At 31.6% G+C, this 144,179-nt stretch overlaps 9 protein-coding genes, 1 long non-coding RNA gene and 1 pseudogene across 17 annotated transcripts in view; 7 read left to right on the top strand and 4 right to left on the bottom strand.

Moving 5' to 3' along the window:
• LOC148614721 (uncharacterized) overlaps nt 1-4,998 on the top strand; it is a 20,565-nt gene extending 15,567 nt beyond the window's left edge. For both annotated transcript variants that reach the window (XM_088589018.1, XM_088589017.1), the window contains exon 11: nt 1-4,998. This exon is cut by the window's left edge and continues 1,441 nt beyond it. The gene's annotated coding sequence lies outside the window, so the exon portion shown is untranslated.
• A 2,446-nt stretch (nt 4,999-7,444) lies between these two features.
• Nucleotides 7,445-15,370, bottom strand: LOC148614720 (uncharacterized). The gene is made up of 3 exons (XR_015923765.1): nt 14,986-15,370; nt 14,497-14,619; nt 7,445-7,777 (listed from the first exon to the last, which is right to left on the bottom strand). It is a non-coding gene; the product is annotated as an uncharacterized LOC148614720 (long non-coding RNA).
• Nucleotides 9,976-34,843, top strand: LOC148614719 (uncharacterized). Of its 4 annotated transcripts, none has more exons than XM_088589013.1 (15): nt 9,977-10,605; nt 19,769-19,844; nt 20,111-20,171; nt 21,360-21,570; nt 23,351-23,506; nt 23,789-23,865; nt 24,114-24,197; nt 24,674-25,097; nt 26,053-26,138; nt 26,802-26,864; nt 27,733-27,768; nt 28,729-28,821; nt 29,231-29,530; nt 30,918-31,116; nt 33,354-34,843. In XM_088589013.1, exons 1-15 carry the CDS (start codon nt 10,088-10,090, stop codon nt 33,481-33,483), a joined length of 2,514 nt encoding a protein of 837 aa, XP_088445139.1. In that variant the 5' UTR covers nt 9,977-10,087; the 3' UTR covers nt 33,484-34,843. The 4 variants fall into 4 exon arrangements, with proteins under 4 accessions (XP_088445140.1, XP_088445139.1, XP_088445142.1 ...); XM_088589016.1 differs by having other exon boundaries at nt 9,980-12,394; XM_088589015.1 differs by lacking the exon at nt 9,977-10,605 and adding an exon at nt 18,302-18,483.
• A 5,792-nt stretch (nt 34,844-40,635) lies between these two features.
• Nucleotides 40,636-46,023, bottom strand: LOC148614718 (transcription cofactor vestigial-like protein 2). Its single transcript, XM_088589012.1, has 4 exons — nt 45,861-46,023; nt 45,380-45,665; nt 42,779-43,174; nt 40,636-40,980 (listed from the first exon to the last, which is right to left on the bottom strand). Exons 1-4 carry the CDS (start codon nt 45,924-45,926, stop codon nt 40,934-40,936), a joined length of 795 nt encoding a protein of 264 aa, XP_088445138.1. The 5' UTR covers nt 45,927-46,023; the 3' UTR covers nt 40,636-40,933.
• A 21,180-nt stretch (nt 46,024-67,203) lies between these two features.
• On the top strand, nt 67,204-70,441 carry LOC148614717 (uncharacterized). The gene is made up of 4 exons (XM_088586200.1): nt 67,204-67,387; nt 67,646-67,913; nt 69,566-69,967; nt 70,185-70,441. The coding sequence occupies exons 1-4, from the start codon at nt 67,331-67,333 to the stop codon at nt 70,229-70,231; spliced, it is 774 nt and encodes a 257-aa protein (XP_088442326.1). The 5' UTR covers nt 67,204-67,330; the 3' UTR covers nt 70,232-70,441.
• A 3,650-nt stretch (nt 70,442-74,091) lies between these two features.
• LOC148614716 (17S U2 SnRNP complex component HTATSF1-like) lies at nt 74,092-92,971 on the bottom strand. Of its 3 annotated transcripts, none has more exons than XM_088589010.1 (8): nt 92,950-92,971; nt 88,937-89,084; nt 87,722-88,190; nt 85,850-86,052; nt 85,008-85,177; nt 83,622-83,721; nt 75,144-75,233; nt 74,092-74,651 (listed from the first exon to the last, which is right to left on the bottom strand). In XM_088589010.1, the coding sequence occupies exons 2-8, from the start codon at nt 89,081-89,083 to the stop codon at nt 74,277-74,279; spliced, it is 1,554 nt and encodes a 517-aa protein (XP_088445136.1). In that variant the 5' UTR covers nt 89,084; nt 92,950-92,971; the 3' UTR covers nt 74,092-74,276. The 3 variants fall into 3 exon arrangements, with proteins under 3 accessions (XP_088445136.1, XP_088445135.1, XP_088445134.1); XM_088589009.1 differs by having other exon boundaries at nt 92,810-92,965; XM_088589008.1 differs by lacking the exon at nt 92,950-92,971 and adding an exon at nt 91,474-91,497.
• A 6,145-nt stretch (nt 92,972-99,116) lies between these two features.
• LOC148614715 (cystatin-B-like) lies at nt 99,117-105,629 on the top strand. Its single transcript, XM_088589007.1, has 3 exons — nt 99,117-99,276; nt 103,580-103,681; nt 105,375-105,629. The coding sequence occupies exons 1-3, from the start codon at nt 99,211-99,213 to the stop codon at nt 105,501-105,503; spliced, it is 297 nt and encodes a 98-aa protein (XP_088445133.1). The 5' UTR covers nt 99,117-99,210; the 3' UTR covers nt 105,504-105,629.
• A 2,417-nt stretch (nt 105,630-108,046) lies between these two features.
• Nucleotides 108,047-119,353, bottom strand: LOC148614712 (superoxide dismutase [Mn], mitochondrial-like). Its single transcript, XM_088589006.1, has 4 exons — nt 119,257-119,353; nt 113,874-114,079; nt 113,027-113,323; nt 108,047-108,434 (listed from the first exon to the last, which is right to left on the bottom strand). Exons 1-4 carry the CDS (start codon nt 119,286-119,288, stop codon nt 108,283-108,285), a joined length of 687 nt encoding a protein of 228 aa, XP_088445132.1. The 5' UTR covers nt 119,289-119,353; the 3' UTR covers nt 108,047-108,282.
• On the top strand, nt 109,117-110,180 carry LOC148614714 (uncharacterized). Its single transcript, XM_088586254.1, has one exon. It carries the CDS (start codon nt 109,119-109,121, stop codon nt 110,178-110,180), a length of 1,062 nt encoding a protein of 353 aa, XP_088442380.1. The 5' UTR covers nt 109,117-109,118.
• On the top strand, nt 110,858-112,045 carry LOC148614713 (uncharacterized; annotated as a pseudogene).
• Nucleotides 119,354-125,489: 6,136 nt separating the features above from the next.
• On the top strand, nt 125,490-141,904 carry LOC148614711 (pre-mRNA-splicing regulator WTAP-like). Of its 2 annotated transcripts, none has more exons than XM_088589005.1 (8): nt 125,490-125,645; nt 126,647-126,678; nt 126,893-126,948; nt 127,964-128,016; nt 128,571-128,695; nt 130,016-130,194; nt 139,399-139,553; nt 140,436-141,904. In XM_088589005.1, exons 2-8 carry the CDS (start codon nt 126,649-126,651, stop codon nt 141,026-141,028), a joined length of 1,191 nt encoding a protein of 396 aa, XP_088445131.1. In that variant the 5' UTR covers nt 125,490-125,645; nt 126,647-126,648; the 3' UTR covers nt 141,029-141,904. The 2 variants fall into 2 exon arrangements, with proteins under 2 accessions (XP_088445131.1, XP_088445130.1); XM_088589004.1 differs by lacking the exon at nt 125,490-125,645 and adding an exon at nt 125,910-126,124.
• Nucleotides 141,905-144,179: the final 2,275 nt, after the last annotated feature.

The following is a 144,179-nucleotide window of genomic DNA, read 5'->3' as shown; positions in this document are numbered from 1 at the left end:
TTCAGCATTTTCAAAACTGTAAGAGTTATAGCAAAAAAACTATGCTATTTTGATAGGAACGGTCAACTTTTTTCCATTTTTTTCAAATAAAAGTACGTACAAACCATATATATTCTTGATCAGGAGCATAAATGCTACCTAAAAATACCAAAGTCAAAGGTCAAAGATAAAAACAACAGTTCTTGCCGTAATTGATGCTTTTTTTATAAAATTAATCTAAAAAAAATGATATGGATAAAGATTTTTCTGAAGTAATCCAGTAATCATGATTTATGTAATGAAAATGTGATAATGGAGTGTGATTGCCACGTGCTCAAAGGTAATTTCTTAGCTGCTTTTAATCAGAAACCTTCACTACTTTTATTCAAAGCTTCACGTGAATCCATGAATGCATATTTAGTTGTGTGACAAATATTTATTTTGTTTGAAACAGTGAACGTATAGGCTAGAAACCACTATTTCCACTTCCCATAGGCTTCTATGCTAATTTCACAATATTCAATGGCTTCTCTGGACTTTACCTTAACTTTAACCTGCACAGGACTATATATCAGTACGATTCTACATATGTCAGCTCACAATCCTCAGAATGGCATGTGGGGTTAGCAGACCTGCAGTGCAGTACTGGTCACCGGAAGTGAAGGGTCTATAAATAGCATATGAAATCCCAGTGTTTTCACAAGATAGGGGTATATTTAGAAACCATTATGGAGATTAGGCTTCACATCACAAGAAGCAAAATGCACCTATAAAATGTACAGAAATGTTTTCCTTCAGAAACTATTTAAATTTTTTAAATAAGATGAGAACTTTTTTCAAAGCACTATGAAGAACAGGGGTAATTTCTGCGTAGGACTATTTTTGCGCACGTTCCAAATGCTCATTTGTTGAATTGGTGGTCTGTAACCTATATGCGGTCAAAGCGCCGTAACTCCAAATGTTAAGTGGAAAAATGAATCACGAAAATAAAGAATAATGAAGTTTAAATTTCCTTGTATGTTCTTACTTTTCAAACTACTCGCAAGCTTGTGCAATATAATATTCTGCTCCAGACGATATTCACCATTATTCATGCAAAAACCCTATATTATAAGACAATAAGTAAATAATGTTAATACATGGTTGAATGTTAGTTTCTGAAAACTGTCTTTATACTTCCAATACATTTTTTAAAAAGTGGCTTAGACCTATCCTGGACACCTAAATCGGGGATGTCCAGCTTTTTATCAGTAAAAACCACTATTTACGATCTTTAAATGCAAAACAACTCCATTTATGGCCTAACATTTAAACAACAGCATAGCGAGAATATCACCATAAATAAACATGTATTAATAATTTTCAATTGTCATTAAAGTAGGAAAATCAAAGTACTCATGTACTGAATCAATTTATATTAACTATTTTAGTTGCCTTAAAATAGCAAGAACAGAGACCGAATTCTTGGTTATCAAAATTTTTAAACAGTTACTGTAAAGTAATTTTGTAAAGTCACTTTGTTCCGACATTTTTGTTCCAACTTTTACAATGGAGGCACATTATTTACACTAATACACAATACTCATACTTTCGTAGAGACTTAAAAGTACCAATTTAGAGTCTACAATCAGAGTTTTATTTTCACCACATTTGTTCAATACACACTCAAATAATACCTTTACAATGCATAATTCTAGGTTAAGTGTGTTTTAGTACTTCATAGAGGGGTGGCCATTTGACCTGGAAGTGACAATTGAGACCTTTTGCTTTGCAATACTTTATAATTATCTCCCTTTGAATTTATCTCTTTTCATGAAAATCACAAGTTCATTTTATTCTCAACTGAGTGTATTGATGAAATTGACAGGAAAAAAATAGTTTATTACAACACAGTTACTACAGAATTCATCTTTCTTATAAGAATCAGAACTATTTTGCAAATTTAATAATTATCGAAAACCTCGCCTTTTAAAATATTTACAAGAAATAAATACTGTCGATCGAGCTGTCTCTACAGGCCAGAACACAATAAGCCATTATCCGTGAGGCAAAGGTCATTTCTCATAAACATGATAGTTGTCAGGAGAGAATTGGTGGAAAACCTTTCAATTGTTCTGGAACATTTGACCTTTTAATTTTATTTATTTGTTTTAATACAAATCAAATGTGTTTACCTGAAATTAAATGCAAAATAATTTGAGAAAAAAGGCAGTATACAACTGAAGCAGTGGTGTATTGTATTGGGCTTTCTTTATCTCAATAACTACGTGTATTACATGCGTACAATTTGCCAGCTGCAGACTGCCCTGTGTTGTGTTCATTGATGACCCAGCTGTATACGCGTTCTTTTTGTGGTTACTTGTTTTCCATTTATGGACTGATATGACCTTCATGTTGTTTTATTTGCCTTTTGTAAGTAGTTTCTGCATTCTTTGTATTTTGTAATTTGTTTCGTATTAATGGCAGACATAACAACGATGTTTTCAGATTGAATCGTTGTTGTGTTTTAATGCCGAGTACCTAAATCCGTAAGTTAGTATATATCTTCTCTAGTGTGTGTTCCTTGCGACAGATATAACAGGATTAAACTTACAAATATTTAATGCTTTCAAGCAGTTTTTTAACATATGAATTGTTTCTTGTTATTACCATTATGATGACACATTTGTAAAAAGGAACAATATTATTTTTGTATGATATGTCTTAAGACTAATAATCACAGCTAGTTGTTACCTTGTTTGCATTAATATGTTTATACCTTTTTGTATTATTTTATGTTTTGTTTTAATTTGTTATATCTGAATTGACTCAATATATTGAACAAAAACACATTTTCATCCGATTGAAATTGTAAAAAAATGAATTAGAATTCGTTTTATATACATTTGAATATATAGTATAATTAATTGGACACCTGAAAATTGTATTTATTTATTAATTTTTATTATTAATTTATTATTATTTTTTTATGGACTGTCTGTATCTGATATTATGTCCATGCTATATACCTGTTGGATATGTAAAACAAATGATGACGAAACCTCGGATGTATTTTGCAAAATTTAATGTCGCAATTTGTTATCGCAATATGTTTTTCAGTTTTGTTTCAGTCGTGAAGACTTCGAGAATGATGATTGCTCACTGTATTATAAAACAGCTGTTTTTTATAATTTTGTTTGTTTAGGACTTTGCCCATGTATTGTCTGTATCCGATGGTATTTCCATGCTATATAACCGTTCAATATGTTAAACAAATAGTGATAAACACGCTGATATAGTTTGTAAAGTTTCATAATTTAATTTGTTATTATTATGGATAGATATAAATGCTATGATTGTGTTTTTGGCACATTGGTAAAAGAAATATTTTATTTCAAACACCGATATAGGAAACCTTGGCTAAAAGTTTATATACAGCCTGTGTATGGGTTTCTCTATAACTTGTTTGATTTGTTACTGATTGATTTAGGGACATTTCATTTTCAGTTATTTTGTAACAGATATAACAAAGTATGAAAATCTAGACAGTCATGTAATAAATATTCGAACCAATTAAACCAAACCGGTATTACACTGATCCAATAGGTTTTTGGATCAATGTAATTTTTTTATTTGTTCTAATCTAACTTGTATTAGTTTCACAACTGAGCAATGTAGTGAATAACTTGTTGATGATCTCAGCCTGAAATCAAAGTTAGATGAGTTATTACTTTTGAAATTGTAGATAAACATTTGGGAAAGGGAATAGCTATAATTTGCTTTGCTATTATTTAACTGTTACTTCTTAATCTTGATTTTAGATTGAAGGTATCATTTATATTTTCACTACATATACATTTTATTTGATAATCACTTTGAATATTGAAGTTAACTGTTTTTGCTAGAAGATTCATGTGCAAGCAGTTTTATTTCCTCATTGTAAAGTACCATATTTGTTTTACTACAGAAAGTAAACAGACGTAACCGTTTCTATAAAATACCCATGAAAAGGATATGTACATGTGTACATATAACTTCGTGTTGTGTCGCTAACAAAGAGAATCGAAAGACATTTTAAAGTTTTGAAGTACTAGAAAGAATTTCTTTTATGAATAAATTGGAAAATGTTCTTATGACGTATGCATCTTGCAATAAAAAAGCCAGTGAAATCTAAAATATTCATTAAATAACCCTACATTGTTAAACATCAATGTCAACGATTTGTAAATACGAGAAGCGCACTTTCAACAATTATACTAAATACTTCGTGTTTTCTCGATTGCTATTTTGTTTGTTTGTTTGTTTGTTTGTTGTTTTAATAATCTTCCAGTGAAAATTTATTTATGCTTTCGCGTTTGGGTTTACCTTAACTGAAATGATTAAATGATTCATCTTATAGAGTAGACTTATGTAAGTTTTCGAGTTGATGGACGAGAAGTATTAATACCGAAAATTGACAAACAGGATTTGTTTATTACAATAAGTGGCTTATATATTTATTTTTTAATTTAAAAAAATGGTATCAGCTTATAAGGAAATAAAGTCATATTGAATGTATTATATTCGAAAATTACCTTTATAGTAAAATAGGAATTTAATTTCCGAAATGAATATGAAGTAGTATTCAGACTTCACTAGTTACATAATATATTCTCTATATATCTAGACTTTATATATGCTAAATTATGTTCATAAATATATTTACTTTACAAGTAGAAGACTAGTTAACTAAATAGATATATTTCTAATATAAAATGATAAGGGAGTTTTCTTTTGCTTTTGCATGTTTCCTGTAAAATAGTCTTATGATGTTGGTCTTATGTGTATTGTTTTTATTCATTTTATTCAATTTTTGTTTTGTTTTTTGTTTTATTATTATTATTATTATTTTGGTGTTTGATTGTTCAAAATGAAAATCACCCATTCAACCGGGAGTAATTGGTTAAATATTGGACAGTAATGGCGATGGGTGGTACAAATCAATATGATTGATTTTTTAATAGTATCATAAGTGAATCAATAAAAATATTTTAGACTCATTGTTATAATTTTGATTGATTTGATTTAGTTTAATTCAAACATATTTTATGATGATAAGAATACATATACAAACGAAAAAAAAACAAAAAACAAAAACAAAACAAAAACAAAAAAACACACACACACACACAAATTAAAATACAAAGGATTCGGAAACAAGCTTATGTTAGTGTATATTAATCCATTAATAATAATGTTTAAAGAATATTTCCCATAGAAACCTGACGTTATGGTTCAGGTCCAATAATGTAATATTTATACAGACATTTTGAACAGTATTCCATCTTAAACTTTAAAATGTTTCAAAATAAAATCGTTTATGGAACTTAGCATTTTAAAGTTTTAGTTAATTAAGTCAAAAATGGGAAACACATTAAAAGTTATTGAATCGGTTTAAACTCTCTCCGTAATTACTCCAAATTTTACCAATTTAAACCCTTAAACAACCTATTGGTTAAGTATATGTGTCACCTTTCACACAAAATATGGTAAGAAAATTCCTAATTCAAGGCATTTCAGGCATTTCACTAAAATTAATCATTTGAAACATATCATTTTACCAGAACGTTCATATTGTTTTTGCAAAAACAAATAATTGTAATTTCTTCAGGACTAATTAATTTTTTTCGAACTTAATGTTTATATTTTGGACTATTTTGAAGTCATTTTGTATTTTGTTCTTCTACGAATAAGTACAGTTGATTAATTAAAATGGACCAATACTTGTATGGTCCACCATAAAATATCACTAACTTATTTTTATTATATGTTCTTTGTTGAGTTTCTCTGTTTTCTATGTCTGGTTTTTGTCCCTTGATTACATTCTATTGATTTCCGGTAGAATGTTGATTCCCTGGATTAATCTTAAACTTAAATCTAGTTGATTTTGTTTTGACGCATGAAAAAATAAATAAATTAAACTGTAGAATGAATCATTTATAACTCTCTCTCTCTCTCTCTCTCTCTCTCTCTCTCTCTCTCTCTCTCTCTCTCTCTCTCTCAATTCTCAATTTCACAAATGTTCATAAAATATTATAATAGCTTGGATGCTTTCTATGCATACACCCTAATCTTTAAAAATTTTCCGAGTATTCAAAACACTTATAAATTTATGTGGATTTTAGAATGTAAGAATCTTCACATATTAATATCTGTTAATAACTGTCAACTCTATATTCCCTACGGAAGCGTATTAGGGCCATCTTTTTTTAATTTTTTTTTTCAAATTGTCGACTTTAATCTTGGAATTATCAACATAAACTTAGAATTATCAAGATTAAACTTGGAATTATCAACATTAAACTTGGAATTATCAACATTAATCTTGGAATTATGAATATTAATCTTGGAATTTCCAATGAGTTTCGGAGCAATGAGTGTCGGACCAATAAAAGTCGGACATTATCTCGGTTTCCAATACTTTATATTATACAAAGGTTTCCGTCAGAGAATAACTGAATATTATGACGATTCAACCATACCTTTGTATTCAGGGGAGAATAGTGGATTGTACGGGGAGGTACAATTGACCAAGGCAAGGGGGTTGTCCCTGACCTAAAAATAGGAAGAATAGGCAAAAAATAATAAATCGCCCGTAAAAATATTAATAACTTAAAACATACTAAAATCATGCCAATGGATACATCTGTTTTAAAAAGGAAATGAAGTATGATTGTCGGCAAAACTTTTTTCGCGCTGGTTTTGTCGTGAAGATATTGATGCCATATATAGTTTTATCATAACGGGTTTGAAATTTGTTCCGGTTTGATGATGTTAACATCGATAGTCCGACACTCATTGGTCCGACGCTCATTGATAATTCCGAGATTATTGTTGACAATTCCAAGATAAATGTTGATAATTCCAGAATTAGTGTTGATAATTCCAAGATTAAAGTTGGAAATTTCAAGATAAAATTGATAATTCAAAGATTAAAATTGATAATTCCAAAATATATTAATGATGGAAATTACAAGTTTATATTTCGAAATTCCAAGTTTAATGTTGGAAATTCCAAGATTAAAGTTAATAATTCCAAGATTAAAGTCGACAATTTGGAAGCAAAAAAAAACATGAAAAAGATGGCCATTAAACGCTTCCGTAATATTCAGATTGTTTCAACAGAAAAAAATAGAAAGAGAACCTTATTGAATCTAGCTGTATATACCAACATTAAAATATATTCAACAACATTTAATTTCTTCGAAAATAAATCGAACTGCATGAAACACGCAAATCTTCTTTGAACCACAACAAATGACAATTGTGAAAACATTCATACATAATGTTGGAATTAAAATAAAAATAGAGCAGGATAATCATTTGAAAAGGGTTATGTGTTCTAAGTTTCGCCCGCGAGTACATTTATATGAAAAACGAACGACTTTCACACATCCTACTTTAATAACATTACAAACATTAGCAAAACATATGTCACAGTGTCCAAAAGAATGAATTCTGTAAAATTGTTTTGAAAAATCTCCAAAAAAATTTTCAGTTTCAAAAATGTTGCATGATGGGACGCTCATGCTACAGATGGGTGTTAATTACAGGGCTCTCTTTTTCATCTCAGTTTATCAAGCTTTATACAAAAGTAAAAAGTATATGGTTATCGGAAAGATAAACAAACTGACACCCACCATTTATTGCATTTAGTCACTGCATGTATGATCTAACAATACTCCATTTTACTTACTTTGCTGATGACTTTTTTCAAAACTTTTCAGGTTTTCTTCATAAAATAATGCTGTCTAAATCAAGAAAGCTGAAACCTGGCTGGCTGAGCAAAAGCACAAAGTAGAAAAAGTGTTGTTAGGTGTCTTGTACAGTGAATAAATGGAATAATATAATAAAACAAATAATAAGCTCCAGGGAATGTACTAATATATAATTAAACGATCTTAATATTTAAATACAAAGAAGGAAGGCTTTTATACAGTCGGGAAATCTCATTTTTATATTCTAGACTTGTCCCTTGACGTACTTATGCATTACATTGATAAGATACATAATATTTACAGCTATTACTTAAGAAAGAAGGAAACACATTAAAGACGCTTTACCAAACTTCCATAAATGAGGACCAATTTCAATATGCAAAGGTTGGTATATGTTGTTTGTATAAAGTTCGAAACACCAGACTCTGTAAAAGCAGCCTCATATCTTGACCTACACTTAGAAATCGATGGTAAAGGAAACCTATTGACCAAACTTTACGACAAACGTGATGACTTTTCATTCAAAATTGTCAACTTTCATTCCATCTGTGGCAACATCCCTTCACCACCTGCGTATGGAGTGTTCATATCACAACTCATACGTTATGCCAGAGCTTGCCGAAACTACGCAGACTTTCTGTGTCGCACAAGAACTCTAACAAATAGGCTTCTGGAACAGGGTTATGTTGCTACAAGATTGAAGTCATCCCTACAGAAGTCTTATGGTCATCATGAACTCGTGGATCGTTATGGTGTATCCATCAGCACCATGAATATATGAACTAATTTATTCAACGGGTCACAGTTTTTCTTTCCTCGTTTGTCAACCCTGGGACTTGACTTTTTATGAGCAACTCGGCGGGTGTTTCTAGAAAAACAGAGGACGCTTACCCTACCGGTGCAACTGGTCCATGCTCCCAGGTTTTAGTGGAGTCTGAGTTGCTCATTTGCTTTTGTTACTTTGTATGTATGATTTTAGTTACTTTATGTTCTTTGTTGTGTATGTCTGTTTTCCATGTCTGGTCTTTGTCCCTGGATTACATTTTTTTGATTACCGCAATGACCTTGGTTCCCTTGATTACTCATTCATTACTATAATACAATATAAAACTATCAATCATTCATATTGGAAATTTCGATATGATGTACTCGTGTTTCAATGACTCACCTCTCACTAGCAGCACTAGAATCAAATATAAAGGAAGTCTAAATCCAAAATAATTGGTAAGACATTCTCAAACTGGCAATTTGGGATGAGAATTTTGGTTTTAGTGTTCAAAAATATCATCAATTTCAATTATATCTAGGACACTTCAAAATAACTTATTATTTCCCACAAATTATGACGATAAATATAATATATTATTGTGTATTTTATCATTTTGATTTTGAGTACTTCTTGTATATAATTGAGTTTTCGATTTATATCTTCCTACATATTTGATTCTAATGCTGCTCTGAGAGGTTACTCATTGAAACACAGGCGCAGCATATCAAAATTTGCAATTTATATGAATAGTATTTTTCGGATTTTATTACTATATAACAAACGTTACATTTCTAAAGTCTTGAGGTAAGAACTAAAAAAAGCTTTTTAACGAATTGTAATTTGTTTTGAACAAAGAACTAATAACAAGACCGTTCTTGTTTTTGTTTCATAATATCAGCAGGAGTTCACACAATCGTGTTTTATCATTTTTTTATCAGCCAGGTTTAAAGATAAATCAAAAGGAAAAATGCCATATTTGGTTAGGTTTCTTAATCGAAGAACACGTGCACAGGCCGTAATCGAGATTTTAAGTACCATGCTCTGTAAGAATCAGGCAGTGGGAAGCACATCGTTTTCCTCAATTTGGTCTTTTATGCCTCAAATACATGCAAAACATCTAGATAACAACCAAAAAGCAATTAAAATTTATACTGAAGCATCTATGCGACATATATATTTTTGACTGCTTATATTGGGAAAAAGTGCTGAAAATTTTTCTGTCATTTTACCATAGTGCATTTCAACCAGATTTGGCCTATCATTATCTTCAACTGAAATTTTACAAACACTTGGATGGTTAATTCTTGATGTTATCAGGTATAAATTCTTGATAAATGCAATAAAATCTCTGCGTTTTTCCCTTCATTTGCCACACCCTTCACATTTTGCCTGATTCTTAGACGGAGAAGTACTTAAACCTTAATATTGAACACTTATTTGAAACAACGTATGTCGCAACTCATATGCATTTAAATAACTAATAATTTTTTCATCAGGTATTACTTCATTTCATCATTATTAGATAGCAATTGATTTTATTGTGTAAAGGAGACATGTCATTTATTTCGTCTTTTCGTCATTATAGAGATAAATATCTGTGGACATGTTTACACAACGGCAAACTAGGATATTGGCCATTATTGCAATGTTAGTAACTATTGTGATTTATCAACATTTACTAGAGACAGACCGTCCTTTTTGTGAAGTACCCGACCTAAATTTAATGTACCAGATCCAAAACAACAAAAAAAGAACTGAAGAAATAGCATATGATAAGTACTTGGACGCAGAACCAGTTAATAATATATTCGATACATTTAATGTAACACGTAGTGTCATGTGTAACAACAAGGCAAAGATTATTATCATGGTCAAATCGTTCCCAGATAATATAAGACAGCGCATGGCTATCAGAAAAACATGGGGAAGCTGTAGAAAACAAGACGTGCAACTTATATATTTAATAGGAAGTGTTACCCATACAAGTGGTAATCTGATGGAGACAGAAATTCAGGAGTTCGGGGATATCTTACGAGGATCGTTTGAAGACAACTACTATAACAACATCTACAAAACAGTGATGGCATATGATTGGGTTTCGTCAAAGTGCAAGGGGGATAGGTATGTTTATTTCTCTGACGACGACTTTTTTATAAATATTCCTAAGTTAGTAGCATTTGCTGAAAATAATCTTGCCATAACGCATAGCATTATGATTGGATACAGACAGTGTAACCAATCACCATATCGGCAAAAACTGCTCAGTAAATATTATGTGACCTATGAAGAATTTCCATATTCAATATATCCGCCATTTTTAAGTGCGGGGGCTGTCCTGACAAATATAAACACTGTTAGAAAACTACGAAATACATTTCCGTTTGTACGTATTATACACTTAGATGACATTTACATTGCTGTTGTTGCCCATTTATTACGAATCAAATTGATACACGAAGAGAAGATAGTGATTCACAAACCGCGTCCATGGTCTTGGCATCTCCATATTCTCAACAATGTGATATCTTGGCACAACTTTGATGCTATACACCTTAATACAGCGTGGAGAATCTTTATCAGGAGTAACAAGTGTATCTAAGGAAAGTGCACGTGAATTCTGAGATTATCTAAAAAGTTTTTTTCTGTTCCCGTTGATACTGTGAATATATTTTCATGTCGTTTTGGAATTACTCGTTTTTACATATTGCATGTTAAATTCGTAATGTCAATATAGTCATTTCAGATATTTGAACTTAACTCTGAAATAATTTATTTTTTATATGTCTTTACCGATTGGTTAAATCTGCTGTGTCAATTAATCTTTACAGCTGCATAAATAAGATATTGACCGATATTTAGTAAAAACACAATTTGTGTCTGAGGAAAATTCTAGCAAAAAAAAAGAGAAGATTCTAAGATAGAACTGGAAGTAGTAAGAGTTCGGATAGCAAATAATGCTTTAACAGCTTGTATTCGTCTCTTATTCCTGATGTTGTGTTATTTATTTCAATTATTGCCGCACCTGAAATTCATGATTATTTAAGAGGCGTATGGAAGTTAGGTGTACAAATATACGAAATGTGATGAACAAAAGTGAGCAGTAACAACGTTTTCTTAAATTTATAACTGAAGAAAGAAGGTTATTTCCATCCCTTTTGCTAAAGTGATGATATCCTGATTTTTTCAGCAATTGCAGAGAGATTGATTATAATTTAAAACAGTTTATTCTTCTACAAAAGGACAAAAAAATGGTTATATGTTTTTTAAAGTTATAGATAAGTTATTGAAAACACAAAATACAATTTATATAACGGACCAATGCTGCTTATTTTGTCTGTTACCTTCAAAAGTTAATCAGAACTGGTTTTGCTTGTAAATATAATAAATCTTTTGGGTGATGTAGTAAATGTTACATATATATCACTAAAATATGTAAATGTTAGTAAGAACTTGTTGCAAAATTATTAAATGGAGTTTCGCTCAGAGCAAGTGAAATCAAGGGTAATATCGGTGTGGAGATGATGTCCTTAACTGGAACAACGAACATCGAGGAAAAACAACACGGAAAGAAATAGTACAATATTAAAATCAGCAATTGGTTAACAATATTAAAAATATGAGTTTGAGACGATAAAAATGGATGTCCATTGATATTTAATATCTCTCTGCTTGTCTAGAAACAAACATCAAGTTTATCGTGCAGAATCCGGTATAGATAATAAACAAATGAAATGTGAATGTTCATATCAGTCGATAAATTCATCAATTCGGTCTTAAAAGCCTTATTCAAACAAAAGTTAAACACCAACCAAATTCCAAACTTTTTTTTGGATTTGGGTGATTCATAAGGATGGTATCGAATTTTCCTAAAATGATGGTTTTATTGGTCCATCAAATTGTTTACAGAAAGGTAAGACGTTTCATTCTTATCATTCATAATATGGAGTTTAGAATTATTTTTCGGCAATTTTAAAAAGAATAATTAGATAAAACAAAGACACATTCATAAGTTAAAATGTCGAAATTTTTTTGAAAGAGACTAGTCTTCTGGTCTTTTGCGATGTTTAAGAAATGCAAACATTACTATTTCAGTTCTAAATTGATTGTTTTTGTCCTATAATTGATATTTCCAAATTTTGATAAATTTAGTTTTCATTTAACACAATTCGAATTTGTATTGTTTCAAACAATAACAATCACCCGATCAATTGTGACAAACCAGCAATGCCCCATTGCATAATGTTTTAGTAACCCTTAAAAATTGTTGTTCAAAATAAAACACAATTATAGATACATGAAATGTCATCTACATTAAAGCAAAGTCATAATGAGTTAATATTTCCCCCCCCCCCCATTTAAAAAAAAATCTTCTTTAGATATACGTGTATATTTATAACTCCTCTCCAGCTTTCAGTTCGTTAAACTCGTAAAGTTTACAACCATTGAAATAAAGTATGAAGAGTACAAGACATTTGGTTTGTACTTTGTTTCTTGTTAGCAGTTTGTTTTTACCAAATAATTGTTTTCTTACAACCACCATTCTAGTTCGAGTTAAAAGAAAATGCAATCGCTGAATTATCTCTCGCTTTTTTATTATTGCTTGTGCTGAAGAATTGCTGCAAAATGAATGAGTACACCAAATTTGTGTTAAAATATATATCCACTGTTACTTTAAAAATACTGCAATGTACATTATTAATACTATATTTCATATATATGCGACTACTTAAAACAAAGTTACATTTATTTGTTCATATACGTAAAGAAAAAGAACTTTGGACTTCAATATTAGTGATGAAGCGGGGTGATCGTAGATATAACACATTTTATATCAAAAACTTTCCATTATACAAGTTTCTGAATGTCGCAAAATTTGTAAAATACTGAATAATGACTGTCAAAAGTCAATTGATCTGATAGAAAATCTCCCCTTAATTTTGTTAATATACTATAAAAAAAAACCCTCGTTTATGTGTTATTTTTCAACAACTTGACATTCCAATTGGCACTAACTGTGCTCCTCTGCTAGCCGATTTGTTTTTGTATTCATACGAGACTGAATTTCTTCAGAATTTCGTACAGAATAAAATAAAACCGTCAATATAAATCCACCAGAGCTCGAGATAACTACAGAAACAGCCTGTTCTGCGTCGAATTTGGCAACAATGGTCATCTCAGCTCTACGATTGATACAAAAAATGTTCCTTACCTGTGCAGCAATAGTCCTTCATCTCCTGCATATGGTGTTTATATTTCACAATTGATTTGCTATGGCAGACCAAGTACTAACTACTATGATTTACTTAAACGCTATAAATATCTGTGTAACAGACTCCAGAATCAGGGGTATTGGGAAATGTGTCTTACAAGGTCTTTTACCAAATTGTATTTTAGATATCAATCCTCGGTTGAAAAATGCCCATTTTCAACTTAAACAATGAGTAATTATTGTTTCTTTTAAATTGTTTTTTTGTGCTGATGTGACTGCTGATTTACCGATTATAACAATAGCATGCAAATGCTTTTTAATCACTACTGGTATACTCATGTCTCATTGAAATACCTGTACCAAGTCAATAACACTGCGGTACAAGCTGCTCCGGTTTAGCCAGATGTATTGTGGATTAAATTTGATTTTGAATCGGATTAGTGTTCTGTGATTTTGTTGTTACCCTTATTTCAAAAATTGTATGAGGATAACATAAAAGCACAAAATCAAAAGAGATCTTCCTCTGTGTATTCTTTTATTATCTTATTTTTGCATGAAAAACACTAAAAAGCACTGTCATAATTTTGAGTGATTTTTAGGACTACATTTTGCAAGGTTAACACGACTGATATTCTGTGTCCATCTCAACATTGATAACACACGGTCAGCACCGTATTGTCTAAACGTAAGATGAAAAACGAGCATGGAGTACCAAAACATTTTTATACGGATTTTTCATAATCAGTTATATTCATTCAATCTAAATCAAGAAGTAGAAATGTTTCACTACAGCACATACATACCCTGCATTTGGATCATGTGTATAGCGGACACAAATTCAGCTCCATCGCAGTGTTTGCACGTGAAGATAGCATTCATTCTTGAGATGGCCCCTAGTGATAGCAATCAACCAAATTGGATAGGATCTGGTGGTCAGCAGGAACAGAGAAATTCCACAGAAAAAAGAAGAAAGTGAAAGTTTTCTGAATCAATAAACGAAAATAGAAAAGCGTTATATTATGTTTCGATTTTTGGTCCGTCAAAACAACATTGTCGCCGTTACTAAAAATAAAATAAATATTTGCATATATCTCCAAAACCACAGGTTTAAACCAATTCCAGATATTTTTTGTCAAATTTTCGTGAAAACATGATGACCGTAGTTCGAGCCCATTTTGGATGTTTTTGCCATTTTTGATTATATTACTTTCAAACATCTTCTCAAAAACTAATATACAAAATTCAACGAAAGTTGGAATGATTGTTCTTATGGGTACCCTACATATAATTACCTGTGAATTATCCGCTATCGATTACATTAAAAATCTTCTCAGAAACTACTAAACAGCATTCAGTGAAAGTTGATATGATTTTTCCTTGGAATATCTTGCAAAAAATTACTTCAGATTTTTATCCATGAAAAAAACAACTATGCATTTTTACACACAAAAAAACGAAATGAACGATTTATGCTATTTAGAGCCTTTTCTAAGAAGATAGGAAAGGCAATCACTTTTTAAATAAATGCAAAGTTGTCAGTTGTGTCAGTTTGACGTACATTTGTTTAAATCACAAATTATGTGTATAATATATCCGCCATCTGCGGAGAACTATTATTTTTTTTATATATTTTACGGAATATGTACTCATTATGAATCAGACGTGCTACAACTTTGAGGTAATAGCTGGAGCTGCCTGTAAGGTTGAGAATGAGAATTCAAGAACGTTGAATCTCGTTGTAATCGCTAAAATAGGCAATGCACATGCCTGCAACATATTAGGGGAAAAGGCTAATGTAACTCCGAAGGTAGTAGTATTCTAACCCACTTATTTAAGCATCTCACATCGATGACTCCTATGCGACTAAACATATGGCATATGAGAGGTAGAGTAATCTGTTACAATAACACAGATCTCGCTCGGCTTGTCGGATAAGAACACAGCAAGGCGTATTCAACTGGTCAATAATTCTCGTCTTGAAATATCTATCGTAGGACGTTCAAAGGAGGATCATTTGATGATGAGGAAGTGGTGGGGGAGCTTGGAATTTTTTTTATTTTAAATAAATATGTCCAACCTATTGACGAGAATTAAGATATTGATCTGCACGGTACAGAAAATAAAAAGTTAACTTTATAGCACACTGAAAATAAATAATAAAACTCCCTAAATGTCCGAAAATTCTATGAACACTATTTATTCTGCCTCGCTGCACTCGGCATATTTTCATAATATCTTAGTATTTTACTCCTCTTTATATATGTTAGAAAAAAGGATCTACATATCCAATACTGTAAATTTCGCTGGGGTAAAATGTAGTATGTGTTTGTATGCGGCTAAACTATTAGGCATCAATTCAGATTATTATGCCACATGCATCACTTACTTATGAAAGATGAAAATATTACCTGCTGTTTTTTCGCATTAAAGACAGTACTAGTATTGTACGATATGCCATTGCCCATGCAATTACTATTTAAGCCAACAATAAAACGTTTGGAAAACTTTCTTCAACAAGAGTGTTAAGGGATATTGGAAAGATTGGTTAATTCATTTATGTCAGACATACAACAAATGAGATATCGATAACAAGCTACTTCTCCGGAGAAGCCATCAACTGTTATCCATAAATCATCAAAACGACCCTGTAAAAGGGACAGCACAAAAGCCAATCACAGTAGTTACTGGTTCCTTTACTTTTGTCAGAAAGATCGTGCCAAATACAATAGTGAACACCTAACTTGTAAATTATATGATGCGGGCGAAAAGGACTTGTTCTACTTCCTGTTTGACTGTAATGTTCTAGAATCAATCAAAAATATATACATCCAACGTATTATATACTTTATTCATTTTTGCTGTTCTATAAATGGAAGAACCTCCTTTGAAAATTTATTACCGTTGGGAGTCTGATATTCCATGTCCTCCAAGCGGTGTTAGAAAATACTAACATCCAGTATTAGGTAGAGAATACGTTTATTTCATGAAAACTACACTGATTCTAACAAGACAACTCCAAGTCTGATATTATCAAAATAATGGAAACGTGTTTGCAATATTGATGTTGAATTTAGAGGACAGGTGTTCCAAATGATCATTGGAAAAGCCTGAACTAGATTATTTTTCAAATCTCTGCCGACATGAAAAGACGCAAATGTTTCTTGAATGCTCAGGAATATCGTTTCCTGTAAAGGTAGAGTCAAAAGCTTTGTTGGGCTTAGAAACACTTACTAGGAATCTATGTTTTGCTTTGCACACAAAGAAATAAAAATCCTTGGATATATCAAAGGATAATTTGTAGAATAAATTTTATGCCTAAGTTAGTATAAATATGAGTTACCGCGGATCATATTCAAAGTAAAGGTACATTGTATTTTATAATAAAAGTATATTTCTTTTATTTTTTACCAATATGCTCCTATGTATATATCAAGTCATTACAATCTGAATAATGATGAACAATATACTCAATGACAGACATAATAATTGTAAAATGAAATTGTAAAATATGTTACCTGCTCCAGTTAAACTAACGTGTAATTATTATGCTGGTATGCGTCGCCAAGTATATACGCAGCAGATACCACTCTTGGCAAAGGTGTCATCCAAGATAAAGCTTTTCTTGTTTTAGATTTTTTTCGGCGGGTGTTTCTAGAAAAGCAAAGCACGCTTACCCCACCGGTGCACCTGGTCCATGCTCACAGTTTTTAGTGGAGTCCGAGATGATAATTTGCTTTTGTTACTTTGTATGTGTAATTTTAGTTACTTTATGTTTAAGTTGTGTATCTCTGTTTTCCACGTCATTGTCTTTGTCCCTGGATAACATTCTTTTGATTACTACTAGAACCTTGGTTCCCTTGATTACTCTTTAATATATATAGTATATCTCTTGTTTTATTATCTTTTCTTAACTTCAGATACTTCTTAAGAAAACAATAATAAAAAATATAAAAATAGTTTAAGCTTCAGGAAATAGGAACTGAAATAAAAATAATTTGACTATGTCAATGAAAATAAAATTAATTAATATGTACAAATATTTCAATCCTTATAACCTTCCCAGCCCCCCCCCCCCCTCAATATCAAATGGGCGTCCCCTATGCCACCTTCAATCAATCAATGACAAGCACTTAATCAATTATAACCTTCCTTTTTGGGGATGACACACCTTGCTACAATTTTAAAGAGACTACAGTTATTGTATTATTTCTATACGGTTCGAGTAACAAAGTTCAAAATCAATTGAAACATCCAACTTTTACTCGAGTTATTCAATCCGTTTCTCAAAGGACACCGACGTCTACGACAACAGGATACCTTTATACGACAAACAAGAACAAATCTATCAATTAAATGCTGATAGTGTTGATTAAGGTGATTTCCACAAATGTGTTCTAAAAATATCTACTCTGAAATTTAAGATGATTACAAATAGATCCATGCAATTATATCTACTTTGTCAAAAATATGAAATTCGAAGGACACACTGAGTCGAATATTTGTTTCAAATAAAATAACAAAAAAAGTTTAAGAAAAACATATGGATGTTTTCACTTTCATTTTATGTCTAATTGTCATATTTATGAGAATAACTTCCGTGTTCATTGTGCCACGTAGACATATATATATCACGTGATAAAAATAATCACTGTATTTCATTCACTCATACATGACAGAAAGATGAAAGACTCTTTCTGCTCAATTGTTTTTTCTTCATGAAGTTCAAAACAAAAAATCGGATTTTTTTCTTGTAACAAAAAGTACGGGGAAACTAATTTTCTAACAAATATGTAAGTATTGTGTTGCCATAGTTTTATTGCAAGAATTCTAACAAACTATTTGATCTTCAATGTAAATTAATCTCTAAAATATCGGTGTTAACATTGCTAATTTTGTCTATGTTCGTCTTCGTTTGTTACTAAAAAAAATTTTGTAGAACCTACCTGTATTTATATTGAATAAAGTTTTCATGGGGCTATGATTTTTAAAAATAATCCGCATTGTCGGATCATTATTATCATTATTTATTCCTTTTAATGTATGTTTAAATAGTCCATTAAAATATCTTTGAACAATGAAACATATTTAAGTAGCAGTCTTTATAAAAATCAGACAAGATGTGATTAATGCATGTCAACAATCCACCGAATTCACTTTAATTTCTTATTCAGAATCAGTTACAGACCTCATAAACAGTCTTAGTGTTTCATTTGGGTGTTGCACTTTTGATATAAAATGAATATAGATTGTGCATGAAATTGGGACTTTGCGAGAGTTATCTTTCTTGATTTGGTTTCATTTGGTTGATTCTTTAGGGAGATCTGAAATGTATGATATCTCAAAAGTGCAGATCTGAATATGGAAAGGACAATTGTTCTGTAAAAATATAGCATGTGTTGATTGAAAAAGCATCATTTACTTGGTGGGTTTTTCTTCGCCATTAATCACTTTTATATTGGCACTGTCTGAATTGTATATGGACTGGTACTTGAAAGATGTTAGTTTGCGAACCATATAATATAACCCTACATCACAATGTAAATCATTTGAAATAACACTGCAGAAAGCTTAAAATGTATCACTTAGCATTATAATTGACTTGACGCACATATGTACGATAATTCATTCAGATTTGTTCTTCTATTAAAATTGGCATATGCTGTTGATTTTAATTCATTCTGTCTATTTAAGGGTAATTATTATACATTTCATTTTTCGATTAATCGATGTTTACTCATTGCTGATTCTTGTCCCTGTTTGTCGTTGTGACCACGGCAAGAGAGTATACTGATTATCACTAAATAATAAGTAAGAATTCGAGACCAATTAGGGATAATTGTATTTCATTGTATTTCAAGCATGAAGTGCCAAATTACCAAGGAAGGTTAAGATTGATTTTTTTTAACTCTGTAGTCATATCAAGCTGCGCTCTGCGTAGCATTATCCCATATTTTTGTATCTTATTTTATTCTGTGTTTTCTTCTAACCATTCTGCTGCTATTATCACGTCCACTCAATTTGAATATTTCATGTTTTGAATTATATTCAAATGTCATTTATTTCTTTTTTCCAAAGGTCTTCAGAAGAAATAGAACCGGCTATCAAAAGAATGTTTCATTTATTTACTGCTGTAATCATTTGTCTTTCAATTGTGAGTAAAGTTATATGAATAGAATTTTGGATGACAGATTCAAAAATAGTTATTTTGTTTTGAAGTAAATACGGATAAAAAAATAAATCAAGCCATGATTACTGGAGTTACTAAATGTTATGCACTTGTTATAATTTAACTCAATTTAATAAAATTATTATTTATCAACTGCAATATTTCTAAAAGATTCATGCATTAAAAATGACCAATATGCCCTTTTTCGTTTGCTGATGAATGAAAATATCAATGTAAATCAATTACTGTAGATGATGCCATCATATACTAGCCATACACTTGAAAGACGATTACCAGATGAATCACTGAAAGGTGAGTAATTAATTTGGTTTGACCATTTTGTATAATCTGCTAAAACACAGGTTCCTCTATATTGTTCTCTTTTCATTGAATACTATTTTTTTTTCTTATTAATACTTGTCTACTTTAAGGTTCTTTCAGAGTCTCGGACACACATAACCATATCAGTGTATTCATTATTTCAATACACATTAAAAGTTGGAACATTCTGAAAAGTTTCTATTTTCTGCAAACCTCATAAAGCATTTCATTATTTCTAAAAAAATGCGTGAAAATAGGAAAATGGGATTTTTATGCACTTACATCTAGTAATATTTGTGGACGGTTTGTCATCTTGTGGAAGTTCCAAAATCATGTTTTCGTGTTTATAGCTTTAGATATTTAAATTACCTGGTCATGAAGGTTTTCAAACACTAAGGAAAACAAAACAGATTAGTTATATATAAGGGTCTATGTTATCTTACCTGTGTCAATTATGATAGTGTAGAAGTGTAGCGAATACCGCCCGCACCCTAGACCACTTGGCAAGCTAGGCTATATAAAAAATATAGCTTACTCTGGCCGGATTATTCATCCTCGTCAAGTTTACTTTTTGTGCTTGTTTATTGAGATGAGATAAAATTCTGAGTTTCAAAAGTTTGTTAGTGCAATGAGAAAAAAGGAAAATTTAAATGATTTTGAAATACGAAATGACATTTTCAAATATGTTTTCGAAGTTATATGGAATAGACTATAAATTAAAGTATCAGCGTCATTAGTGTGTTGAATAACTTAGTTTTCCCTTCATTATAACATGAGAAATGGTTTAATACATCAAAATATCAAAAAATGTATTATCACAATTTCTGTTTTGTATAATGTATAGTTTAAAAATAACTTTCTTTTTAATGAAAGCTTTTCTCTGCAATAAATGATGGATATGGATTTTAATTATCCTGTCATCCAAATCTGAAGACTCAATGAATAAATATTGGTATTATTTAATTGAACTCTGTTTTCATATCAAGTTGCGCTCTGCATAGCATTATCCCATATTTTTGTATCTTATTTGATTCTTCTAACCATTCTGCTGCTATTATCATAATGACTCAATTTAGATATTTCATGTTTTAAATTAATATTAGTATTATAATAGTTTTGATTGAACAATAAATTCAAGTGAGAAAATACGTTTAAATGATCTTTATTTTTTTCTTCAAGGAGAATTGTCCCCATTATACCCACCATGGATGTCAACCAGCTCATCTCTTGGAGAAAGTCTTCCATCCTATGATATACCTTTGAATGATATTATTGACGTGTATGAAAGATCAAATAATAACACGTTGGTTACAGCTGATTTAAGTAAATTCTCATTGAAAAGAGAGAAAAACAAAATTCATTATAGGAAAAACAGAAGAAAAGTGTCTAGGTAAATGTAATTATAAACTATAAGAATATCAAATAAAGACCATTCCAAACAACATTTGGTAGAAAAATTTAATATCACCTTTACATATTTGGACGATATTTTGGCCCTAAACAACGACAAAATCAAAATTTATACTTAAGACATATATCCTGAAAAACTGTCTTTGAATAAAGCTAATATTGATAACAAAAAACTTCTGTTTCTTTATCTTAGTATTCATATCGAGAAAGGTAAACTTTATACTAAAATTTACGATAAAAAGGACGATTTTGCACTTCCTATTGTTAACTATCCGTTTTTAGATGGTGATGTGCCCTTACCACCATCATATGGTGTTTCATATTACAATTTTCTCGTATTTGTAAAAATGTTTCGGATTTCAAAAGAAAGGAATCTTTATATAACCGAGAATTTATTACATCAAGGTTTTCGATATCACAACCTTCACGAATTGTTTCAACCGATACAAGGAACTCATTCTCAAATATTGTTTTGCGCTTGTCACATATCAGGAATTTCTGGCCTTTATATGTCTTGTTTCGTTTTCACCTTTAGTTTATTTTTATGTTCCTTTAGTATTTAGGAGCAATTATTTCGCTGTACCTGATATAATGATTTTAGGGGCAGTTGCAGCCTGCCCTGTGGTGTTAGGGTTTCATCGTCGTTCATTGTAATCCAATGGGCAGCCTTGGCTGACATTTTTGTCCAGGTAGAGTTGTAGTCTCTTTGACATATTCACCATACCTTTTCTCGTTATATCTTGTTTAATACAATGTACTAGTTGTTCATCAAATTACCTCCATGCCATAATATACATATTGCAAATTCTATTTGTTAGGTACACGTATTCCACCAACAAAAAAGTAACATTTGCCAATATTAAATCTGAAATGAATTAAAGTTGGTAAGAAACATAAAACTGTTCCTACGACGATATATAACACTGGTGTATAGATTCGTGTGTAAATGTGAAGTAAAATTCGATCAGACATAATTGTCTGCTCAAAGTATTATTCTGATCACTGATCATGGTTTGAAAAATTAATATTATGATAGAAAAGGTTGTGGTTTATCTCTTTTTGAAAAACAAAACAAACAAAGAATAGTGTCCCTTAAGTTTTACTTGCGTGGCTTCTGTCCGAACGACGGTGACATGAAGCACTGCCTAAGAGTACATCATTATAAGAGTAAAATTGCATTTCAGAGAAAAAACCTATTTTCTTCAAAACAGAAATGTTATTAATATCAGTTCATTCCATAATCGTGTTGTGAAAAAAAAATACTCAAATGATGGGACTTGTCTCTTTATCAATTATTATAATGAATAATGATATTTCTAAGCTTGCATTAGATGGTTTCTGTACTGGACGCTTACTGTTAAAGGCTGGAAACACTAATTCCACTTCCCATTAGGCTTCTATCCTAATTTCACAATATTCAATGGCTTCTCTGGACTTTACCTTAACTTTAACCTGCAGAGGACTATATATCAGCATGATTCTACATATGTCACCTAACAATCCTCAGAATGGCATGAGGAGTTAGCAGACTAGCAGTGTAGCACTGGTCAACGGAAGTGAAGAGTCTATAAATAGCATGGGACATTTCCTTTCAGAAACTGTTTATTTTTTTAAATAAAATGAAAACTTTTTTCACAGTACTATGAAGAACAAGGGTAATTTCTGCGTAGGACTATTTTTGTGTACGTTCTAAATGCTCATTCGTTGAATTTGTGGTCTGTAACCTAAAGATTGTCTATGTCTAACACATTATATTTCAGAATACAGCCTGTGGTATCGAATCTAAGTTCTGCAATAACAAAGCTGTCGAATCCATTATTACATGCAATTTTAACTTCGAAACGAATCTTCTATTGGACAAAGATCTCTGGAGGCCAAAGAGTAGAATGTATACGCAAAGTACGGATTTATATTACGTAAGTAGTAAATTAAAACGGCATAGACGTGGTTAAAGATAAAAGAAACAAATGAATGACAAACAGAGGTTCTATTGTTATTCATAATTTCATTGAAAAAGGGGCGAAATAATCTTCGAATTAGGATGATGATATATAAAAAAAGAAAATTATGTATTGTTAGATGCGTCAAAATGTTTACACACATTAGAACTTCTTTTTTAAGATTTTATTTCTTTTTCTTAACAATTTTTATTTATTGATTCGACATTTGAAATTTCTATGTATGTTTTATATTTTAAGATCCATTACAGAAAAATTTATTTTGACAAACTTATGGTATGGAAATACTGGAATACTCATCACAGCAATCTTCTCATGTAAGGTTACATTAGTTAAGTAATTTTGAATAAACAAGTCTTTTGATTCGTTTATGAGAAACTTTACATTGTTATTTCACAAAATAGACTTTTAGAGTTGAGATTATTGCCATCGATTTTTATGTATTAAAATAAGGAAATGTCTGCCATAACTGCTAATGAATTTTTAAATAATTTTTTATTGATATACAAATTTATTTATTAAAAATATTCTCATATTATTTTTTTTTATTTTATTTTTTACATAGGGATTTTAGATCTAAAACCACACATGTTCATCATGATGACCTTACTTTGTTTTGGATATCTGACAACGTTTCATTATTTCAAAGGTACTTGTTCAAATAAAAATTGAAAATGATACTTAACAGTTGAGTGCTAAATTATTACTGAATATAAAGTAAATGGAGCGAGTGAATTATTCAGTGTTTGTGAGTGTAATCTAGTGTATTCGTGCAAAAGGACGATGGAATGACACCTGTCAAAACACTAACTAGTCATGAGACGACATTAACACTGCACATATGCAGTTTTCAGAAAAGAATCCAAATTTTATATAACAATCCAGTATATACATTTGTATATGAAAATGAAAAGCTCAAAGAGCACTAAGCCTTTAATTGCTCCAGTAGACTGGGCTAACGTGTTACGCTTGAATCATTAGTAAACTTACTTAGATAAATGTATATGCAATCATAGGTCCTTTTTTAATATATCATATGGCTCATATAACGTTTTATACTATTATATAGTTATGTATGTAGCATCAACTGGCTGTTTCAAATAAAAATATTAACCTTTATCACAGATCTTGTACAGTACACCTGTCGTCGAAAGCCTGACATTGAAAGTGAAGTCAATAATCCTAAACCCACTGCAACACAAGCGGACAGTGTAGATACTAAAACACGAAAAACTGACCCATTTGATAAATCGTCTAAACTTATCATAAATGAGGATAGAGATTTTAGTCAAGCTGATGTTAACCTGCCAAATGCTACTCTTAATTGTGCGGATTTTGCGGAAATTTTGCACTTCGAAATATTCAGATTCAGAACGTTCCAGCATTGTAGTACTCCACCAGCAAGTGCTGTAATATTAGCTAAGAACGGATTTTATTATACAATTTATACACTTCAAGGCGAAATTAAATGTTTCAGTTGTGAAGCAACATATATGAGTCACGCAGGTGCTGTTTGGGCTAACCATCGAAACATGTCACCAAATTGCAGGTGTGTTTCTAATAATATGTCACCTTTTAACTATTTATGTTCACATCCCATTAATTTTCAAACAATTTAGGCATATTACTAATAAATGCTTATTCTTTCTAAACCATTGAATATAATTTCATGAAAAATATCTAAAGGTTAAGAACATAAAGAGATGTGCATGAAACAAGATCTCTATTTAACAAGTGCTTGCTATAAAAAGCAGTTTGCCCCGTTTAACGGAAACATGTGTTAGCCAGTCAACTCTTCAAGTTAAAATCTTTCATGGATATAGCTGAAGGTAATGAAATGAAATATGCAGTTGAACTACAATAAAAATATTCAAAATTCGGGGACAAAAACTATACCAAGAAAACAAAAAAAATACAGAGTCAAAAAACAATCCGGTCTTAAGGTCTTAAGGTTAAAATGGAAGTAGGGACCAGTTGCATCAGCAGTGTAAGCCTCCATACTTTTTAGACTCACCCTCAGGATTGCTCATATAGTTTAAAGTCTGGCTTAAGAAAGAGGGAACTACGCCATTGTCAAATAATCTGTTTTTATAGTTAAGTTTCATACCTTAATGAACAACGAGGGCATTTTATTGATCATTAATCTTTAGAAGTGATGAATATAGTCTTGTGGCAATATAACCTTACTTTAAATAAAGACATGGAATCATATGCACATTTATTAAAAAACAAAACAGTTATTGCTTCATGATTTAAAAGGGAGATGTTTTACTTATTGTACAATTTTGTGAGCACATTCACAGCTCTAGTTACTTTTCCCCTCAAAGTAATTTCTCGATACGTTTATTATTACAAAAATATTTATCATCTTATACAAACTATTTTCCAAATCAACATGTCTTTAATTTGTTTATATAGTAAATGGCATAAACAATAAGTATAATTTATGTCACGAAGTGATCATATTAATTACCGTATGTAAAATATATGTATTTATCTTGCAGAATGGTTAGAGGTATTGAGACAAGAAACAAACCGTCAAGTAAAGATACATTCCACCTACTTTTTGAAAAAATGGACCGCATTGCTGGTACTTATCTTATAAAGTTCTAAAGAAGAACACTTCAATACAAAATATAGAAATATATCTCAAAAAAAGAATGATATGACAGTATATCTCAAAATAAAATAGGTAAATCCGTATCGTTGGATAAAATTTCTTTGAATTCTTCACTGGATATATAGTAAGTAGTCTGTTGAAATATTTTAAATGCAAAAAAAAATCTTCAACAAAACATCTAGAATTTCCACAATATAATTGTATGGTGCATGTGTATGCTATATACACAATGAATGGCGCATTGAGCTTCGGAAATGTTTTACTTAAAAATTGAAAGTTTCATTTTTGATATTTCGTCGCCGTGTATAAGCGTTTCATGTCCAAAATGTGCGACCAGTCAACGCTTTTACATGCTCAGGAAACATCGAAAATTGAACATTCAGTTCTTATAATTAAATTTCGTATCTTTCTTTTATTTTATTTCTTTTATATTTTAGATATATATAGAAATTAGACAATACAGAGTGAACTATAAAAGTAGTCAAGTTAATTGTGTGCGTGATGAATATAAATAACACGAAGATGTGTTTCATCGACTCATTGAACATTCTTTAAACATCATATATATAGCCAATTATCCAATGAGATTAGCGTAAATTCTATGCACAGTAAATGTTCTAATATTTTAAATAGGTAAATGCAACTCATTGAACGATTATCCAGTAGTACCGAGGAGACATTTCCACGAGAAACCAGGTAAAGTGTCATTTTAGTTTTTTACATGTGAATCAAATTTATACTATGTATTAGCACCTACGCTTTGACATGCTTTATTTCAACTGTTAAATATATCTTTGTCTCTGGATTACATTCTTTTGATTACCGCTATAACCTTGGTTCCCTTGATTACTCTATAAAACCAATGAGTTGGTTACTTAACCGTATAAAAATTGATATGATGAAAAACAACAAGAACACCAGCATATAACCTAATTACAAAGCAGCACCTATTTTCAAAGATCACTAAAAGGTCTTCAGCGAATATAAGACACGTTAAGTTAGCTCTAAATATGAAAGGCCCTGACAAAAACAGTAATAAAATACATGAAAAAAGAACGATTTCACTAAGAAGTAAAATAAAGATCCGAGGACACAGGCATCTACAATTGTTATCTTAATTGTTCTTAAACACATATGATTTGGTACCTGCTCATCGTGTTTTATAGTATCTAGAATGCAATCGTGATGGATGTAATTTTAAGTGACTTGAACAAAATCTGTATGCCATTAGAAGGGTTTGACCTACTTTAAGATATCCTAATATATTTACATGATATATACTTACTTTCACAGAAAGTAGAAGTCGAATAAAAGAAGGAACATTTTCACATTAAAGATATATAAAAAGTTTCAAAGTATTAATAACAAGCTTCAGAATATTTTTGGCGTCACCTTGTTTGTACATTATAAATGGCTTTATCAAAGTATCTTAAATCATATTTGAGTTGATGAATGATAAGAGGGGAAGGTAATCTCAACCCATGTACTTTAATCTAAAATGATACCTAGTAAAGTAGTCTAGTGGCTTCTTTGTAAATTTAACAGGGAATATCATCAATTGTAGAAATACCAGAGTATAAAATGAACAGCCAACCCCGAGGTAAAGTATATAACAAACACGTTACACTAAAAATTCAACTGGGGAGTAAATATAAACATCGCTTGATTTGACGAGGTGAAAACGGCCAACAACATCTTTTTCTTATATCCGAAGACTTATTTGAGTAAAATGTATGAATTTATTCATGACTGTGTTCCGAAAAGATCCATCGCATAAAGGAATGTTTGCTTTTAATTTTTGAAGTAACGACTCTTAATGGTTGTGGACAAGTGGTGAAAGAAGTCAAAATAAAACTTGTCCTATAAATTGGCTATTTTGTGTGTTCTTTGAGGTTTTTCATTTGAGCTAGATATGTATGCTGTGTCAAACACTTCACCACAGTTACATACATTTAGAGCTGTATCAAGCTGTATTTATACTTATTCCTAAAATTCAAGCTTACCATGTCTAAACTGTGGATTTAATTTCTAAACATGTTTCAACCACTGTGTTCTTCTACTGTCGTCTTAGAAACACGGCTGTTCTCCCATTTATATTTGTTGGGTAAAATATCTTTTAATTCTGGCACAAAGCACCTTACAGCCTTATTCCTGCTGAAAAAAAAGACCATTTTAAGTTTCCACGATGATTTTTAGAAAATGCAAAATGTCAAGTGTTGAAATTTCTCCATATATATAGTTTAGTCTTTAAATCCGAAAACGTCCTTTAAGACCCTCCTTCATTTTGGCAAAATTATTTTAGCACTATTGAAAATGATTACTCAAAAGGGAATTACTACAAAAAGAGTATTCTGACTACCTCACAATGAATTGAGATGATACAATTTTATAGTGCAAAGATGAATACATTGAGGAATATTTATTTTGATAAATACGAAAAATTACTTGAAAAATGTACCTTATATTGCGACCCCATTTATTTCAAACGCAAATCGATTGAAAGTAATTTGCAGACACTAGACAAGTACTCGAATAATTGTTGGTTTACCCGTATTTACAGGAATAGCTGTTATCATTAACAACGAACAATTTAGTTCAGAGCCGAAGAATGGTGTAAAACTTGAAGATAGAGTTGGATCTGGAAAAGATGCAGGTATACGGCTTGGAATGAAAATTTAAACTTTCAAATGTGAAACAAGATTTCTATTAAGAAATCATGATATTTAGGTAATCTAGTGTTGTAGATTAAATGCAGACCAAAAACTATACTATACTATATACTATGACTGAATTAAGTGTTATTTGCATGTCTCTTTCAAGCATTAATACAAGTCTATTGTAAAAAATCAGCTACCTCAGTGATGACACTCAATATTGTTTTATGTATTAAGCATAACAATAGGCTATTAGATATTTGCAATGTTTTTCATTTAAACACCGACTGCATTATGGGCTAAGTTTGATACGGTGTATCGCTTGCCACACACCTTACGTTCTGTACCTAGATGGTCACTTGATTAAGCGTACATATTCATCAGTTATAATAAAAATACAACTTTCAGATAGACTTGAGATGCTTTTCAAAGAAATGAAATTTGAGATTAAGATTTACAAAGACCAAACAGCGGAAGGGATTGTAAAGATAGCAATCGAGATATCCAGAACCAATCACAGGAAATATGATTGTCTTATATTTTGTATTCTGTCTCATGGAGGATACACGTATGTGTATGGAACACAAGGAAACATTTGTAGAATTAAAACAATAACGGAGTACTTCAATAGCACAAGATGCACATCACTTGCCGACAAGCCAAAACTTTTCTTCATTCAAGCTTGCCAAGGAATAACCACCCAATCAGGTAACTATTGATAACTTAAAAACCATCTAATTTTTTTTTTAAATCATATGTAAACAATAACTGCTTACATTTCAAATTCCATAAATTATCTGCTCAAGATTTTTCTATTATTCAGTCTAAGCTCCAAAGACAATATATTGTCTATACTGCGTGACGTTAAGATCTTATACAAATATTTGGGACTTCATCTATATTAAAGACCAGTGCAGGTCCGGGTGTCAAAAGAATAGGCCTGCAGCAGCGCTAAGCTTGTCGTAAAAGGCGACTAAATAGTGCTCAGAACCTTAGCCGGGGGTTAGGGCGCTCTGCCCACAGAGCAACTGGGTTGTGTGCCTCGAGGGGGATGTGGTACCCCTGGTGTGTTACATGCTGGGGTTGTCAGGCTATAAAACGGAAAACTTGACCACAATCTATAGTGGCGCACCGTGTTGAGAAAGATGCCACGTTCCTTGCAAGTTAAAAAATCCTACTGTGGTATTCTCCCGGAGTAGGAACCATAGGGCTCCGCCACAGGAAGCTAAATTGCCCGACCCTGCCCACCTCTCCCTATTTCCAGTGGCATTCAAATTTTTCAACCCCATTATCCTTGTGTCCCATCCTATTTTTTATTTCCTCATCATTTCATGTTCATTTTGTCATCCACTTCATGTTCATCGCCTGAATATAGCTGAAATATTGCTGCTCGGGTGTTAAACCCCAACAAACAAACAAATCTATATTAAATAATTAGAGTTTCCTCGTTTCATTCAGTGTTATGAAACAGGTATAAATATGATTCTTATACCTTTGACTGTCATAAAGTTAACCAATTGCGGAAAAGAACATTAAAACTCTTTCTATGACATTTAAGAGCTCGTTACATAGATGTCATAAGCCACAATAAACCCGTAATTCTTTAACCAACATAAGCACTTGGCCTTCATAGAAAAATGATATCTGCTACTGAAAATATTTCAGATTTAATATCGGTTTTTTAAAATGATTTGTCAAAATACCCATTTTGATACCACCAATACTCACGATTTCGTGGAACGTTGTTCCCCTAGCAAATCATTAGAACAGAGAAATAGAAATATATAGTTTCTTAAAAGACTTATTTGTAAATATGCTTGACATCCGTTTTAACCAACTATTAGCACTAACAAATGGATAAAGTGTGCAAAGCTACTTTACTTTTGCGAGGCTGACTTTTTGTGATTAAAAAACAATATACTCATCGGCGATATCGCATGTATTCACAAGAACTTCAAGTAAAAGAAACCATAACAGAAGACTTATGATCAAACTCTACTCGGGCATACGCCAGGATTTCTCATGTCTGTAAAACTTACTCAGATGACGCATACATCATAACATCATTATATTTTTTTCCAAATTTCATTACTAGGGAAACTTTTACAAACTGATTCATGTGATTACGATGGTTATATACCGGAAGATGATAAACTAGAACGGTCTATACCAAATGATGCAGATTTCCTTATGAGTTACGCCACTGTTCCAGGATACGTCTCCTATCGTTGTCCAGTTGAAGGCTCTTGGTTTATCAACAGTCTAGTAAAAAATCTCAGGAAATATCGAAATACGTAGGTCAATTAAATTAAGGTATCAGAAAGCAGTGCCTAGAAAGATTCACATTTGTTTGAAACATAATAAGGTGTGACCCCATTAATAAATACATATTTACTTTTATATGCATTATATATCTGTAAGTAACAGTCAAAAACAGTTAAAATACAGTACAGTTGAAGTGGTTTCATGGCCAATGTACTTTATGTTTTATTGTAAGTTATTATCTATACTGAAACAATACTTAATTCTCGCAGATCGGTGATGATTTCTACTTTTATTCTAATTTCTTTTAACATTTTCTTAAAAGCAGTAGATTTTATACACATTATTCATAAAAAAATGGAAAATGAATTATTCAAAATAACGCAAATAAAATGAACACATATATTGACGCATTTATATCTTAAAGTTATCTATATATTGGCATGAATTGATATAATCAACAGTTATGAAATTTCTATTTTCCTTTAACGTCAGAAACTAATTGATTTGTTGCGAAATCGATATGAAACTAATTGATATGAAGTCAGCCTCATATCTTGACCTACAATTAGAAATCGATGAAAAAGGAAAACTGTTGACCAAACTTTACGACTAACCTGATGACTTTTCATTCAAAATTGTCAACTTTCCTTTCATCTGTGGCAACATCCCTTCAGCAACTGCGTATGGAGTGTTCATATCACAGCTCATACGTTATGCCAGAGCTTGCCGAAACTACGCAGACTTTTTGTATCGCACTAGAATTCTAACAAATAGGCTTCTGGAGCAGGGTTATGTTGCTACAAGATTAAAAGCATAACTACAGACGTTTTATGGCCGTCATCATGAACTCATGGATCGATACGATGTATCCATCTACGCCATGTAAACTGATTTGTTCAACGTGTCATAGTTTTCCTTTCCTCTTTCGTCTACTCCGGACTTGACTTTTATGAGCAACTCGGCTGGTGTTTCTAGAAAAGCAGAGGACGCTTACCCTACCGGTGCACCTGGTCCATGCTCCCAGATTTTAGTGGAGTCGGTGTTGCTCGTTTACTTTTGTTACTTTGTATGTATTATTTTAGTTATTTTCCGTTCTTTGTTGTGTTTTCCATGTCTGGCTTACATTCTTATGATTTCCGCTAGCATTTTAGTTCCCTTGATTTCTTTTTCAAATCATTTGCCCATTGAAAAAAGTACTTTATTATTTGGCAAGTTGACAGGAAAGAAGGCTCCTTGTAATATGTTTGATCTACTTTGATAAGGAGCTGTGTATTTCCCCACTTTAAGGAAATTTACAATTTAAAGCGTAGCCACTGCGCAAAAGTATTATTATAAACTTTGATATTACTTTTAGATTTAAAAATTCATTTTTTCTGGAAAAAAAATTGTTTTAATAATGTATGTGCGTATCATACTTTTTGAAAAAGAAGTTTTAACAGATAGTTCAATTATATGATTGAATTCAAAGTAGGCTTTTGTTAACCCACTAGGAATATTTAAAATTGATATACAATGTTATACAAGCAGAAACAAGTAAATCGTTTGAATGTGGAGAACCCTTTTTTTTTCAAACGCACTGGTGGATGGTAATTTGAAAGTTAAGGTCATCGTTACAGGCGTGATTAGTGAAATATAGTTAGACAATAGTTCCCTAGGTAGAAGCCCAACATTATAGCAATACATCCTACTTAATTACCATTTAAAACCTGTGTGATCTTTTTGGACCTGTCTTTAAATTTTTAATAGATGTCAACTATTAAAGCTGGTGTAATCACAATCGAAGCTCAGATCTATATTAAGCTTGAATATTGTGTCCGATATTGCCAAAACTCTTCAGGGTTCGTCTTATGCTGTCGTATCAAGCTGTGCCTTGTGAATTGATAATTATTTTCACTGCATACTGTATTTTATGAACAAAAGACTACCTTAATTATTTATATTGCACAAAATTTGTCATATTCGTTAAAACTTAATATGCAAGAGAGACGGCTACATAGCAACATATTTTATCGGAACAAGGATTCAGTTGACAGATAACAACAAAATGCCGACCTTTTTTAAAGAATTATGTGTGCATTACTTATCGATATACTGGTAAAGAAAATCTGTTACATAGTGTTATGCTTGTAACCGAGACTCGTTATTTCTTATATTATCCCTTTTAAACATTTTTACCCATTATTACTCCTGATAAAATAAATTCAGAAAACAAAACATATCCCAATTCAATGTACTCCAGCTGATACTTATTTTTCTTTTATTTCAGTGATTTAGTGACAATCTTAACTATAGTGAATAATGAAGTCTCGAAGAAGACAGTCAAGGAAGGAGGCAATATATGTAAACAGATTCCGACCTCACAATCGTCATTACGTAAATTAGTCTTCTTTAGATAATAAACCCTGAAATCTAGGTTCTTTTCATTTGTAATTATTTATTTCAATCTGGCAAATTATTTATTGATGATGTACATTATGTATCATTATTATATTGCAACAGGGTTTTATTGTACTGTTTAAAATAGCATTGGTATAAACTGAAACAAATAGTAAACGAGGATTACCAAAATTATGTCTCCGTAAAAGGATGATAATATTTATTACAGTCATCGTAGCTGCATCAAGTACTGAGAATTTTTTTTATAAAGGGTAGTTAATTCGTTCGGTTGAATAATGGTATAAATTTTAAAGCTTTTTAGCATTTTATTTTGCATTTAAGACATACTAAAACTACATGAACATGTCAGTATATTGGCATTTGGTAGAAAGAATTAGGTGACGCGTTTAAAAGAACCCCACATTTCTTGGATGTCACAATATTGATATCATTGTTTACCAGGGTACATAATAAAACAAGGTCATTATAACCTGTATTTTATTTTAATCTCTTCTACTTTATTTGATTTTTTCGAAACCTGTTTGTCTCTTCCTATCTTTATAAATCAGGAGTGATGTTCTCAAAAGTATTCCAAGATTCGTGCCAATACACATACAAAGGTAAATTTTAAGACAGATTTCGGCTTGTCTTAGAACAATCTTAGAGTTGTATCTCGAAGTAATCTAAGACGCAGAATGTCCTAAATATATTCTTAGTACATGCAAAATGTAATTTTTTTATATTAATGTTTTGAAGAAACCAAATTTTAATATGATGTCCGAATTTTATCAACTTGTTAATGATCAAACGCATGATTAAAATGTAATAGTAAAGAAATATCGAACAAGTATTGTTATCTAAAATTGATAACAGTTGATTTGAAATGAAAATTAAATTTGAAGTGTCATCTTAACGTTTAAAGTCATGCACAGTTTCTTTCTTTATTTAGGAGTTAACCGATGAATGCGGGGTTTTTTTATGTTCTCTTTGAAGTGAAGTAATGAGCAAAATTGCGAAATCAAAATTTTACGAAATTACAAGGGCATTTCATTTAGCAACACAGCACTGTAGCCACAAACGACGCTAAAGAGTAAAGATGAAAATGTGATCATCTTAGTACACTTAATTATATGTGCCTTAAAAGTAGGATGAAAATGCGAAGCATCCTAAATTAAGAGAATTTTGAAAACGCGACATGGGACATAATCCTGTCATACATAAATAAGTCGTAAGACACGCCCAAATCGTTAATAAGCTTAGAAAACATCAGCCCAGATTTTTACTTTGGTGACATTGTTATTTTGTTCTAAAATTGTTTTTATGTTTGTTTTTGTTGTTTATTTGTTTTTTTCTTTGTTTAATAAAAATATTTTTTCCTGATTGATTGTTTTCCTTTATGCCAAAAGAAAATACATCACAAGGACGCTTACCCTACCGGTGCACCTGGTCCATGCTCCCAGTTTTTAGTGGAGTCCAAGTTGCTCACTTTTGCTTACTTTTGTTACTTTGTATGTATGATTTTAGTTACTTTGTGTTCTTTGTTGTGTGTGTCTGTTTTCCGTGTCTGGTCTTTGTCCCTGGATTACATTCTTTTGATTACCGCTATAACCTTGGTTCCCTTGATTACTCTTACATGTTACTCTCTCAGTATGGCATTTAAAACCAATTTGTTTACAACGCTTTTTAAAATAAAACACCAGTAATCAATTGAATTTGAGTAAATGAAAAAGTTTTTTACTAGAAAATTAAATGTTCTTCCGTTTTACAAAACATTTATGGTTAAGTGATCAATAAGCACCTAATCATACCATAAAGTAAGAACGACGTGTATGATTCGTGATTCTAAATAAATTATTATTTAGATTGCAAAAATAATTCAGCAAAAGTTAAATACCAATAATCTATAGATACAAACGAATTTGAAATTTAGAGCTGTATAAATTTATTGTTGGGTCCACATTGGTCACAGCTGTCCAAAGTTCAACCCCTGTTAACAAAATAAGCTGCGTCTTGTTTTTTGTTTGCCTTTTTTTTTGTTTTATCTTTGGGATATGTTATTTCAAAATTCTTGCGAACTGTTCTATTTGACCCTATTGTTATTTAACATTTTTCATTTTAACTTGATTGATTCACTTAACACGTGCAAGGAAGCAAATATAGGTACCAGTATCGTATTGCATATCCCCAAAACATGGATGCTATAAAAATATAGTGCATTTTCTTTTTGCCTCTCTACAAACTAATGTTTCGTCAAAAGATATGAGTAATGACTTATAAAATAGAGCAAACATCACACTGCACGATGAAGAACTTTTTGAAAAGAAAATCTAACATAATAACATAAAAACGTTCCACTGAAAAGGTTGGTTTGATGAGTGCAACATGAAAGTGAAAGTAGAGAAAATGACTATCTATAATTCAAGACTACTTTTCTGTCCGATTTTCGTGGCCTCACCCTATTTTCTTTGCGGGAAATTATTTTTTCACATGTCGTTAGAAATACTACATAAGTAAAAGTTTTATTGAATCAATTTACATATTTTTTTTAAAAAATGCTAAAAATATGCACTTCACTATAGAAGTCTATGGGAAAATTAATACGATACTGAGGCCTATAATATCGAATAAACAAAACAGGAGTTATTCCTCTTTGGTAATGAGGTATAGGACAACTGCGAAAATTGTACAACGATTAAAGAGAAATAAATTACACAGAAAGCTTTGCAATTCATAAAAAAGGGAAGGTAACTCTTTCATTTTGTGCAGAATTTGGTTGATTTTTTAAGGAACTTCAAAATCATTTTCTGAGCCATCTATTGTCGTATTAAAAAAGAATTTTGTACTTTGTATTGGAACAAAAAATTCTGTTGGATAAAATTAACCATTAAAATTAACTTATATCATAGGATATGCCTGGATTCTAAATGTACAATCTCTTAATTGATCACTGTTTTAATTATTCACAAGATATCGAAATTTGTAATATATATAATTGGTATTTTTGTATCAAATAATGCACTGAGTCAATGCCTCCGCTGGTGGGTCTAAGGTTTCCGAGGGTATTCACCAACCAAGTAACCAGACTTGTCTGACCCCGAATTATATCAGTATATATTTACCATATTGACCAAGATTTGCATTATTATAACTTTAAAAATAGCATTAACACTTTGTCTTCATTCCAGCTATCACAGATGGTAGAACCTCTTATTGATTGATTTGGCATCTTATTTCGATAATTTTTGTTTTGAGTACTTTTTGTATACATTTGTTTTGGAGGGTGAGTAGCTGAGATCTACTTATATATTTGATTCTAATGCTGCTACTGCGTGGTTACTCCTTGAAACACATGTACAGCATATCGATATTTTTTTAATATATGATTTGTAATTTCTGTATTCATTTTTTATTTTTATTACTTAATATATCTATGTAAGTTAGACGATTTTTAATTGTGAAAAATGTTTCTTATCTATCATGTTTTCGTTTTATTATAAGGTAACTTCTCATTAAACAGTAAATTGTTAATTGAAACAACTATGAGTATGTATTTTATTCATGTTAACCTGCTATTATACCCTCTCGTTCATAAACTGTATGATTGAGGTATGAAGTTCGAACACAATAATTCGGTATTTTAATTAACAGTATCCTGTTTCTGCACTTATTACAAAATCACATCACTAAATAATACCGGTAAAATTAAGAGATAATCCATAAATTGTGGATTCTTTTTGGCATACATTGACTCTATTTAGTGATTGATTCTCTTTCAATTAATATTTTCCTATATCAGATTTGTATGTGCTATTTTTCAGAATACATTTTGTTTATTATTTTTCATGGACCATATTGATGTCAATGTTGGATAGCAAATTCGCAAAGCATTGGTAGTTTAAATACGTAGAAACAGTGGGATCATAAATGAAAGTAAGGCAACAATATAATGTTTTTATTTAGAATTCGCATGAGTTTCAGGTTGAGGAGGAAAATATTTTGGACATTTTTGAAGGTTTTTTTAAATCGTCAGTTTGACAACATAACTCCTGCGATAGATTGTTCGTTGGACAACCTTTAACATCTTTATTTGCATTTATACAAAGCATATTTTTATATCAATAATTCCATTTGATTTATAACAAATTTTCTGATTAATTGGTTAGTTTTCTTTTTGCAAACAAAGTTGTTTTGTATAACTTGTTTTGGTATTGTGACGTCTTCACATCGATCGGTCAGTATTCCTTAACTGAAGCAATCCAAACCAAAATAACGCTTAGATAACAAACTAATTCATATTTTGATTTAAATTCATAAGAATGTATATTGTAATTGTTGTTTCTTATTTTCGAACAGGTTATACGAAATACCCTGCTTTGGTCAAGTTTACTCTTTTTAAAACGACTGAATAAGAGTAAATATTGCGGAAAAGCCATTAATTAGACTAAGAAAAAGCACACGGCTGTACAAAAGGTGGAAATTAAGCAAAACATATTAAAAGTTGAATCTGTCTAAATAGAACTCCTAATTAACCAATAATCTGTTGAAACCAGATATTTACTGGGGAACTTTCAATTCAGTTACAAGGCATTTTAACCTGTAAACTGTATGTTGCTTTTGACCAGATTCAATGTATAAAACAACTTTCCAATTTTAACATTATGTATATATTGTCGTTTCCTTTACCCCTTATTATTCTCTTATTCACTGACACTAAGATCATTAATTGTACTTATCAAACATGACATTTACCACGCGCTTGATCATTTAGAACAGGTATTTATGTGCGTATGAAAAAAAAACACAAATAAGGATACGTGAAGCAGTAAAGGTGTTCCATATCTTTGCGTATATGAATCTTCATAATATATATTCTTCTACCATATAAATTGTTATCAGTTTTACAACCACTGATAAATGAAAAAGTCTCTCTAAAAAATGTGTTTATGCCTACTCTATTCGTCTTTTGAAATAGTTAATACAAGTTATCATACATTTTTGAGTTGTATTTTGTTTTTATTTTGCCTGGTAATATGGCGTTACATTTTAAAAAAATATATATAAGTAACGTTTTGTCTTGAGACAACTGTTAGATACTTATCTATCAAAAGTTAATAAACCAAACGTCTGAGTGATGATATTACGAGTTAGCTGCAATAGGGATTTATTAAAGTTGTGATGCTTTGTTGTTTTCATATTAAAAAATGAAATAATATACAACAGAAACCATTGTTCAGAGAACTAGGCAATCATGGTACTAATGCAGTTACAATATAAAGGGTATTTAAGACTATCATTGTGCCCATAAACAGTCTTGGCGATTTAGATATTGTTAGAAAAATAAATAAAAGTAAATGAAGACTTCAAGGAGTCATCGCGGCGTGGCGGCAGAAAATTCTTCTCACCAGCCAGAACCGATTCGCTATTTAGACAAACGTTTTCTCCTGTTTTCTCAATTAAATCCCGTATTTTGAGCGCAGTAATTACAAAACGAGATTTTTTGTCGAAAACATAGCTTATGATATGGTTGGTGTCATTTTTGATAGATTGTACTGTGAAACATTAGTACAATATTCATATACATTTGCAACAAGGCGTAACATGGAACATATATATGTCAAATACTACGCCAGAAAGACAACTTTCAGGGCATTTTTTAAATGTTTTTGCGTTCCTTGAATAAATACATAACAGCAAGAAAACCGATACCTTACCGCACTTTGATTACCTATCCAATTCACATAAAATAATGTTAATCAATCACCTGATATTGTTGTTGCGTTTAAATAATTAGAGTTTATCCATTGTTCCAATGGATAGGATGTTTTGAAATCAATTATTAATTGATCACTTATATACTTAATTAGTTTTTCTAATATTGTAAATATTTAATTCTGATCAAATTCCTCAACACTCAGCTTACATATTTGCTAGGAGATTTCATTTTGTTCATCTATGATAACCGGGTATGTGTTGCTTGCAGTTTGATGTAATATGGGTTGTTTCTGTTTCTTTCCTTTGCTTATTCTTTGTCTTTGTCTTTGAAAATTGTATTTAAACTTGAATAACGTAGCTGTCACAAGAGGATTTCTGATGAAATAGGGTTACGTGCATACTACATGAACAAATTGCACTGGTTTGTTTAATACATAATTCTTTTTGGTTTGATTTATTTCTTTTAAGCATTAATTGTTCATAAATTACATTTGCTGGTGCATGTGCCATAAAGTATCGATGAAGTTTTAATTGTGAGTTTTGTCATCATTCATTCCTCTTTTTACTTATCAGAGAACAAATCGTGTTTCGTTTCAACAGCGTCAACACTCGTGCTGCATATTTATGACTTCACATATGTTTTCACACATTTCTAATTACTTAGAGGTTTTCAAATTAGCTGTCACTGCTTTTGGCAGATTAACGGATTACAGTGGACTAGCCGTCTATGCCAGTTGTCAGGAACAGCCCAAGCAAATTCTACTTTCTGTTTTGACACCCAAAACGTAAGAGAATATTAACTTTCGTGGTGATTAATGGCCCAGCAGAAATGAGTTGGCATATTCCTCCTAAGAATTTTGTTTTTGAAAATTACGAGAATATATTAAATGAAATGATGGTTGAAGGATGAGTCTAGAATGCAATTACTGATAGTCAAATTGGTCGTTCGTAAATCATTTACTCGAACCAATAGTTAATTACTCATTTTCAATTAAGGAAATTCGATCCTGGAACTGTTACTGAAGTTAAAATATGGTCTTCGAAAGATAACGAATAGACATTTAGAATACAATATAATAACAACTGTAACATATATTGAAACGATATAAATAAACAAATGTTTAAAACAACAGGAAAAATGAAAACTAAAGCAATTATCGAATTAAACAGGTAGTAAAGAAAGTAATAAAAGATTCAGAGATGGAGCATCCTCTTCCATTTATATGATAAAAAAAAATATTTAAGAATATGTAACGTCTATGATTATTTTCGGTATAAACATTTGTATCGAGTAAAATGGGATATGGACGATCTTTCAAAATTTAAACTTCTTTATTTTTAAGTATACATCAAACATAATCTAATTTTTCAGATATTTTATAATATTATTTGTCATTTGAATTCCTTAGTTAATGTCGATACAGTCATTGCTAAATAACCACAAAGTATCAACAAATTCATCATGTAAACTCTACGTTTATTAGGAGTTGCTTCATTATACAATGTCATTTAAAGTTCCTTTACTATTCCAAATAAACCAGTAGTAACGAGTAGTAGCAGATTTAAAATCCAATTACCGATAGTGTTGATATAATTTAAGGTGGCAAAACAATTACTCTTTCTTGTTATTTATTGAAACAAAGTATGCTTATATTTTTACAATATCTACTCTTAAGACATAACACACTCTCTCTCTCTCTCTCTCTCTCTCTCTCTCTCTCTCTCTCTCCTTTTAAAGTCCTTTTTTTTTGTAAAGTTTCACCAGCAAAGTTCCTTCCGCATCGTCTGTAGGGAGTAATCTAATCCTACAACAAAGTGACAATAAAGTTAAACATCATTATATCATAGTGGTATCGTTCACTTGTATTGTGAAATATTTAATAATGTCTTCCACCATGTAAATTTAAAAATGAAAACACACTTGACTACTACGCTCGAAGTAGTATCTGCTTCTGAAATGGTGATCTAAGTTGCAATTTTTTGATTATGTAAGAATCATTTCTTGTTTCCTCTTTCAAACGAACGGTCATGTGTACTTTTATATTTCATTTAGTTTGTTAAATACACATAAGAAAACACTTCAACACAACAAATACAAGAGTATCTGAACTTAAAAACATTTAACCTTTGACAATTTTGGAAAAGAAATTTAGTCCAAGTAACTCGGCATATAACTGTCTTAAAAGATACTTAGTATAATGGATATGGTGAATATGTCAAAGAGACAAAAACCCTATCGCGATGACAAATGTCAGCTCAAAGCCGCCAATAGATTTTCTATGTACTAGTTCGGCCAGTTTATTAAAAAAATCATTTTTACGTTCGTTTTATGTCATGTTTCTACAGTAAACTCATCTTAATAAACGGTGTAGAAAAAATTAAAACGACTAATTAACGTACACATTTACATTGAGTGAATTGCCTACTTCTAAAAAGTCTAAAGCCAAATCAAACACAACACAAGGAGTTCTCTTAAACCATTGTGTACTTAATCAGGTTCTGTTTTCCTCTATATTTCTAGTTAGTGACATATTACTAAGCTACGTGCTCTTATCACACTTCACATTTGTTATTAAAAATGTATTTGTTTGGTTATAGCATTTCCTTTTATATTGCGTATATTCTATGTCTGGTCTTTGTCTTTGATTACATTATTTTGCTAGAATCTTGCTTCCCTTAATTACTCTTTCAAAACTTAACATTTCAAAGTGAAATCGAGAATAATTGCTGTAATTATATGAAGAAATAAATCTAAGGAAATTTTGAGTAAACGAGTAACACAGACTTAATCAAATGTATCTATGCTTTACTTGTTGCCATGTATTTGTTTAAAATATGAAATGATAGATTTTATATGTAATCGAATTAGCACTATATTTCATGAAATTGGTAGAGATTATCGAGTCATGTGAAAATGACATGCGAGTTATGTTCCTGCCATACGGGCATTGGTTCGAATGCATATGGTTTGGATCATATTGTCGACGGTCAACGAGCTTGACTTTCCGAAGAAAAACAGTATATATGCGTGAATTATTGACAAAATTCGAATTACATCTACGTTCATTCGGTAGATTTTTCTTGAAATAATGACAGATGATAAAAAGTTGTTCGACATCAAATATTAATACTTTTTTTCATAGTTTAATAACAGAACACTTATATTTTCAGCACATTGATTCCAAAAACAAAATTAAAACATGCTTAAAATATTTTATCCTGTTTATTATATTAGTATTATTAATCTTTTTTTTATCTTTTTTTAATCATTACAACAATTTATGGTAAAATAAGGACTATTTTGTGAAATTCGAGATTAATGATAACTCGACAATGAATTCAACCCTAACCATATTCGTACGATCTAAACATACGTATTTAAACCTACGTCATTGTATTGTCCGGATTGTACATGCACGGTCCAAATACCCGCATAATCTGAAACTTAATGATTGAAAACGTTTTCATTATGATTTGTTGTGAAAGTAATTCATATTCGTACACTATTCAAAGTTACTTTAGGGTATTAAATGATCTTATAATTACACCTAGATTAAAGAGTAATCAAGGGAACCAAGGTTAAAATTAGAAATCAACAGTTACCTGGCGTCGTAGGTTCAAAGTTCATACTGTTTTGAAGATCTGCACCGAGTCTTGAAAGTCCATAGTAGCTACTTCCGGAAAGAGGATCGGGAATTTTTGCTCGGTCGAATTTAGAATTTCGTGCTTCTAATCCACTTCTTAACATTAACGACTGATACGATGGACTAAGTTTTCCCATTGGGTCAAATGATGAATATGGAAATGACCTTGACAATTCTGAACTGTTTGGATAGGAGGAGGAGGGGAAATGATATGGCCAGTTATACCAGGATGATGCTGAGTACAAGTCTCTTGAAAAGTCTTGATTTGTGTGAGTTCCGAAAGATGGTCTTGGTGGCTGGTAGTCACTGATCCAAAATGATGGTGGCAATTTTCTGTTACACATTAAATTTGAATCTAAATGAAAACAAATGAAAAGAAAGTGAGGTCAATATAATTCTTCCGTGAAGTATTTAGTTTTTTTTTCCATTTATCGATTGTTAGAAAAAGAATTGTCTACAATTGATATCGATTTAAGTATCAGCCTTAGTAAGAATCATGCAAAGTCTGTAATATATGATACACCACTAAAAACGCTTCACATTTTTATTTTTGCTTTAAGTTGTTTTATATGTCTATATAATGAAATGTATAATCATTCATTCCAATATGTCTGCCCTTAGGAGATAATTAACGTTAAATATCTAATGGTTTGTACTGTATTTCAGTGTCATTTACAGAGTTATCTTCCTTAATATTGAATTATACAATACAATTAATTAAATTTATATCTCTTGTGAACAAGAATTCTATGAAAATCTACATGTTATTTTTTTGTTTACATAAGTATTTAAAACAAAATAATATGTAGGCTTCCCGAATATATATAACATTGTGCATGATTCTTAGCTACTTAACATGTGTACTCAAAATAAATCAGAGGTGTATAATTTTATTTCTGAGAATTATTTTAATTCTATTTAAAATGCATAGTTGTATATAATCCGTATTATTAAACAAATTTTTTCTATACAAATTAAGGTTGCTGTTTTGTGTGCTTTTGGTGCCGATACTAGTAACATAGATTTAATTTTAGATATGTAATTTGACAAATTCAAGCCAGCTTTAAATTCTTTTAAAGAATAAAAAGCTTTTTTTTAATAAAAAAAAACAGTTTAAATGGGCATGTTTTGGACTTGATGTCTTATAAATGTACAAGTAGATGAAATGCAGTCCTATTTGCGTAACAAATATTAAATGTTTCTTGACAGACACTTAAGAAAATGTAATACTTTAAAACTTGATTACATTCAGTTTAATTTATTATTAGAATCAAAATAGCTAGAAGTAAGCATGACCATATATGTATGTAGTTGAGACGCGCGTGAGTTTTGATTATGCGTTTCCCTCGGTATTACTACATTTGTTTACATTTTAACTTAAATTTTACATAATTTTAAACTCAAAATAGCATATCTACATTTAGATTAGATGCAAAATCAATGAATAAAGGTCACAAGAATAATCAGCGAAGCTAATAGGCTATCTTTTTAATCAGCTTCAGATCCGACGCTTTGACAAATAGGCTACCAACTGCTTATCTACAAATGAGACCGATTAATCGCCTCCTTCACAAATTTATACAAATTTTTCATCAAGATAAATGGAAATAAATCATATTATATGAACTCAATATATCATTGGGTGGCAAAAAGTGTCAGAATATTTCAAGAGATACAATATTACAATAAAGATGCTTCTTGTTTTTTTCACCGAAAAAAGTCTATGCTAGATTTTATTTTCTAATGTAAGACTGCTTTAATGTCTCTTATGCTAATGATATATTTAACTTTAATGTCTCTTATTGCTAATGATATATTTATACAAAGGTATTTGATTTTGTTTGATTGATGTTTGCTCATGATTTTTCTTCTGTATTACAAACTATTATTTGAATATTCAAACCAAGATATTTTTCTTGAAAACATATTGTTGGTTTTAATGCTGTACACTAAGTGAATGATTTTCAAAAATCATATTTACAATACATTACTTTTGCCTCACAAATTGTATAAACATGAACTTATTAACTTACTCATTGTTTTGATTATAAATATGAAAAAAGCATTTCACTTAGAATTATCCCCCCTCATCAAATTAATATTTTTTTCTGTCAATGGACGTTAAATTCATTATTAAGTGTATGTTTTTTAAACCTCAGAAATGGACCGTCATAATATGTATTGTACAACTGTAAGGCTAATGTGCTCCTACAATTGTAATAGTTCATGGACATGCAAAGATGTTTGTGTGTGGGATTGCTGTAGTTTTATTTGCTAATGAAGACTTTCCTGAGGATACTTGCCATGCAAACAGTAGTTTGATAGAACATTCCTTTATTGTCTGATTAAAAATTAAACTTTTTCATGTCTTACAGTGCTTTTAAAGCCCTAAAAACCGAAATTGTGTGCCAGCAAAAATATGTATATAAGAGACTTTAAAAGTGATAAAAACTCATTTTTTTCTTTTCAGAATGCAATATTTAATCTTAATATCATATGTGTGGTGTGTTTCCAATGTTATCTTCATTCAGTACCAAATCGTCTTTCAATAAAACCTTACCTGGCCTTTTTGTATTTAATGACTGGTTTCCATTCCGATCACTTGAAAAACTACTCGGTTGGCTCAGTGCCCGAGAAAAATGTTCGTCAACAACAGTAGAAATATCCCCATTGAAATAAGTCAACAACAAACAATTATGATTTAGATATTGTGATCCTTTGGGTTCTGAATCTGGATCATAAGTCGCAGTTTCCTGTATCTCCCGTTTGGCTATAGACCGTGAATCTCCAAGGTATGAATAACTTCCGGTTGGATGTCCGAAGTCAAGCGCTTGTGACCCATACCTCTGTAATGAAAAAGTTATTTTTTTAAGTTAAGAAAATATTTACTACGATTTCTTGTTGAACTAGTGTTTGATACAGCACTTCTTTACTAAAGACTTTACAAATAAACTACTGTAATCAGATGTGAAATCTACTGCAAACAACTTGAGAAATATGACCAACATGGTCACTTTATCTGATAAATGAATCTTGCTTACCGATGTGTCTGGTCTGTGTTGAAGAGACGTTGGGTAAAATTGGTACATCAATTCAGAACAACTCATACTATCAAGCGTGAAATATTCTCGGATTTAGGACTATTCTAGACAACTATGTACAAGAATGCATCGTATTCTTTGTGGTATTGCGAACAATTTCTCGTAATGCGATACAAAAGCACATTTCATTCCCAGCACGTGTTTAACCAATCGTACATTAGAATGACAGTCAATACTACCAATTACATCTAGTCTTTTGACTCTTGCTCCTCCTATTGTGTTTTATTGTTTTAACAGATGTAATGCATTTTCTACCATTCAATAATGAAAAAGTTGATTTTTAATTACCAATGTTTTATACTTTAAATTTGCATAAGAGATAAGAATTTGAAGCGATTATTTTTGTATATGATGATATGTCCCAACTTGTTTTTGATCTGATTCAACGGAATATGTTATCGTGCGATCTATCTCGTCCCCTTGTTACGAGAGTATATATTAAAACTACTTTTCTTTTAGAAATAAATGGTGTTGGAGGATATTTCCACCAGAAAACAACAGATGCTCCAAATTATGTATTGTAAGGATTTAAATAATTGTACATAAAATCATATTTCGTAAGATTTTATCAAAGCTTATCACACTATGATATTTTATCAAAGCTTATCACACTATGATATTCGATTCAGTTGATATATGTTTTGCTCACCACATCGATACTTATTTTTATGCAGTATTACTAAATTCAAAAGTTCTAAAGAGACTACGTCATCACTCATTGCACTTGGAAGAAGTACTATGTGCTGTATTTGGCTTCCAATATCGATATATTTTTGGATTGGACTCTTTCTTGTATACAATTTATTTTGGGATTTAGATCTTCTTATGTATTTGGTTTTAGTGCTGTTGATGGTTGATCCTTGAGACAGGATACCATAATTTGCAATACTAAAATGAATGGTTATTTCGTATGCAATATTACAGGAAAACGGTGGAGCATCCTTTAGCAAACAAAAAATTGGCTATGTTGTAGAAATGACCTTTGAAAGGTCCACATTTTTTTGGCAAAACAACCTTCGTACAAAACATGTTTTTACGTTCTACATTCATTTCAAACATATTAGTTTTGATACCATTTATCCAATACATGGAGACAATTACATCTAAGAAAATTAATTTACAGATTCTATGAATATGGATGGAATTTTTAACTATTATGTCATTATTTGATCGTACTTAGAAACAGACATTGGAATTTTACTTACAAAATTTGTACAGAAGTTTTTCTTTGACTTATTACATTCTAAAGAACATTATTTGTTAAGTTGAAAGTATTTCAATAGTATCGTTTTAGAAACTAATCGTTATGAAGCATGCCGTCTGCATTTAATGCAATGTATTTTTCGAGTAAATTTCTATAATAAGTTATGCTTTTTTCTCGAATTCCAACAGTTTCCCCTTTATATTTTACACTTTTCCAAATATTGTTTTTATTTATAATTCATCATTTTTATTAAACACTGGTGCCCGATTCTGTACATGGCGACAATGGTATGGCAACCGCTCATGCTTTCCTTTGAACCCTTCGGGATTAAAATTGAATTTTTGTAATATTTTAATTATGACGCAATCAATGTTTTACTTTTTGACAGTTTGTTCATGTAAAATGCTGTGTCTTGTAATTAATCTCGCACTCGAAATGATGTCAGCAATTAGTTTTTCATTTTCATCTTCTTAAAAAAGTTTATAGAAATTATTCTGCTTAATTTAAATGTTTAAAGACATTTTTTGATGCAAATAAAAAATTAGTAAATTATGATTTTTCACGCTGCTATTATGCACCAACGATGAGACGTCTCTTGGTGGTGGGCTTAAAAGTCTTTAGTAGAACTACTTAACTTAATTGACAGAAATATTCTTTTATGAAAATAATACCTTAGATAAAACGAAGCACCGTGCAGCGAGAAACCTCTTTTATTGAGTCACGATGCGCAGTAATTCACATTGCTTGTTTGTTTGAGAGCAGTGTCATAAATAGCATAGTTTTGATTATGATATTCAGTTCATATTATATGGTTCACTTTATGTATTTGCTCTCAAATACTACTTACATTCTATTACTTCTACTTGAACGTAGTTGAAATATAAATTGCAAGGTTATTTAAATTAAACAGACCGTTTTAAAATCAACTGTATATTCGTTATATAAAAATACATGCTTTTTAGAGGAGGCTTACCCTACCGGTGCACCTGGTCCATGCTACCAGTTTTTAATGGAGTCCGAGTTGCTCATTTACTTTTGTTACTTTGTATGTATGATTTTAGTTACTTTATGGTCTTTGTTGTGTATGTCTGTTTTCCATGTCTGGTCTTTGTCCCTGGATTACATTCTTTTGATTACCGCTATAACCTTGGTTCCCTCGGTTACTCTTTTAAATCTAATTTAAAGTGTAAATCATCCAAATCACTTATTGAATTACAAACCCATATAAAAGGTATTTAACTTCCTTCCATGGTCATTGATGAATTGAGAGGTGCCACATTTATTACTACTGATAATTTAATCTTACGTAAAAGAAATATAATTGAAACTGTCTGAAACCGCTCAAAAATTTAAACAAGGCATCCAAAAACAACATCAAGGAAAAGCAAATACTATATTAACAACCCGTAGCAAAATAAACATAGATATAAATGATCAGAAAAATTGAAATTGAAATACGAACCAGTTTGACTATGTTGCATGTTTCAATGTATTTTTGATGTAATTTCTGTTTCCGGGAACAGTCATGTCAATAAAAACAAATGTGTCCGCACAATGAAAACGGACACATCATAGCAACTAATCAGTTTTTACTCAAAATATAATTTAGAAATATAGCCACCCTGTTGTCCAGTTAAAATGCTTTGGTAAATCAAAGTAAGATGAAAACTTAACCAAAAATTAATCTTAAGTCATATGAATCAACAAAAGTACAGTAATCATTTCATAACAAATCTGGAATTAATTTCAGTAAGTGCTCCCAATAAAATAGTTAAGTGGACCAGGCCCATTTAATTAAATCGGAAAACATATACTGTGTACCAGATCTACAGTGACTATGGCGAGAAAGTTTTTAATCACCAAACTCCACAGGAGGGAATCAATGTCATGACTTACACAACATGGGTTCATTAAATGTTTCTCCGCACAATTTTACTATTTTACCAATAAAAAGGCATCATCTGGCTAATTGAGTATCTACATCTTAAGATTTGTTAATCACCGCCTACCTGAGATGTGCTGAGAATTAGAATAAAAATTGCGTGAAAACCAATAATTCTAAAGAAAACCAGAAACAAAGGTTTAAGCTTTAATGCAAAACAAAAGTCGAAGAAGTTTCAAACAGATTTTGACAAGCTGTACAAACAACTTGTGGCTAACCGACAGTATGCGGAATTATCATCATTATAATTAGTTATGATGGCCAAAATATAATAGAAAAACATTTTAAATCATATTTATTATTAGTAAATGACATACCTCAGTTCTGTTTATTGTCAAGTTATACAAGTTTGCCGTTAATTTCTTGTCTCATGCTGTTAGTAGAACTTTAACATCTACGAAATGACTTTCGAAGAAATACGGGAAACAAATTACACAATTACAACCTCGATAGGCTGTTTCATCGTACCTGATTTTAAAATCTACCTGTAAAACACTACTTACTTTCCATTTCGGAAGCCTCATAAACGGTCTAAAGTACAAAAGAAATATTGCTTTTTTTTTTTTTTTTTTTTTTTTTTTTTTTCACAAACAATATCTTGTCATATTACATTAGATCAATATTAATTCTTCCACGAAAAAAAAACACAGGATTTTTTTAACTGCGTCAGTTACAGAGAAATAATTAACCATCATGAAAAATATTGTGCAACCTCCTCCTGTAGAATTGATTGATTATAATGCAAATTTACACAAAATGAGTATATGATTCATTAAAGGGTAAACAAGGAAACCAAGACCGGACATGGAAAACAGACACAAACAACAAAGAACATAAAATAAACCCCAAAATAATACATGCAAAGTAACAAAAGTAAATGAGCAACTAGGACTAGCAACTGGAAGCATGGACCAGGTGCACCGGTAGGGTAAGAATGCTGGATTAATTTTTCTACCATTCTTTGTAACTTGGAACTGGAACTGGAGATTGTCCTTTGATTACATTGATTTCACTTTTGTCTTGTTATGAAATGTCTTCTGTCAAATCATAAGATATCTTTACAAAAAGATAGACGGAACACGTATCCAAGCTGCTATAATGATGAAAATATTAATCATTTTCAAATTGTTTTACTCCTAATCCCTACGTTGCACTGAAACAGCACAAAGTATTTAATGATTAACTTTGTGCTTGAACAGAGTAAAGAGAAATTCGCGAATAAACAATCATACCTTCTATAGGTTTATACATGCACGAGCCTAAAACTACAACTTGTTTTACTATGTACTACTCATATAAAAATTGTACATAATAATTAGTGCAACAAATTGTGTCTTCCAAAACACACGTATTAAGAAGATTAGGTCCATATCTTACTTAACAACACTATATATCTTCCCATGCATTGTGTTTATTCATTGTTTAGAATATTCTCTACTCTGTTTCTCTATCGAATCTGTTGACAGAAAAACCGACTTAAGAACATTAAAACCAATCATATGTTTATACTGTTAAATGTTAAAAGAGAGAACGAAATCCCGACCCTTTTTGCTCATTTGCCTTTGTTATGTATATTATGTATGATTTTAATTACTTTATGTTTTTTGTTTTGTATGTCTGTTTTCCATGTCTGGTCTTTGTCCCTAGATTGCATTCTTTTGATTACCGCTATAACCTTGGTTCCCTTGATTGCTCTTTTAACCCCCGTTGACGAGCATGGATTCATGGATTAGCAGTTTCTATTATCATGAATTTCTGATTTAATAAAATATATGAATAAATGATTATTTTATTTTTATATAATGGAGTTTTTTTCATTGAAAGGCTCCAATATGTGGATGTCACTAACAAAAGTGTACCGCCGGTCAGCTAGCACTAGACGTGTGAATTACTTCAAAGCAATCAGAATGAATTACAAGATGCGAACCTGCCAGGATTAGTTGCAAAATTGCTTATGACAACTGACCACAGTAATCCATCATATCACGCATAAAAATATTTTTAAGTAATTACTAGGCATGGTATTACCGATATGTAAAGCACATGTAGATAAACATCGGCAGTACCAATAGTTTTACCATCATCAATATCGCGTGCCATGCGGTAAATTGACCACGAAATGAGTTCTCGTGAAATCTCGGACCCTATCACAATATTCATCCAACAGTCACATGTTCAAATGTCAAAATATTTATACTTGTTGTTCAACTATGCTTTTCCTGAGAAGTTAATAGTCAAATAATGAGCCGAAAACATTAATCGAAATTGTGCAAACATAATAACAGAATTATCTTAACTTTAAACAAACATCAGTTTAATAGCTATGTTTGTATCATATTTTTTTTATTTCCTTCTTTCGATGCATCATACTTAGAAAAAATGACGTTGATTTCAAGTGTATGAAGACGATCAGTTCCTTCAGTGTGGTATGCTGTATTAATTCAACATGCAAAGCACATTGCAAGTCTAACATAATATCAATGGACCAATTATTTACAGTCAATATTTCATTTCGAGAGAATAAAGCAACAACACCACACGTAACTAGGTAAAAAAAGTTCGGACCGTACTTGTTTTTGGTAAAAAAAAAAAGACGATCAATATATCATTAACATCATTAAAAAATAAAATAAATCAAGAAATACCATCGTTTTTTTAATATCTACTTATTATATTCAAGCTGAAACCCTTTACACACAACAATGATTTTATGATGAGATTTAATTCATTAATTTAGTGGAAAGCTGATCATATTTAATTGTTGTACCTACTTATTTGTAATGTCCAGGTACGTAACTAACAAAGATATAGTTAAAAGGTTTTATATCATATATTTAGATAAAAATATACTTTTTTGTATATGCATTATTAATGTTTGTTTAAACCATATATCGTCTCCCCTATATCACACCACTAGACCTATATCGTATACCCAATATCACACCACTAGACTTACATCGCATACCATATATCACACCCCTAGACCTATATTGCATACCCTATATTCCACCCCATAGACCTATACTGCATAACTTATACACAACCCTTCACAGACCATACTTGACGTATGGTTAATATATATGATATAATGAACATGTTCTGTTAAAATCTGTTTTATATGCTTGGGTGTATGTACACTACTTTATAAAGATATTTATTTAATCTGATATACAAAAGTGATTATTAAAGTTATTCATGTTTTTGTTAATATCCATGCTGAAAAAAAACATTATGTTTCATGTTTGTACAAAATGCAAATCGACTATGATATTTAAAATATGAAATGGCTTAAATGTATAAATGGATGATACCATTGAATAAAATGTGTGTACAACAAAAACGACCAAAAAAAGAAATTATCCAGAAAAATATCAAAACAAATTGATATACATTATACATTCATAGAAACAAGATCTTTATAGCACACTCGTAAAAAGAAATATAACACTGTATATAGTTTTCCGATTTTTGAAAGATCCCATAAAATACATGTTCTATATGGTTTTCTTAAATTGCAAATACTACTTACATTCTATTACTCCTACTTGAACGTAGTTGAAATAGAAATTGCAAGATTATTTAAATTAAACAGACCGTTTTGCAATCAACTGTATATTTTTTTTAAGAGTCATGAAAACCTTTTTATTGTTAAATGCTATGCAATCGAATAAATGTCTTATCATCTATAAACGTTTAATGCCGCAGATCAATACAAGACGACCCTCGTTTTCTTGTAGATGACTATGATTTTTTCGGTAGTGATTACTTTAATCATGTAGCAATATAACTATGTTCAAGACTCGAGGTTCCTGAAGCCTAATTGTAAGGTTCTAGTGTTAAGTGAATCGAAAAATGTGGAGGAGTGCATTGCATTTAACAACTTCCATCTCTTTCTATCTTGAGAATGTGCAATAGGTGATTGATACAACGTTCCAATTAAATTGCCCTCATTTCTTTCAAAGCGATCGTTTCACTAGTATAAGGTTCAGCAAAAGTTTTTTAATTGTTTTTAAAGATCAAACTTTTATTAACGTGATTTCTGTAAAAACCAATCGAACATCATTTAAGTTGAATTACTGGTGTCCAATTTATAAACAGTGTTGATGTTTTTAATTAAAGCTCCTTTTCTCGTAATAGCTAGGTTTACTCAAAGTGACATATATCTCTTTTGATCATAAGGGATTTCTCAGAATCGCACAATTGGATATGGTATTCAATTCTCAGATAAATGAGCAACAACTGGACACTCGTCACGCTTGTCAATTTTTATTCGAAATTGATGTCATTAAAACTAATTAGAGATGATAACAATGAAACGGTATTAACATCATGTTTATTACTACTGAATGAGTTCTTAGTAACACTTTGACCTGAATTATTTTCATGTTGATATATTGTTTAACTTACATTATTTTTATTTCATGTTTCTGTATGTTTTTGTGTATTTTATCTAATTCTTCATTTCCAGCATTTATGTCATGGAAAACTTTTTTGTCATTGTCAAATTTCATCATTTATATCTATTTTACATCATTTGTAAACTATAAAAAAAGACTCAAAGACTCTAGTTACTTTGTTATCCATTTTTCATTTCAAACTTTAACATATTCAGTCCATATTCGATTGCAGAAATATAGCGAAATTCAAATTTTTGGTGTTGTAACGATAACGGGAAAGTTAAATCATGTTATGGTAAATAAAAATGACGGTATCAGTTTTAATCAATGACGAAAATTGTTTTAAGTTATTGTTTCCGTAAGAAAAAAGATAACTTTTGCATCTTATTGCGGATAGTCTTTTCTTTATCTAATGATATTTCCTTTCGTGTGTGTGTGTGTGTGGTATTTAAACTTATAAATATTAAGTTTAATCATACTTATGATAAACGATGCATCTGAAATTTTCCTAAATAGACCTTTGATCCCGATCTTTAAGCGTAATTTCGTTCGTTTTTTTTTTCAGTTTTTCATCACTATTTGTGACCCGGTATTAAACAGCGAACATTCTTGTCATTAGTAATTTTACTCTGTATACCACTACAAAATTCATAACCTTGCTTAATTTCTACATTTCTTATCCGGACTTTTTTCTAAGATTAATTCAGATATAAAATCATTGATAATTTTATTACAATGGCTTTTGATTGTGGTTTATTTGGGAATTCGTAGTTTTAAAATTCTCACAGGCATCTTTACGCACAATTAGCAAAACATTATATAACAGTCTACAGGTCGTTGATTTTACATATATGAAAAACATTTACAAAAACAAGATTTTTTTCAGTAAAAATAATCATCTATAATTTGTTAAACGGTGGGTGGAAAAATTAAGAAATTAACAAACATTTGTTTCTAGTAAAACACATATATTTAATGATGTGAAATAACTTGACATCTAATTAAGATTTAAAAAAAGATACAGTTTCTCAACATGTATTTCAATTAAACCACCAGGAGACCATTATGTCTCCTACGTTCTCACGTTAGTGTGGGCAACCATCAACAGATCATACATAAAAACATACATTTACTTTGTTTTCCAATATTAGATTTTCAAATTAAGAAATGATCAAATTAAAACACAAAAAAAACAAAAAGGTATGGTATAAAATGTGTAACCCGTGCCCCTGCCCCTACCAAATTTTCTCCGTATCCAAAATAAAATTTTATCAAATTATTGCGAAATGTTAAGTTCTGAAAATGTCATAAGATATCTATAGGTCCGTTTCAATTCATTCCTAGTCATGCAAATGGTATGTTTTCTAATATTTATTATCTGAGCCTTTTTCCATTTTCGAACTCAATATGTGAAAGCCAAACTAACAGTTGACTATTTCTTACTTTCCTGCCCGAATTTTACGTTTTTCTGAAAACATTCAGAGGTTAAAACGTCTCATAGAGACTTTTGGTCATGTTTTGAAATATTTGACATTGTTTCAAAAAAAGAAGTGTCGGAGTTTGAAATCCGTACCGTATCTAGTGTAAATCCCCGAACCAGCAAAGAATCTTACCTAGACTGAAAAATAAATTAACACAATCTTGTGTAATTCTAATTTATCGTACTGGAATATTTTGATGATATTATGGTGTTTTTTTATTGTTTTGTTTTGTTTTGTTTTGGTTTTTTTTTTTTATTATTTTGTTTAATCATTTATTCTACCCTAGCCATCAACTTTCAGTTGGAAATATCTCGTAGGATGTATTTACCCCAGTAATTAGTCTTTTTAGGTAAATCTATGTATGCAATATAAACCAGCATTATGCTATTATTACTATAAAAAGATAAATACATGCATAGTAATACATGTAATAAGAATAATAAAAAGACTTTCTTTTTTTTATTTGTTTTTTTTTTGGTTTTTTTTTTTTTGTTTGTTTGTTTTGTTTTGTTTTGTTTTGTTTTTTTGTTTGTTTTTTTTTAACAGTTAAAACTGCAAAAAAATCTTATAGAATACAAGTACACTGCAATTGTTTTTACTTCGTCTTATTACTAAATTAAACTGTAGAACGCCACCTTTCCCATAAAAATGGAAAGTGTATCATATACCAAAAGATCTCTTTGAAGAAAATGTGATACTGCATAGCAACAAAAACTTACAACCGTCTCTCTCGTTAGAAAAACCATATCAATATCGCCATTGTTAATGGTCAAAATAAAAGCTAATTTTCTGTATCACAGAAATAAATCATGGTTCAAGTCTTCCGAAAGAATAATTTTCGTTTTTAACGAGATGGCAATTCCGTAGTAACGAAAATATTCACAAACAATTGGTTGAAGCTATGCATTTAATTAATGGTACTTGAAATTCCGTAGATGGTCCCTTGAAAATGGACAGATAACAGAAATAGAATGACTTGTTGTAAAATTGCGCTGATTGTGATGATGAACTTTATGTGAATACCGAAACATTCCATCCCGACAGTGTAATTTTGGCTGCGTCTTAATTAGTACTTGTGAATGATAAGAATAGATAGATACACTGTACTAGGTTTTTCAGATGTTAATGAAATAGACAACAAACTAAATGGCAAATCGATCTTGTGACTGTAATATGTAGTGTAGCATATCTTATTTTCGAATAAAAGAAAAAACAATTAAAAAAATAAAAAAGAACATAGCTATAGGGCTTGTATGGGAGTTAGGTACCTATTCTCGTAAAATCACAGGGTCACGAGACGAGACTTTCAGGCCCTATGCTGAATGATAGAAATTTCTGTTGTAGACAATATCTACGTAAGAGCAAACACGCAATAACAAAAAAACATACCAGTAAACAGACAAATTTCTAATGCAACCTAATAGTTCAGTTATGAAACCATATATTCCGAGCGGTTTTATGGCATAAAACAATGAAGTCGACAATAGTTGACACATACAATACACGATATGTTAAATACTTTAATCAAGGACACCCTCATAAAGGTTTCCTTTTTCTCAAAACGCGCATTTTGAAACAATGCGAAAAAAAAAAACATCATTTAGAAAAAAAATCGAAACAATATTTCATTATGGTCAATAGTAAACATACGTAATAGTATTTTCTTCATTGAATTAGGTTAAGAATTAACATCTACTTAAATTTAAAATTGATAACTTTTAATTTCTGAGTTACTTATAGTGTTGTTAAGATTATACATGTTAAAAGATGTATATGACTATGATGACTAAGAGTTTCATGTTGTCATTTATAATTTCTACGGTAAAAAATGTCCTAAAATATTTTGTGTACTTGTACCTACACCCCCTCGACAGTTGACAATGATTCATGGAATATTAGGTGGGTTCTAAACAAACACAGCGATAACATCGAGGCTTATTAATCATATCTGAGAGAGTATAAAGAAGAGGGTAGTTAATTAGCTGTCGAGTTCCTACCATGGTTTACTATTACATATGTTTATTGTTCCAGTATACCACAATATAGTGTCACAATGGCTCTTATTTATATCCTTGTTATATACATTCCAGTTTGATAGAATAGAATTCCGAGTAGATACTATTGCAAATTTGATGTCGAGACAAATGCAAGTTGATATCTGAGTTGTAAAGTTTGTTGTTTATAAATTGAAAAAAAAATGAAAATTTTAGAAATAAGTAGGACCTCTGAATTATGTTTTTTATCTACTGCAAAAGTTTATCAAACTGAGGAAACATTGTTTGGAAATAAATTAGTTCTGTGAAAATTGCGAAAAAAAACTTTTCTCATCATTAAAACGTTATAAAGTTCGTAAATAAATGCGAATGCCATTGAAATATTCTCTTGAATATCAGAAATACCTTTTCGGTGTAGTTTGGTTTTTTATAATGACAAAAGTCACAAAAATATAGATAAAATAGCTCCACCTCGTTTTTATATATTAACATGTATTTTTTTTAAACTTCATACAATGATTTCGGTGCAAGATTTATATGTAGCTATCAAATGGAATGGACAGGACATCTGTAATAAATTCATATGTAACTTGATTTGAACTAAATATGCGAAACATTTGCAAGAATGTCTGCAACAGAAATAAGCCGGCATACCATATAGAATGTTAGATTACGTCATAATAACGTAATGTCTGAACTAATCAGCTCTGTTAGCGTTTTTCGTTTTACCCACCTAACTTTTCATTCAATGTCATTGTCAAAAACGTCCAAACGCCAAGAATAAATGAAGTCCGCCATAATCGGCATTATCTCATGAAAAGTTACATCATGATTATATCAGAAGAATATTTGGCGAGGATACGTCAAACAGAATAAACTTTTGTGAACTTTATGGACTTAATTACCGGGAACATACAAAACGAATCTTTCTTGCATAGAAAACGTATTAGATGAATATTTTGGATGCTACTGTCAAAGATAACGCGAAAGTGAAAAAAAAAGATAATTCTGTTTACTTTTGATCTCCGCCATTAAACATCATGATCAGAGTGCTATTAATTGGCTGGAGACTCTGGTTTATTTTCTCTATCGTGTAAAATTTATTTCCTCTTACTTATGTTGGCACTAGGTGTTAAAACAGTACTTTTGTATGTGTATTCGTGTATTTATTATCATTACAACAATAATACTTATTATTAATATCATTATAATTATTATCATCATTACAAGTGTGGACACCGACTGGTATGGCCAAGTATGGACGCAGACTTGGATTGCCCGAAGAGCAAATTTGATTGAACATACGTACGTTTTGTCTTGAATGTGTTTGCATTGTCTAGAAAACTCCTCCATTTATTGATATCAATAACTGAAGTATGCGTGTATTGATAAATATCTATTAACATATGTTACTAAACATCTAAATGGGGAACAAATTCCACAATGGCTTGCCATAACCATAATTCAAGTCATATACATGTAACGATGCTTCTTTCTTGAAGGTGTACTTGCATGGACATCTTGATATGTCATGTTAAGGATTGGCCATTTCACTTTATGTACGTTAGCTTGGTAAAATTCTGGACTCTCAGTTTTTTTTTTTAGATTAACAGAAACCAACTGCGTGGTATCTGTCAGTTACATGGATGGTCCTAATTTGAAAACGGAAAGGGTCATAAACTCAAAATTAAATAGAAGCATTCCTTTAGTAGTTAATAAAATCAGATCAAAATTGCATAACACTTGATCAACCATAACTAAAGTCATCGTACAAAAGCCAATTGAATATGGACGACGACGACACGGATGCCGCCGACGATGACGCCACTGTCAGCACCATACCAATATACGACCGGAATTATTTTACATATATAAAGTCATTGTTTTTACATTTATCCTAGTTAAACAATTCTCTATCAAAAGAAAATAAAATTGCAAAACACTAAAGTTTTCCCACTAACAGTCATGTACTCAACAGATAACATTCAAAAGTTTTATGAATTAAAATTACAATACCGGTATATGAAAGACTTTAAGGTTAAATCCATCGATAATGGCTCACAGTTAACACTTCGAAATCAATATTTTAACTAAATCTTGTATCAAACAATTTTTATCAAATTCTAAATAACCTGAAAAATGTTTCCTATAGTACTTGTTTCAGAACCAACATAAAGTGTTTGTACATTCAGCACTTCACAACACTATCATTAACTTTAGAATCACTATTTTATTTATTCCTGTAAACCTGCTTCACAATTTAACAAAACTTACTTATTTAGAACTGCTGGAGTAATACATACATAGACCAACCCATTAAGCCTAAAAATATGTTATGTTTCTGGTCACCGAAAAGTTTTTATTTATTTAAAAAAAAAACGCTGATTGTCTTTCAGAAGAAAAAAATGTAAAAAATAAAGCCATAGATGTTTTTTTTTCTATCCTAGATGGAAAAACAAAGAGAAATAGTGTTTGTTTATAATTAGATTCGATTGTAAACACACATGCCGTGAGTGTGCTCTTGGTCGTGGATAATACCTTTTGGGATTCGGCACTTGAATTAAATATTTGTTGTTTTGACCACCACCATCAAAACGAAAAACATCTCAAGCGCCGAATCCCAAAAGGTATTAGGCTGTGGACTTAGTCTAATATTAGTTTTTGCATATTTGGTTCATTGTATTCAAAGTTTGGTGTCCCTATGACTTATTCCATTTTAAAAAAATTAAATAAAAATAAATCCCTACCTGACAAAATTTTACAACGTTGATCGGAAACAAAACATTATTTTTTCGGCCTTGGAGATTTCACATCAATTGATTGGCGTGCACCATTAAGTTGACCTACCTTTCTGTCTTACATGCACTTGGAATTGTTGCATGATTTTATCCCAAAAAGTATTTTGCCGGGTCAAAGATTCAGCCAATACTGTAAGATTTACATTATATAGTGTACAGATTACAAATTGGATCACTAGGTCACGGATCGACATAAATCACGTAATAATGCATTTAATGAATGAATGTGGTTACATGACAACTAATTCCCCCGAATACACCATGACCCACATTCACGGGTATGACTATGCCCGGGGACTGTGTAGACGCTTCAGTGCTTTACACCGCGTGTGAGAGACCCCAAATGTCAGTCAAGGGGGTTAAGAAACCCCTCTGCCCTATGTATTACAAATACCACGTGAGTGCAAACCGGGTCTAACAGTATTGAGTATGTATGTTAGCACGAAAACAAAAATTAAACCAAGTATAAGAACAATCTGCTGATGGTCGACGTCACTAATATCGTGCAAATGATTGGCTAACACTGTGTTACGAAAGATTTTGGAAGATTTTAGTGGTTTATTTCCACAAAGACAGTCGAATTATCTTCCTAAGCAACAGTGTCTTAGCTTTATAATGCACGAAAGGAAGGGGTAACGGATATGCGGAAGTGCTATCATTTTCAACTTTATTGTTATAGTGTTATTTAATTATTCCATTTTTTAAACTTAGTGCACTTTCAAGGCTTCGTTTTCTTTATTTCATTGATTTAAAAAAAAAAAGAACTTCATTACTAACTGGTTCATTTGATTACATTGGTACCTATTTACAGACTATAGCAAAAGCGATCTTCATTAGATTAATTCTAATCATATTCTCACTTTATTCGGAAGTATAGCGTATAAAAGGTTAGAAAAATATTAAATTTATTCTAATCATATTTTCACTTCATTCGGAAGAATCGCGTATAAAAGGTTAGAAAAATATTAAATTTATTCTAATCATATTTTCACTTTACTCGGACGAATCGCGTATGTAAAATACTATGCACATAAAAATTGTATGGTGTGCTTAAAATTTTAAAATGAAGCTGTTTTCTAAATCATTATGCTTAAATTAATCAAAGGAACCAATATTCGAGCAGAAAATTAAAATGATATACATGTATTAATAGGAAAATAGACACACACTACAAAAGAACCTGAAATAACCAAATGAAACGTAAAAAGACACAAAATTTAATGAGAAACCTGGGGTGGGTTTCCCGAAGCAATCTTAGGGATAAGACGTGTCTTAAGACTATCTTAGGATTCGTCTCTGTCCTAAGTCGTGTTCTCAAAACCATCATAAGTTATAACGAGTCGCAATTTTCATCCTAACATTAGGACGACTAAATAGGTGTCTTAGGATCATATTATCGAAAAAAATTACCACGGAATAACCGGAACTCGTCGGTTCAAACATATTTTTAAGGAATGTACATGATTTAAAACTTTGACCTGAATGTTTCACGATTCATTGACACTTTATTAAAAAAATCTATTTCCAATACATACCAGTGACAATCGAAAATCAATAACTTCATTCGGTTTTTAAATTCACTCACATTCATATAATTAGGGAGCAATCATTTGAATTTTTTTTTTTGTTCACCAAAAATGTGAAACATAACTTTTTGGAAAAAAATCAATACTCCCCCCCCCACCCCCGATAATAAAATGGTTTTTGCCTTATCATATATGCATTTTTTGATTATTTGATATAACAATATCAACCATTTACCTGTATTTAATATTTTTATAATAAAACATGATATAAATAATAATTTAAACATTTGACAGAATATACTTAGGATGTCTTTATGACATCTTAACTTGAGACATGTCTGAGATGGCTTCGCGACACAACCTAACATTGTCATAAGACGAATCCTAACTCAATCCTTAAGTTGGACTTAAGACGTTACTTAGGGCATATCTTAGGATAGCTTTGAGAACCCCACCCCTTGACTCATTAGAGTAATGAAATAATGATTCCATTAATAATGTGTTAAAACAGAGACATGACAAACTTCATAGTGTTGTGTGAACAGGAAGAATACATGATAAAGGAATCGTCGTGGACCAAGACCAATCGGATATCCTCAGACTTTCTCATTACCCAAAAAAACCTCAGATGCATTAGGCGGAAGAATCTGTCCGAAATTTGACCGATCCGAATCTAATATTATAGTTAAATTGGTTGAATATTTTACCTTTACTTTTTTCTCAGCTCCTGGCTTCGCGTCAATTTTCTAGAAAGAATTGTTCTTTATTTCAAGTGATACCTTACTAAATTTGTTTGCGCTACCTGAAAGACAGAACTACTTTGATTTGCGTATGCCTACAATTCCGGCATTTTTTTTCAAATTTCTGCACCGAGGTTATTTTTAGTGTAGCGGAAATGGCCGAGTAGTTCCGATTGGGACCGAGACCAGGTACTCCGATTGGGTAAAAATATTCTCTGCTTTCTACATGAAATATACATTAACAACGATATATAAGATATAAGTCTTGATTTTAGAATCATAAGCCCTTGATTATTCACATTTATTGCAATGCTTAAAAAACATGTCAAAGTTGATTATATTCCGTCAAAACGATGCACATGTGCGAATTTTCTTTTCTAAAATTTGAGACTTGAGTCATTCACCACAAACCAAAACCATAGTGACTAAATGAACAAAAATGTCATGAAATAACCTAAAATATACATAGCAGGCAAATATCCTCAGTAGATCCAAGGACTTTTTTCGAATTTACTATATGTATCACTCCGCTAGCTCATTTAGGATGTGAAAATTGTCACCAGGTATATTCGTTTTAAACTTGCGAATGGTTTACTAATTCACAGTGAGAGGAAGAATTTACTACTAAGTGTAAAAGAGGCATTAAAGCTTTGAAATAGCGAATGTACCTATGAGCGGAAAACTGATAGGTGGACACACTGTTTGCCAATTAGAAGACACCCATTATATATAATTCAAACTTTTCACAGTGTTTCTATACTTATCGAAAATGTGAAACTCCTTTTATGGATGAATTTGACTTTATGTTAATCGTCGAGGGTACCTACTTTGCATTTTTTTGCATAATCTGTAACTCAAAAAGTTAAATTCAAATTCTGCACAATGTTAATGTACAAATTGAAGATGAGCATCTCTAATTTAAGAAATATGTAATAAGTTTTTTATCCAATTAAACGTACACATTTTAACAGCAGTAAATGCAATTATAAAAAAAAAACTTGTAACCCACAACTTGCATAGTGTTATACCTGTCTTCCCTAGTTTGAAAAACATTTAGATCAATAGTGGGAGGTACAAAACTTGTCAATAGCTGGAAGATATTCATGTCCTGACAAATATATGAGGGTGACATTGGTCCAGACATATTATCAGCCTTGTTAGAAAAACAGCTACATCAAATTGGCGGGCATCGTCCTTTTGCGTCAATAAATTAAAAAAATGTAGTTTAATTGCGCCAAAATTATTTTTTCTCCGTAGTTGAATTGCGCCATAAAAGAATACCAATTGCGCCAGGTAGTGATATCAAATATTTCACAAAAAATATGAAAATAAAATATAGGTTAAGAATACATCTCAGAATGACTAAGAGATGTAGTTCATGATCTAGATCGACCCAGTAAGGATAACTATGGCGAAGATATACTTGAAGCTCAAAAGAACCAGTTCACCAGCTGTTTGTTCAAGTAAAGAAGTTGAAAAAGAAGCATTTCTTACTGAGAAATACAATCAGCTGATGTGTGGTGAAAATAGAAAGACGGCAATTTGTATACTTCCTGAGCTACAAAAATCAACCATTAGTGAATTTTTTTTATGTGTAATGTTTTAGACAAGAAAGGCGGTGCTTTAACATTGTATACAGTTTTCCTTTTCGGATAACTTTTAAATGACCGTTCACCTGGTTAGCCAAGCCAAGATAAAAGGAGGGGTCCATGTTCTTATGTTTTAACGTATTCATGTTTCAAGGTAAATTATATAAAATAATTTCGATATTGATAATATATATATCATAATTATAATTATATTAAAATAATTGCAAATTTACTTTTTTGCGCAATTCAGACACACACGAAATTTGAAAAGGATTATGGCCCAAATGAGTTATTGTTCAAACTACCTCAACCAAACTACGGAATAAAGTGTTTAGTACATAAAAAATCCCCAAATTTATTAAGTGTATGAATACTTCGATATTTTGTTTATCATTTTAGAATGACTTTATCTTTTACCACAAAGTCACTAATGGTGTTACCTTAAATTTTAGTTATAGTAGAATACTTCGTACATAAATCAGAAAACCACACGAATCCGGTACACTACACGATTTTTCTGTACGGCCACCGTGATATCCCCACGGGGGCAAAGATAACATAACAAAGGCATACAGAGAAGACTCGTAAAACTGATCAAAATTTCATTGTCTTTGCACTCATACAAATATAAAACCATATGATTTCAATACAACGTATGTTTGTCTCCCCCAACATATGTTAATATCAAGGCTGATAAAATCAGAATTTACATTCTAGCGCTTTAGTATCATTTGTGTCGCTTATAATAGTGGTTATCACGGTGATGAGAACTTCTTTTACGCGCATTCTTTCCGATTAATGGCGCAATGCCTTTAACTGAACACGTGTGGGACTTTCTGGTATGTTTTAAATGTCCAATCTTGTCTTGTCTACTTGTGGTTTGAGAACAACAATCAAAAACACACAAGAAAGTATTCCAATTTAGCGCTTTAAAAGTAAAGTGCGACAATATGTTTATTTATACATTCGTTGGTTTTTACTTCAGTGTCCATTGTTGTTGTAATTATCATCATTGTCTTTTTTTTTCTTTTTTTTTCGATTTGTTTTGTTTTATTTCGTTTTGTTTGTTTGTTTTCATTCCTTTTTATTGTATAACCATTTTTTGCATTTGATTTTCTTTTACAAACTTTTGTAAACTAGAAAATTTTCGGAGAATAAAAACACCTAATAACCAAAAAATCAGCGAAGAAATAGACAACTATACTATGAGAAATTGAAATTTTCGATACGCTTATTTGACAATTTATGTACCTTGAACAGGCACCGTAGCGTTACGTACATTCTGTTGTCCTTGGTGCGAATTCCATTTTAGTTACCTCCAGCAGCTCTTGTCAAAATAAATCGTACGGGTGTGGCACTAACATATATATTGGTTTACCCAAATGTCTAATTTAATTACATTATTTTATTTTAAGATCGCCATAGCTTATTTCTAGAAAAAAATAATGCTTTTTCTAAGAAAAGATGAAGAGAAATTACAGCTTTTTGAAAGAAAGTTGAAAATTCAAATTCAATATTTTATTAGAATTCTTGCATTTCATTTTTAAAAAATTACATTATTACGTGCAAACATTATAATTCTTTAGATTGAAACGTAGAATTCATGTATACACTTAAAAGATTCCATTCCAAAATAATTAAAAGCAGAAACATTCCATATCAAAATAATTAAATGCATAAAAAGTATTTTTTTTCTGATTTTAGAAGCAGTTTTAAACAACTTCTAAGATATCTTATTATTGGACATAGGGGATGTAAGGTTTGCAAAACAGCAAATTATATAGGAAGAGGTCAAAGTCCCCAGATTACACTACGGCTAGATTAGCCGTTGTAATCTTTTAAACAAGATATATGTACATGTACAGAATTGGAAAACATATTTTGGTAATAAACAAGTTTTCTTTCGCACACAACAATAGAACAATCTCTGATGTTTCTCATGGGTTCCTTGCTGTCACTTAGGATGTATTATTATTATGACATGGATGGATTTCTTAACGTGGAAATTTCTTCTTCTCCAGCTGCGTTCAATTATCACCCTCTCGTTTATCAAGAATTGTTAATTTCATTGTTAGTCTGCATTTCTACATGTAAGACCACCATAATTAAATTACAACATACATGCAAAAAAACGCAGATCAAATCTATGGATATACATTTGATATTTGGCATGTAGACGTTTGGTTTTCAGAAATACTTTCAACCATAACATTATAATGTTATTATACTTTCTATGGGAATTTAAGTATCGCAGCTTAAAATCGATCTTTTCCGCAAGTGACAAAACAATACTTTTTTTCTATTTGGCGAAGATAAATTTATTTCAGTCGTGGGTAGCAGGGTAGATGAATTTTTTTAACATTTAATGGCATGAGTTCTCTTCATATATAAAATATAAAAGGTTATGCCAAGCTTTTATCATAAATTTTTGAAAAATTGCAAGAAGTTCTATCTGCATGTACAATTGTTCCATTAATACATCTTTCTTTGTCTTGTATTGTCGGCACCGTGAAATTTTGACACGAAATAAGTCAAAATAAACACAGCATTTTGACATCTCTGTACATAGTTGGAATATATCTGTTATAACGGTGCCGAGACGTGATTTGGCAGGGCTGAAAAACACCCCATCTGGGAATATTATCGCCCAGTTAATTATCAGTCTAATCGGAATTATCACCTTACCGGTAATCAGTTTAATCAGGCAGTGATAATTGATTAGTTCGATTAAACTTTTCCCGAAGTAGAAACTTTACTCTTTATTTTTTTTTAACAAGCCAGAGAATAGGATGCACCTCTAGTCAAATGCATATTCACTTTCTAATGCACTACCAAAAAACAGTCATGTTAAATGCTTATATTTATTCATGATATAAGCTACATGTATAACTGTACACGAATTAAGTACAAAGAAAAAATATCACTTAAAATACAATTAATTCTTGAGTCTATCAGTTTTATCTCCATAAATTAAAAATTAAAAAAAACCAGCAAACCTATTAAGCAAATAAGCAAGCAAAAACTAAGATAAAAAATACAAATAAAAAAAAACAAGTCAATTTTTCTGAGTACGTTTGACAACTTTAATGTAAATAAAGCAAATTCATCCTTAAGCCCCGAAAATCTGTGAAATATGGAAATAATCGAACGAAAGACAATTTTATTATTTAGATTCATTCAGAAAACACAAGAAAAATATCGTTATCAAATCTTCATATCCGACAAAATTAGATAAGAAAGTATGCTAAGAATAGAGGGAGAATGCTTACAATCAAATCATTTTTTTTCTTTTTCATTCTTTTTCTCGGTCTAGAAAATGTGTCGTTCCTACTCTATGGAAATTGCATATAGAACAAAATGGGAAGTATTTTAACATTAGGTTTTTTGTTTATTTATCTGTTCTCATAACTACCTAAAATTCATTCCTTGCTCGCGGGATTGCAAATTAAAAAAATACATTGAGATGTTAGATACATACACCTAATTGTTTCAACAGGAGGAGCGCTGTCAGACTAGCGTATCTGATTGGTGGATGGAATGTCAACTTTGCAGACGATCTTCATTCGCGAGGAGAGCGCGTGCTTCTGAAATTGATACCATGACGACAAATAATTGTGATAGGCCAACGATTCTAACACCGCCGACAACTTGAGAAAACATCCAGAAATGTCAAAATGATGGCAAAACTCTCGCCGGGAATGTAACTTTGACATCAGTACCTCAAACTATTGTTTCAAAAATGTATCAATTCTACCCACCTTACTTTTCACACAAGTCATCGTCAAACGAATTTTCTGTAAGTAATTCAATTACACGTCGATTCGTTTACTACTTCATTACTTTAACTTTTGAAATTGTATATGGTAGAGTACATAACTTAGAAATTCTTTCGGACATAACTGCAACGCTACAAATACATACCGCGGACACTTCGCGTTTTCGATTGAATCACAGAATTAGCGGAAGTATTCGCGCGTAAATACCAACAATCGAATCGTGAACATTGTCGACATTGATACAGAAATTGTATTAATTTTTGTTTGTTCCTTTGTAGAAACTTGGAACTTCAGGAATTTACGACTACCATTTTTCTGGCGATTATCTCAGTCATTCATCCGGTGAACTTGATAGAGACATTCACTCAGGGATAGAGGCAGAGGTGGAGAGGCCCAAGTCCTCTCAATATATTACTCCAAATTGTGTTCTGTTAAGTTATTTTAACGGGGACATTTCTACAGTTGTTGATGACCATTTCAGTCGAGCATTAAGTCAGCCAAGTAGTTTCACACTGGACAAAGGAACCAACTCGGACAGAAAACCTGGTAAGATGTATTTTATGTTTTTGTCGTTACTTTTTTTACTTCCTTTATTTGTTTTTGTTTAATTGTTTCTTTTTTAATCTGTACTGTTTCTTTTTCGTTTTGTCTTCATTTGATGTGTCTTTGGTTTTCTTTGTTAGAAAATTTATTGTTTTAGTTTGTTTGTTGTTGTTTTGTTGTTGTAAATGGTTTTTTTTTTTTATTTTTGCTTGTTTGGGTTTTTGTTTTTTTTGTAGTTGGTTGTTTACTTTGCTTTTATTTTTTTTTCATTGTGAAATACCTATTTATTTATTTATTTATTTATTTATTATTGTATTTTAAAGCTGCTTACTTTTAAATGCTTTAATGCTTTTTTTAGTAATTGTCTCATTTTTTATCTTTACTTAGTATTTGGCTGTTCTAAAATTTCACTTAAGAAGATAATTTTTGAATTCTTAGTTTTTCCCCAATACAAGAAATATCCCACAAAAAAATGGAATAGTGACACGTATACGATATGCATTAACAAAAGTGTTGTGAAATAGTTTGATTTGGTTTTAATCCTTCAGATAAGTTCCCATACCAAGCATACGATGTAATCTCTTCGCCATAGTGTTTATTTTGTGAAGACTTTATTTTCCTTCATCCGATGAAATGAAATTTATCAGCTGTTAGCCATCGCAGACAAATTAATGAAGTCCTAATAATTAACCCATGATGAGAAATTTATTAACACGTATTTGAAATCTGACATTTTTATTTTCTCTTGCATCAATTTTTAATTGGGCCTCGTTTAGCGGTACTTAAATATAATTGGCTGTATCGAAAGCGATCATGGTTCCTGCTAAAATAATATCAATTTAAGATTTAAGATAATGTGCGTGTCACCACTGTTTATTCTTACTGGAAGTGATTACCTGGTTATGAAATAATAAATTTTCTGCTGATCATGCAACTCATTTGTTCAGGAATTCAAGACGATATTTTTTTATGTTTTAATGCAAATTATGTATTCCCCTTGCTCAATAGATTTCAGTTTTCGAACGGTTCCTAATCTTTGGACAGTAATTAGAACTGAGGATGCGAAATTCCTGTATTCATTCGATTGTGTGTAATGCTGTTGCAAGACATTCATTATTTATTAAAACTAACCTTATCTTTGTTTATATATGTTTGTTATATAATAAATATCTGGATTATTTTGAAGAAGTATTGTATGTATGTATCAGACCCAATTTGTTTCATTATAGTGTCAAATAATACAGTAAAACATATCAGTGTGAAATAACTATACTATAAAACATATCCGCATAAAAGCAATAGTTAGATGCGCAGACCCGAATTTGTATTGATATGATGAGTCAAACGGCTTCCTAAAGGCATTCTACACCACAAAACCTTCTGGTTTTTTATTTCATTTTCAGCGTAAACTTTAGGCACGGCATGCTGTACCTGTAAAAACCATGGGTGCAGCGGTTTTGCCCCTTGTAGTTTAACCCACTGTGACCATTTCGTTGACTAATATCTTAAATGGAATAAAATCAACAGTAAACTGCTTAGTTAAAGCTACTATTTATATCTAAGGGCACAATTTTCACCTTATTTATTTAGAATTTAATACGCACACAATAAAAAATATATACGCTGTATTAATGAGTATGTTTCTTCTTTGACAGATAAACCATTAATGTGTCATCGGAAGCTACCACCATCTTTCTGGAACAGCAACTACAAACGTAGTAGCTCATATAGTTCATCTTGTGGACTGGAATCGTACAGAGACCCATATTTTCCACCATCATGGTATACCTTACAGAACAATCATTGGCCATATAGACTTCCTAGTCATACTCATTCAGAGTTAGGACAGAACTTTGCATATCCGTCTCTCGAAACGGCGGGGAAGTTGGGACCGTCGTATCAGTCACTTATGTTTCCTTCGAGCTACGAATCAAGACAAAATAAATATGACTTTGCCAAAAGTATGGACTCTTTATCAAATCCTGGTAGTTACTATGGACTCTCCAGACTGGGAATGGACCTAGCTACAAAAAGCAATATTGACTCAACTGTACCTGGTAGGTTTCCGTATTATCTACTCAATAAAAATGATGTGGTAATATTGCTATAACATATTATACAAGTTTAAAAAGTTTATTTGGAATAAAAAAAATCATCCAAAGCATGATAACATAATATTGAAATCTTAATTGTTTATTGACCATTTTCTTCTCTGTAATCTGAGTTATATTAGATTTATGGAAAGTTTTTATACTTCCTTTGTCTAAATTTCAGGTATTGAATACCAGCTCCAAAGTGCCCGAAGAGAAATGTGTTGGTAAACGAATTCTTTTTAAAATGTTATAGGAATTCACATTCGGATTGCTGCTTAGAAAAATGAAAAACTGTGAGTTTAGCATCATTCTAAACATGTGTATTAACAGTAAATACAAGAAATCAGACATGAAAAACAATATCATTGATTCATTATTATATTCGAGTTTTTTTATTATAATTATGTTATTTATTTTCTTAATAAAAATGTAATACTTTTTTATGGTGGCTTTTTTTAAAAGAAGATATACGACAGTAAGGACACTAGTAATTCTAACAACTACACGTAGTGGGAACAAGTTATATGTTCTAAGCGGTCTTCGTGTAATTAAGAAGTATAATATTTCCCATGGGAAACATTTAATTTGGCGCGTTACTAAACACTATGATAACCAGGAAAAACAACTTCTGACTGACACTGACCTTTGGGAATAGCACGATTCCGAATGTATTAAGATACTTGATATATCAGGTAACGACCAAAGCCATTGTTGGTGTAACATACATTGCTAAATCACGAAATTATTTTCTATTTGTGTGTGTCGACTTATTATATTTTTACACTTTTTCAATATTGTCCACTTCATACGAGATATAATAGCAAACCATACAGTTTATGTAGTGTATGACAAAAATAATACTTCTATATCAGTTTACCTTCAGTACATAGTGGTTTTAACTATTTCTTCCAAAATGCACGCGACTTAAACAACCTATTAAATTTCTGCGAGAGTTTTTCCGCCATTTTACATTTCCGTGCTTTCTACAGAGAGAAACAGATTAGCCTCCAATGCTCCCGGGGTTTACAAGATTTCTCCAGTATCGATAGTTAAATTTAAGATTAAACACACTCGCTGAAGCTCGTGAGTTGAATTTAAAATTGGAAAAATATTGTAATCAATTTAAGACTGAAGCAGAATCTATATTTCTCCACTTGAGATAGTTATTTTAGATTTTCATTACGCGATCTTTATCGAACATGTTAATATCGATTTTTTTTCCATAGAGGGTGGATTAATAATTCAAACCCAAGGTGTTTCTCTCTAACTAATCTGTAGACTACTCGGAAAATGTAACATACTCAAAAACTTCTCACAGAAATTTAATTACCAGTCGGTGAATAAAAAGTCCCGAGCATTTTAATCACTTGCTTATATTATAAACACCCGGTGTTTAGAACACCTTTACAATGTACTGATACCGCAGTGGCGGATTCCAAGAATAGTGGTTCTGGGGGTTTTGGTCCCCTCATTTCGTAATTTCGTACAACATTTGGGGGATGACAACCCCCTTCCAGTTGTATAATGCTTGACCGAGCATTAAATTAGAAACAATAATTGAACCGGTTAGTAACTCAGAGACGTCTGTAATTAATCGAAATTCAAATCAATATTTAAAAAGTCTTAGTCAATGCATGGTTGTTGTAACCACGTCCTTTTAAAATCATTGGGATAATTAGCCGTCGTTCGCGAACATTTTTCCACAAAATGATACTATTTTTAAGATCTAGCTGTGTTCACTAGAGAATTTCTTGTTCAAAATGCACTTTTTAACTCTTCTTGAAAGTCGCTCTACAACGTCGCTCTCAAAAAGGTGTCTTTAATTGTTCTTAAGCAAACACAGATGTAAAAGCGATAGAAGCACCTAGTAGATTGGCTTTTGACTACGAAATACATCGGCTGGGGATCAAAGTTTATCAGAATTGATTATCTTCAAACATATTACATACAACATTACATGACAGAATAATAGAAACAATTGCTACAGCTCTTCAAGCATATTGGCAGAGTCAACAAGCAAAGTATTAAATAACATAGTTTTGTTTTCTTTGAGAATTATACTCGTATTTTTCAATATTTACACGTGAAGTCATAACAATGTCGTACGTGCAATGTTTTCTACATTCACTGTTATTATTTCAGAATTGTGTTAGGAAACAATTATTGGAAACAAATGACAAAATCAGACCTTAATTTCGTTTTTTATGTGTGCGATATGTTCTTCGTGAAACTCGGCAACTCACGCAAAAAGCTACAAGGACCATGATATGTTGTCCATAGAGTAAGGTCATCAATATAAATAAAACGTCATCATGTCCAGATTGAAATATAACAAACGACCATCATCTGTAATAGATACTGTAAACGCATTAATTTTCGAGGTGTAAAAAGTTTTGATATTTTGACGGTGGACAGAAAACCGAAAAAGTACCCGCGATATTGCTGTTTGACACAACACAATGCTTATTGTTTTTTAAACTGCTAAAATTGAGACTCGCGAATATATTCACTTAACAGAATCCGCAAAAATTAATACGTTTACAGCAAGGTAGTTGGGGATCTTGCAAGAAGCGGGAACTGCTTGGTCTTTCTGGAGCACTCGAGTTAACCCACGGTTTTAGTGGGGTTCATGCTGTTCGTGTGTCTGTACTTTTAGTTCCTGTACAACTATTTCCACGTCTATTTAGGGTTACCGGCATTGTTTTGTTCAAGGATTGCCCCCATTTGTACCCTTGATAGTGTTAGTAAAAAGAGACAATTTTAACGACAGTATCTATCCATTAAAGTCTCTTTTCGTAAATTTCTTTAACATATACATCCTAAGAAGTAGCATTTATGTCTTATACCACATACCTGTATTCAATAACAGCCCTATGTTTATACACCCACCATAGGTCTCATAACTTTTCAAAAATCTAAACTAACACCATTTAGCTTATAAAGCACTTCAAGAATAAGAAAAAAATAGTAGTACTTAAAAAGAAATGAATGATAGAAAAGGTTAAATGCCTAGCCCCGTGGTCCAACTCTTTTTTTAGTCTTGGTTGGGTTTAAAATTAAACAACTAGGTAAGACAAACAAAGACCGATCAATTCTATCATATGTACAGTTAACAGGCTGTCTACGGTGTCACAACACCCTTGTAAGCAGTCTAAAATCAACATACTTAAATACATTGTGTTCATACACTACTCATAGCAACCTTTGGCTTAGATTAATTATTGATTTCAGAGTCATTTTTTGTGAGGTTTCATGAAATTGCCCTTGTATAGTTTATACACTGTATTATGCAAGAAAGGAAGACTTTTTCAGATAAATACAAAAATACCAATCATATATATACATGTATTGCAAGTTTCGATATGCTGTACACGTGTTTCAAGGAGTAACCCCTCATCAGCAGCATTAGAATCAAGTATAAAAGAAGATCTTAATCAAAAAAAAAATTTATACAAGAAGTTCTCAAAACCAAAACTATTGAAATAGGAAGCCAAATCAATAACCAAAAGATTCTACCAAGGAAAGAAGCCTCAGTGTTAAAGGTAATTTGAAATTTGTAAAACTGTAAGTTACATTCACATCCAATTTTAGCAGCCTACCTTTCAAAACTTTAATAATATGCTTCATTTCTAAAACCTGTATGAGAAGGGAAAGATAAGCCTAATAGTTATGGTTTACAAGTTTTGATTCTGTCATAGTCATGTTGATATTGAACTACTGTGAAAGTACTATTGTTCATGTGGTACCAATTTTTGTGGTTTCATGGGTGAATCAGACCACAAAAATTTGGTTCCAATCGAAAAGCAGATTCTTATTGATGTGTATACTGAAAACCTCAAAACCACGAATTCAAAAATCCACAAACTTATGTATTTTCCCTAATCCACAAAAGTTTGTATCCATGAATTAAAGTACTTTCACGGTATATCATAAAACTAACATCTTTTGTTAAAATAAAATGTATCTTTAAACCTGCATGGTAAAAATATATATGTAGTTGGGTACATGATTTCACAAAAAAAGAACATGTAATGACATTCATAGGCCTTGGTCTCCATTATATCAAAGCAAGATAATTAAATCACAAAACCTTTTCAACTTCATTTTATTTGATACAAAACTATCATATCTAGTATACCTGAACTATAGATATAACAAGTTTTTGCATTGCATGGTATATAAGTGAAAAACTTGGTTTGATTCACTGCTATAGTTTTAAAGCCACCATGCATTGCACAATCAATAAAAATATTCAGACTTTTCTGAATGTGTATCAGCCATTTTGAACATCCTCAGAAACAGTACTTGAGGAACTTTCTGTCTTTTTGCTATGTAACCCAGCACTTTTTATAGATTCATTTGTACTATCTGAATTTACATTCTTTACATTAGCTTCACCAGCAGTACTTTCAGCACTTTGGTTTCCTGAGATATTATTTTTTTCATCAGTTTCTAAGAAATTATTCCATTTTTGGAGTCTTTTCTGTCTTTCTGCCTCTGATTCTTCTATTTCAAACTTAGTTTTTCCATCCCAAGTTTCAGCTGTAATTTTCTTCTTAGCAAACCATCGTCCATTCAGCATCTTGATGGCCTCATCAGCTTCACATGGTGTTTTCATTGTGACAGTAATAACTCCTTCAGGATGGTTCTAAGGATGAAAATAAACTTTGGTCAGTATAGTAATGACTGTGAAGCTAATTAAAATTAAGTAGCAGACAATTTAAGCATGCCTCTCAGATTTCAATGTTAACTTGATTCCAGGCTATCACTTGAGGGTTAAAGGGTGATTCAATGAAATAAAAAAAAAATGATGTGTTACACTAAATTTTCCTACAGTAAAAAAACTGTGAAATAAGAAGCTTTCAAGTGTGAAGCTGGATATGACTGCAGAACAACCCTGAATAATGGGGCAAGTATGGCCATGTTATCCAACCCTGATACAGCTCTGAATTTTGATTGACATTGGATAAGAATATGACCAGAATCAAAGTGGTCCCATTTCTGTTCCCTTATTCTTCAATAAATGCAATTCTCCACAACATCATGATATATCATCAAACAACATTTTTTGTGGTAGTATAAAAAAAATCAATTCCATGTAAAACATATTGAATTAGACTAGCTGATTCATTCTGCTTACATCATAGAGCCTGACAAATTTAACTTCTCCAGCCTTGGCACACTCATTTCTAGCATCATCTCTTAGGTCATTGATTAACATTGGATCATCCTGAAAAAATATAATAAATAATGTACATCATAAAGTTCTGTCTGTCATATTGACATATTTGTTTTTTTGAAGAATCAGAGTTGGCCCATTATTTCCATGCTTCCATTGTACATTTATTGATTAATTGTTTCAAAGTAAATTAGTCTATATGATCCTAATGCCCTCTGTGCACCTTCTATTCAGAAGTATAATTCTAAATTTTTTTTCATAAGAATATACATATATTCAAGATGGGCATGTGTACCAAGTCTCTTGTTGGTGTGACCTCCATCCTTAATAAGACAAGGCTTTTCAAACCTTCACCTGAATTATGAGAACAGATGGATAGACACAAATTGATACTGGCCCTGAACTTATGTTATAAAAATGATTACAGAAATAATATTAAAGACAGCATAAAGCTTCATATACAAATTCATATTGTGAAAACAGACAAGATTCAAATGGTTCAACACCATACTATGCATGTATTCTAAAATCGGTTTTCATTTTTTTCATTTTTAATCCTCAGTAACCATTGCTTATTGCTGGTAGAAAAAGGTAGAATGATAAATGTCTGTTGATCTTTTTAGTTCACATTTGATTTTGATACCCATCATAAAAGCAAATACAAGTATAATGCCTATCAATGCTAAAATGTATGACATACGATAACTATTTACTAATTCCAATAAATTTCTGCTTATACCAAGCTGAACACAAGCCAGATTATATTTTTTTTTATCTATTTTCTGTCCCATCAGTAAAACTACATGTAACTTATAAAAATGTTTTCCACTTCATTATCTAGGTACTAATGATGCTAGCTGGATTTATTAAAACTACTTCACTGCAAATTATGCTTATTTGTATATTGCATAAGTTTATCTTTGTACTTTAATAAAGCTATAATTCTCCACGGAAAATGTGTATTCCCTACTGCTCATACATTAAGATCAAGAAAGATATGAATTCTCCATAAATTCAAAATATATATGTATCCATTTATTAATTAGTCCTAAGAATGTCAATTTGCCCCGAAGAATGGGACTCAGCACTATGCACCGTTTAAATGCAATTTGTATAGAGGGTGCAGATTATAAAAACTATGCGTGAATGTGTGCATTTATTACAGATCAAAAGATACTCTGCTGGGCCAACAGCGTAAAATTCCAGTACAATTTTCTTAGGTAAAATGTTCTTTCTCAAAAAGGGCTGAATTTTTTTAAATAGTAGAAGTAAATTCAACAGCATATGATAAAGATTTGTCGAAGTACATTTATAATCAAATATACATTTGTAATGACTTCTTTGTAGCAGTACTATGTAAAGTTTCAACAATTTCTCATCAAAAACTCAGACGCCCATTTTGACCTTCCGCTCAATCATTATAATTTGATTTACATCAACTAAGAGCTACAAAAAAAACAAAATCATAAAAAGTGTATGAAAGACTGGGAAATCTTGGTTTTCAAATAAAATTGGGTCAAATTTCAATATCAACAATAATTGGAATAAGAATTATTACAGCATTTAGCTTTAGATGTTATTAAAAAAACTGGTAATATTGCTCACTTCTAGATTTTATCAGTTTAATTCATAAAATATTACTTATTAAAACTAACCAACACGTTTTTAATGCCCACAAATGTTGTGACTTTCTATGTTCAAACCTCTCAATAAATCTTAAAAACTCATTAACAATCATTAGGTTTCAAATAAAATGAAAATTCTTTTAAAAAGTTAATATTAAAAGGAGTAAATGCTTTTGAGCATATGTATGTATCCTCTAAAGATGTAAGAATAAATCAAATATAAAAAAAATCTGTGTATGATAAGTTAAATACATAATTATCGTCAATAAGTGTCATTTTCCCCAAGATATATTTTTCTTTAATTCAATGAACCAACCAAATACTCAAAATACCCACCAATAAAGAGTAGAAATGACCTTGTACAGTTTAGCTCTGTTAAAGAACATTTAGTGAGATGCTTTGTTATTTTTTTCAATCAGACTGAATATCATGATTACAACTAATTTTAAATCTTTCATTTATGTTTAAGTATAGTGGAATTTTCCAGTTGATAGTTTATGTAAAATAAAAATATAAATGCCAACATCCTGTATTCCTTCCTAATCCTATTACATGTATATACATGTTGGTTATAATACAGAAAGTCTAACAATTTCGTAGTAAACATTTCTAAGAAAAATTCTAAAAATATCAATTTCAGCAGAGTTAACAAAGACAAAATAAAATAATAAATTCATGTACATGATTCAACAAATATTTTTTTCAGCTTCTTAATGACAAAAAGAGGACTGACTTATGGACAGACAGACAGACAGACAGACAGACAGACAGATGGACACATCAAAAACATCATACTCTACAACCTCATTGCATGGTGTACATAAAAAGCATAACAGAAGAAATACCTTTGGTTGCCACTGGTATTTTAATCAGCTCCAAGGACAAGGAAGTAAATTATAACTTTATAGTAGCTAATTACTGTATATTAAGTTGTTGTGGATAAAATTTGTTGTGAATGTAAAATTTAACTAAGTATTTATTTATTTTTTTGCTATGGAATAGGGAGAGATGGGGTACTCGAACAATAGCAAAAGACAATGTTTTCTAAAGGTGTGATCTTTAAGTTCGTATTTTACTGTTACACTTGAGACTATTATTCTATATCAACAAAATAGCATGACAAAAAGTGGCTAAGTTCAAAATGCTAAAATATAGGAGCAGACTGGTTAAATTATTCATTTACAAAATACTGTACAAAGTTTAAATAACATTGGTTTTGTAATTTGAGAATTAGAGAAGTAGTATACCCTATGCATAACATACAGATAGACGTAGGTGGCAACGGCAGTTATAAACATCCTATTGCAGAGCCATAAAAATTTAATTTGTAAACAAATAAAGCCAGTAAGGTCCTGAAAGACTTAGTTAACCCAAAAAGGGCCTCCAAGAATGTATGAATTTAATAATACATTGGCCCTGTGCAACATGCACTGAACATAACTTTCAGCAGCATACTAATTTACATAAATTATATTTATGATAAGATGCACTAAAAACACTGTCTGATCATTTACCAGTAAATAAAAGCAATTTTAATTTTAATGACATTGCTGTGACATTGATTAGATAGAAACTATGGTGATATCTGTCAAAACTGAACCCTGAATAAACTGGTAACCTCTCTAAACCAAACCCTGAATAAACTGGAAACATGTCTAAGTTGAACCATGAATAAACTGGAAACCTGTCTAAGCTGAACCCTGAACAAACTGGAAACTTGTCTAAACTGAACCCTGAATAAACTGGAAACCTGTCTAAACTGAAACCAGAATAAACTGGCAACCTGTCTAAACTGAACCCTGAACAAACTGGAAACTTGTCTAAACTGAACCCAGAATAAACTGGAAACCTATCTAAAGTAGATTTCTTCAGAAGTCCCTTCCAGTCAATTTCTATACATTTTGAACCCATATAAATTTAACAACCTTTTATACTGAACAAATTCTACAGTCTAAAAAACGTTTGGTTTACATAGTTTCACGGTCAATTGATTAAAAGTATGAAAGAATGCAAATTTTTACTGTGACAATTTAGTAGTCATTAACAGAAAAATAACAACATTATAAACAACAATGCCTACATGATTGTGATATTGGTAAAGATTTTAGGGAAGAACAATGCTGTGTATTTTGGGGTTAATATGTTCGCATATAAAATACAATTGGCATACAATATCTCAACTTACAGGTTACATTCATGGTAGCTGCCTGTGTGCACTAGTGGAGAAATAAGTCAACTCAAAAACATTGTGAAATATCTACAAAAATCCTAATTAGTGAGCTTATTTATTTGTACCAGGAAAAATGATTTACACAATAAATCCCCAACATAAAACAAGTGACACAAGCAAAATTAGTTCTACATCTTAATAAATACATGAATCAGAGACTTAAACCCATATTTATTACATAAATTATGTAATTATAGCATCAGAGGAAAAAAATATGTAAAAACATATCATAATTTGTTGTACAAAGTTAATTACATAAACAGACACAAGGGACAATGTTGGCCACGTGGAACCATGAAGAACAGGTATAAAATATGTCGCTGATGGCATACCATACATTACTTACACAAACAAACTCCAGTAAGTAGAAATTCCTCATCGTAGTAACTTTATTATCTAAAGATTTTCTTACTGCTACAGAGTCATTACTTTGGTGAATAAAAAATGGAATAGGGAATATTTCTGGATGGTTCTGATTTAACTGAACTTAGTTTATTTCCTATATCTTTTTTTGCTGTGAACACTCATGTTATCAATTAGTATTTTGTTGACATTAGCATTCTATGTTTGTAACATGATGCTTTCAATTAAAGCTCATTAAAAATGTCAAGGCCCAACTTCACACTAAATAAAACTTAAAATTAACTGGACGAAGGGACTGGCCTCACTTGACTCTAGGTGTAGCAATGTCCATAGCAGGGATGTGGTCTCCCACATATATGGTTAGTACCAGTTCAAATGTTACATTAAGTACTTGTCAATCTTAATAAAAAGTATTTTTATGCCAAATTTAAAATTAAGTTGTTTCCCCTAACCCTACCTACCCACAAATAGGTCCTAACCAAATAATCTCTGACAAGATTTTTTTTTAATAAAATTTTCAAAGCAACATTTTTCACTTCTTTAAACATGGTTTTTACAGAATTATAAAAACATATTTTCCCTACCTATCTACCAAATGCCAGGAGCTAGGGTCAGGTACTGGGATACAAACATTATTTTAAGTGTGGCCTTATATGGAATGTGGTGATTCATACAATATCTAAAGTATAACAAATTTGATAGGTATACAAAGTAAACATGAATAAATACTGAAGATAGTGTTTCAGCAAGAGTGGACATCCTACCACAGTATGATGCAGTGTAAGGAAGATTGATTTCTGATCGCACAAACTCTTGTTGAAACAATAAATTTCTTCAAAACAACTTTGTTTTCTAGTGTAATCTGGTTTAAAATGGTTACAATATATCGGGTAATTACATGAAAGATACTTCACTGGAAAAGTTATGAAAACACATTTGTCACTTATTCATTATTATACTTCATCTATTGGAACTAAGGAGCCTCTTCATCTCAAGTACTGAATCTTACAATCTCTTGAGGTACTTTGACAAAGAAATATGATACACTTGTCTAATTATGCTTGCAGAAGTTTTCTGTGCAAGAAATTCCATGAAGAAATACCAATAATTAATTCATTCAAAGAAGTATTTCAGTGGTACATACCACCCAATGATGCTTGATTATTTTTGGTCATACTGTTTAATGTGGTTTGTCATAGTGTCTGGCCATCTGTTGGTTTCAGTTCAACAGATTTTGCAAATTTCATGAAGAACAATTGCAGATAGACTCTTTTCAGATTTAATGATTAGGAGTTACTCCCCTTGATGAAGGCAGTTCAGCAAAAAAATTAAGTTAGAAAACTTTAAATTTAAAGGTGACCTTAAATCATGTCTGTTGTGAAAAAAAAATATCTACTTGCAGAGCTGTGAATTATGATAAATTATCAATATCTCCTTTTTTATCTCCTTTTAGCATATCAATCTCAGAATAATGTGAATATGATAAGAAAAAGCCTTTTTTTTCAATGTCCCTTCAAGCATGGTCCATGAAATAAGCAAATGAGTGCAATATTCATGATGATCTCATGTACCTAAATGGCTTTAAATTATCCACTTTTTATCATTTTGGTTCTCCACAACACCTATTACCTCTCATTATCCATATAATTGCATTGTCAAGTTCTCTCCCTTAAGACTTCCAGTAAATGGATGTTTTATCACTCAAAGATACAGGTGACAATCTTAATCTCATCTTTCAGGAAGAGCTTGAGATTAAGGACCCTGAAGAGACTATCTCAAAATAGAGGAAGTCTTTTAACTCGACTCTATGATAAACATGATGATTTTGATTTCCTCATCATCAACTATCCTGTATCCATCCTCTTTCACCATATCTTGACCTTCAATATGCAGTATGGCAGGTGTTTAGCAAGCAATACTGCTCATCCTCTCCTAAGCACCTGAGTTTTCCCCAGTTTTTAGTAGTGTTCATGCTTTTTTCCTATGTGTACTTAAAATGGTTTTTGACTTTGTCTATCAGGAACGGAGCTACTTGTAATCAAATAAAATTCTACTTTGTTGATAATGCACAGCTATGTTGTTATGTCGCTGATTTCTCAACCAACAGGAATATAAGAGACTTCCTAAAACACACGCTTTGCATCTGCATTTAAAGCTAAAAGATTCACTTCCTACCTGCATACGTCATTTCCGAAATATGTTACTTCCAACAGAATGATTTTGAGCCATTCATGTGTCTATATTCATGGAGGTAACTGACACTCAGCCCCTACTAGTACCTTAGTGTTATAGAAGTGTTATAGAAGTGTTATAGAAGGTAACTGACACTCAGCCCCTACTTAGTACCTTAGTGTTATAGGAGGTAACTGACACTCAGCCCCTACTAGTACCTTAGTGTTATAGAAGGTAACTGACACTCAGTCCCTACTTAGTACCTTAGTGTTATAGGAGGTAACTGACACTCAGCCCCTACTTAGTACCTTAGTGTTATAGGAGGTAACTGACACTCAGCCCCTACTTAGTACCTTAGTGTTATAGGAAGTAACTGACACTCAGACCCTACTAGTACCTTAGTGTTATAGGAAGTAACTGACACTCAGCCCCTACTTAGTACCTTAGTGTTATAGGAGGTAACTGGCACTCAGCCCCTACTTAGTACCTTAGTGTTATAGGAGGTAACTGGCACTCAGCCCCTACTTAGTACCTTAGTGTTATAGGAGGTAACTGACACTCAGCCCCTACTTAGTACCTTAGTGTTATAGGAGGTAACTGACACTCAGCCCCTACTTAGTACCTTAGTGTTATAGGAGGTAACTGACACTCAGCCCTTACTAGTACCTTAGTGTTGTGTGACTTGTTCTTTGGTTGTTGTACTTTTCACGTTTGCCAATGCTTACCCATACAAAGATTTTTTCCTGGTTTGAACATTTGTTATTACAAGTACAATGATGATACTTGTGATCAAATGTATGTGTAAGGTAAATATAACAAGAAATGTCAAAAAGACGGCTACCCCACTGAGATGAAAAATTTCAGCTCACAGCCATCAATGAGTCATCAACGAGTGACCTGGAAAACCTTACACAATGTATGTTTAAAAAGCATGATTAACAATTCATTGAATTTATTTTTAAACCACAAAAAACTTTAGTTTAATGTTCATGCCATCAAATTTAAACGAAGTTTCCATAAATATAATAAAACTACATTAAGAAATTGCAAAAATGTGACCTATTGAAAGTGGCTGAAGAAAATGACCCAAAGGGAAAAATCTACAAAATAACTGACAACCTTGGTTAAAGTTCTATAACTCTTGCTGCTTACATGTGATATCTTATGACAAAGAAATATGGTACCTATCCCTGAAAGGGTGTAAGGAAAAACATGGAGGGTATAAAGATATAGTGTGCTTTCTTTTTGTCTCTTAACAAACTAATGCTTTGTCAAAAGATATGAACAATGACTTATAAAATAGAACAAACATAACACTATAAGATGACAAACTTTTTGATAAGAAAATTTAACATTATAACATAAAATATTCTTCTGAAAAGGTTGGTTTGATGAGAGCAATATGAAAGTGAAAGGAACGAAAATGGATATTTATAGTTCAAGACTACTTTTTCATGGATTCACCCTACTTTTTTGCGGTAAATTAATTTTTCAAATGTTCTTAGAAATGCTACATTAGTGAAAGTCTTACTGAATCAATTTCCATATTTTTTTTTAAATCCTAAAAATATGCACTTTACAAGACAGAGACCATATCCAACAAGAAACATCATTATACAAGACGGAGACCATACCCAACAAGAAACATCAGTCAAAGTCCAACAACTCTAGTACAAAAAATGCCATTCTCTCTGCCACTGTCATTTGACTGTTTGGTTTTCTAATTATGCTTATACTCCCACCAGCAGGAGGTAATAGTATATAGTGATTAGGGATTGGTGTCCATACAAAAGTCCATTTGTCTGTTCATCCATTCACATTAATTTTTTTTTTTATTATTATTTTAGCTTTCTATAATATTCTCAATCTTTTTTTCAGCTTAAATACATGTACCTTCCAATAACTGTTTGATTCTTTCAGGTCAGAAAGTTCAATATAATGTAAAAATTATCTTTAAAAATTACTCCATCTTAAAAACTGTACTAATGAAATTTTTATGAACATTTTTTTTTGGCTTTTTGCATTGTAATTATGTCTACCAGTACTTACATCAAAGTCGTTGGGACTAAACATATTCTTCAACACAACCACCCTCTCAGTTTTAGGTCTGGTGAACTCCTGCTTTTTATCAGGTCTCCAATCAAACAACCTGTTCAATTAATTAGTCTTTCATTAATATAGGAAAAATATCAGTGATTAAGGTCACTGAGCCCAAACTGGTCTAACCGACACAAAAAAAAACCAGAAATTTTAACAAAAGATTACAGCAGAAATGAACTGTTCTCCTTTATATCGGACTGTTTGTATAGAACTATCGCACTGTCTGTATAGAACTATCGCACTGTCGGACTGTTTGTATAGAACTATCGCACTGTTTGTATAGAACTATCGGACTGTTTATATGGAATTATTGGACTGTTTAATGTGCTTTATTCAAGCACTTGGGTGTTTTTTTGTAAATTAGATTTTTTTTCCTTTTTACTAGTATTTTTTTCAAAAGAAATTCCAACATCCAAGTTCCTGCAATGCAATAAATTTAGACCTAAATGAAAAATCAATTTTAACCTTCAGCTTCTATTTACATGTTTATATTTAGACTAATCTGTTATGATATCACTTTTCATTTAAATCTATTACTCAGGAAATGGAAGGTTAACATATTACCTAGGATTTCTACTCACAAATAGGTGTTAACATATTAATCAAGTTCCTATTCTAGTAAACGGTGTTAGGTTCCTACTCTATAAATGGGGGTAGCCATATTACATAGGATTTCTTTTCTATAAATGGGGGTAGCCATATTACATAGGATTTCTTTTCTATAAATGGGGGTAGCCATATTACATAGGATTTCTTTTCTATAAATGGGGGTAGCCATATTACATAGGATTTCTTTCTATAAATGGGGGTAGCCATATTACATAGGATTTCTTTCTATAAATGGGAATAGCCATATTACATAAGATTTATTTTCTACAAATGGGGGTAGCCATATTACATAGGATTTATTTTCTATAAATGGGGGTAGCCATATTACATAGGATTTCTTTTCTATAAATGGGGGTAGCCATATTACATAGGATTTCTTTTCTATAAATGGGGGTAGCCATATTACATAGGATTTCTTTCTATAAATGGGAGTAGCCATATTACATAGGATTTATTTTCTACAAATGGGGTTGACATATTACATAGGATTCTATTCTAAAATGGGCATTCATGTATTACCCAGGAACCCTATTTTACAAATAATGACTACTATATTACATCAAATTGGATTTATTTCATGCATACCAACAGTCTGATTCCAAAGCTTATAAAAAATATTTAAGAATATGTCTACCCCTTCCATGTTTACTTTATCAAGTAATTGACCCCATCTTCATTCTGGACAGAGTATTTATAAATCAAATTTTCATTTTCAAAAAATCCTACTTTTCTTGTTTCTCCTTGAACTTCCTCTTTTCTTTATTACTGAGCTTTTTCTTCTTTTTAGAAGGATCATACTGTCCCTTCAACATAAACTGTGCCTTCTCTACATGGATGGTGCTATCTCTTACATCACTGCCATCCAGGAACTTCAAAGCAAGGTCAACTGATTCTGGCTGTTAGTAGAAATGGTAAAAAAAAATACATTTCTGTTTAAGGTTACATTGGATAAAAAATAGGGTAGGCTGGTAGGTACAATAATTTTTTTTCTTAAAATTATCTTATATAGAAAGGGGAGGATTTCTTGACTTAAAAACTAAAAATTGCTAGTGTAGCCACATTTCAGAAAAAAAAAACAATAAAATGTGCCAGGGTAGGACAGGTACAGTAAACTTAAACAAGTATTTTTTTTCTCCGGCCTAAACAGTATCAATAAGGCTTCATATTTTACTGCATCAACTTCATAAGTAGAAAAGTTTTAAAGTAAAATACTGGATTTAAATGAATATTTTGGGCCATACAGTTGATATTTTTAAACTTGAAGAACTACTAAAGAAAGAGACGGGCACGTTTTTAATACTTTATCATGAAGGTAATGTCATGGAGACTATAAAAATTGGGCCACCCATTTTTTGTCAATAGTTCATGGTACATTAAATAACATTCAGATTCCTTGATTTTATTATATCAGTTTTTATGTATGACCACAATTCTACACTACAGATTATGAGAATTCACAGATAGAAATTCAGAGAAATTCTTACATAAAGTACGACTGATAAAATGAAATACCAATTATTTTTTTCATTTTCTGTTTCTTAGTACTGGTATAAATATATTATCCTAACCTTGATATAACAGCATCTTCCATCACCTTTAGGATTTCCATGCTCATCTCGATACAATTTGAGTTTAGGTTTTCTTGTAATTGGGTCAAACATAATAAGACCACATTTATTCATAATAGTTTTAAACTCCTCATCGGTAACATCTGCTGGCAAGCCACTCACATAGACATTAGTGTTTTTTTCCTCCTCTACATTAAACCAACCTTAATTTCAAAATAAAAATGAATAAACATGTATAAAGATGACATCATTGAAAGCTAAAAAGATGCATTTCCAACTTTTAAGTATCAAAATTTATCATTGTCTGTGTTGACAATAGATATCAGTAAGTCCAAATAATGTGAACATGTTGAGAGACTGTCCATGTAGAAACTAGACAGATCTTATGAAATAGGTGGCACTGAGTAAATTCTATGCCTCCAATTTGTTTTTGTTCTGTTGTGATCTTAACCTCATTATAATTTTGGAGAAAATAAGAGAAAAATCAAAAGTAGATGACTCAGAATGACTAACATACCTCCCAATTTTTGAAAATCCCCATGGTTTTTTTTTTTTTTTTTTTTTTGGTAGAACAACGAGTAAACGGACATTTTCAGGACATATTTTGCTAACTCCGTGGGTTTCACTGCAGTAATGTATGAATGAGACAATCACTATAGTATTAAAGATTAAAGGGCCTTTTAAGTTGAACAACATGTACATGCGCAGAAAAAGATTGAAGTTTGTCAGCCCATTTTTTCGTGGTGGATTCCTCCAAACCTAATTGAAGTTTTAATTTTAAAAAAATAAATGAGAAAACTTATTTACATTCAAATGTATTTCTACCATTTTAAACTACATTAAGCACTTCTAATGATCTTTCCATATATGTCTATTGAAAGGAAGTCCATATTCGTTTTTGAACTTCATGGGTTTCATTCCAAACTAAATCTCTATCCAAATCATCCTAATCTTGGCCGATAGGATAGAATAATCTATCATTTGGTATTTGAGCAACTCCTTCTTTTCATTAAATGAATACCATGATGTTCAGTATATGACGAAATGTAACAAATATTCAAGAATGTTGCTACCTAATTTCCAAAATTATCACTATTTAAAAGGAAAAATATTTCTTTTAACTATTGCAAACTAAACTTTTGGGAAATATACTGTACTGTTGAAATTACAGGAAAATTGTAAAAAAGAATTGAAGAATACAGGGGAGGTAACTCATTTTGTATAAACAATGGTAATTTTAGAATTTGTTCTACATATTTTTGACCCTGTTAAATTGACAATATTTGTCAAATTAATTGTGGAGTTGAAATTAATCTTTAAAAAATTGTTGATCCAATCAGGATTCATTTTCTAATTGTCAATCATCATTGATAACCCTGATCAGCTGTTTGCCAATCAGAGATTATTTACCGGTCATAAAACCTACCCTTACCTGTTTAGACAGCAATTAATACCTTTTGTCAGGTTAATGACCCTTCTAATCAAATAAATGAGATTGGTACACAAATTTAGGGGGTTTGAATTTGGAGGTTTATAGGTTTTTTTTTGACAAATTCGGGTTCTGGGACAGATTTAACCTGAAAAATCATGTTGGCAGGACAAATGCTCAAAATTGTGAAAACACAATTAAATTATGTAAGTTGGCAGGTATGAACTAATATTCTCCGAATCAAGTGCTTTTTAAAGTCTTATGGTGTCCAAGCTAAGAATTTTCTTTCTTTTTGAGACCCCAAAGCATTCTCATCAAATGATAAGCTTTTTTCAAAACTAATTTTCAGTTTGTTATATAATATAAATAATGAAACTCAGGAGATAAGATGAAAACATTCTAAGAAAGAGAACTTAATAATAAGATTCACAAAATGTCAATGCCTTCATCCCGTTTAGGTTGTGGTTTATCTCCTTTCTTCTTTCTTTTCTTTCCTTTTTGATCACCTTGACCTTCAACTTTGTCATCATCTTGACCTTTTGATTGACCTTCATCTTGAACTTTTTCTTGGTCATAGTAATTATAGTAATCTGCATAGTTCTCCCCATAATAATAAGACATATACTTATGATAACGTTTAGCATATTCTTCACTGTTAACATCAAGACCTTCAAGGCTAGGAGCACCCTCTTCGTCTTTATTGCCCAGTTTACTTTCACTTTCACCTTCTTTCTTACTTTCACTTTCTGAGTTATTTGTTTTACCATGACCTGAATAATAGTTTTGATAATACTCATAACATTGAGAATAATCTTGGTTCTGATCTGTATTGCCCTGCTGGTCACCATTCTGTGAGTCTGTACTTTGAGTTCCATAACTCATCTGGTACTGTGCAATAAAATCCTCTGTGATCTAAAATACAATAAAATTTTTATAAAGATCACAGTTATAACTTCTATATGCATTAAACTATTAAAAGTAAACCAAAAAATATAAAAAAAATAACCTTACACAGTGAAAGTGAAAAAAGGATGATCATTTTCAAAGACTTAGAAAAGTCAACATTATAAGCTTCCTTGCCTGAAACTGACAATATAATGTTAGCATAAATGGTATTTTAGAAGGGAGACTTTTGTATAGAACATAGAATAATGAAGAAGATAAGTTTAGTAAAAAATTGTGATAATGAGCATTTTAAGCAATTCATTCACTTTCTAATGCAGGGATATAAAGTAACAAATTTATATGGAAAAAATGCCTTTACTTTTGATAGTGTCTTCATATTATTCAACATTGCCTTATTTTAGAGAAATCATGGTTATGATAACTTCAATTGGAGTTTTATGGAAATAAAAGCAATATTTCTCAAGACAAAGTATGGTTTTTTTTGGGTGCATAACTTGTAAATCATTTTCATATTGTCCATTAGACAACTATATTTGTAAGTGTAAAGATACAAGTCAGATACTAAGTAATAAAAGAACGACTTTCTAGGATTACCTTAAAACATACAAAATACATTTTTTTCACCTCAGATAAAAATGTACCTTCCGTAAGTGTGGTCAAATCATTGCTTATCTTTCTTTCAACATATCAAAACTAACACACCATTAGACTACACAGAAGAAGCATATGATTTATACACATGTACCACATACTTTTGGGAACCAAGCCTTTTTGTCTTCATCCCACTCATATTCAGTTCCATCTTCATCTTTATATGTCTTCGTATCACCTTCCTCTTCTTTTATCTTCTGAAGTTTTTCTTGCTTCAATTGTTCTTCAAAATCATCCTCTTCTTCCATACTAAAAGGGAAGAAAATAATAATTCATAAAATATACTTTTAAAATACTTTAAAAAAAAGTAAGCATTCTTGTAAACAATGATTAAATAAGTTGCATACACACTATTAAATGGCCTGGGCATGGTTTCACATAGCACTCCTTATTTACACATAAATCCTTAACCTTACATGCACATCAGTTTTATGTAAGCTTTGCTAATACTTAAGATATTTTTCACAAAGACAGCAGTAAAGAACAATGAGAAAATCCATAGGGATGTTTACATTTAAGCATGTAGTAAATTAAATGGGTTACAGTACATAAGTCTGTGGTACAATGTATATCAGAACGTTATTTGCTACCATTTTAATCTTTTTATATGAACATTGAAAACATGAAAATTACATTACAATGTGAAAAGCCACAAGCAAGCAAAGCTAGCTCTTAACTGTACAGAATTTTGTCTATAATTTATCTTATTGACCACGAGAGAAACTTTCAACAAAGTAAAAGGCTACATCACTATCTATTGAAGCTTTGAAATTTTGTCAAAAACATTGCATAGACAAAACGTTTTAAAGATGTACATGTTATTAGATTGCAGCTACTCAGACATTTTCAAAAATGCTACTGGTAGTTGAATAGATTATGATAAAACCCTGCATTCAATGCCATACCAGAACTGTTTGATATTTAGAATATCCTCTCACTGATGAAAATATTCAAAATCATAGTCACCAAAGGTCTTTAAAAGACATGAAGTCTACTTTAATTAAAAGAAAAGCTTTATGCTTCATTCATACTTATTTGCCTTCCATTTAGACTCAAGCACTGTTAGAGTATAGAATGTTTCACCATTAACACATTGACAATTTAAAATGTTTTTGAAAAATAAAATATCCTTGCCTATAGTACATACCCTACTTTTTTTATGCTGGTAGCAAGAAACAACTCTTTTTTTTACCTTGTCTGCTTGGTAATAGCTTCTTCACCTCACTTATATTGTATGAATGTAAGGTAAACAAAATCTAAAAATGGGGGAAATGTATTCTATGTGGACTGAACTACTATGGAAGAGTAATCAAGGGAACCAAGGTTATAGCGGTAATCAAAAGAATGCAATCCAGAGACATAGACCAGACATGGAAAACAGACATACACAACAAAGAACATAAGGTAACTAAAATCATACATACAAAGTAACAAAAGCAAATGAGTAATTCAAACTGCACTAAAAACTGGGAGCTTGGACCAGGTGCATCGGTAGGGTAAGCAACAGTTTATAAATGCCCTTTAGTATGAATTTCCTCTCAACCTGAAATTTTCCTCTATGGGGGCAAGAAGGATGTAGGTTATCATGTAAATATGATCCAAACTTCATTAAATTGGAAACTTTGAAAATATATGGTATCAGCATAACAGAAAAAATAGCTGGGAATCAAATTGAGTAAGTGCTATGTATGGTTTCTACCCACAAATCAAAAGAAGCATTTACAAATGTAAGTGTGGTAGTCCATGGTTCTGTAAAAAATACAACATTTAGTATGCTTCAAAGGTTAGCCTAAAGAAAGAGAAGTCTCAAACAGGTAAAATGAAAATTAAGAAATTACTGATATACATTGAAAAGGGGTTTCTGGTCTGCAAATTTTCTGCAACTCCATCACAATGGAGCATAATATGTAAAAAAGGTCTGATCTCTGAGACTGGTGTTGGGAATTGATATTTCTCATATGTAAGAAATGCTTCAGGTTTCATCTGTCTCACACAGTTAGTTTTTACCCTTTACTGACATAACAACATCCAATTAAAAAAGGGGGGAAGGGATGTCAAAGGAAAATAGGGACTAGTACCCTTTTGCCTTTTTTTTTTGCTATTCATTGACAATCACTACATGTACAATGTACATGGCTCCCAAATTAATGGTTGTACCCGGTATTATAAACTGGGTCCACTTTACCAATGGCCAGAAAAATTATCAACTTTCGGTTTGCATGTACATTTTAAATATCAGGAGCTAAAAATTATAGCAGCTACATTTTTGAATACTTGTAAATGTGAATAAGAAGCACATCAGTCTTTGGAAAATATTTAGTAACTTCTATGATTAAGTATAAATCCAATCATAGCTTTTTCCAAAATATGGATGCTCAGAACATGGTGCCCGAATGTTTACGAAAATAATGTAATCTGCTTATAAATGCCGAACAATTCTGACCATGACAACCACTAATTCCATACGATTGCTGGTAATTTTTTAAAAACCAGTTTGAGTGGGTGGGATCTTGATAAAACACTGCGTTCTATGCCTAACCCACAGCTGTTTGACCTTGAATTTTACAAATATTTGGAATGTCCTATGCCGGCTCAATTTGATAAAAATAACCTAATTAAACCTAAAAAAATAACCAACCCCTTTCTTCTTTTTTTAAAGCATGTAAGCGAACATACAGGTATTTTTTTTCTTCGCCCTAGGTTTTCACATGCCAGCATAACTGTACTAGTTCTGGAAAACTCCATAATTTTGTAAACGTCATTGTATTTGATAACTTATTGTCTAAGAATTTGGTAACCTTGAGTTATTTCAATTCTTGGTATTTTTTAATGCCGCTAAAATCTTGGTTCTCTTGATTAATCTTTTATAAAATTTGGCATTCTCTCACAACTTTCAATGGTTGAAGCATGGGATTTTCTTAAATTCTACCTGTGGAAACTAACACCTTTTGATGGAATAAAAGATGACAAGGAAAATCCTACAAAATCAATACTGATTTATCTCAAAGTTAACTTACTTGGTGAGTCACCAATGGTGACAGTATATTTACAATATGTAACCCTCCATCCACATACATTTCCCTGCAGTATATGGATGGAGTGTAGCATTATTTCAACTAGTAACTGTAATTTAACTTGTTTGTTCAGCTTTTGAAATATTTCAAAGAATTGATGTCTGCACTCAACTTTTTGGAAAAATAAAAAAAAGGAAATGAAAATATAGGATGTATAATTTTTTGGTTAGTTACTTGTGTTTTTTTAAGTGGGTTATGTTTGTTGGTACACCCCGAAATGTGTAGCCCATACCTGTATCCATACCTAATTCCCCGTACCCAAATCACTATATTGCTGATTTTTGTCTTTTATTATTAGAAATTTTATACTGTAACTTGGTCCTTAAGTTCTGAATGATGTTTTAAATCAATTTGAAGTTAAAACAAGTTGAAAACATTTATAACATTTTTAAACTCAGTCGATTTTATGTTCTCAAAATCATTCAGAGGTTAAAACTTTACTTGAAGACTTTGGATAATGTTTTAAAAGATTCGATATTGTTTTAAAAAAGAAATGTCGGAGTTTGAATTCCATACCGTACAGTAGCATTAAAACCAGCAAAGAATGGATACGATCCTATCAAGAATAAAAAAAAAACTCAAAAATACAGAATAAATAGAATCTGATGCAATTTTAATTTAACGCACGTGAATATTTTACTAATAACCGAGCAAAGCTTGCTCATAAATGTACATGTCATGTAAATAAAAATCGAATAAAAATCACTCTTTCGAACAATATATTAAATATCATTGTTTCTACCCTAGCCAACATATTATTTTATAAAAGTGTAGAAATTATCAGCTGGAAATATCACGTAATAATAAAGAAATCGGCAAATGAGTATTTGGGTAGGGGAAAAGTTGGTATGGGTACGGATTACACATTTCGGTGTGTACCATAATTGTTCAAGAGGTTACCTGAATATCAAAATTTCAAGTCAATTTATGTCTGGGTGTCCCTTTTTTTTAAAATAACGATAGTATGTCTTCAACCTATCGCTTAGACATTAATAAAGTATAAATACAAGTTTTCGATTCGAAACATTCTGTGGAGTTACCTCCCTTTGAATTGTCGTAAACCATTCTGATTAAAAGACTAAAACCAAAAAACTTCTATAAAAGTAAATCGTCAATACGGACTTAATATAGTTCAATCTGACGTATACATAAATGTGTTTTTGTTTTAAATATAACTATCTTGTCAGTGAATAGAGTTTTCAAATTTTCACCTGGAATAACGAATTGATAAGCGGTTTCTAAATAAGAATTTGATATAGACAATAAATTGAGGAGCAAATACAGCACACACTCAGTAGTAATTGAAGACATACATTCAGTAAAATGGCCACTAAATTACAACAATCCATCAATATAAATGCTTAAGGATAATAAAGATATGATTTAAATGGTATTTCTACGTATTTCACTAGACTCCAGGGGGAACATACACAGGTGATTAAGTTACGAATTTTTCAGCTTTTTTATTGTATACTTTTATATTGTACTGAAGTTAATCCCGTGCCAAATATGATAGACTATGCCAGTAGATATATATTTTTGTTCTCTGTAATGTTTAATTTGTAACTGTCTGATCTTTGTATGCAAGTTTCATATATGCTCGGTAAAGAGACGATAACCCAATCGTGATGACAAAAGTCAGCTCAAGGTACCAGTATCGCATTGCATATCCTGGATGCTATAAAAATATAGTGCATTTTCTTTTTGCCTCTCTACAAACTAATGTTTGGTCAAAAAATATGAACAATGACTGATAAAATAGAGCAAACATCACACTGTAAGATAAAAAAACATTTTAAAAAGAAAATCTAACATAATAATATAAAAATGTTCCACTGAAAAAGTTGGTTTGATGAGTGCAAAACGAAAGTGAAAGTAGAGAAAATGGCTATTTATAGTTCAAGACTAATTTTCTGTCCGATCTTCGTGAACTCACCTTATTTTCTATGCGGGGAATTATTTTTTCACATGTCCTTAGAAATGCTATATAAGTAAAAGTTTTATTGAATCAATTTACGTATTTTTTTATCATAAAAATCTGCACTTCACTATAGAAGTCTATGGGAAAAATTAATACGATACTGAGACATCGAGTTCACCCTTGGGTCTCCATTGAATGGCGAGTAAATTCTCACACCACTGGGTAGGCTGCAGCCGGCCCCAAAACAACTTTATATACAGGTACAGCGAAATACTACAGGTACTATTTATATATATTTATCTCCTTGGTTACAGCAATATAAAAGTAAACTGGGTGTGAAAAAGAAACAATACATACAGAGACCAGAAATTCCTGACTTGGGACAGGCGTAAAAATGCGGCGGGGTTAAAGTACTTTTAACATATATTTAATAGTTAGTAATTTATAAGTAGACCTGTAATTATAGGTCTCTGATCTCGCCAACCACTTCCAACGTTTCCATTATGTTAAAAGCATGAATTTCAAAATGTCACTGTGAATTCCCATGACATATGATATCTTAAAGTTGTATACCAGTGCTATTCTTAAAAAAATTGCGTTCGTAAAAAAATTTCACAAATTGGCTTGAATAATTGATACTGAAAATCCACATTTTTACCTTTTCTGTTAACCGACAGTATGAAGGGAAAATACTCACACGTGTAACACTTATCAAACTCTTTTGTAGTAAATTAATACAAATATGCTTTTTTTAAAGTTCACATTTTAGCTTTTTGAATACGTTTGATCAACATTCACACAGACTATGCATCCACAATGAACAGATATGTTTTAGGGGGTTGTCATTTGAACCGGAGTTGACAAGTAAGACCAAAGAGCTGAATTTCATTTAACTCGAATAATTCAAGCCCTCGCTGTCTTCTCATGAATATATGACGACTGGATATTGAGATGAATAAATGAATTACCAACACGGTTAATAAATATTTTTACCCACATGTTTATAATTAATTAATTACTAGTATGTTAATGAAGTTGGACGATTTATCAACATGTTTTTATAGAAATGTATTCCCATGTTAATAAATATTTAATGATATGCTATTAAATATTTATTGATGTCAATAAATGGGGAATAAATCCCTTAACGGCTTGCCATAAACATATAATTTTCTACGATGGACTATAGAGCCGGCTGCCATAAAGGGGAACTTTACAACTGGAAAGTCATTATCACCATGTATATGTTGTGTATTTTTTACAGGTATTTAGGAGCAAACTTCTTGACATGTACTGCATGAATTAGAATCATAATAATGCGGATCATCTGTTCAGGCAATGCCAATATCCGGTGAAACTTAAACAACTCGATCCAAAATAATGAGACACCGGCAAACTTTAACGGGAGGAAATGATGATGATGACGACGACGACGATGGTGACACAAATGGAAATGTTTTATAGGAAATCATAAAATTTGCTAACAACAATACATAACTCCTTATCTGAAAGATTTTATTTGTACCTATATTTATTGGATGCCATCTTCCAAAATTCATTTTATATGAGACGTTTGTATAATATTAATTTGTTGTGACGTATCATTAATTTGATCCTCTATCCTACATAATAACACCTAAATGTACTACTATACATCGTGTACTTAGTTACAGCCCTAGATTAATCTTACGAGGAGGAATGACCCGGCTAGCGACAGCTATATTTTTATATAGCATAGCTGGCCGAGTGGTCTAGGGCGCTGGACTTCGTGCAGGCGGTGTTACTATAGATGTCACAGCGGTGCGAGTTCGAGTCCCGCGGAGGGAACAGTTCTAACATCGTTGGGAATTTTTCAGACCCATGTGTGTGTGTTTTCTGGTATGAAAAAAAACATATAAAGGTGTCAAAAATGCACGTTTCCTACAACCAGAAAATAATTTGTTGATAAAAAGAATCGAATTCCACGATATCAGAAAATAAATAGTTTTTTATATCAAGTTGTCAGAAATTCTTCATTTTTTTTTTTCATATCAGAAATTTCAGTTATTGATATAACAAAAACATTTTCAGATATGAGAAAATTAATATATTATATTTATATAATAGTATTAATATATGACGAATTTTGCATACAAAATTGAAGAAGGATTTTTTTTTTGGACCGCTTAGTGTCATTCCATACTTTTAACTATTAACTTTATACTATTATTTTTAATGTGTATTTTTTATATCACAAAATGAATTTTGATGCTTAAATAAATGTTTTCTGATAGAATTTGATCTAAATGAATGAATACAGGCTGATGTCAAAATTTATTGCGATATAAAAAAATTATTAACCAACTACCCAAAATACGATAAAATATATCTAAAACTGACCAGTTGATATGAATTCAAACCGGGCATCTATACGGGGTCAATATGAAAAAAGAGGACCAATATGGGTCAAACCAGGGCCAATACTGCATCATAATATCCGGTCGTTTGATACCGCCATTTTGAATTACTAGTAGATATTATCACTTCATTATCCTGCTGGATTATTTATGCATATGTACCTAAACATGTATATAATTAACCAAACAAATCAAAAATAAGGATAAGGTAAGAAAACTTGATTTTGATTTGGTATATCATTCAAATACAACCACAAGCTCTAAAGAGCTTCAGAACAAATTTAAAAACATACATCATGTAACATAAACCAGACAAACTAGAATCAAAGGATATGCAAATAGAAAACAAAACAAAAAGGAATCCAACATAACTATGATATGCAAACCAATAATTTATTACACTTGGCAACCCTATTGTAATGCCTAAAACATAATAGCAGAATATAATTTCAATTGCACATTTGTATATCTGAAATGTGCTTTCAGAATTGTTTTATTTCAGTAACTTTGATCACAATGACTAAAAGCTGCAGAAACACAAAAAAAATCTTCCGTTTTATACAAAAAGTATATTTAAGACTGATTAATGCAAATAAACCTACATGTTCTTGGTAAAACACAAAAGCAACTGTTCTACAAATCATCTAGTTGAGTTGGTTAATAAAATTGTCAATAAATATGTGTAGCGGGAGTCTTCTGTATGTGCAAGTTTCTCAGTGAAAATGGCCAGTTAACACTTTGAAATCTGACTAAGAAAACAGCAATACGAATCTAACTATAAGTAGTGTGTTATTCTTTTAATAAATGATGGAAAATGTTCGAACATTCACTAATGTATTCGCTTTTCTAGATTTTACGTGTCTATTTCAACTACTTTTATTCAGACTAAATAACCTTATTAAGACACCCTGTTGTGTGGTACGTTCGTGCACTGGGCTCTGTAACTATAACACTGTCTAAATGAAACCTCCATTAGAAACACATAGTCTATTTGACCAAGTACAAAACCTTTGCTATAAAACAACGGTGCATATCGCTTATAAATGCATAACGTTAATAACTTCAAAATTAACCGGTATGTCAGTGCAATTGGAAGTGACTGACTAACACCCTAAACGTTTGTTCACTGCGTCATAATTGTAGCTCGACAGAAAACCAGAAATATAAATAATTTCATGATGAATTAGCGTACAAAGAAGCCGAAAGGTCCGAATAAATCTAAACCAAAGTATTCTCTCGGAATGTTACATTCCTATGAGAAAACGGCATAACCGTAGATAAGTTAAGAGGAAAGAACGTGTAGACTGCCTACTAAATTGACCAATCATTGCGACGATTGTTACTCGTGTGTTATTAACTCAATCTCGTTTTCAAACACATTAAGCATATGTAAAATAAAGAGACTCAACAGTTAACCGTAAAACACCGAGCTCAGCTCACTACTATTTATATCCATAACGAAATCATATGATAATCACGTGATGATAGCAAAACAATGTGTACATGTAAACATATTAAAGTCACTTCCATTACATATGTAATTTATTAAATTATTCCAAATCATCTTCCAAATATACAGAGGAAGATGTTTACAAAATGCTGGAATTTTTAATCGACAACATATTTGTCCAGTGTAGTGGACGTGTCTTTCAACAAACGGTCGGCATTCCAATTGGAATAAATTGTGCTCCTTTACTTGCTGACCTATTCCTTCACTCTTATGAGGCTGACTTTATAGCTGATCTGATCAGAAAGAAAGAATATAGTTTGGCTAGATCCTTCAATCTCAGTTTCCGCTATATAGATGACGTATTATCTTTAAACAATCCTAATTTCGGGGATTTGATACATCGCATCTACAAAAAAGAACTTGAGATAAAGGATACTACAGACACTGCGAAGTCAGCCTCATATTTTGACCTACACTTAGAAATCCATGGTAAAGGAAAACTATTGACCAAACTTCACGATAAACGTGATGACTTTTCATTCAGAATTGTCAACTTTCCTTTCATCCGTGGCAACATCCCTTCGGCTCCTGCGTATGGAGTGTTCATATCACAACTCATACGTTATGCTAGAGCTTGCCGAAACTACGCAGACTTTTTGTATCGCGCTAGAACTCTAACAAATAGGCTTCTGGAGCAGGGTTATGTTGCTACAAGATTGAAGTCATCACTACACAAGTTTTATGGTCGCTATCATGAACTCGTGGATCGTTATGGTGTATCCATCAGCACCATGAGAACTGATTTTTTCAACGGGTCATAGTTTTCCTTCCCTCGTTTGTCTACCCCAGACTTGACTTTTTATGAGCAGCTCGGCGGGTGTTTCTAGAAAAGCAGAGGACGCTTACCCTACCGGTGCACCTGGTCCATGCTCCCAGTTTTTAGTGGAGTCCGAGTTGCTCATTTACTTTTGTTACTTTGTATGTATGATTTTAGTTACTTTATGTTCTTTGTTGTGTATGTCTGTTTTCCATGTCTGGTCTTTGTCCCTGGATTACATTCTTTTGATTACCGCTATACCCTTGGTTCCCTTGATTACTCTTTGATATTGGCCCTGTTATAGGTTTCGGTCAATCATATTGGCCTCGAACCTATAACAGGGCCAATATGAAATTACATATTTATTAATATATGATAATGAATAAATAGTAAAACGGTGCCCCCTACAAACAAGGATTTAAGCACTGGTTAATATAGCATGTTAACATGGTGTTATATAAAATTGAAATGCTGGTCTTTAGTTATACTTGCATGTCGCAATTTAGAAAAAAAAACACGAAAGAGAAATAAAAGAAACTTCAATAACTATTTTCTATGCATACAAAAAAAGCAGACGATTTATATGTTACGATTTTTTTATTTATAAAAGTCTGATTACGACAACACTGAAAGCAAAGTCACGTGATACATGAATCAAAATAAATCTTGTGACACCGACGAAATTCTCAGTTCGAATCTATAATATTATCTGCCAAGATGATGTGTGGTGGTACAGGCGACGTGAATGCAGCAACAGACGAAATTAAAGCTATGGTTGTACAGGTGATTACCGATTTAAATACTCACATTACATTTCAGGTTGTTTTAATTTTGGTTTCCTTGAAAACTTAGACTGTTTAAAGTGTTTTATTTAAAAAGTCCTTTTTCCCTTTTTGGAGCAGACCATTTTTTAGATTCTTTTAAAATATTTACTTCAGTGTTTAGTTAAGAGAAAGAGCAAATGAAACCTCATGCCCAAGAGTAAGGTTGAGCAGTAAAATCATTTTCATCTGCATGTATATATCAGAAACTGAGAATGATGTTCCTCCTTTTGGATCAAAAGTGACATCTAAGAGAGAAGCTAAAGGTGCGTTCAGAGTATTGCTGTTGGTAATTTTCTGCTTGTGCCACTGGTACAATTGTCTAGCATAAGTACCAAAGTTGAACATTAAACTCTGAACGCAAATTAATTACCAATGATAACATCAGGAACCCATTGTACCAGTGGTACCTCTTGTACCATTGTGCACCATCAGTACCATAGGATATCATATTACCAATGATACCAATTATGCCAGTGGTAATAATTGCGCCAATGGGCACCATTGGTACCAAAGGCTGTCCTATTTCCAATAATACCAATGGTATGCTGACTACCAATGACATACCAAAGGTACCTATGGTGTGATTTTTGTACCAATTTCTTTCCAGTTGTAACAATGGTTTACATATTGTACCAATTACTTACCAGATGTACCAGTGGTGTTCCATTGTCACAAGTAGCTTACCAACGGTAATATTAGGTATCTTTTGTCTACTTAATGTAAACAATAAGGTTAAGAGTGAAAATGGTCACTAGAATTTTAACAGCTTTATTTCTCCAACAAGAGGAGAAAACGTCACTTATGCATATGGCTTTTCACCACCAAACAGCTGCTGACAGTTTACTACCGTTTGTATTCAAACAGCGACAAAAAATTTCAAGAATAGAGAATTACTATGAACTAACTATTCCAAGTTACTCGCCAGATGATTTTAAGTCACATTTCCGTCTTACAAGAGAGACATTTCACAGAACATGCATGCATTTATCTCACACCGAGGAATATAACAAACCAAAAGGGCCTGCTCCAGATGTGGAGAAAGATCTGTTGATGTTTCTATGGTACATTGGAAACCTAGAATGTTTCAGATCAATGGCAGATAGATTTGGAACATCTAAAGGTAGTTATCATGCAGTCATCAAGCGAATGTCATCTGCATTGGCAGGAGTAATGCCCGAGGTAATACGACTACCCAATACCCAAGCTGAATTGGTTGAAACTAGCAGACAATTCAGTAGAAAATCACAGCTACAGAACGTTATTGGTGCAATTGATGGTTGTCATATACCAATTAAAGCACCAACACAGCAACCTCATGCATATTTTAACAGAAAACATTTTTATTCTATTGTTCTGCTTGGATGTTGCAATGCCAAAATAGAATTCAATTATGTCTGGACAGGTAAACCAGGCAGTACTCATGACACTACAGTATTGAGAAGTTCAGATTTGTTCCAAAACAGTCATGACAAAATTCTACCTAGATACTATCTACTTGGTGATTCTGCCTTTCCAATTTTGGAATGGCTGATAACTCCATTCCGTAATTTGGGTAACCTTACACAACAGCAGAAGCGTTTTAATAAAATACACAGCCAATCTCGGCAAGTAATTGAGAGAGCATTTGGAATGCTGAAATGTAGATTTAGGAGATTGCTGAGGTTTGACATATCAGACATTGCATTACTGGTTGACTCTGTAATGGCTGCATGTGTTTTGCACAATTTATGTCTTTATGAGAATGATGTATTTGACTTACCAGATACTGAAGACGATTATATGTGCAATGTTGACAATGGATATGCAAGAGAAGGACACCAGCTGCAAGGAATTCACCTCAGACAGCAATTAATGAACCAAATTCTGTAATTTTGATACTTTATTGACTGATTGTATGAATAAAGATGTTTCTATGAAATTATAACTTTAATGAAAACGACCAAAAAATTAAATTCACATGATCACATCTTGTTATATCATGTGTATCAAATAAAGTGCTGAAATTGAATGTATCACTAACAACTCTTTCATGACTATTAAAACATAACACAGTGAAAAAGCAAACACTGTAAATAAAAATTGAGAAAAACATATCATAAAAGAAATAACAACATTATATGGCATAAAAGTCAACTATTCTTTGTTTTGGTCAAAGTCTTCAAAGTTTCTCAATCAATTTTTCCAAAAGTTTGTTTTGCTTTTCCGCCATCTCTTTCATGGCTGCCATAAATTTTTCATCCCTCTCTGCTAAATAGTCTTTAAGTTCGTCTGTGGAAGTTTTACGTTTCTTAATCTTCAATGATTTTTTCGATGAACCAGAAGTTGAGGCAAAGCTTTCTAAACTTCCATGATCTGTTTCATTGTTGTCATCTTCATCTACATCATGATCGGAAACACTTTCAGCATTGTTATTTATTTCCTTTGTGCCGAAGGAACTTCGTAGAACACTGGGTTTGAAAGAAGGGTCATCCCTCAGAATGTATTCCATTTCTGTTTCAAAGTAAAATGGTTTTGGGCGTTTATTTCCTGTTTTATTGGTTTCCATCAGGTATTTTCTGTACCCTCTCTTCAAGGAGTAAAATTTTTCCCTGAACTGGACTGAAGTTGGTGTGTTGTTTGATGTTTTGGCAATTTCTCTGCTTACTTCACTCCACAGTTTTCTACTGATGACAAAATCATTTATGGCAGCCTTCTTCTTGTCAGAGAGGATATTTTGAAGAGACCTAGTGGCGGTGGCTCTCCAGTCATACCGTGTTTTAGAAATAATCAAATCTTCATCTTCATCGATATGATTTAAATCATTGCTTTGGTTATCGTCCGGCTCCGACTCGTCGTTTCTAAATATCACTTCTGGCAATAGCACATTTCCATTATCCAATTCAAAGAAAATCAGATTATTTGGTGGCTTTGGGGGCAGGTTTTTGGCAAGATCATCTTTGATATGTTGTAGATCTGCAGAAAAAATTAAACAAATAAAACCACATCATGGCTCATTTATCTAACATATAAAATAGAAAAAAATACAGATACATATGAAGAAGCCTGACTTCAGTGCAATTCTGGCATGCATAAACAGTAATGTAAATGGTTTCTACAAGCCTTAACGAGTAGAATTTCACTTTTAGTGGTCTGTAACTCACAATTAATATATATATAAATACGTGAGAAATATCTTAATTTTAATGAATACACAGTGTGAAAAAATACCCAAAACCATGCCTACTTTTAGAAAATTTATTGAATATTTAATACCAATTAATCCTGTTAGGCGTTTCTAAAGAGGGCAATGAATGTGCAATGGGACTTGATGTCAAACATCAGCAAAATATGTAATCGAATACACACATTTATTGAAAAACATTTTGGATTATTATAAAACTCTAGAATATCACATTCTCAAATTCATTAAAGTCAGTTAATGTGAACATTTAATAAATTTCTGTAACTGTAAGTTTATTCCTGGCATACTAATATATTTTTTATTACGTTGATATATCTATACATACTATCTGCAATAGCCTTTATTGTTTCACTTTTGACTAAAAATTTGAAGTTTTCTCCATTAATTGGTAGTTGTATTGGGAAAAGATGGGTGCTTAAATCTTGCATAGTTGGTGTAGGGAAGGTGGACGCCATCTTAAAAAATAAAACCACGTGACCTGCCAATGTTTACTCGACTCTAGTCTGCCAGCAAAAATGTTGACCAATGGCAGTTTTCAATGGTCAACGTTGGTGCCAATGTCTTGCAAATAGTAAAAATAATTACCAATGGTAAGCTATAAATACCAATGGCAATACTGTAAACGCACCCTAAGAAAAGAAGTAATGGTAAAAAAATTCAACCATTTTAATTATAACTTTAGAGTTGGATTGGACAGACTTTTCTACTTCGTGCATACAAGGTCTTTGTTTTGTGCAGCTAGAAAGGCTGTGTAGCTCTGATTTTTTTTTATTAAGAATGAAAGAACAAAAAGGAGTAAGAAAAAAACATTTTTTTTCAACTTTAATTTTTAAATACAATATATATTTCATATTTCGTTTGTTGTCTAATTGCCAATTTAAGTTTTTTGACCACTTCATCTGGTCAGAGTCTTACAATATATATATGCATCCACGCATTTATTTAATGTCTTATTTCTCACAAAGGTCAATCAAGCAAAATAAAATTTAGCCTCCATCCAAGAGGCATAATCATTTGAACTTAAACAAAAGGGTAAAAAACCATTAGCAAGTAGAACTGGAACTTGGTTTTATATTTTCAGCTTCTTACAGAAGTAAATGAGAAAACAGGGAAGAATTATAGTGATCTCATAGCTTTGCAATATGTTAGTCAAGTTGTAGCAGGAACGAACTTTTTTGTAAAGGTTAGTATAAAATTGATCTTGCCATACACAATCCTTAGGATTAAAGCTGATCACTGCATGATTTCCACAAACTACTGGTGCCATATCCAGTAAATACATGTACTTGTAAAATAATGGAGTGCTAGCACAAAAATGACTCATAGTTCTAAACAAAAAATAATTTTAATTCATGCCCTGGTAGCATCTTTTAAAGCTTTTGTGATGCAATGAGAATATTCATTAAAATGAAAGCACTTAGTTTTTTTTTATTTATATGACCGCAAAAAAATTAGCAGTATAAAGAATATTAATAGGCTGATATTTACAAAATTTGATAAGGTTCCATACCACAAAAAGAAAAGGTTGGTGAAGAATTTTGGGGTTATGACCCTAACGGTTCTGGAATAATGGGCCAAAAATAAATATTTTATAGAATTAACTACATGTTTGTAACTCCTGTAAAGGAATACTAGTATGTAGGACTGATTTCGCTCAACAATATTTTAAACCACAATGGTCAGGCTTCGATTGATTTGGGTGTTAAGACTTGAACCATTTAGGAATGAGGGACAATAAGCATTCTTCTTTAAGCATAGAGATGTAAGTAATTCGATCTTTTTAAAATTGTACCAGGTGCTGTAACTGCTAATGAAGGCTTTCGTTAAATTTGAGGGCTTCTTGTATTAGTTAAACCAATTAGGAATAAAGGGCCAGAAACAAGCGCTTTTCTGATATCCAGACAATAACTTGAGAAAATGTGAATGGATCTCTTTGAATTGGTGCCCTACTTTAAAAAGAAGACTGGGGTTGATTTAAGGGGTTGTTTCTTCAGCCAGTTAAGAATTAAGAGCCACAAAGGGACAAAAAAACAAGAATTTTTCTGATTTCTGAGAAAACTAAACCAAGTTAAGGGTGAAATGCCGAAGGCAGTATATGGGCCTTTTATAAATATTGAGAAATTTACCATACAAGAAGTTATTAGATTGGTCTCGTAAATGGTAAATGTACCTGCAAAATATATTGTTAAAGACTTGTATGTTGGATTTGCTTTGTCTTAAAAAAACTTGTGTATATTTTCATTGCTAGAAAATCATGTTAATATATACATGTAAGTTTTGTAAATGCTTTGCATTCATGCTTTGCTAAAGGAGTAGATGACAGCATGTATCATACTAGCTAATCTATCCACTCCTAAGGATGTTTTCTGATAATACTATGTTAGAAATGTTTTCATTATGACATTTTTCCATGGTCATAGTGCTGAATTGAGAGATTGTGACAGTTAAGTAGTTGTCGTAAGAATCATGCAAATTCTGAAAAATGTGATGCACCCCAAAAAAAGGCTACAAATTTTTATTTTGAAATCATGTTGTTTTATGTTTCTATATTATGAAATGTGTATTTAATCGTACCAATCTGTCTGCTCTTAAGAGATAATCAACATTGAAATGCAAACAATTCTATTGTATTTGAGTGTCATTTATGGAGTTATCTCCCTTAATTTTGTATTCTACAGTGCATTCTGTATAATTGTTATCTCCTAAGAACATGGGTTATATGAAAAACTGAATGTTAATTTCTGTTTTATACTATAGCAATTCAAACAAAATATCAAAAATAAAAATATGTAGGCTTTTTACCCATGAATCATATTTTGCATGATTCTTAGCTGGAGTGGTACTTAAGTATAAATCTTAGTCTGATTGTTTTTCAGGTGAAAGCAAATGATGGCAGTTTTTTACACCTTAGAATTTTTAAACCATTGCCTCATACAGGAGAAAATCCACAATTGCACAGTGTTCAGGAGAACAAAACTGAAGAAGACATTTTGGTTTATTTCTGATCTAATTTGTGAAATTGTTTTGTAAACAACTTTTTTTTGGGGTTTCCATCACTTGTTGCAATATTTTTACTCAATTAATGTTTTTTTATATAAAATATTTTGGAATAAAAAGGACACTTACTATTATGTTATCTTGTTCTTTGAAGCTTTTAGTTCACATTGTAGTTACATTATGTAACATACATTAGAGTCATCAAATTTCATTTTAAACTGTGTGCAAGTATGGTCACTGCCCAAACCTTTATAAACGAATCAGGCACACCTTCATTTTTATAGTACCGGTCAAACCGAAGTACCTATTATTGTGCAGGCCCAATCATAACCTTATGGTTTGATGTACTCAAAGGGTCTTGTTAAAATAGTATACCATTTTAAGTGTGTAAGTGGTTAATAAATAGCTGCACTACAGCACATGGTTTGTCCATCATTTTTACTGTAACTGAATCAAACAAGAGTCTTTCACCATCAATACCAGGCACTGATACTTAGGGGTTAATCCAGCATACTCCTTCCTTTGGAACATTTCGTTTTTTTGGCATCTTGATTTTTCACATATTTTACCATGCAAAAGTTTTCTAGCTCTGGAAAAGGACTAGTTGTAGACTAGAACATGCTTTGTATGCCTTACCACAAGGTTTGTTTCAGCAGTGTAAAGTTTTTTTTCTATTCCGATTTTCAAGACCTGATTGAGGTGTTCAAGGTTGTACAAGACTTTACATAATACTTCTGTTGAGCTCTGCAAAATGACAAAAGGTAATATACATACACATTTCTGTCTGTTGGAAATATAAATTTAGCAATACAAGTTAAAATGATAACTTTCTAAAAATAGAAACTGCAACCTGTTTGATCGTCAGTTTTACAAAATGAAGGTCCAGTGATGTTTGTGCTTAATATGGTATATATATTTATATATAATGCTTTATTTCCATCTCCCATTCTCTGCTCCTCTGAAGCTGCTTGATAAAAAACATGAAGCTGTGCACCTGACCAACTTCACTTTCATTTGGTGTAAGCAAAGTTGCTCATTCACACGAGACCACTAATCCAGGAACCAAGATTCAAATGGAATGTAATCCAGGAACAAAGACCAGACATGGAAAACAGACATACACAACAAAGAACATATAACAACCAAAATTATACATACATTGTAATAAAAGTAATTGTGCAACTCGGACTCCACTAAAAACTGGGAGCATGGACCATATGCACTGGTAGGGTAAGTGTCCTCTACTTTTCTAGAGACATCAGCCAAGTTGCTCATAAAAAGTCAAGTCCTGCATAGACAAAAAGAGGAAAGGAAAACTGACATCATGAACAAATCAGTTTTCATGGTGCTGATGGATACAGTGTAACGATCCACAAGTTCATGTTGATGACTGTAAAACTTCTATAGTAATGAATTCAATCTTGCAGCAACATAACCCTGTTCCAGAAGTCAAATTGTAATAAGTCTAGCATGATACAAAAATTCTGTGAAGTTATGGCAACTCCATGTATACGCAAATGCTGAATGTATATTGCCACAGATGAAAGAAAAGTTGACATTACGGAATGAAAAGTCATCATGTTTGTGATATAGTTTGGTCAATAGTTTTCCTTTACCATTTATCTCTAAGTGCAGGTCAAGATACGAGGCTGATACATGTACATCCCTAAGTCCATCAACCGTCTTTTCTCCAATTTTTGCCTGAACATAAATTCCTGACAATATGCATATACCAATATGATAAACGAACACACTACTTTTTCATTACAATCCTGCAAGTTATTAGGGAGAAGTTGTGGAAAAACCATAAGACCAAGTTTTGCTAAAAAACTACATAGTTCTCTACAATTCTTGTCCAAACATAAATTTCTGACAAAATGACATCTAAATATGGCAATTAGATTACACCCCATTGAGTTTCATAACAGTTCTACAAGTTAATGAGGAAGAGTTGTGGACAGTGCATGAGACCAAGTTTTGTTGAAAAATGAGTCCATCAGCCATCATTCCTACAATTTTAGCCCAAATATAAATTCCTGACAGTATGCACATCTCCATGTGGTTATATTACTTCCCACTAAGTTCCATAACAATACAAAAACCTCGTTTGTAGGGGTCTAATGAAATCAAATGGGTTTTTTTTTTGGCATTTTGGCAGAATTAAAACATTTTACCTCAAATTTGCCCTAAGGTTTCCAGTGTGTGCGTGAGAACAAACAAAGGTTTTGTTGAGAAGGTATGAACACATTTACATGTACCAATATATTATGCAATATCCTTGTTGATTCAACCAAGTTTATCTTCAGGGCCAATTTTAATATTAACCAAACATATCCTTTTGTTTTAATGAAAAATCTCATCAGACTTGCAAATAGCTGTTGTGTTCATCTTCCAACGTTAAACACAAATATTTTAAGGATTGGGTTACCATGATGTTTAACTTCGTAAAAGGCATCAATATCATATAGTAGTTTATTGATGATAAATAAAGCAAAAACTCACACTAACACACTGAACATGTATGCACCAAAAATGATTTAATCACAATTCATAACAATAACACATTTCTTTATTAAATTCAATCATACATAAGCTGAATAGAATGAAGCTAAATGTGGCAAATATCACTGATTACTACTTCAGTTACCATTTTTCATGATTATCTCCCCTGAATATACACCACGCTAAAAAATCTAACCTTGCTTTTCACTGAAGTATTCACAAATAAATGCATTTCATGTGATCAATTTTTAGAATAATATCAAAGAAGACATTTTTAGTATAGAATTAGCTTTCCAGTTTAGCAGCTTCTAATCTCTTGGCCACATTCTCCCAATTCACAATATTCCAGATAGCATTCACGTAATCTGGTCTGACATTTTTGTATTGGAGATAATAAGCATGCTCCCAAACATCTATCCCAAGTAACGGTACCAGTCCTAAAAGTACAAGAGTAAAAATCCAAATGTGATGATGCTGGTTGCTCATGTATTTAAAAGCAGTGAACTAAGTTTCTGATTGTATGAACAACTGAAGTTATCTTCACTTACAGATAGATCAGTGTAAGAAACAGTCATAAATGATTTAAAAATAATTTTCATCAATATATGTATCTCTAAATTCTATTAACCTTTTATAGATTACTGTCATATTTTAGTTACACATATGTGATATCTAAGAATTAATTTGTAGTTGATTTTTAAAGTTATAAAGCAGGATAAATCATGTTCAGTATAAATATTGAGATAATTGTTTACATTAATTATTCAGATCTCATAGCTGCAGAGCTCTGTGCTATTTTAGAGCTATTACCCAAAACCTTGTAACTCACAAGTAAGATGCCAAGTTAGCCAACTTAATGGGAAGTCATTAAGGAAATTGGAAAATGGATTCTATTTTTTTTCACTTTTGTAGCTCTATTTTGTAAAAACTACCTAAGAAATAGCTAACAAAAGCAAAACTATATATGAAAAAAAAGTTAATTGATTAAATCATGCACATGTGTGGAAAAAAATGACTGAGTTTTTTTTTCTCTCCTATAAACAAAGGAAAAAAATATTGTGAAAGCTGTTTATAATGAACCTTTTAGTGTTTTCTATCATTTCTGATATCTGTGGATCTTAATGGGACCAAAGTTTAAGCCAAATGAAGCCAAGAAAATTCGTAAAAGGAAAAAAACAGAGGGTAATGTCAGCGATGAAAAACCAAATAAGAAATCGAATAGTGCTCACCAAACCCACTCAACTAAACCACATGTAAATAAACCCGAAAAGATCAATACACAAACTAACGAAATGTCTAGCCCCAAACCAGCAATGCTTGATTCTACAATCCCACAACAGCAGTATATACCACAATTCCAGCAATTCCAACAGCTGCCTGTCCCGCCTCGAATACGTCCTCCAAATTATCATCAGTCGCCCACCTCTCCGTGTGTCGGTTTCTATACTAGTACACTACACAGTTTGATACCGCCTATGCAACAAAATCACCTTCAGACCGATGCAAGAGATACAGACACAAAACTAGACAATTTATCTATGAAACTCAACGAAATTTGTGATAAACTGTTGGCCATTTATTCACTCACAGAAAAACTTACCTCGTTTGACAAGACCGTTAAAAATCTGACGACAACTGTTGAAAATGTTACCAAAAGAGTAGACGATATAGAGAAGGGTATGAATTTCATCAACGAAACTTTTGAATATAGTAAATCCGAAGTCCGAGAAGTAAAATCTTTACTAACAGAAATTAAAGCAGATAATTTTGAAATGTGCAAAAACATGGGTCAATTGAAAACTGATTTACAAGAACTTCACAATAGACACATTGACCTTCAAACACGATCAATGCGGGAAAATCTCATTTTTACCGGAATTCCCATGCCGAACAAATATGAATCTTCTGATGACACCGAAAAAGTACTTGACGATTTCATGTTTAGACAATTGAAAATGGATGAAATAGGGGCTTATCATAGAGCGCACAGATTCGGACAAGAATACGAGGTTAAAGATCGAAGCGGAAGTGTTAAGTATACAACAAAATCAATTGTTTGCCGATTTCAAAACTTTAAGGAGCGAGAGCGTGTCCGAAAATCCGCAAAAGAGCTTAAGGGAACCGTCTACGGAATAAGTGAACAATTTCCGAAAGAAGTAAACGATAAACGGAAAGAATTATGACCACAATTTCAAGAAGCTAGACGTCAAAATAAGAAGGCTCATTTTAAACGAGATCGATTATATGTTGATGGCACGGAAGTTTTCCCCTCTGTTAAACACAATAGAATGCGAATGGAAACAAATGTCATTAATGGTGACAACGATATGAAGGCCAAAGAGCACGACCGAAAACTAGAGACTCTGGACGACCCCGTCGAGACCCCCTTCACCAGTTGAGTTTGAATTGAGTAATTTTACAGAAGAATTGAGTATTTTAAATGAAAATCAGGCAGGCTTCCATCAAGGATATTCAACTACTGACCATATTTTCTCGTTATATGCATTGTTTGATCTACTTCGTCTTAGAGGAAAGAGATTGTTTGTTACTTTTGTAGATTTCGAAAAAGCTTTCGATTTCGTGCATAGAAATTCTTTACTACATAAACTTATTTTAAATAATATTGATGGTAAATTTTTGAGGGTTATAAAAAACATGTACAATGATGTAAAATCCCGTGTAAGATATAATAACCAGACCTCAGATATTTTTTTTAGTGAAATTGGCGTAAGACAAGGAGAAAACCTATCTCCTCTCCTCTTTTCACTATACCTTAATGATTTAGAACAGTATTTGGAAAACTCGAATCTGGATGGTCTAAAGTCCATTAGCACAGATGTTGATATAGAGTTGAATTTATATTTTAAATTATTTCTACTTTTATATGCAGATGACACTGTATTGCTTGCAGAGTCAAGCACTGATCTGCAGCTACTTTTGGACACTTTTTCAGAATATTGTAATCAGTGGAAGCTGAAAATTAACCTTGATAAAACTAAAGTAATGGTATTTTCCAAAGGTAAAGTTTCAAAAAAGTTAAAGTTTTATACAAATGGAAGAGAATTGGAAATAGTTAAACAATATAAATATCTTGGTATCATTTTTTCTAGTAATGGTTCATTTCTTGCAACAAGAAAATACCTCAGAGAACAAGCTATGAAAGCGTTGTACTCCATGATTAGAAAATGCAGATTTAATAATTTATCAATAAGATGTCAACTTGATATGTTTGACAAGGCAATTTCTCCTATATTATTGTATGGAAGTGAAATATGGGGCTTTGAAAATATAAATATAATTGAAAAAATACAGTTGTACTTTTGCAAACACATTTTAAGACTAAAACAGTCAACTCCTAATTATATGGTATACGAAGAGCTTGGTCAATATCCACTTTCTATTAAGATCAAGTTGAGAATGGTAGATTTTTGGATTCGGTTAAATAACAGTGAGAATAAGATATCGTCTATTCTTTGTAGATTACTCTACATATATTATATGAATTACAGGTACGAAAACAATTGGGTTTATTAAAAGTATTTTTGATAATTGCGGAATGAGCAATATCTGGCAAAATACACAACTGTATGCAAAAAAATGGATAATTGAGTCACTTAAGCAAAAATTAAAGGATCAATTTTTACAAGAGTGGTTGTCAGATATTAATAACTCATCTAAGTCATTATGTTACAGAATTTACAAGACTGAATTTAAGTTTGAAAATTATCTTAAAATATTACCATTTAATTTCCTATTCATATTAAGTAAATTTCGATGTGGAAATCATAGACTACCTGTGGAGGTGGGCAGATGGCAGAATATTCCACGTGAAGAGAGATCCTGTCACTTGTGTGGCTCCACTGAAATAGGCGATGAGTTCCACCTCATTATGTCATGTGATGCTTTTAAAAATGAGCGTCGTAAATATTTGTCTACAGATTATCTTACTCGTATTAATATTTTAAATTTTTGTCGTATAATGTCATCAGAAAACATTGTTGAGCTTGAAAAATTATGTAAATTAATTAAATGTATTTCTTCGAACTAGCACCTCTTGGTTAACATATTATAATGTATGTATTGTATGTATTTCTACACATGCAGCAGTTACTGCATATATTATATTATTTTGTTATCTTCTCTATAACTATGTTCAGTTTATGAGAATAAAGATATCTATGTTTACTTCAGGTTTTCTTAGTGAGCCCCATTCACCTGGCCTAATAATGATTTTATGGTTCAGCTATTCTCGTGATTATATACCCAATTGTATATTTCCTAATAACAAATAAATGCTTTGCAGGATGTAGCTTGATAGGACTGCAGTGGTTGAACCCTGCGCAGATGGGACAAGTATGAAAGGTCCCTTTTTTACCCCTTATTCCAAAATGATTCAAGACAGAACCCATAAAAGTCAATCCCAGCTTTCTTTTGTGGTAATGCATCTTGTGGTAAAAAATTGATGAGATCTATGATTCACTCATAGCCAAGTTATTGACTGGACGTCATGAAAATACTTATTTCTAGTCCTTAATTTCCAAGAGGTTCAAATCAAAGCAAAATCAATCCCAGTCTTACTTTCATGGTATGGAACTTTGTGGTACAATTGCTAAGTGATCCATTCACTGCTTATGGTCCCTGTGGGCTTCTGATTCCCAAATGGTTTAAGTAATAACCCCTAACATATTAAATCCTCGCCTTTCTTTTGTGGAATGGCATGCTGTAGTACAATTTCAAAGATAATCATTTACTAATAGTCAATTTATTGTCTGGACATCATGGACTTGCTCGTTTCTGGCCCCAAAGTCCCAAATGGCTCATTTCACAACCCAAAAAGTCACACCAAGTCTTACTTTTGTGGTATACAAAATTGTGGTTAAATTTTCCAAAGATTTCTACACTTATACACTGACAAAGACAGCATGATACCATTATTGTGGTTGTAAAATCACACTACAAACATATTCCTGCTTTCACAGTATGAGATGTCATGTGACTAAATCTAAATTTGAATTTGAAAACATTTTACCTGTTGTAGGTTGAAGAGGATCTTGATTGGGGCAAGCAGCTATCCTTAATCGCCCTGTGGTTGTATTATACCCTAGCCATCCCCAGCCAGACCCCTGAACTGCCACAGATGATGCTGATAATTCTGCTTTCATTTTATCAAAAGAATCAAAATCCCTTTTAATTTGATCCATTAAATCTCCCTTTGGTTCCCCTCCTCCTTTTGGACTGAGCACTTCCCAAAATATTGAATGGTTGATATGACCTCCTCCATTAAACTTCAGCGCTGGCTGTAACTGAATGATTGTGCTGACGTCATCTGATTTAGAATATAAGAAAGTCATACACATGAAATAATTCAGTACCTATCTTACCTATTTATAAATAAGAGAAATTAAACATTCAGTTATCAAATCAACTGTTTTTTAAAGAGTAACAGAAATAAAATTGGCAAATATCAAGACTATCACAAAAATTTATAACTTTTATTGTGCTCTGTTGAGTGATATACTATTAAGAATTTCATCAACACTTCTCAATGGAAAATTGCCAAAATGTTTAAGGCATTAAAATAGTGATATTGAACAAAGTGCAATGAGTAGTGAGAACTGGTAGATAATAAAAATATCTTTGTCAAATGCTATTTTCTTTCATGAGGTCACCATTTACAGTCAAGTTAACACTTACAACATCTTTTTTTTAGGAATTATATGACAAATTGAATTTCCTATCAACTATACATAAAAGTTACAATACAGAATTTATAAGCTAATAATTTTTATGCCAAGAATCCTAACAGAGGGTTAGTGAAAAATCATGATACTGAAAGATCATTATTGTAATACTCCAATTGTACTACACATACATACTTTTTTGCACAGCTTCAGCAAGTTTTTCTTCTGCCACATTTAAGTTGGTAACATAAGTATTGTGGTGTTTAGAATGATGAAGCTTCATGATATCAGCAGAAATATAAGGTTCAAGTGCATTGTAGTCATATGGCAGATCTGGAAGGGTGTGTTTAGCTCTGACACCAGCTGCTACTGACCCAGTGTTGATTGCTTTAGTTAAAGCACTAAAAATATACAATTATAATATCATTTTAAAACTGTAGAAAACATTCACAGCATACTATGTCTACATTTTTAGGCTTATTTCATCTATTACAAAAAAAAAGAAAGTTAGTACACTGACAATAAACATATGACAATCATACATGTGACAAACCCTCCAAGAGGGTCGATTCTCCTGTTATTAGAGGTTGTCTCTCATCCATCAACTCAAAAGATCAAACTCCCTTTTAAAAATATAATTTGTAATAAACACTAATACAATAAATAAGAAATGTTTGTACACATCTGGCATATCACAACACAGGTAGATTAAATTACTAATTACTTAAAGGCTAATTAACAAGTAAATTGTATTTATACAACCTTTCAACACAAGACCAGTATATGACACACTCCAATGATAAGGTATTTGACACACTCCAATAAAAAAGTTTCGGGAAAAAAATATAAGTTGAATAGTCACAAAGTTTTGATGAAGAAATAAGTGTTATTTCAAAAACTCCTGTTTTGAGGTCTAAAGTTCTGACTAAAATTTCAAATTTATGGTTTACTAACATGCACCGGCTGGTTCCTATCATTCATTGTTAGCACTAAATTTACATCAAGTTTCCTATAATATCTACAAAAAGTAATGTCTAAGAATTAACAAACTAGAGGCTCTGAAGAGCCTGAACTGTTCACCTGACTTGATAAGCCACAACTACAGGCTCTGAAGAGCCTCAACTGTTCAGCTGACTTCATAAGCCACAACTAGAGGCTCTGAAGAGCCTCAACTGTTCACCTGACTTCATAAGTCACAACTAGAGGCTCTGAAGAACCTGAGCTGTTCACCTGGCTTCATAAGCCACATTCTATTTTTTTGTAAATGTGGCCATGTTTTTTAATGGATACAAAACCCCAACCCCCATTTCATGCTGGATACACAAAGGAACAATCATATAAACTTTCATTTAATTCTGTCCAGTAGTTTCAGAGAAATTTTTTTAAAGTAATAAGGCCAAGAAAAAATATTTGAAAAATGTGAAAACACTGCGTTGTCTAAAACATCAGAAAGACTTTGCTAAAACATACTTTCGTTTTTAACCAGAAATTACAAATTATCCTGTCATTTGTTATATACAGATCTAGACAGGGTGTCTGTACAGTAAAACTTTCACACAATATACAATAAGTGCTATAGAGAAAGAATTTCATATTTAAAAATGCCAAATAAAAGTTGAGATGTGGTACTTTCGTGTGTTTAGTTCCCTTAACCTATGAAACACCAATGATAGTTTGTTTTTTATTACTAAACCATGACCTTGTTTCGTCAACTTGAGAAATATTCTATGCCAATAAAGTGTATGTAGGTGTGAATAAAAGAATTATTTCAATAGCTGATTTTTTTCTAATTATAGAGCAATTTATTTTTAGTATTTTTTACAATCACTTTTTGTTAACAAATTTTTATCATAAAAATTCTAAGCCAGTTGACTTTTCCTTAGCAATTTAGCAAATTTTCTTTGCATTGAGCCTTATTCTACTTTCATTATACAGCATATGTGACAATAAACAAAAACATAGGCCGCAAGAACATTTGTTCAAATGATTGTATTCAGAATCAGTACAAATTCATAAGGGTAGAAAAATGAAGTCTCACATGCTTGCTTATATAGTCAATGACTATTCAATATCATATATTAGTAATCAGCCACTAATAGAAACAACAAGTGCCTATGGGTTTACCACATGTATGCATTAGACATAGTACTGGGGTCTTAGCTGACTCAATAGAAATATGTGTCAATGACCAAAATAAACATGGAATGACCATAAGACACCTAAAAAAATTTTAATTATACATAAATTAATTCTCTAATAAGCAATACTTTTCATTCAAAGTAAAAATTGTTTAATATTTTGTAAAAAACATCATTTTCAAGTGAGAAATACATAAATTTTGCATGATGAATTAAACATGGCGGGATGCTATATTGATTTGACATACCTAAAAGAAGGATTACACACAAGTTCTAATACTATTTAATATGATCAAATACAAAATATTATTATCATCTATCCCCTTTCGTGTTTCAGTGTTAGATACTTAATTTTTGGTCAACATAGACCCATCATAATTTTATGTAAACCGCACTGTACATTTCAAAGGAAACTGAGCCAATTGACCTGCTTAATTCTACATGGTTTCAGTCCTAGGTTTACTGCTAATTTCTTTCATTGGCATTTGTTCTTGGACCACAGAAGTGGAGTCCTCATGTCACATCACAGCAATGAACATTATGAGGGTGTCGCTTTTGGTCTACAGGGATATGCATTTTACATTTCCCCTTTAAAATAGTAATCAAGGGAACCAAGACTTCATGTTTAGAAATAAAATTAGTTATTATTTATACATATTTCTAAAGGTGTTTTTAACATTATTATTCTATTTAAAATTAAAATATATATCAAATAACCCCAGAATTACATATGGGAACCACCAGATGAGGAAATACCAAGCTGTTTTCACAATAGCAAACTTTTAAATTTATTTATATTTTTAATTTATTTGAAATGATTATAACTACTAAATATCCTTGCACAGTAATCTAACCTGATAATGAAGATAATTTAAATTGTGTAATGCATTTCTGTAGTAATAAACATATTACTTGTTAGATATGTGTCATATAATCATTTCACCTAATTAACAAAGCCATTTTGGAAATGGTAGCCAGCAAAAAAGGTATGATACATTTGAAAGTAATTAAAAAAACAAATTCAGGTTTACCAATGAAAACTTATAATTTCAATTTAAGAAGATATAAAAACATGCAAATCACCCAGCCATCTGCATGTTTTGTTTAAAGTAAAAAATAAGTTTAATTACTATTCTATTAATCAAAGTAGAGATGCATTGCATAATTATATTGAGTAAATACTTCAGAAAACAAGATCGATCATAAGAGAAATATAAGTGAATGATATGATAAATCCATCTTAATTATTTTATTTTCTGAAGCTTTCAATTGTTTCATTAAAAATCTTTGCTAAATACATATTTAAAAACTTTGTATTAATTAAAAGGAGGTATGTTGTCTTTCTTTTAGGTTCCCCTTTTAATATCATAGTCATCATGTCGGACAATGGTATCATGAAGAAGTTCATCATATAACAAAACAATTTTGTAGGTTAGGTCTAAAATGTGTAACCCTTACCTGTACCATTTCTTCTACAAACCAAAATAATATTTTGCTAAAATATTCATTCTTACAGTATGTTAAGAACTGAAAATTGCATGAGATGTGAAAAAGTCTGTTTCAATTCATTTTCATCAAGAAAATGATGTATATTTTTTTATATTTCTTGTTTGATTAGTTTTCTGAAGTCAAAAGGTCTAAAATGTGTAACCGGAAGTTGCCATATCCAACTATTAATTGACTATTTCTCACTATACTGTCTGATTTTAACGTTTTATTAAAATCATTAAGAGGTTGAAACTTCACCTTAAGACTTTGGATAAAGTTTTGAAAGGTTTGCTATTGAATCCCACACCGTACCTAGCGTCAATCCCCATACCAGCAAAACATGGATACTTATCCAGAATGAAAAACAAAGTCTCATAGACAGAGTTTGATGCAATTTTAATTTATCTTCAATGAAAATTTTAATAACATTATAATTTTCTAATGTCAAATACGCATTGAATTAGCAAAGATAACTAAAATACTGGAGTTTGATTTTTTGGTACGGGAATTTCGGGTTGCACATTTTAGACCTTTTGAAAACAGAAAACAGAATAAAATCAATTTTTCGACAAACATTGTACAAATCATTAATGTCATTTTTCAAATATGTACCAACTTTCAGCTGGAAATAACAAGTAATACTGAAGAAATTGTTAAAATATTATTTGGGTAGGAGGAAAAGTTGGAGCAGCAGGGATCGAAATTAGTCTAGATATTTGTCTAGACCGCAGGTCTAGTAGACAAAATAAATACCTAGACCTGTACATAAGCCACTAGACCTGATTTCATAGCCATAATCGAATCCTGAACTGAACAAAACAAGGTGGTTTGTTTCTAATAAAAGTGGCAATTCATTCATTTTTGTTGTGTTTTTTTATTGCTTTAAAGTCTGGATCTTTTAAAAAGGTAATTTTTAAAATGCATGTAAAGAAATGCCAGGTAATGGGCATTGGAACTTAGAAGATAACATAAAACATTATCTTAGAACTTGAAAGACAGCAAACTTTCAATTGATTAACTAGCTATGACACAACAATTCTAATTTTAACAGTGAACACAATTTTATTTATCATCTGGGTCCAGCTGAAAGTCAATGTCAGATTCAAATTCAGACTAAGGGCTTTCACGGCATGGTGGATATCACTAGCCTTTATGTGTAGTTTAGTCTTCTCATGCCAGTCAAGTGTCAAGTTTTTTGTTACGGTTATAAGTTTGCCGCCACCATCCCTACGACATTATCATGACAATATTTACAATACATTTATTCCTTTTCCGATTTGTGTTGAAGCTTGAAACGTTCAGCGCCTCTTCGCCAAGTCATACACTTTATTTTGTTCCCCTATTTCATTGGAGGATCGGTTTTTAGGGGTATGAGAAAGGCTGAGAATTCCTATTTGGTTTACCTTGACATTGATCAATAATGATGTATGTTTGAAATATGCCTCTAAAATTCCTTAAGCGTTTAAAGACTGGAATTATGAGATTACTTATTCTGAGTACATTTCTGGAAAATTCTTCAAGACCACCAGACCGGTACAATAAAGCATTTTGCTAGACCGTGACTGATTTTACTTCACACGGGCTAGTGGATCAATAGTAATTTCGAACCCTGGTACAGGTACAGGTTACACATTTTAGAAAAGTACCAATTCTGTAATGCATTGAAGCACAGTGTTGTATTTTCATATAAAAATGATTTAAATTCACTTTTTTTAAAAAGAACATACAATATAACTAATTTTTTTTAGGTGTCTTTCGGACATTCTATGCGTACTTTGGTCACTGATGCGTATTTCGGTCTTTCGAGCTACCGGGGTCTTCGCCTTAGCCCAAGGTAGGCCAAAGAATGCTACTTTTTATGGGTTTTCCTTGAAAAATAGCTCTTTATGCAAGAACTTAGTAGTAGCAAAATTATTAATTTATAAATGAGACTACTGCATCGGTGTTGTCACCTTCTTATTACTGTAGACGAAGCTGACAACATGATCTATTCTGCGATAGTTGACTTCAACTGAGAACAGGCAACCGTTTGATGACCTTGAACTTTATTGTGTAGTATGCGGCTCGGATTCTGTCATTCCGGAGCTCTTCAAATCAAAGTACTCATGTACTGAATCAATTCTTATCGATTGTTAGAAACAGTAAGGCCGAATCCATTTTAAGGGGGTCCGATCCATAAAGTTATTAAAGGAGATAACAGGCTATAATTTGCTCATTTTCACAAAAATTTGCTCATATACAATTTAACCAAATAGCATATGTTAGTAGTAGTAGTATTGAAGCAGTTCCAAGTCGTGCAGCATATTTTAACATGAGCGACAACAGGAAAGAGAACAGAATTACACCAATGCTCGAGCAGCTACAACAAGACACTTACCATCAAGACTTGTAAAGTCCCACTGCTTAATGATGTACCGAGTGGTCAACAACGTCACCACTACAGCCGACAAACAAACAACCAGAGGACACACGCAGAAGATACTGTAACCAACTTGTAACATCAAAAGCTACCAGGACTCTGTTTTCCCAGCCACAATAGCATTCTAGAACCCAATTCCACAATATATAGTAGATGCTGACCCTCTTGGCACCATCAAGGTAAAGATCAGCGCCTACAATTACTAGAAAGGTTAGAAAGATGTAGTTAGCTTTAGTAGCTGCCGGTCTTGCAATTCCTATCCCTGAGCGGGTTTAAAACATGGAAGGTATAAAAAAAATTAATGCGTTTTCTTTTTTTCTCTTTACAAACATGTTTTGTCAAAAAATATGAACAATGACTTATAAAATTTAGCAAACATAATACTACTAGATGGCAACTTTTTGTTAACGGAAAATTTAACATTGTAGGATAAAAATGTTCCTCTGAAAAATGCAAATTAAAAGTGAAAGTAGAGAAAATGGCTATTTATAGTTCAAGACTACCTTTCTTTCCGATCTGCGTGAACTCACCCTACTTTTTTGCAAAAAAAAATAATTTCCAAGATGTCGGTAGAAATGCTACATAAGTGAAGGTTTTATGGAATCAATTTCTACAAATATGCACTTCATTATAAAAGTCTACAGGAAAATTATTGTGAGGCTGATACCTTTATCTAGTTTAAACCTGCTTCACACTCTGCACTCGGTCTTAACAAATTGTGCGAGTATGTTCCAGGGGAGTACTACACAGTATTTGAAAAAGTTAACACGTTAACAATTTTCAAGCAAAAAAGGAGATGGTTCCCATCGGAATCATTCCCCTAGATTCGCCAGTTCATGGCGGCTATGGTATCAAAATTTTCTAAATATTTAAGAGTCTAATATTAATGGTCAACAATGTAAACTTTGATTTTTAAACACAATTTTAATCTTAACTGTAAGTTTTTTTCATCCACAGATCCAATTCATCATTTGGATTTTTAAAAATTTAGATATTGTTGATCGTTAAGTGCCCACCAGCATTAAGTTGATCTAGTAAACAGTAAGTAATTTTTTATTTAGCTGATTTCGTGTCAGTTGTATGTATGCTAACCCTGAAAAGTTCCGGCCAATTGTTGTCGGGAAAAAGACTGCAGAAAAATCTCCTTTAAAAATTGGTGATATAAATATAACTTATGAAGTAACAATTAAACTTTTAGGTGACTGATTTTATGTAAAATTTTGAAAGTCATATAAAATCAATATGCAAGAAAACAGCACAACTGAATATCTCAATTGAGATTAAATATTTTAAATATTTCTTATACATTTATGTTGTTAAATTTTAATTTGTGTCATCTTCCTCGGCATTTGTGTTCAATGGCCAATATGAAGAAAATAGAGACAATGCATGAAAGAGCCTTATAGTGTGTTTATTTTAATTATAATTCTTCTCGTGAAGATCTTCTAGCTAAAGCAAAATGTCTACTTTACTTGTAAGACGTATTCGAATATTGGCATTAGAAGCATGTAGAATACTTCATGACCAAGCTTCACCTGTACTGTCTGATTAGATCTGTAAGCAAAATCACATTTATAGTTTCAAATATAGCAACTTATTACAGATTGCTTTCCTTTTAATATTGTTGGCTTTTTATTTTGTCGTGTTCTGATTCTTTTAGTTTCGCTGCTATTTATACTTATTTAGTTGTTACATGCCTGCTAACATTACTTTTGTGCTTACTGGTGCTATTTATGTATTACTGTTTTAATTGTGTGTCTTTATCACACTGTCTGGTCATCTTTCATTTCATTTACTGCCCATTATTATATATGGACTTTCACTGTATATATCTTTTACTTATTGTCGGTTATAAAAGTATTTTTAAGAGCTCATGTTGTATCACTATTTAACTTGCCGACTCTAAAAGAGTAATCAAGGGAACCAAGATTCTAACAGAAATCAAAAGAATGTAATCAACGGGCAAAGACCAGACATGGAAAACAGACAAACACAACAAAGAATATAAAGTAACTTAAATAATGCATACAAAATAACAAAAGTAAATCAGCAACTCGGACTCCACTAAAAATTGGGAGCATGGACCAAGTGCACCGGTAGGGTAAGCGTCCTCTGCTTTTCTAGAAACAACCGCCGAATTGCTCATAAAAAGTCAATTCCGGGGTAGAAGAAAGAGGAAAGGAATTGATCAAATCAGTTTTGATGGTGCTGAATACACCTACTGTAACGATCCACGAGTTCACATGATGACGACCATAAAACTTCTGTAGTGATGACTTCAATCTTGTAGCAACATAGCCCTGTTCCAGAAACCTATTAAATTGTAAGAAGTCTAGCGCGATGCAAAAAGTCTGCATACTTACGGCAAGCTCTGACATAACGTATGAGTTATGATATGAAAACTCCATACGCAGGTGCTGAACGGATATTGCCACAGATGAAAGGAAATTTGACAAATCTGAATGAAAAGTCATCACGTTTGTCGTTAAATTTGGTCAATAGTTTTCCTTTACCACCAATCTCCAATTGTATGTCAAGATATGAGGCTGACTTTACAGTGTCTGTGGTATCCTTCATCTCAAGTTCTTTGGGGTAGATGCGATGTATAAAATCCCTGAAACTAGTATTGTTTAACGATAACACGTCATCTATATAGCGGAAACTGAGATTAAAGGATCTAGCTAAACGATATTCTTTCTTTCGGATCAAAACAGCCATAAAGTCAGCCTCATCAGAGTGAAGGAATATGTCATCAAGTAGAGGAGCACGAGTTGTTCCCATTGGAATGCCGACTGTTTGTTGAAATTCACGTCTATCATACTGGACAAATATGTTGTCAATAAAAAAATCCATCATTTTGAGGAACATCTTCTTCTGTATATTTGGAAGATGATTTTGATGTATTTTTTTTAAGTATGAAAAATCTCTACCGAGATCTATACATTTATATCTAGGTGTACCATCTTTTTAGAGAAACAACAATATGTAATGTTTTTAAGTCGGGACTTTAACTGAGTATTGGGAATAAGAACACACAGTGTTGATAAATCATAGGTTTTAATACTACTATATTCTGATAATAATCTTGAATTAAGGGTCTCCATAATATCTTTCGAATTTTTCAGGATCCACGTACATTGAATTAATGCCACCACACGAGTAACAAGTGTTGCAGTAGGACTGGAGACCTTCTTTGATGATGATTTGATTATTGGGCTTAAGCTTCGGGCTTCTGGCTAATGCGCTATTGTAAGGTACTGATTACATATTACATTAAATCACATATCAATACACCAAGGTATATTTTACTTGGTAACGAATGTGTATTTCGATGTATATATGCTTTTAATATCATTTGAGGTTCTAGAAAATACATTCAGCGTCCGAGTCTACATAAGTTTTCATTTAATATAAAATTGTACGATTAATTCTTTTATGGGTAACGAAGGTGATATAGACAGCTAGGAATATTTAAACTTTTTGCAATATGTCATGAAGATCCTCGCGGAGCCCACCATGATACAACCGCAGCATGTTGAACTGTTCATTTGAGGAAAAGTGTGGACACAATATTACATTTTAATACAATTAAGCATAGCGACTTGCAGTTAATTATGCACACAGCAATTGGTTTTGACATAATATAGCACAACATTTGTAATTCAATTAAAGAATAAACAACTGCTTTAAAGGTGCGCTAATCAAAGACTTTTGTATTCGGTTCCTTTAACTAAAATAACATTATTGATGTCAAACTGATAGAAAGACACAGGCAGACAGTTTCATTAGGAATCAAATAAGGTACAGACCAACAAATTTTAAAAGTCGACTTTTATGGGACGTGGCTTCTTTGTCCTTATCTCGAAATTACCATGAGATATCTGAAATGCAGGCAGTGATTCCTATAAGTAATCCACTATGAAATTTCAAAATCAGACCAAAAATTTTAAAAAATTGATTTTTTTAACGTGGTCCCTTATAACTGAAAAACCATAAGCGATATCTGAAAATTGAAAAAAAAACGCAGGCAGGGATTTTCATAAAGAATCTAAAAAAATCAAATCTCCCTTTTCTACCCTTATTTGAAATAGGCAAAAACCTAAAAAAAAACTGTAGGACCCTCCGCCATTTCCTTAGGAACGATGTGTTAAATTTTCAGAAAATTCAGATACGTTTTACTTTTGAAATTTATCGTAAATAAACAGAAGTTGACGGGCGCCAACAACGCAGAGTACACTGTAACCCCCTTATATGATTAAAAAAAAAATCCGGTTGTATAAATAAAGCTGAAGCTATATTTTTGCATTTTTATCCTTTATCGATGTCCAGTATTGAAGACTAATGTCCAGTATTCTATATGTGTATTCATTCTTAGCTTTATATGTATTCATTCTTAGCTTTATCATAAAGTTGAACAGGGGAAAATAACTGTACTACGAGAAATTTCGAGTGAAAATCAAAATATTATATTCAAACGCGTTTAGATTAAAGAAAAAGACTAGACAGGTAAAATAGAACTAAACAACAAAGAACGTGAAGTAACAAGTTTACAAAGAAGCAAAAGTAAATAAGCAACCAGGACTCTATAATGTTGTGTTTCGAGGTCTTATAGGGGAATATGCTTTATCGTATTCAGGTTTCTGTTTATCTCGACTTCATATTTTCTTTTCTGTTGGACTCGCTTACGCAGGTGTTACGTTGTGAGGGATAGGGACTCGGCGGGAGGGACCTTAAACAAACCAAGTTCAATTTATAGTTCACATCTTTACTCTTGTCACCAGCTAAGTGACAAGAGTGCCTTTCGTCGAACTTAAATAGTGAACTGGTCAAGTGCCTTAAGCCACATACAGTGTATATATAGAAAGGTCTGAAAAATTCCCAACAATGTTAGAACTGTCAAATTTGCGATGCAAATTCATAGTCGTCCCCTCCGCGGGACTCGAACTCGTACCGCTGTGACATCTATGGCAACACCGCCTTCACAAAGTCCAGCGCCCTAGACCATTCGGCCAGCTAGGCTATAAAAATATAGCTTTCGCTGGCCGGGTCATTCCTCCTCGTAGGATTAATCTAGGGCTGTAACTTAGTACACGATGTACGGTAATACGGGACAGTTCATTTAGATGTTATTATGTAGGATAGAGGATCAAATTAATGATGCATGTCACAACAAATCAATATTATACAAACGTCTCAGAATGTAAAACCGTAACGACCACCCCTACACAAATGACGCAAATACCCAGGAGAAATTAATTTCATTCTAGTTCAATACTTCAACCGAATGAAATAATAATTTCTTACAACGATAAAGTTTTATTTCATTTATTTTATTTAAAAATTCATATCACTTTCATATCTACTTCATGCGCAAATTCACTAGGGCGGACGCGGTGTACACCCTCCTTTAATCAGGAACTATATTATAAATATTCCCTCATCAAATTAGGGGAAAAATAAAGTTGCATTAGTTCTATTTTATTATTGTTTTCTTGTTTTTTTTTTCACAATTTCCCTTATTTTTCTCACATTGCTTCGTTCCGGCTTGATTCCTATTCCTGAAATCCTGCATTCACCCGTTTTATTTCATTTTATGTTTGTTTCTTTTCTCTCGTTTGAATATAGCTGAAATATTGCTGCTCGGACGTTAAACCCCAACAAACAAAACTTTCTTTTCTTCTCGAGTAAGATCCTTAACGATGCACAAAAAGGAATTTCTTTCGCCTGAACTGTATTTTTAGGTATCAGTCAAAACCGCCTACCCACAATGCATTGCTCACATAATGACTATGGCAGCCTCCTATCGATGTAGGCAGTGCTAAGAAATACTTGAAAATAACAGAAAACATTTTATATTACTGTAAAGCATCCTCTTTAAGAGATTCCTGAAGGCTTTTTCATCTGATCTGCATATTTTCAATCGTAAGTCTGTGGTTGCATTTTTCAGAAAGTCTAGAATGCATGTGTTGTTGCAAATGTCCGCCATAATAAATGCAAGCAAAACAACCATTTCTAGGGACCAACGCTATTTCCCTCCATATTTGGCAAGTAATAGTGAAACCTGTTCCATACGCTTTGTTGCATTTGCAGAAAATGATTGAAGTTTAAACTTGCACGTCTTTTCATCGAATGGAGGCCAATCGGGTAGCTCTGTCTTAGTCACATGCTTAAATATTCAAAATTACTTCCTGGAAAATTAAACAGAAAATGAAAGTTAATTTTCAATCCACCATTATTTGATTTGTTTGTTGAAATTTGGGAATTTGCTTGAAAGTAAATGGCGAACAATATAAATGTCATTCTTACCAACAAGAGACAAGAACAAGCTGAATCAACTAGTGTTTCCCAAGAGAATTATGTTACTAAGGAAAAAGTGAAACTGAAAAAGCGAAAAAGGAGAAGTATGGTGATATTATTTGAATGTTCTAGAAGACAATCATTTGTGAAGTCTACCTTATGAAATTCTGTTACTTTGAATATTATTTTAATGTCTATCTTTTGCTATAAAATAGAAATGTTCATGTATTCAAAGGTACAGAATCAGCATGTTGCAGTGTTCTAGAATTTTGTTCAGAAATTGAGGTTTCCTTGGGAAAAATCCATATAAAAATCCCAGAGTCAATGACTGCTTTCCTAACAAAACAAATCCTTACAGCATATGAAGTTTTCAACTTGCCATGGGAAAGCGTAACTAAGTACCTAACTTTTCTTGCACTTGCCCCGGGTAACGGGAAATTCTAGAACACTGATGTTGTAGTATTGATTACATGTAAATCAGTACTGATTGATTTCCTGAGATAAAAATACTAGACTTTGGTTGGATCTCGGTTATTATGCAAAATTTGGTTTTGAATTCTTCCTTTTGTATTCTCTTTTGTTACAAGTTTTTAATTATAATGAATGCTTGGACTTTTTTCTTTCAGAAATGTCCGAGAGTCCGTCTTCCCCTAAGAGGGTAAGTTATTTGCTATTTTTATGATTCAAGTGGTATTCATTTACTCATACATGTCTTACTAAGAGGAAGTAATAATACATTTATTAATCTTTGGAAATGAAGTCGAATACCTAGTAAAATCAACTTTTATAGTTTTTCATAATTGTGATGAATGTAGCATAATTAAGTGTTTTTATTTTTTAGTATTCATCAACAGCCAATCTTGTTTTTGCAGGCTCGTTCAGACATGATGGCATTTGAAGATTTGTCAAGAGAAGACCTTATGAATAGGTATGATACTTCACCATTATCTTGACTTGTACCATTGTTTTTATTTTTTTCTTTGCTTGACACCATAATATCTAATATGTGATAGCCTTTCCAATTCATATTAATTCAGAGAATCCCGTCTTGTTAAGTTTTAATTTTTTAGACATTAAAATTACGTAGGACTAAAGCAGTGTTCTCTGATTTTAGATATGAATCCTCAGTTTACACGGGAAAGTGAACAGTAGAGTTCAACTTTCTTCAGCTAACTGCAGATTTCTTCCCAACATTTGTGTGATGTTGCTTCTTAATTTCTTCAAATCATTTTCTATGTGAAAACTAACACAATGTTTTAATTTTGCCTGGTAGGTGGGTATTCTAGAACTATATTAAGAATTAATAATACCCCCTGCAAATTAAGTTTGGTTGGGGTGTATAAGAATCTCGCCGTCTGCCTGTCTTTATAAATTTGTGTTTGGGCCTTAACTACTTTGTTCTTCGACATATGGATACCACATTTTGCACATGGATGTATTACCATGAGGCCATGTGTTGAAAACATTCATGACCCTATGACTTTGACCCTTGACCTTAAGGTCAAAATTGTAAGTTTTTTAACATAGATGTGTGTCTGGGCCATAACCTCTTTGTTCTTCCATATTGGCACATGGGTGTATCATTATGACGATTTGTCGCAGGCATTCATGACCTCTTTATGATTTTGACTTTGACCTGAAGGCCAGTTCTACAGTTTTATACGTCCTGTTTGAAAAGTAGTAGGTATGATTAATGATTGTGTATGTCTGTTTGTCCGTCTCTAGTTCTGATCTGCAAATTCTGTGAAATTGTGAAATGATATGAGATTAAACTTTCACAAATTCTTTATCGCATGATGCCATTTTGCTTCTCGTATTTTGTTTTTCCATGTGAATGCCTTAAGTCATATGTAGGGTTTCTTATTTGGTTTCTAGGGTAGGGGAGTTGGGGTATCACCAAGGTTGCTCACAGATTTTCTAGTTATTTTTGTTTGTATTTTCAGGTTGAGGGAGCAAGACAAATACATAAAAAGTTTAGAAGAAAAATGCAGAAAAGGTAATATGATCAAAGAGGAAGTAATATTGAGTCTAAAAATAAGCAATACACTATAAGTGTATCTTGGAACTGCAGAAAAAAAAAGAACTTAGAAATATTATAAAAATTTGGAGAATGGGCCATTCTTCAGCATTCTATGTGAAAAAACTGATATGAATGACGCATTTTCAGCAGGAATGTTATAAAAAGCACATAACCCCTCTAATCCAAATAACTGCATTCAATATATATGAGAGGATACAAGCATTCATGTTTGAAATTTTGTGCACCTGTACTAGCTAACAGTTTGTTTTGTCATAAAAGATTTGATTTTGTATTGTTTCAATTTACATAAATCTTTCTTAAAACTAATGTTGTTGTCTTGTTTCAAAGATGTAACATTTGAAAAAAATAATACATACATGTATGATATCAAAACCATTTCCTTTTTTAGAACAACTGGCAAATGTTCATGCCTGGTGTAGAATATATTTAAGAACTAAGATATTCTGAATTTATCAACTGAGTCAGTGACAGCATATTTGGTCATTTCTTAAAAAATGCCTTAATTTCAGATGATAATACATTGATAAGAGAGCTAGAAGAAAAATTGCATAAGCAACAAAAAGATGCAGCAAGGAGAGAGAACACTTTAGTTCATAGACTAACAACCAAAGAACAAGAATTGCAAGACTATCTTGTGAGTGATAACATCTATGTTATAAAAGTTGTGTTGTAATGCATAATGAAGGGATTTATTTACACGATTTACACGGGTAAAATAATAATGGGTTATTGCATCAATATTTTGGCTAGGACCAATATTCATGCCTTAACCCTTTTGGTAAAAAATTTTCTAGTGGTCCTGAAGTATTATTTTTAGCTGAGGTGTAATTTTTATATGATCAGTCTTATATTAATATGGTGCTGTTGTGATAATCAGCAGACACTTGACTTTTGTTACACACACTGTTCTTTTATTGCACTAGGTCCAATGTAGTAATGTGAGTACTAGTGCATATACATGTGTATAAAGATTGTTTAATCGTTCTATTTTTTCTTCTTTTAAATGGACCATGATCAGTACACTTAATTTTCATTCAGTCCTAAACACTGTCAGATCAGTCAGTTGGCAAATGTATCGATACTTTCTCATTTGGTAACAATCACTACACGACTGGAACATTGATAGAACATTAAAACTTAAGTTGTTTAAAGTTCAATACCAGCCACTTTTATTCTAGGATTAAAGTCCCTGTTTGTACAGTTTACTTTTAGGTGTTTGACTAATTCTCCTTTGCTCAAAAGGTAGGCGATGTCCTAATCCATCATTTTATTTATTTATTTATTTTTCGGACAAGTGCAATATAAAAATCAACATTTGCATGTCTGTATTTTTACCTCAACAGATAAATGCTGTTAAATATTGCACTTTTAATTTCTGTTGGACAAAAATTTAATACTGAGTTTTACCCAGTTGTTGAGAAAGATTTTTTTCGATGGATCATTTCAGCAATTTTTGTAAATACTGTAAACTCGGAAATTTTCATCTTTTTTTCACAGTTTCAGTAATTACTCTACTTTCGGGCAGTTTTAGATTCTCAACCTTCCCCCAAATTATAATATGATATTTTTCAAAAAAACGAAATATTCGTAACAGTTTTATTTTCACATTATAGATCTTACTGGGAATGTTCCATTGTTTACAGTATGCAAGAATTTGAGGGGTCATTTTTATAATTCATAGAAAACTCCTGAACCTTCAATGGGTCATCCATTAACATTCATAATAAAATCCTGTGTCTTTAAAAGAATCCATTTTCAGTCTCAATGGCTGGTGGCCCCTTCTTTCTCAATTACTGTTTACCATATACTAAATGAGCAAGATTCTCACTTTTCTTATTATTTTGATAGAACCAGACCAAGTGACCAATATGTTAAAGACAGACAGCTTGGATATATGTATAATAAATTCTTTCGATGAGTTTTTTTTAAAATGCATTTGAATTTAATGTTTTAGAATCAAATACAAGAAATGAAGCAAGCACAGACACAGAACACAGCACAATTAAGATCTCTGCTCTTGGATCCTGCTGTTAATCTCGTGTTCCAGCGAATGGCCAAAGAAATGGATGAAAGTCAGGAAAAACTGAAACAAACACAAAATGAACTCAGTGCTTGGAAATTTACTCCGGACAGGTGCATATGAATCTCATCTTTGGTAACATAAACCCGGCTTTTAGCCCAAGTTCTCAAAACTCGCGAATGCTTGAGCAAAAATTCCACATGCGTCCCTTAGACTCTTTATCGATCGGAGTCAACTTTAAACCTCTAAAATCGTGGAAGGCAAACAGAGGCTGACTGTTGAACTCGTACATTCACTTATGTTTTGACAGTCAATCATGGAGTTAGTGAGTTTGACAGACTCGTTTTGTAGACTGACTCAACTCCTGTCATTCCCATGTGTTTTGTGTTGTTCTAAATCATGACCTCTAGACATGACACAATTATTTTCAGGCCTTGTGATTTGTATAAAAGGTACTTCTCATTAGTGTTGACTTGATAGTTGACATTTGACTTCAGAAATTTACTTTTATTAATAAGAAAACACAATATCGGTGAGTTTAATGAACTATAGAACCAAGTGCATGCTATTCATTTTACAATTACCATTTTATAGTACTTTTCATGCATTTTTAAAAAGGAAAATTAATTTCATACACATCCATGAACTTGGGAGTCATAATATTGAGTTGTATGCACTTCTAATTTGTTTATACATTAGTTCTATTTGAGAGAGGAAAAAAAAGGTTCATGTTCAAAACTGTTTTAAATAGGGGTACTGAATTACGCATATACATACAGCCAAATATTTTCTTAAGCTTTGAACTTGAAAAACACCCTGTTAGTGCATGACATCAATATGAAGTTTAGAACTTAATAAAACGTATAAGTCTGTGGTATCAACCCATAAGTACAAGTGCCTGTGTATTTTCTATCAGTTTAACTTCTTGATAAGTTTACAAAAGTTTACTAAAGTTAGTTGAAGTCTTCAAATATTAAACACAGTTATTTGATTGATTAAAAGAACAACATTCCGTTGCTGTATGATTGAAGAAGAAGAAAGAACACTACTCAGTAAATCATAATAGGGTCAGATTGAAATAGTTGTTTAAATATACTGGTGTGAGTTCCTAATGTTCTTAAAACTATTTAAAACTGATCATTGCGTCCATATCATTGAAGCATTCATAGACAGTACATGCTGAGTCCATCCATCCTGAATCTTGAGAATTAAGTAAAACACAAAGAAAAGCTGTTGATATTTCAAGATTACTTGACATTTTCCTTTTAACCTGTTATTAAAATAAGTATATTTTTGTACTTGATGTTTGCTGAAAGGTACTAAAATAAGACAACAGGATGTGGTAGGTCTTATGATCAACAAATCAACAGCTTGACCTATTAACCATTAGGAGAATAGTGCACCAGAATATTATCTGATTTATTTATCTATCAGCATTATTGGGAACTCACTAGTGTTCACTAAAAAAAAAAAAAAAAAGAGGTATAATGTTATGAGCAATGTCACTGTAGGCATTCGGTTTCTGAACATTTCAACAAAATAGAAATCAAGGTTTCTTCTACCTAAAAGGTTGAGATTGATTTTTTGTATTATGGTCCTAACCTTTTTATGTGACTAAAACTTTGCAGTTTTAAATGATACAGCATTGTTGTCATCTGAGTTATTGTCCATAGACACATGGTTTTTAAGCAATAATTTGAATATTAGACAGTGATTCTTGATAATTTTACAAGGTTCAAACCAGAAAAGGAAGTGACCATAAGTAAACTTTTCAAAGAATTGAAGTACACAGCATAAGCATAATTATGTAACAAATTGCTCTAAACCACAAAGGTCAAACTGTGATTAATATTTAGAGCTATGACCTATACTGTTTAAAATTATGTTAATTTTCTTCGATCTAGTTTAAGTTGCTGATTTCTTATGTCTTACTAAAAAAAAAATTGAATATTGTGACTATTTTAATTCTGGTCAGAATGTTAATTTTGAATGTTACAATAAGAATTCTGAGTTGTATCAAGTTTGAATGTTGTCTCCATGTTTTCTCAACTGTTCAGAGTTAGACCTTGTATGAAGTTGTAAAGCATTGATGTTCTTCTTGTCCAGCTATCTTCAGGTATAAGCAATTTTTTCCTCAGTTTTTAAAAGTTATTTAATGATAAACTATGTTGAAGAAAGATTGTAATGTTTTTCCTTGTGTCTATTATTCATATTAAACGAAAATAGTATTCTTTTAAAAATAAAAAAAAAAAAAGAAGAAAAAATGTGTGTGATAAAATTAGCCAGAGGAATTCATTAATAGCAAAGAATTCATAGATGGAATATGTGCCACAATTGTATTCAAAAATATTTTCTTTGCTTGAGGATCTGTTTATTCTTGTAGTGGATTCAGTAGTATTCTATTTGAGGAAAATCTGCATTGAAGATACATCCATTGCTTCTGAAATTATTAATTACTGGTATTCCAGGAGTAAAAATTGATGTAACAAACAAAAGGAGAAAAAAATTGCAGTTGAGCAAAATGCTACTATTTGATGGCTATTAGATCATTATTCACAAGGAAGAAGAAATGAATAAATGCACTAGTGTACATGTATTGGTAAATTGTGCCATACTTATTAGTGCCACATACTACATGTACATGTACATGTGAATTATATCATGTTGGAAGCTTGTAATAAGCAGTCACGAATTTAAAATTCATATGGTTTCCATTGTGAAGTTCTGGTAAGTCAGTGTTCAACAAAATTTTGAACTTCAAAAAGTTCAGTTATAGTTGTGACCTTACAAAAAGCAATCAATGGAAAAAGGAAGAATATGAAATAAGAAGGATGAATGCTAATGGCAAAAAGGAAGTTTTAAGTTAAAAGTGAATTCTGTTACATTATTTGTCAGCTTATCAAGTACTTGGTAGAGATGAGATACAACCTGTTATACATTTTGCTCTCATGAAGTTTCATCAGATTTTGGAAATTTTAAGCTCACTTTTAATAAAATTCATTAAAATTGGTTCATACATGTAAACATGGACGGTTTTTGTGAGCTGTTTGTACGAAAAATAATCTAATTTATTTTTCATTTTTTTATATTTTTTTTAATGTGTTTACAATGTATTTCAAATCTTGAAGAAAAAAGTTGTGTATTGTGTGAGATAAGTGCCGTGTTGTGTAGCAGTGATAAATAACAATTTTCCTAAAATTTTATGGAAAAGTGGAGTGAGGAATTCTATAGAAAGGATGTGCTTTATGGTATATTTGTTCAATGTGGAGGAACAAGAAATGTTATGACAGATGAAGATCTCTTGTTGACAGCAGTGTATAGTTTGAACAGTTCTGACAGAGGATGATGTATTTGTGAAAATAATTTTATATATATAATTCTGTCCGTGATAAAAATCTCATAAATTGGGTTTGAGGAATTTAAAGTTCCTTATGTATTTGTCATCAATATAGCTTCTTAAACTATTTTGATTTAATACTTACCTGTAATTATGATGAAACCTAAATGATTGACCAATTTTCAGTTTAAATTAGATTATGTCACTTGTCACACAGTTGTGAGGTATTATGAGTTACCAGCTGATTTTTTAAAAAGGAATCCAAAAGTGTTTTTGTTTAGTTGGTTAGTATTATAAAATAAAGGTCAAATTCAATTTTCAGCAAAATAAAATGTAGTTTTCGAGGTCATTTTGAACCTATTGCCATCCCCCTTTTTTCCACTATATGGTGGGTGTATCATTTAATATTCCATTAATGCCCTATTTTTTGTTTAGGTAATTGTTTTTCTGAAAAGTGTCTCTAACTTCAAACCTTTTTGTATACCTCTTCTTGAGAACATGAGGTATTTATAGATTGTGCTCTCTGTCCGTCTGTCCCTGAAACTGATAAATGAAATTAAATAAATCTGGCACATGTTTTTCACCAGATGATGCCATTGTGCACCTCCTATTCTGCATTTCCCAAGCAATAAAAATTGGGTTTTTCGTGTATGTTTTCTGAGAGCAGTGGTGTATCAACATGTGAACTTAATTTAGTTTGTAAATAAATGAAGTTACAAGTTAGATTGTTTATTAGTTAATTGACTACTAGTATGAACTAACTTGCAAGCAAAATTTTTCCATTTTTACTCTACACAAATCATTTTCATAAATTTTTATAAATCATGGTTGATGATGTAACAGATGTTTTACATATATGTAGTAGTTTTTCTGTTAAGTTCAGTCTTTTTAAGAATCAGGTAGTGGATGAAACATTGTATTAAAAGACAACATTTTGAAAGGTTAATTTAATTATTTGCACCATAAGAATCAAGAAAAAAAGCACGATGTTCTGTGTCATTTTTTTTGTAAATTGAGTTAAAGTTTCATTGAAATACACTGAAAATGAACATTTCAAGGGCAGATACATCTGTCAAAAGCCTTATTTTCCATTAAAAAAAAATTGAGCAAATTCATTGATGCAGAAGTCAGATAATGGTCTTTTCAAATAGTGGAAGCATCCAGATGTCAGATCGGTGGGTTGTTGACATGCATGTTTCTAATTATTTCCCATTTTGCCAGATTCTTACAAAAACTTGCTCTAAACTAGTATTATATTTCACAGTTACAAAGTTCATATCCAGTAGTTAAGAGTGCAGCCACAAATGTGTTCAATATTTTTTTAAGACAACCATGTAATTGGTCAACATTAATAAATTCACACAGACAACTTTCAGTGAAATATTGTTAGGTATTTAAAGAAAGGATCTGATAAGAAACTTTTATGATTTTAATTAGACTCCTTGTATTATTGGTTGATAGAAAGTTACTTTTGTGGGAGCTACAAAAAATAAAAGAATTTTAGGGCCTTAGGTGTCAGATACATGAGCTTTTACTATACTATTTGTATTGATGTATGAAGGTACATATGTCCCATGAATTTTCAAGCTACATGTACATGTATAACTTGGGAACCCTTCATTTAAATGAGTTGAATTTTAGTTTGGTTGGTGTAATGTATATTTTAACTGTAGTCATTGATTCTTTCTTGCACCAGCTGCTTACAACAGATAAATTTTAGACATCATACTAACATTGCTTAAATCTATAATAAACAGGATACTAGTAATTAATTGTAGATATATAAAATAGGATCAATTTTGAGTCATTTTTAATTACCCTCTTGATTTTGTACTCCTACTTTTTAGTCAGTTCAGTTTCATATTAGTAAAATTCTTTGATTCTTACCAAGAAAATTGTTTGTGCATTGTCATCTTAAAAACCCACTGCTGATAAAATTTTATGATAGGATGTACTGAAAACCCAAGTAATTTTCTAGCCATCTTTTTATTTTTGCAAAGTCTACAGTCAATCTATTTTCCCAAAGCTTTAAATTTGGGATCGCTCCTCAAATTGCCTTTGAATATTTTTCAAAGAAAATATTTGCGACAGTTTGATTTTGTGTTACAGGTCTTACTGTGAAAATAGCCAAAATAAAACTGCCACGAATATTTCACGGGTTTACTGTATATGAAAACCCCACATTCTGTGTGTCCATATATAAAATGTATTAATCAGCTTTGTTTTCCAAGATAATTTCATCAATTTTGAAGAAATTTATTGATGTAGATGAAATTTTGAAGAAATTTATTATATGTAGATGTGCATTTAATGTTAAAAAAAAATAAAATTTTTGGTTTTAACACTTACAGCTGATAATGCAACTGCGTAAGAATTTCTTTATGAATTTCATAACTTCTTATAAGGGTTGGCCTTTATTTGAGCATGTGATAGGCTGTTCAATCATTTGAAAAGGAGATAACTTATTGCTATAAGCGTCCTAGACTCTAGTAGGAGGAGGGTTTACAAGTCCTAGGAAGCATTGAAGTATTACAATATGAAAAATTATTGGTGCCTTGTTAATATCCCAGACTACATTTAACTGACTAAGTTGGAACTGCTAAAGTAATAAATTTTGATGTATAATTCTTGCCTGATTATACAATATAAATCATTTTCTTTAAATCTTATGGAATGTTTAGGAACTCAAGTGGATAGAAAGTTTTTAATTACATATTTTGATGGCAGTAATAAACTAGTAGTATACAGACACCCACACTTACCAAAGTTGCAGTGTAGCGTTACAAATAAAAATGAGATTTGTGTCTTTAAAAAATACCGGTGTTTTCCTTAACCCCACTGACCGTAATTTTTTTGTTCATATTAAAATATTGTTTTTCAGCCATTTCTTACAAGCACTTTTACAATCTTAATGTGTCTCCAAAACAGTCCAGTCATTAACTTTTGAAAGAAGAAAAAGTTTTGCATACCTATTGACCTTCTTTTTTTATAGCATGTTAGTTGAAAAAAAGAAGGTACTGTGAAAGTATTATTGTTCATTGGATGCCAATTTCTGTGGTTTTCGTGGGTAGACCGAACCATGAAAATTTGTTCCCAATGAATTAGAGATTCCCATTGATGTGTATACTGAAGACAATAAAACCACAATTCCAAGAATCTGCGAACTTGTGCTTCTTCCCTGATCCATGAAAATTGGTATCCGTGAATTAAAGTATTTTCAGAGTATTTTCTTTTTACTAGTATCTTCATAAGATTGGTCTTTTGGTACAATCCTTAAATGTTTGTTGAAATTTGAGATGTAGTGGCTAACACTGGTACAGTATTGTTATTGGGGTTATAACTTTGCAATTGACATTGCATTGATTATTGCGTATATTTTGTTTAAAACCTTGAGTGATTTGAATAAATACTCTGTTATACGCATTTGATTGCTTACAATGTAAGTAAGGACAATTTGGTTTATTTCACAGGTATCAGTGTATTTACTTATGTAAAACTTATGTATAATTCTGAGCTCTTGGTTTCTTGAAGCGTGCTTGATATGACCGTTTAATCCAAGGTTGTAATTTGTCATTTAAGTTAATTGCGGTAAATGATCCTTGGAGTACTAGTATTCAAAATTGACAGTTTGTAAGTGTACATATTTTCCAGTCACACCATTTGACTGCATTCATGACTTTCTTTCTGTTTGAATTTATAAATATTATTCTCCGCAATTTCTGTGTCAATTGTTACAGATTTATGTGTGAACAGGCAAAAAAGTTTGGGTTTTTTGTTTTATATGAGTACAGTCATGTCTGTTCTTGAATATGGTAAAATTCATTCATGAAATCCATAGGGGTTGTCAACGCTTTGAACATTTGGTGTTAATGTATATTGACAATTAGTTTCTTTGCTGTAACTTCAGTTTCACTTATAGACAATAACAAAAATATTTTCCACAATATTATTGTGGATTTAATGTATTGAAATGCACTTGGTTTTTATATCTTTTACATCATTATTTTAAGCCTTGAAGATCATGTATAGAATTACGTAATCATATGTTCCTAATGTTGAACATTAAACAAGGCTTTGTTTTACCATTACAAATGAAACTAGGGTTAGATTAAATATTCAACGTTCATAGGATATTGGACTAAAACTTGTTAGCTTGCAACACACATAAAATGTATTTTGCAAAATGATTATTTACAGAGAGTAACATGGTTTACTTCAGGGAGGTAAGTATCCCTTAATTGAATGATCATTATTATTACAATTAACAAATAGATTTGAAACTATCTATTATTGTGATAGGTACTTGACACTGTATCAGAAAGTTTAGGTCTCTTTGTCAATCGTCCAGTTTAATTAAGAAAGTTCATCGGGTAATGGTCATTCAAACAAACGAAGAGCAATGCTACTCACTGTAAAGAAAAAATAGTTCAAGCAAAATCAGAAGACATGAGACCACTTTGTCTTGTTATAAAAAGAAAACCTATCAATACTGTGCAATTTTACTTAAACAATCGGAAGTAGGAAAGGTTCAACAGTAAACCAGTCAGCCTCTGTACTCCCTGAAATATTCTTGGTATCAATTGGAAGTTTAAAGATATAAGAATATGTTACATTGTAAAAGAATTATTCCTGGGTTACCAGTCATAGTGGTGTTGTTAATTTCAAATGGTGAAATTTAAAAACAAACAAAATCTTATTGAGCATAGAATACACAACATAATTATGTAAAATCAATAAATTCAAATTTCCATGACCAAATAAAATTTTTGATACCTTGAAAATTGGTAATCACAAATTCCATTACGATATTAGCTAGTGAAATGTAGAACACACCATTGCCTCCTGGCCTCCTACAATTTGTTTGCAAGGTTTTTAAAAAGATAATAATTTGTATGTGACTGTCTTGGCAGATGTACTGTCATATATATGTACAACTGTCATGACTGTTTAACAGTCAATCAGTTACTTAATAAAAATAAAAACCTATTTATATTTTTCTGTTGGTGTTCTATTAATAGAAGGAAACTCCCTTTTCATTTTCATTGTTTTCTGATTTTTGTTTAAATTTCAATTTTATGAGATCATTGGAAAAGGAGTAATATAGATTATTTTAAATGTACATTAAAAGAAATTGTTTCCACAAAATGCAGTTCACTCTTAAAAAAATATGCATGACTAAAGAAACCAGGAACATTTTTTTTTTTTCGAATTTGTTTTGTTATGTGGAATTCTTCATTCAAATATAAGGTAAAGGATTGTTAGAGGACTAATACAGTTAATTCGGAAAGTTAACATATGCTTAGAATTTTGATATTTGTATTTTTCAAACATCTGTTTTATTACCATTGGTTATGTAATACTGTAAACTGTGGCTATGCTTCATTTTAAAAAAATTCCTTCACAGAAGCTAGCAAAAAAAACTGTCAAGATACCCTCCATGGAGGATTTCTAAATAATCAAGTCTATATACAATGATTTCAACTGAAAGTTCACAAAACGTAGAAATATTGCTTATTTGTGAACTATCAGATTTTGAAAAGGAGCAGCACATAGCTAGAAGTTTTTTTTTCTTCAAAATTTCTTCGAGAATTTTAGATATCAAGTGCGCATGTTTACCTGTAATGCTATTTTGATTTGGTGCCACAATATATTGACATTCCAGTGAAAAAGTGCATAAAACATTGAGTAATTCCGTATTGGAAATTCAAGCATTATTTCAAAGACAGAACCCTTCATTTCATAATTCTGACTAGTCATTTTATAGGTAGAACTGTAACAACCTATCACATAGCAAAAATGGTTATATATATAAAAGTATCACAGCAATTTTTACATCACAGGTTTTATTCCAGCTTTTCTTATCTGATATGTAATGTCTACATAATTAATTACCTCACATGTATCAAGCTTGCTAAAGGGAAGATAACTCTTACATCATTAGTTGTACTGTTGGGCAGAGTATTTTCTTTTTCATTTTCAGTCAAACTGGGAAAAGGTTAATGGCAAAATGTAGAATGTTGTTACAAGAAAATGAAGAATTAGGAAAGACAATTAATTCAGGAAGAACTGCAAAATTAGAAGGAGAGATCTCGTTACAGAAAACTATGGTACAGGAAATGAAGAAAAACCAGGAGGGTAAGTTTCTAAGCAAACGAAATGTACTTACACTCATATTTTGTCCCTAGAAGCACTTAAAATCTTGTAATATGGCTGCAGTTAATTATGTTCTTAAAGAAAAAAAATAAACGATTGCCAATTGATTTCATGCTTTACAGAAAATTTTATCTGTGAAGTGCAGTATTTTTAAGAGAGAGCATCTGATTCTTAATAACAGTATAGTTCATATACATTTGTACATATAATTTAATTACTGTCTCTTAAATTGTTCTAAGGAAGTATGGGAATGACGGGGATTGAGTTTGGGGTTATGACTTGAACAGATTAATAATTAAGGGCCACAAAGACGCTGGAAACGAGCATTATCTGATTTGTGGATGATAATTTGCATTATAGGCAATTGATCTCTTTGGAAGTGTACCACAAAGTGTACCACAAAGTGTCCCTAAAGGAAGGTTGGGATTCATTTTTGAGGTGATTGGAGCCATATAGAAATCTGGGGGTAGAAAGGGACCACTTTGTTTCTGTTCTAATGCTTATACTGTGTCAGATGTCTACCAGTAATTGCAGTCAAATTTTGAAGCTGTATCATGTTTGAATATTGTGGCCATACTTGCCCAAACTGTTCAGAGTTTGACTACTGCAGTCATATCAAACTGCTTTGTGGAGCATTCTTAAGTCACCAATATTAATGTTTGTTTTGCTGGTTTTGTTGTTTCACGCTAAATATAACAGAATATATTGCCTGTTTTATAAGACAATTTTTTTTTTAATTTACAATACTGGTTTTCAAGGAATACTTAATCTTTAGAAACAAAAGGCTAAATAATATATTTTTAATTAAAATTATTAGTATTAAGTAGTCAGACATTATATGATGACTCAACATACTTTTTCTAGAATTGGATGAGTTTCTTGGTGAGGTTGAAGAGGATGTAGAGGGTATGCAAAGCATGATATATGTACTACAGCAACAGCTTAAAGACAGTAAAGATCAGATATCACAACTGCAAGATGAAAACTCTAGACTTAAACAGAACCCATCCAATCATAGCCCTAGGAAACATATTTCAACAGACTTCACATCCCATGTCACAAGTAGTTCTGAACAAATTACAGTCAAAAGAGAAAAAATAGAGGACGATCATGAAATGATGGAAACCGACCAATCAGAGACATGTGATGATCAGGATATGCAAATGAATCATAATCCATCATCCAATCAGACTAGCTCGAATCCAAATTCACCCAGAACACACAGTTTAGTTAGAGACTACGAGAGTTCAGAGGAGCTTTCTAGGGATTGTTCGTCAAGCCCCGACCACAGGACTAATGAGTCCAAAGACTTGATGTACGGCAAAACAAAAGTGAAGCGGGACCTTGAAAAGACTTCAGAATTTGATAGATATAGCGACAAAGATTGTTCTAATGAAATCTTAAGAAATGGTGTTGGCCGGACTTCAATCAAGAAAGAGACTATTGGGCAGGTGTAATTTCATTATTCCATTATTTCATGAATAAACATTTTATAGATCATTGAAATTTTTCATATTGTTTTCATCTTTTTGTTGAAGTATGATGACGTCCAAATTTTTGTATGTATAAGGTAGCTGCCTTTTATTTTAATTGAATTTCTTTGTTTGACAAAGTAGTGTTATCATTTTATGTATTGATAGTTAATCATGTGGTGTAAATTTCAGGGGGCTTTAATACAAAGAAGTTTAATTTTGTCAGTAGGAATAGTGCTATTTCATTCCAAATAGTATCCTTTAATAGAGGATGGAAAAAGTCTATTTTTGTACATATATTTAATGGGACCTGAGAGGTGTTTAACAATTTATTCTATTACTCGAGTTATGAATTTTGTTGGGGATCACTTTTTTAGCTCATGTGACCGAAAGGCCATGTGAGCTATTGACATCACTATGTGTCTGTCATCTGTTGTCATTGTCTGTTAATTTTTCAAACATCTTCTTCTTTGAAACTATTAGATAGAATGTAACCATACTTTGCATGAATGTTCCTTAGGGTATTTTTAAGAATCCTTGAGTGCAGATTTTTGATTTGGCAAAAAAAACACCGCTGCCATTATTAAAAGTATACCATAGTGGTCAAATTTCACAATTTTGGAAATAACTCAATAACAGTTGGGTTTAGCTAAAGTATGGCAGGGGTATAATTGTTCAGCATGAGTCCAGCTTTAGAAAGCTTAAATGACTATTTTTGACTAGGTGAGCGATTCAGGCTTTAGAGGTTATAGTTACTAGAATGTTGTATTTGCTTGTAAATTATATAATTTAACAGACACCTCTTTCTCTTAAAAAGGGTTTTTGTTTTCAGTTTACTCTAAATTAAATGGAACAACTTTAGGTTTGTTAAGTTAATTTAATTTTCCCTACAAATATGTAGTGAATATGGTTTATGTGTGTATTTGTATTTTTAGTTTATAATGTTAATTACTATCTTGTAGCACTGTAAACTGTGAATCACTACTTGATGAAATAAATAATTCTCAGGTTAATTATCTATAAATCCAAAACTTCTTTCTTTTCCACAATATTTAAATTAAGCTGATGATTGTTATGTGAAATGACATTAAATGTAATGATTTACATTGTAACACAACTGTATCATATACATGTAGAATGACATTAACTGTAACAGTTCATGTTTCATTGTCACTGCAGTGCACCATATGAAATGACGTTATGATTCACATTGTAAAATAACTTTCATATACAAAGAGGCGTATCCAGAGATTCTCAAAAGTGGGCCCCCTGACTGGCATAAGAGGGTGCCTAGCTCTGTCATGGCTCAATAATTTCCTGTATAATCAACTTTACATTTTTTCGACCTATGTGGGTGCCCTGCATTTCAGCCTATGATACATGTAGAATGACATAAACTATAAAATTTCATGTTTCTTTGACACTGCAGTGCACCATATGGAATGACATTGAATAAGAATGATACACATTGTCGTATGGAATGGCACTGAATAAAAATGGTTCCCATTGTCACTGCAGTGCATTATATGGAATGACATTGAGTAAGAATGATACACATTGTCATATGGAATGGTACTGAATAAAAATGGTTCACATTGTCACTGCAGTGCACCATAAGAATGACATTAGACATAATGATTCACATTGTCACTGCAGTGCACCATAAGAATGACATCAGACCTAATGATTCACATTGTCACTGCAGTGCATCTATTTCATATAGAATTATGTAATAATTAGAATCATTATGTACCCGATAATAATGATTCACATCATCACTGCAGTGAACCATATAGAATGACATAGATTAAGAATGATTCACAATGTTACTGCAGTGCATCATGTAGAATGATATTAGACATTATAATTCTTATTGACAGTTACTGCGCTGCACAATATGGAATGACACTGGGTAAAAAATGGTTCACATTTTTACTGCAACGCAACATGTAAAATGGTATTAGACATAGTGTTTCACATTGTCACTGCAGTGCATCATGTAGAATATTAGACATAGTGATTCACATTGACTGTTACTGCAGTGTACCATATGGAATGAGACTGGATAAAAGTGGTTCACAATGTCACTGCAGTGCATCATATAAAGACACTTAATGTTGAGTTTTTTTTTTTTTTTTTTTTTTTTTTTTTTTTTTTTTTTTTTTTTTGGTTTTTGTTTTTTTTGTATTGTTTTTTTTGTTCATCTGCAATTCCTTACTTGTTGGGTGGACTGGTGATCAATTTCACTCAAATCTTTAAGTGCAGAACTATTTGTTGTGGTTATTAAAAGCTCATTTTCAAATATATCAAATAACTTTATTCAATTTATAAACATGGCTTCATGTTCCTTTTCAGATTTCAGTTATCAGTTCCATGATATTTAAAAAGTGATTAAAGTTGTGAAAACTCTATATACCCTTGGTATGTATTTCTATAGTGCTGGTACCCTTAATTCTTAAAAAAGAAATTATTTTTATTGAATCAAATTATTTTGGTATAAAACATTTAGACTAAAAGCAAACATTGTTCAAATAAGAAATTTAGGAAAATGCAGTTCATATTTATATTAAGGTATGTCTGAGATTCTTTTTTTTCAAAATATCTTCAGTCTAAAAGATTTCTGGTAAGTTTTTATTAGGGGAGGTCTGGAACCAAGAAATTTGATAAACTAGTGGCTCATGAGTATTAGTATAATAACAAAGACTTAGAACATGGTACAATACTGTTTAGAAACTTTCACAAGCTGTTACTTTTTCTATGATTTTTATTTTGTTGATTATTTTGTACTGATTATGAATCACAATAAATGGGCAGCTCACCACTTATCTTGAGATTATGTTTTGATACACTACAGTTAAAAGTGGTTTTATGGTAAGTTGATACATCACAGTTTTGACTATGCATTAGTTAATAGTGGTTTTATGGTAAGTTGATACATTACAGTTTTGACTATGCATTAGTTAACAGTGGTTTTATGGTAAGTTGATACATTACAGTTAACTATGCATTAGTTAATAGTGATTTTATGGTAAGTTGATACATAACTGTTTTGACTATGCATCAGTTAACAGTGGTTTTATGGTAAGTTGATACATTACAGTTGACTATGCATTAGTTAATAGTGATTTTATGGTAC

This window comes from Perna viridis, chromosome 6 (assembly GCF_037379345.1).
Source record: "Perna viridis isolate PV_CMFRI_1.1 ecotype Kerala chromosome 6, ASM3737934v1, whole genome shotgun sequence".
NCBI lineage: Eukaryota > Metazoa > Mollusca > Bivalvia > Mytilida > Mytilidae > Perna > Perna viridis.
The sequence above is the reverse complement of the archived record's forward strand: the minus strand, read 5'-3'. Positions and strand labels throughout refer to the sequence as shown.

Coding starts and splice junctions, on each gene's coding strand:
- LOC148614719 (XM_088589013.1), top strand. CDS start 10,088: ATGTTTACACAACGGCAAACTAGGATATTGGCCATTATTGCAATGTTA. Junction 23,507..23,788: donor AAAGTACGGATTTATATTAC/GTAAGTAGTAAA, acceptor TTATATTTTAAG/ATCCATTACAGAAAAATTTA. Junction 29,531..30,917: donor AGGAATAACCACCCAATCAG/GTAACTATTGAT, acceptor TTTCATTACTAG/GGAAACTTTTACAAACTGAT.
- LOC148614718 (XM_088589012.1), bottom strand. CDS start 45,926: ATGAGTTGTTCTGAATTGATGTACCAATTTTACCCAACGTCTCTTCAA. Junction 45,666..45,860: donor AACACAGACCAGACACATCG/GTAAGCAAGATT, acceptor TTTTCATTACAG/AGGTATGGGTCACAAGCGCT. Junction 43,175..45,379: donor ATTAAATACAAAAAGGCCAG/GTAAGGTTTTAT, acceptor GTTTTCATTTAG/ATTCAAATTTAATGTGTAAC.
- LOC148614717 (XM_088586200.1), top strand. CDS start 67,331: ATGTATCAATTCTACCCACCTTACTTTTCACACAAGTCATCGTCAAAC. Junction 67,388..67,645: donor CATCGTCAAACGAATTTTCT/GTAAGTAATTCA, acceptor GTTCCTTTGTAG/AAACTTGGAACTTCAGGAAT. Junction 67,914..69,565: donor CAACTCGGACAGAAAACCTG/GTAAGATGTATT, acceptor CTTCTTTGACAG/ATAAACCATTAATGTGTCAT.
- LOC148614716 (XM_088589010.1), bottom strand. CDS start 89,083: ATGGAAGAAGAGGATGATTTTGAAGAACAATTGAAGCAAGAAAAACTT. Junction 88,191..88,936: donor AAAAGGCTTGGTTCCCAAAA/GTATGTGGTACA, acceptor ATTGTATTTTAG/ATCACAGAGGATTTTATTGC. Junction 75,234..83,621: donor TTAGTCCCAACGACTTTGAT/GTAAGTACTGGT, acceptor ATATTTTTTCAG/GATGATCCAATGTTAATCAA.
- LOC148614715 (XM_088589007.1), top strand. CDS start 99,211: ATGATGTGTGGTGGTACAGGCGACGTGAATGCAGCAACAGACGAAATT. Junction 99,277..103,579: donor TTAAAGCTATGGTTGTACAG/GTGATTACCGAT, acceptor TTATATTTTCAG/CTTCTTACAGAAGTAAATGA. Junction 103,682..105,374: donor GAACGAACTTTTTTGTAAAG/GTTAGTATAAAA, acceptor ATTGTTTTTCAG/GTGAAAGCAAATGATGGCAG.
- LOC148614714 (XM_088586254.1), top strand. CDS start 109,119: ATGGGACCAAAGTTTAAGCCAAATGAAGCCAAGAAAATTCGTAAAAGG.
- LOC148614712 (XM_088589006.1), bottom strand. CDS start 119,288: ATGTTGTCAGCTTCGTCTACAGTAATAAGAAG. Junction 114,080..119,256: donor TCGTCTACAGTAATAAGAAG/GTGACAACACCG, acceptor GTATATTTTTAG/TGCTTTAACTAAAGCAATCA. Junction 113,324..113,873: donor TGCTGAAGCTGTGCAAAAAA/GTATGTATGTGT, acceptor ATTCTAAATCAG/ATGACGTCAGCACAATCATT.
- LOC148614711 (XM_088589004.1), top strand. CDS start 126,001: ATGGCGAACAATATAAATGTCATTCTTACCAACAAGAGACAAGAACAA. Junction 126,125..126,646: donor GAAAAAGCGAAAAAGGAGAA/GTATGGTGATAT, acceptor TTTTTCTTTCAG/AAATGTCCGAGAGTCCGTCT. Junction 126,949..127,963: donor AGAGAAGACCTTATGAATAG/GTATGATACTTC, acceptor TTGTATTTTCAG/GTTGAGGGAGCAAGACAAAT.